Source organism: Hemicordylus capensis, chromosome 3, assembly GCF_027244095.1.
Source record: "Hemicordylus capensis ecotype Gifberg chromosome 3, rHemCap1.1.pri, whole genome shotgun sequence".
Classification (NCBI taxonomy): Eukaryota; Metazoa; Chordata; class Lepidosauria; order Squamata; family Cordylidae; genus Hemicordylus; species Hemicordylus capensis.
This window is the reverse complement of record NC_069659.1, coordinates 168,583,565-168,727,743: the sequence shown is the minus strand read 5'-3', so window position 1 is coordinate 168,727,743 and position 144,179 is coordinate 168,583,565.

The following is a 144,179-nucleotide window of genomic DNA, read 5'->3' as shown; positions in this document are numbered from 1 at the left end:
TTGAATCCTGTAACAGTACTCTTCTATTATTTTATCATGCAGGTGAAATCTGAGCATAATGATAAGTTGCAAATACAATAGAACCTCATTATTTGCAGATCCAGCATCCGCAGTTTCGTGTATCCGCAGTCAGGTAATTGTCATCTGACCTTGGTATACACGAAGAAAAAAAATCAGCTCAAAAGGGTTAAATCTATGTATCCGCAAATCAGCAGTGGCCGGAAATGACCTCTGAGGTTATTTCCAGCCGTCATTTTGTGTTCGGGAACCATTTTGTGACTCCTTGTCAAAGAAAATATTTTTAAATCCCCTGGTTTTTAAAAAAATGGCAAGTTTAAGTCTCTTGGAGAATCATTGCTGGACTGCTGGGGCTCTGGCGAGCACTGCAGGGCACTTTATCTGTGTCCCCCCCCCGTATTTTTTTGCAATTTTCCGTGCCTTTCAGAACCTAACCCCTGCAGTCCTATTGACTTAATGCCTTGGTATTTGTGGTTTCAATATCCGTGGCATTAGCTCAGAATGGAAACCCGCGAATACCAAGGTCCTCTTGTATCTTCATTACAGGTAAGATATTGGTCAGTGAAGCTTGGAAACAAACTCCGTTACGAATTCTAAACATTTGGGAATGCGGACTTTGAAACAACATGCTTAAAAACAAGTTGATGTCCTAGAAGCACTTCTGGGTAGGAATAACAAACTCACCATGAGAAATATCTACTCACATATATTTTATAGTTATATTTTAGACTGTAATGTATGTGTGAATATTCAAATACATAACCAACATGAATAGTACAAAGCCATTCAGTCAAACAGGTTCTAATGGAGAGACCATGTACCTACAAATAATAAATATGTAAGGATAAATATTTGTTCGTGAATCACTAACTAACAGAAAGGGAAACAAAATATTGGCTCACTTTGTCCAGAATAGGTCACCCAAAGCTAGCTTGTTTGTAGGTCTGTGTGTGTGCAGATAATTTTGCCAGACCTTTTGTGACAATTGTTGTTGTTGTTTAATGAGCGAAGCACACATAACTTACTGGTAGTGAAGGGAGCCCAATTATGGATTTACCTACCTCACTTACCTATGTTGAGTAATCTGAGCTTTATTCATGAGCAAGTGGTCTGTACATTTTTAGGAGATTAGTTTCTTGATAAGCATAGCAATGGGGAAATGAAAACCTGGTTTCCCAGAAGCCGATGGTAACATTCTAAAACCAGAATCTGACATGCATGTATTTATAAACCTTTTTTTCCCCCAGAGGGTGGAACGACACCTCATGCCTCCACAGAATGGCATTCCCTTGTCAAATTATCCTCCAGCCACCTGCACATTGGAGGAGAACTGACCCCATGTCATGGTATCATCATCACATGATGTTTCCCCAGCTCAGGTAGCACCAGCCAATGAAGTACAGCAGGGATGGGTAATCACACTATGTGATTATGACAAAGCCATAAAACGGGGTAAGTTATTGTACACATTAGTGTGAGACCCTGTGATATGGGAATGCTTGTTTTAATAGCATTCCCAGTGCCTCATGTAACACGTTATTTCACCCTGAGAGGATTAGCTGTTTTGCCAACTATCACTGTTTGCCTGGGCGGGGGGATCATCAGATTTGCCTAATTAGAGTGCTAATGATTTTTAAAAATAAAATCAACTATGTTCCCCATTAGGGGTGTGTACAAAACCAGGTTGCCTGGTTCGGTTCAAGTCTGGACCAGACTCAGACCGGACTGGGCATGTTCAGTTTTGGTACCTCCGAATCTCCCCAGTTTGGTTCAGGGGGTTCATGGATTTTTTAAAAAAATTACTTACCCCCTCTTGCTGCTGCAGACATGGGGAGTCTCTGGAAGTACCCCCTCCCCTCACTGGCCTCCATATATGCCCAAATTGCCTGGTTTGGGTGGTTTTCGGCCCTTTCCAGGCCTGCCTTCTGTTGCAGTGGCCATTTTGGAGGCCAACATGCAAAGGACCATTGGGCATGTGTGGCGGCCTCCAAAATGGCTCTGCAATGGAGGGCAGGCCCAGAACAGGCCAAAGACTGCCCGAACCAGACAATTTGGGCATATATGAAGGCCGGTAGGGGGAGGGTGTACCTCCGTATATCCCCCTGTGTTTGCAGCAGTGTCAGAGGGGGTGATAAATTTTTTTTAAAGGGTTTTTTTTTAACTTAGACCCCTCCCCCGAACAGGCTGGGTGGGGGTTCGGTTCAATATCAAACCGAACTGGGGGTTTCGGTCTGATACCGAACCATTAAATCGAACCGGTTCAATGTCGAACAGGTTCAGAATTGAGCCTGTTCTTCGCACATCCCTAGTCCCCACTGTCAAAATTAGAGAATAATAAAAAAGAACCCTGGTCTTCTCTGTTTTTATGTTTGTATAATTGCATTTCATTATTATTGTATTTTATTTAAAATCTACATCAAGCTGCTATTAAAAATATAGCTATGTGGCCTGTTGAAAAATGGGCAAGCTTAGTTGCTACAATATTTTACCAGATCAGTAACATCAAGAGAAGACATATATGTGTGAATCAATCAACACAGATTAAAAACCATTGAGAGAACATTTCATGCATTTCTGCTGAGTCAGTTCACACATTCAGCTCACTCTGAATAAGTAAATGATGAAAAACAAGCATGGAATATAAACAATCCACCAAGGAAAATATGAATTTAGTCCACCAGATTATCAATTAATTATCAATTATTTTTTTTTAAAGAAAGTTTGGGGGAAATGGTGTCCCCTTCTCTCCTTTCTAATTTCTTTAGATACAGCACTATGTTACCCTAAAATTGTGATTATTCGCTAAAGAGTCTCAAGATTTTTGTACAAATAATAGAGGAGGTTTACATTTGTAAGAGGATGTTAGTGAAAATCTGTAAGTTAATCAGGAAATGAACTGCAAAGGAAGAGAAATACACACCTAAATGGGAATATCAAAGCAGAAAACCTATAATCTGTGCATAAAATAACAACTTTGTTTACTCTACCTTGAAATCTTCAGAAGCGGAGACTTCAATAGGTTGCATCTATTAGTATAGCAATCAAACAGAATTTTCAGGACTAGCTGATGGTCTCTTTGGAAATGCCATGTTAAATGCAGATTTTTTGCATATGTTGTGATAATCCTTATCTGTTATGCAGTATTAGAAAATAGGTTTCAAAATTTTCATGCAATGCAAAGGTATGGCTGCCTACTGGTAGATCCAGTGGTTGACTGTTATCTGTGTTAAAGGATTCAATATAGAATAAAGACAGGAATCTAATTGGGGATTCTTTTTGATAATTTGCCTAGTATCATGACTCTAATCATTGGAAATCTCCCAAGTCCCATTAATGAAGGAAGGCTGGTGAAGAACCTAGCATTAGCAGAAAAGTGCAGTGGTACATCTGAAGGACAGGGGTGGAAATAAGGAATTCCATTGAATATTGGTCTCTGTTTATTAGATACTGGTATAAATATTTTCACAGAGAAGATACGGAAGATAATTTATCATTTGTAACTCTGTGAACAATTGACACTATTCATGAAGTCAGTATTTTGTTAAAGCTTCCTTTGTGTTGTTGCAAGTGTGGAGGCTTGTGCCCGTGCACACTTTTTTATATTTTACTTCTCACTTGACATTTTTTGGAGAAAGCTGATGAAAAGGTTGTGAACACTATTGTATGCTTCTGGGATCAGAAACTAGATGCAAGGACAGCAAAACCATACATACGCACCCCGCTGCACTGCCATATTGGCAGAAAGCTTGGAAATTCCCACACTCCACATTTTGGGCTTTCTTCCTAGCTGCAAAGCAGCTGATCACAAATCTCTTTAGACCAAAATATAGAGGTGAATCCTGACATATTATGTAGACGCTTGGCATTAAATTGCAGAGCTAGGGATTTCTAGGGCCCCAGGGAAAGGGGGAAAAACCATACAAAGAAAAGACAATCAATAAGAATCTAGAGTCGCTAGGGAAAGATCTTATTAGGACATTCTGTTGGGAAATCAGAATCCCACTTGAGCTATTCCTAGTAGACTGAATTTGATACATACTTCTTGCAAGAGACACAGATTTTATGGAAATCATCTCCGCAAATTCCAGTGACTTTTGTCTCATATTCAACAATATGATAAAGGAACTAGAGTTGCTGAGTTCCTGTACTTTCCCCCACATGCCAAAAACAGTTTCTTTGCAAATACTACAGCTGTAGAGGTCAGTTCACTGGCCAATGGTCAAAGAAAAAAAAGGGGAAGTATGAATAACCACTGACATCTGGAAACAATAAAACATGCAAGGTATTTCAGAAATCCATCCAGTGACAGAGAGGGGTTCCCAGTATTAGGATAAAGCCATTGGGAAAATAAGCTTCTGGTTTGCTAGGAGATTTCAGTAGGAGGCTGCAGAAAATAAACAGGATATGTATTTTGTTTCTGACACAATAAGGACCACACTAGACTTTCGGTGGCATGTGGGCTGGGGATTCAGCTGCTTCAAAGAGGCAGAGGACAGCAAGAAATGTAGTGGAGTCATGGGCAGAGGACCTCACACTTTTGTTCCCTCACTTTCCCTGTGTAACCCATTCCCATGAGTGACTGGCCCCTGCAATGCAGAAAGCCCAAGTCTGGGAACTGGTTGTGGGGAAGGGGTTGCAGATGGGGAAAGGGTTCGGGAATCTTGAGCATTCCACTTCCCCCCTGCAAATACACCTTCTACCACCAATCTGCAGGTGTTCAGTGGCAACTAAAATTGCCAGTTACATAGGAACATAGGAAACTGCCATATACTGAGTCAGACCATTGGTCTATCTAGCTCAGTATTGTCTTCACAGACTGGCAGTGGCTTCTCCAAGGTTGCAGGCAGGAATCTCTCTCAGCCCTATCTTGAAGAAGCCAGAGAGGGAACTTGAAACCTAGATGCTCTTCCCAGAGCGGCTTCATCCTCTGAGGGGAATATCTTGCAGTGCTCACACATCAAGTCTCCAATTCATATGCAACCAGGGCAGACCCTGCTTAGCTATGGGGACAAGTCATGCTTGCTACCACAAGACCAGCTCTCCTCTCTTCGTCCCTGGTTCTACATCTGCTACCACAGCCTGCCTGTTTGAACTTTACAAAAGAGTATATTTGCTCTCACTGTGACTACCTGATTCCCAGAATTTCTATGTAGATTTTTAGGATGTGGGGAGCACATCAGGAGCTTTCCCAGACAACAGGCTTTCCTGAGGGTTTTCTGTGAGGCTTTATTGCAAGTTTGAAGTTGTCCCCCAAAACTGCTGCAAAAAGTGGATTGTTTAACCCCGGATATAAATTGGGCGACACTCTAACGTGCGATGAAAAACCCGAATTGTGTGTGAAGTGCTCCCTGATAGCTCACAAGGAATTCGAGATAAAATTGGCAGCTATGTGAACGCACACCTCCATTCCGGAGGAGATGCGAACTAAAAGCCGGATGTGAAAAACGTCCAGCCGTGGATCTAAGGATGCAACCTACTGAACTTTGTGGTTATGCAAACAAGCACCGAATGGATTCATGCTTTATTCAAATGGGCTTTGCTCTTGCAAACGGGTGCTTTGAAGAAGTTTAGATTTATTTGATTTGAGAGGGGGCAACAAAACACAAGGGGTTAATAAGCAATAGACTTATGGTCATCTGTGGTAAGCACTTGCCTGGATTTACAACTATATCTATAGCACATCAACAGCATTTCTGTACATAGCCAAGTTGATCCACACCTTTCCCCCTAGTTTCCTTCTTGATTGTCATTCATATCTATACAGATGTTATAGTTTACTTTAGATAAGAAAGAATAGAATTGCTAGAAAGCTTTTTTAAAAACACTGTAGTGAGAAATGCACTTGAGCCTTCTGAGGCCTCTCTTTTTATTCATAAAAATATTAGAGTCCATTTTCCCCCTGGCTGTTTTGTAACAGCATATATTCTTAGAGAAAAATGTTATTTAGTTCTGTGGGACACCACAATAGTGCTTCTAGGAATACAGCCAAACAGATGTGCTAACAAACAGATGTTAAGATAATTTCTGTGACAAACTGTGGGTCAAAGAAAGTTTGATTTTGGTTGCATTGGAATGGCAAAGGTAACAATTCTATTCTGCCATAATATAAAAGCTAGAAAATGTTCTACTGTAAAATGCTATGAAATGGAATTGCTAGCAAGCCCCAACAGTTTACTTACTGAACTCCTTATTTTTAATCTAAAGTAGACATACATTTCCCATTACGGCTGATCCAGACATCTATTGAATAAAGATTTTGTGCTGAAAGCTTTAAGATTTCTATATGATCTGTTTTGTTACTTTGAATTGTATGGGAATAATTTAATAAAATGCTGTTATAAAATAGATATTGATAAAACATAGTGGCTGATATCTTAACTAAGTTACTCAATATTTTTTAACCCCAGGTATAAATAATACTCAGGACTACTTAATTTCAGTGGGACTTCCATTAAGAAATTCAATCAGGATATCAGCTAGTAAAAATAAAATGGTATATTATGATAGTTCTCTTTCTTTCTTATTTATTTATTTATCAATCAATCAATCAATCAATCAATCAATCAATATTATGTAATACATTTATTTTGGAAGATTACAAGTTACATTGCTACTTTAGGTAAACTAATACTGATATCAGAGAACAATTGAAATTCATGAAATGTCTCTTGATCTTTTCTCAAGTGAGAAGAAATCAAGAAGAACATGAAGAGATTTCCCTCTGGCCTTGTGTTCACTGCTCCACTGGACCGTCAACCAATATTTGAGCTATACCACTTAAGATTGCAGGTGTGGGTTCACATGTTAGAATGTTTCCTCATTTAAAAATAAAATAAAATCCCAGAAAGCTAGCATGTTAAGGAGAAGCTAGACTAAAATCGTACACCATCTATTGTATTATGTGCAGGGATTATTTGTTTGTTTGTTTGTTTAATGTAGGAGTGAAATACTGCATGGGCAGCCCAGACACAAGATGATCACTTCAGTCCAACTACACATTACACTGTCCGATCTGTGACTGATCTTCCAATGTCCTCAAGTCTTTTTTCAATCTCCCACTCCCTGTTGCAGATAAAATACTTATCCTCTATACAGGAAGCAAGTTTAACTGAGAAACAAAATTTTGATATTTATTACTAACTAAAACACAGACTAAGAAAAGAATAAACAGACTAACAGTATCTTATGCAAAGTTAATGCAGTTTGAATTTGTGACAGCAAGTGAGGAGCAGACAACTGTGACTCCACCTCCACGCCAGTACATAGATACATTCAAACATGGACAAGCATGTCTCACACAAAGAACTGAGACAATGTCCATGGCAAACCCCTCCCCCCAACATTCCCCTTCTCAATGTCTCATTCTTTAATTCATGAATCCCAGTGCCTCTCACAAATTTTGAAACTGTCCTCCAGCCTAAGGCTTTGTGAGAATGTCCTCCAACATCTCCTCGAAGGCACAGTACTTTAGCCGGATCAAAACTTTGTCCTGCAAGTCTCTCAAGAAGTGGTGCTCCTTTGTGAAGTTCTGTTACTTTGTGAGATGAGACTACAGCTCTGGTTATCCTCACACATGGGAACTGGTGTTGGTTCAGTTTAGGGTTGCACATTTTGTATTTTTTCTGTTTCGATTTGTACCAAATCCGAATCAACCCCATTTTGTATTTTGTCAGAAATTAAGCCTTCCGAATCACCTCAGTTTTGTTTTGTATCCAAATTAATCCGAATTAATTCAGATTAAAAAATGGGGAACATGGTCAAAAGAGTGGGTGGGATTATAGTGCCCAATGAGTGGAAGCTACCACAAAAATTTCAAAGGAATTGGGCAAACTGCTGATTTTTGGTGAATTTTTGAAGTTTCAGTTTTCCCCCATAGGGTATGATGGAGGTTTCAGGAAAAGTATAGCTTCATGTGGGGGGGGGGGAGTGGTGGCCCAGGGTGGAGTGTGGTTGGTGGTAGTGCCCAGTTGGTACAAGAAAGCTACCACAATTTTTTTTAGAAGAATATGGCAAAGGTCTGATTTTTAAAGAATTAATGAAGTTACGTGTCTTTCAGATTTCTCTTGTAGGGTATAATGGAGGTTTCTGCAGTCCCATAACTCCACTTGAGGGGCACTGGGGTGGCCCAGAGCAAGTGGCAGTGTAGTGCACATAGGGTGCCAACCACCCACATGGGTTGCCAACCCATAAAGTACAGGGTTTTGTTGTTCTAATGGTGTTCTGAGAGTAGATTCTCTAGTTGCATATGAGAGTGGATTCATGGTTTTTCATTAAAAATCTCATTTGCTACCAGAGAATCTAAACTCAACACCTCAGAAACAACAAAGCCCAGTACCCCAATGGGTTAGCAATCCAGGGGGGTGGTTGGCACCCTCTGTGCACTACACCACCACTCGCTTCGGGCCATCCCAGTGCCCCCCAGGTGGAGTTATGGGGCTGCTGAAACCTCCATTATTCCCTATGGAGAAAAATCTTAAAGACGCGTAAACCTCAAAAATTCCTAAGAAATAAGCCCTTTGCCCTATTTGGAATCTGGGTGCAGCACCCTTGGGGCACTGCCACTCAAGCCACTGTTTTGCCCCAGAAGCCCCACATAAACAAGTTGAAAGAGTGAAGAGAATGATGAACAACAATGACACTTAATTTTTTGGCACAATTATTTGAGAATTTTGCAGAGGGTGTGAGCCTGTCTCTGTGGCACTAGCACAGCAGCACAACCCATTTGTGGATTCAAGCAATCTTTCAATAAAAACACTCCCTCCCCATGGAACAGTGACCACAGGTCATTTGAGATAGCAAGATAGACCAATGAACTGCCTTGGTACTATGGTACAGCTTCAAATGTTCATTTAACTGAAATGGAGTGAGCTGTAGCCCAAACAAATCAGCCTACTGTTCAGAATTATTGAGATTTATCCTCACTGCATTTAAGAAAGTGCAAAACCATGGATCATGATTACAAGAAAGAGAGAAGCAACTAAGATTCCTGGGGATGTCAATAGATTGACAGGTGTGTTCCCCACCCCACTCCTTTTGTCTCCTGTAGTCCCATGTGGATGACCTGTCCCTGCAGTGGCAAAAGTTGTGAACCACTGGCTTAGACATCATGTCCCATCAAATTTAAATTACATTAGACTGCTCAACTTGGGCAACAAAACTTAGACACCACTATAACTCATCAAAATAAGAAGAAAAACAAAATAGCTCTTCAAAAGACCCCTGAACAAGTCAAGATATTCTTTCTAAACCAGGAAAGAAAAACCTGTGTAATTTCAGAACTTTCCTAACCAGCTTCTCGAAAAGCTTCTCCACACAATTTATACCATGGCTTTTAGCAAGAACTTTGGAATTGCATTGGGCTCCCAAAGATCTTTGGGTATTTCTGTCTCAAAATGCTGTCTTCCAAATCCCTTTGCAAGGTCAGTTTGCATTTCAATCACACTGAATACAACACATACTTAACTAAACCATTCATGGTCATTTTTGCATATCTTTTTGCATATCATTATCTTATCTTCTGCTAATCACTCAGTGCCTCAGCTGGAGTGGAGAGAGTCAGAGAAATCAATTTGAATTGCAATGCTTTCCCTAAGAACAAAGCATTCTGTCCGAAACACAGTCATTTCAATTTGGGGGGGAAATCTCTGTTTTTTAATTCTTGATTTTGTTTTGGTTACAAAACCTCCAAAATTGCCATTTTCGGGCACAAAACGTTTTGTACCTGAATCAAAATGCACAAGCCTAGTTCAGTTATCACAAAGTCCAGTAGGAGTCTATGCAACCACACAACTTCTTGACAATCCTGTGCTGCAGATACATATTCTGCCTTGGTTGAAGAGCGGGTGACAATGGACTGTTTCTTACTCATCCATGAAATCACTCCTCCTCCATAAAAGAATTCATTCCCACGCCTTGATTTTCTGTCCTCCTTGTCCTCAGCCCAGTTGGTGTCCATGTAACCTAACAGTCTAACTTATTTATTGGCAGGTAGGAGCAACTCCAAATCTGCTCCGCCCTTTAGATGTTGCCCAATCATTTTAACTGCAGCCTAATCTCACTTTGTTGGTGAGTTCACTCTTCTGCACAATATCCCAACTGCTGCTCCAGTGTCTGGTTGTGAAACATTTGATATATATAGCATTTTTCCAGTTCCCATTCTGCACTTGTTATTATTTTCTAATGGTTCACTGTGTTCCTTTTCCTTTAGAAAGCTCACTTCCATTGGGTTGTTTACAGTATTCACTTCTGTCAAGCCAAGACATTCTATTAAGTCTACAATCTTTTGTTTTTGATTTTGGGTAAAATCCCCATCTTCTCAACTTTTTACTTGAATTCCAAGATAACAGGATATTTTCCCCAGATCGTTAATTTCCAATTCTTTGCTTAAACTTTTCACTGTCATCATGATCTGTCTTACCTTGATGGTACACTATCAGGTCATACACATATATTAGGATATATGTTCACCTTCCATTTCTGAGCCTTGTGTACAAGCAGGGATCAAGCAGGGATCCTTGCTTGATTCCTTCCCTTAGAAGCAGTTGTTTAAATTTTTTGTTCCAAGCTCTGGCAGCTTGTTTCAGTCCAAATATGCTTTTCTTAAGCTTACAGACCAATGATTCTTTTTCTGGCTCCTCAAAACCTGGTGGTTGTCTCATATATATGTCCTCTTTAATGTATATTAAATGTATATATAGAAATGCTGTCTTAACATCCATATGATGTACTTCCATTTTCTTTGATGCAGCAATAGTAAGTAGCAGTCTAGTTGATGTATATTTGACCACAGATGCAAATGTTTCTTCATAATCTTCTCCATATTTTTGTGCATAACCTTTGGTAACCAACCTTGCTTTATATTGCAGGATAGCCCATTCTTGATTGGATCTCTCTTGTTCCATCTCAATCTTCACTAAATCCACTAAGTACAGGAGGATGCTAGCATGGCTAACAGGTAAAGTCAAGGAAGCCATAAAAGGGAGGAAGACTTCCTTCCGAAACTGGAAGGCCTGTCCAAATGAAGAGAACAGAAAGGAATACAAACTCTGGCAAAAGAAATGCAAGGTGACAATAAGGGAGGCAAAAAGAGAGTTTGAGGAACATTTAGTTAAAAGCATCAAGGGAAGCAGAAAACTTGCCAAGAAGGCGGTTGGACCATTAGACAATGAGGGAATGAAAGGGATTATTAAATATGGATATGGAGGTTGCAGAGAAGCTCAATGAGTTTTTTGCGTCCGTCTTCACAGCAGAAGATACTGAGTATATACCTGTTCCAGAATCAGGCTTTTCGGGGATGTAGGCTAAAGAACTGAGTCAGATAGAAGTGACAAGAGATGATGTTCTAAACTGTCTGGGAAAATGGAAAACTAGCAAATCGCCAGGGCCAGATGGCATCCATCCAAGAGTCCTCAACGAACTCAAATGTGAAATTGCCAACTTCCTTGCTAAAAAATATAACTTATCCCTTAAATCAGGCTCTGTACTGGAGGACTGGAAAGTAGCCAATGTAACACCCATTTTCAAAAAGGGATCCAGGGGCGATCTGGGAAATTACAGCACCTTTCTTAAGAGGCTAGGCTACAACACCTGGGGCTATTTAGTTTAGAAAAAAGACGACTGCGGGGAGACATGATAGAGGTCTATAAAATCATGGTGTGGAGAAAATTGATAGAGAGAAATTCTTCTCCCTCTCCCATAACACTAGAACCAGGGGTCATCCCATGAAATTGATTGCCAAGAAATCTAGGACCATCAAACTGAAGTACTTTTTCACACAACGCATAATCATCTTGTGGAATTCTCTGCCACAAGATGTGGTGACAGCCAACAATCTGGAAGGCTTTAAGTGGGGTTTGGATAACTTCATGGAGGAGAGGTCTGTTGATGGCTACTAGTCGGAGGGCTGTAGGCCACCTCCAGCCTCGGGGGCGGGGTGCCTCTGGGTACCAGTTGCAAGGGAATAACAGCAGGAGAGAGGGCATGCCCTCAACTCCTGCCTGTAGGCTTCCAGCAGCATCTGGTGGGCTACTGTGTGAAACAGGATGTTGGACTAGATGGGCCTTGGGCCTGATCTAGCAGGGCTGTTCTTATGTTCTTATGAACATCAGAACAATTTAAGCTCCATCCCGGAGATCATAGAGGGCACCTTGGTGACTTTAACCAGGAACCTGCTAGCTATCTATTGTCCCTCTCTTTACTGGGCCATCACAGGGTTTTGCTTAGATAGGATGCCTTACCGTCAGTGGTCTTATCAGGAAGGTTTTTGAAAACCGCTCTGGCCAGTCGGTTATGCCCTGGAAGCTCAGGCGAGATTGAATCTGCTCACCATGTGCTGTTGTTTTGTCCTTTTTATAATGATAGCCAGTGCAGTCTTATTTCTTCCTTGCTATCATGCTTTCCTGGCCGGACTGTTGAATTTTATGTCATACTCCTCCTGGCAGATAATAAACCTTCTACCACCTACAAGGTTGCCAAATTTTGTGCAGTTGCTGTCAAGATCTGTCAACAGCTAACCTCTAGTCCTTATTTTTAGATATTGCTACATAAGGCTTCTATGTTGGAGTATTCTGTATGATTTACTTCTTACTGAATGCAGTATCATCTGTTTGTGCATATATAACTGATCAATGATCATAATAAAGTATTTCATTCTTATGAGGCAAAGCTACAACACCTGGAGCTATTTGGTTTAGAAAAAACATGACTGCAGGGAGACATGATAGAAAGTCATGCATGGTGCAGAGAAAGTGGATAGAGAGAAATTCTTCTCCCTCTCAAATAACAATTTCATCCCATGAAGTTGATTGCCAGGAAATTTATTTATTTATTTATTATTTATTATTAAAACTTTTATACCACCCTTCCAAAAGGCTCAGGGTGGTTTACATTAAAACACCATTAAAATCAATTAATCATTAAAACAAAAATTATAAAACATAAAACAATAATTAACAATTAAAAACATCATAAAACAACAATTAAATATTCAGAACTATTTAAAAACAAGTTTTAAAAAGCTGAAAAAGCCTGGTTGAAGAGGTGTGTTTTCAGGTGTTTTCTGAAAATTGCGAGAGATGGGGAGGATCGTATCTCAGCAGGGAGCGCATTCCACAATCTCGGGGCATCAGCCGAGAAGGCCCGTCTCTGTGTAGCCACCAAACGAGTTGGTGGCAACTGGAGACGGACCTCCTCAAGTGACCTCAATGCCTGGTGGGGCTCATAGCGAAGAAGACGCTCTCTTAAATACCCAGGGCCTAAGCCATTTAGGGCTTTATAAGTTATAACTATTTTATTATTATTATTATTTTATTATTTTTACATGATCGTTTTTACTGCAGCTTCTCTGTTTTTATCTGTTATCTGTTGTCATGTTTTTATGCTTGTTTATATGTTTTTAGCTTGATGTTTTTATTGCTTGATGTTTTTATTGCTTTTATTGTATGTTTTAATTTTTGTAAACCGCCTTGGGGTTTTCTTTTAACGAAAGGCGGTATAGAAATATAAAAATAAATAAATAAATAAAAATAACTAAAAATAACTAGCACTTTGTATTTTGCCCGGAAACCTATTGGCAGCCAGTGTAACTCCATCAACAAAGGAGTAATGTGGTCTCTCCGAGATGACCCAGAGACCAACCTGGCTGCCGCATTCTGAACCAACTGAAGTTTCCAGACTGCGTACAAAGGCAGCCCCATGTAGAGCGCATTACAGAAGTCCAGTCTGGAGGTTACCAACAAATGTTCCACTGTTTTGAGGTCATTGATCAGCTGGAGCTGATAGAAAGCACCCCTGGCCACCGCCTCAACCTGAGAAACCAAGGAGAGACGTTGATCCAGAAGTACTCCCAGACTGCGAACCTGTTCCTTTTGGGGAAGTGTGACCCCGTCTAGAACAGGCTGATCAACATCGTCTCTAGAGTTCCGACCCCGCACAATAAGTACCTCCGTCTTATCTGGATTCATCTTCAGTTTATTCTCCCTCATCCAGCCCATTACTGCTTCCAGGCAGGCATTTAGAGAGGATATGCCAGCTCCTGAAGAAGTTGACATGGAGAAGTAGATCTGGGTGTCATCAGTGTACTGGTAACACCTAGCTCCAAATCCCCTGATGATCTCTCCCAGCGGTTTCATGTAGATGTTAAAAAGCATTGGAGAGAGTATGGAGCCTTGAGGGACACCATACTTAAGCTCAGATTTTGAAGAGCAACAATCTCCAATCGACACCATCTGCAATCTGTCCAAGAGGCAGGAGCGGAACCACTGTAAAACAGTGCCTCCCACCCCCAACCCCCTCAGACATTCCAGAAGGATACTATGGTTGATAGTATCGAAAGCCGCCGAGAGATCCAAAAGGACCAACAGAGTCACACTTCCTCTGTCCATTGCCAATTGGAGATCATCCATCAGGCCGACCAAGGGAGTCTCCACCCCATAGCCCACCCGAAAACCAGTTTGAAATGGGTCTAGATAATCAGTTTCCTCCAAGACTGCCTGGATCTGATAGGCCACCACCCTCTCAATTACCTTGCCCAGCCATGGGAGGTTGGAAACTGGCCTATAATTGCTCAACTCTGAGGGATCTAACACAGGCTTCTTTAGAAGAGGTCTAATAATTGCCTCCTTAAGACAAGGAGGCATCCTGCCCTCCCTCAGAGAAGCATTTATGATTTCTACCAGGCCACTTACAACAGCCTCCCTGCTAGATAGAACAAGCCATGTTGGACAAGGATCAAGAGGACAAGTGGTAGGCCTCACCGCTCCAAGCAGCTTGTCCACATCATCAGGAGTCACAAACTGAAATTGATCCAGTCAAATCGTATAAGAGGAGTTGTCGGACACCTCCAGTTCAGACATCAAATTAATTGTGGAGTCTCCATCTAGGTCGGCCCGAATCCGAGAGATTTTTTCTGCGAAAAATTCATTAAACACACCACAGCGGGTAACTGATGCCTCCAAATTTTGGTTCAAGGGAGAGGGAGCAGATACTAGTCCCCTCACAACCCTGAACAACTCCGCCGGACGTGAACTCGCAGAGGCAATACGGGCAGAAAAGAACCGCTTCTTTGTATCGCCTGAGCATAGTATCGCCTGAGCATAGATCTTTAAATGTGCTCCATGTCGTAATCTGTCGGGCTCGAGTCGAGTTCTTCTCCACTTGCGCTCCAGTCACCTACCTTTCCGCTTCAGCCCCCGTAGATCTTCCGTATACCAAGGGGCCAATTTTGAAGCAGGTCGGAGGGGACGCTTAGGAGCAATCGTGTCTGCTGCCCTGGTGAGCAAGTTGTTCCAGTTCTCAACCAGGGCATCAACAGGATCACCAGCAGAGCCAACATTAAATCCCTCCAAGGCATCTTGGAATCCTACCGGATCCAGTAACCTCTTCGGGCGGACCATTCTAATAGGCCCCTCGCCTATTTAGGACCAACAAACGGAAGTACTTTTTCACACAATGCATAATCAGCTTGTGGAATTCTCTGCCACAAGATGTGGTGACAGCCAACAACCTGGATGGCTTTAAGAGGGGTTTGGATAACTTCATGGAGGAGAAGCCTATCAACCACTACTAGTCAGAGGGCTATAGGCCACCTCCAGTCTCAAAGGCAGGATGCCTCTGAGTACCAGCTGCAGGGGAGTAAGAGCAGGAGAAAGGGCATGTCTTCAATGCCTGTAGGCTTCCAGCAGCATCTGGTGGGCTACTGTGTGAAAGAGGATGTTGGACTAGATGGGCCTTGGGCCTGATCCAGCAGGGCTGTTCTTATGTTCTTCTTGATTGAATCTCTCTATATCATAGTCAATTATTATCTCATACAGTTCATCATCATTCATTGTGCCTTTCTTCAGAAGCCTTCCTCCTTTCAAAATAAAGCAATAGTCCCTTCTGAAAAGAGCTTTACATCCACACCTTGTAGCTGTTTTTACACTCATTAAACTGTTTTGCAAACTTGGAACATAGCACTGAATACACACTTCATTCACTCTATTTGCATCATGATCACACATCATGTCCCTTTTCCTTCTGCAAAAATTTGCTGCTATAAGGTATATAGGACTTGTATGTCCCATGCTTATTTCAGAGAAATCTTGCAAATTACTGAAGAAATATGAAGTAGCTCCACTATCCAAATATATATTGTTTCTACTTTTACTTACATCAATGCTGCAGATGATTTCTTTTGCAGTACACAATTTTTCATAATTCTCAGCATTATTTTCATTGCTTTCCCTTTTGACTAGACAAGTTTTTTTTTTAGAAAGTACATGTTTCTGGAATTGAGTCTGAACTAGACCATAGGTTCGCAAATGGGTACAGTCAAACCTACTGGCTGGTCTGGTCTGTACAATAAACCAACCCGAATCAGTCCAAATCATTCCGTCCATAGGAAATAATGGGGGACTCAAACCACCCCATTATTCCCTGTGGGTAGCTCTTAGGGGCACCAAAATGGTGTTTCCTCAGTCTGTCCACCAGCAATGTCCAGACACATAGAGCATCAAATTCTCTTTTGGGTGCATCAAAGGCTTCCCTGGAAAGGAAGGGGTCGCTGTGCTAAAGTTCTATCATTAACCAGACAGAATAGAGGAGCCACACAATCAGGGCCTTCTTTTTTGGTGGCACAACTCATGAGTGTGAAGTCCAATGGAAGACCAAAGGTTTTCAAGCCTAAGGTCCTCCCCAGCCCTCATGAGAGGGCTAATCCCCAGGTGGCAAGCCGACACGGGGGCAGGACTGTGGTTTGGTATCCATGGCGTACTTTGCTGGGGTGAGCCATCACAAGAATATCTTTGGTCACAGTGGGCCAGACCCCAGGATCATTCATCCTCCCTCATATTCCCTCCTAGGAAGTCATCGTGCTCCCTTCCTCGAGTAACAGAAAAATATTGCCCCTCATCATCCCCCCACTGCCAGAAATTGAGCTTGTGTGAGACTGTTTTGTTATGGGGTTCTTACGAAGGCGGCAGTGCAATTGCTGTCAGATGAAGGGCTCGCATGGTATTTAAAGGGATTTAAATGCCCTTTCCCTGCCAAGGATGGGTGGACCATTCTGAAAAGGAATGATAGCGCTTGGCAAGCCCCCTTGAAGATCATGGCCAGTGGCTGCCACCCTGCAGATGTTTTGACACCTTGCTCACAATCGGGTGACGTGAGTGCTGGGATGCGGCCTTGACGGACAAGGAAGATGAGGGAGGTGGGCAGGCTGCAGTTGGACAAACATCTGCTATGCTATTCACAGTTAGAAAAATTTATGAACAGCGTGTTTGCCAATCTCCGGTTTCACGTAATGTAGCAATATGGCCATTACGTCCAATTTATGTATGGTAGTATATTTCCATCTATATTCTGCTTTTGAAGAGGCCTATACCAGGTTCACTTTAAAAATGAATATATGCACAGTCATTCTCACAAACCCATGTACATGTGTACAGATATCTGGTGTATTGTCTGAATGGGGCTAAAGTGAATCTCACAGCTAGTTCTGTATGCCCAAGATAATGATGTTTCTCAAAAGGTAGTTCCTTCTACCCAGCCCAGAAGCTGCAAGGCAAACTACATATGAAACTGAGAAGAGTTGCAAAAGCAGCTTGCAATACAATATGAGTATCTGCTTTTTAAGAAAAAGAAAGAAAGAAAGGGAAAATCCCACAGGGACACCACACAAACCATGAGAACACCTAAAGTGGCTCTTTATGCTGTAAAGAGTGAAAGTCCCCATGCTTCAGAACCAAGACAGTCTGCCAAGTCATTGGAGACATCCAGGACTGGAAGTATATGAAACATGAATTCCAATATATCTCTAAAGCTCACACTTATAAGCCTGAACGTTGTCTAGGATATTTATCAACACAGTAATTTGACTGTTTGGTTACCTTGATTTCATAAAATAAGAGAATTATCTCATTATATTTAAGTCACAACATGCCGTGCCTGAAGCATATTCGATCATCCCTTGTGTTCCAGCCATGAAATAAACAGTGCTGAAGTGTGTCACAGTGAGGCAGTTTGATTATTGCATGGAAGTGGAATCTCTTCTGATGGGACTCTGAGAAATCACCACAGTTAAAGGAGAGCGGGAACATTCACAGGGTTGGCTTCTTTGACTGAAATGGAAGTTGGCTGCTCCACCAAGTTCACTGCTTGATTCCATTATTTATACATGCAAGTTAATAATCTGCCTTTTAACTGATTGATTGATCGATCAATTAATTTGAAATATAATTTGCCTAGTATCAAAACCTCAGTATTATATGCTCCAGCTATCAGGAATAGGCATGTGTAAACAGGCTTGATGTTGAACGTGTTCAACGCTGAACATGTATGGCTCAACAATTCGGGGTCGAACTGAAACACCCCTGGCCCATTTGGGGCAGTTCGTAAGTGGGTTAAATTTTTTTTAACTTATCCCTCCGGGGGGTTCTCCAAGACAGCAGCGGGGTGTGTGTGTGTCTGCTGAGGTCCCCCGTCCCCCCCCCCCGCCGCCAGCCTCCTTTCCTTCCAAAAGCAATCTGTTCGGCCATTCTCTGGCCCGTTCGGGACTCCCCTCTCTGGCACGGTGGCCATTTTGGAGGTTGCTGCACCTGCACAATGGGCCTCTGTGTGGCCTGGCAGTGACATTACTGTCACTATTGAGAAAATGTTGGGAGTGCCTTTTTAAAATGTTGCTAGTATGCACAATTTCAGCCTTCTCCTATAGTTCAGTATAAAATGGGGGGGGGGGTTGGAGATGTATGTTCTTGACTGTTGTTTACATGTATGTGTGCATCCACCCCCTCCAAATAGTAAATCTTACTTCATGGGTTTAAATTCTATATTCTGTATTCTACAATAATTCTATATTCTGTATTCTACAATAAATACAGATTTTTGGGGAGAATGAAAGTACTGTGGTGGGTTTACTCACAACTCTCTTTTAGAGGGCATGCTGTTGTGGAGTTAATTGATGCAATGTGCAGCAGTGAAGTGCCTTAAGCAATGTAAAATAGTCAGGGTTACTCAGGCAGTGACCCTTGGCATGACAGGAGAAACCTTTTTGTGTACTTCTTCCCCTTCCCACCCTACACACCTTTTTCATATCTGAAATGCTGGACAGTATGCAATATATAGGGCCATCGCTAAGAGGGGTGAGGGACTGGGGGGTGAATCAGCATGTCCTTGACATTTCAAACCATTACAGGATCATACTGATTGATTACATACATTGTAAATAATATAAGTAACTGAGTGAGGTTTTTGGACATATAGTGCATTTGTAAGGGGGGGAAATAAAAATAAAAGCCCAACACATGCCCCTTGCTTCACGGTTCTCACTCACACTTTCTGGATTGCAAACAAATTTGAGCATAGTGCATTTATAAATATAAATATAAATATATATATGTATGTGTGTGTGTGTGTATAGTTTATCCCAGAAGGGTGGGTTTTGTTTTTTTTTGTAATTTTCTGCCATGAAATAAGCCACATACACAACCTTTTTTTTGATGTTTTTGTTAAATAAAAAATAAATAAATTTTAAACCAATAATTTGTCCAATCCATTTCAAATTAAGTATATATAGCCCTCCCACTCTGCCCTACATCTGTGCTCAATACCAAAGTCCTATGCCAAATCATTCCAGGTGATCTAAAGGCTGGGGCAGAACGGAGGGTGCTTTACCCTTTTTTATGAAGGCAAAGGACAGATTCCTCCACATGGGGGGTGGAGCGATGGTCTAAGGGGCGGGCTTCAGTTCCAGACATTTTTGTAATGTTCTGCCTCGAAACAAGTCACGTATAGGACTTTTTTGATATATTTAAAACTAAAAATTATTTTAAAAACCAACAGATTACCCAATCCATTTCAGATGAAATACTTAGAGCCTTCCCAATCTGCCCTTCATCTGTGCCCGATAGCAGAGCCCCGTGGCAAGCTGTTCCATAAATATTAATGGGGGGAATAACCACAAAAAGGAAATCACATTATACCTCCGTTACGAGGCCGGAGGAGTCTGACTGCTGGCAGGCACAGGCAGGGTGGGGCAGAGGGTGTGCACAGCGCTGTGGTGGGCATGGGCAGCCAGTGCTGACCACTCTGCCTCCTTCCTTCCTTCCCTGCTGCCTGCAGTCTGCCAGCCGGTACTGAAGAGCTGTAGGTTTCAGGAAGACTGGCAGCGAGAGGCCTCTCTGGAAGCCCTGCCCACCCGCTGAACAGCTGAGAGGTGGCAGTAGAGAGGGAAGGAATGCTGTAGCAGCATCTGTGCGCCAATCAGGGAGCCTTGGGGGCACTAAAAAATGATTGGCTATCAGCTGTGATGCGGGGGGGAAAGATGAATTGTTGGGACTGAGAGAGAGAGAGAGAGAGCAGGGCAGGTTGCAGTGTGCCAAGGGCGGGGCCTGTGCCAGCATGGGGCTCAGGGAGATCACCCCCGCTGCCATGCCCTAAGGCCGGCCTTGGCAATACAGGTACTTTTTTGAGATGCCGAGGAAGATGTAAGATAACCTACTATTTAATAAATATCAGCTACTACTCATTGATAGAAGATGTAATGATTGTAAGGCTTTAGGGGAGGACTAGGCCTCTCTTAGAGTAACGGCTGGGAGAGCGGGCCTCTCCTAGTAAGGAAAAAAGAAAATCAAAAGAAAGGACCGATCCAGAGAACTGGGAGGAGACTACACACACAGCCACCAGCAGAAGGGAAAAGCTTTGTTAGCAAGAGTGCCCTGAGGAAGCAGGAAACTGAGAAGCTGCTGGGGAGGCTGGAGACAGCAAGAAGCCCCCTGCCAGTGAGTAATAAGATAGGGACCAATTTAGTTAGATGTGGGAGGGAAGTTATTTTCCTTTATGATATCGCATGCATCTGAGTTGCCTGGTTAATGAAACTCTCTCTCTTACAGTCTGCTTTATGAAGAGTCAATTCTTCTTATTGCATGCTCTTGTTTTTCTTTTAATCAATCCCTTGTTGGTAAAGTGTGCCACTCTTCATTTTGGGTCTGCCTTAGTTACACACCTTTGGAGGCCTCGGACTGCTTAGCCTTTTACAGGAGTGTTTTGCCACTTTACCCTTCCAGGAATCTTATATGAAGACTGGGTTTCCCCACTTGGCTCCTCCCCACACATCAAAATAAAGTGGATGATGGCAGGCTGTTGTGAATCCCTTAAAGATGAGGATTCACCCCCAGTGTACTCCCCCCTCCTCCTCTGGCTTTGGTAGTTGCTGACAGAAGGAAAGGTAAACTTTATTTTTTCCCATTTCCAAATTTCAGCAACTCACCAGAATCAAAAGAACACCCCATTTTCTTTTTTTTAAAATGCCTTTAATCTGCAGCACATATATGTTTTCACTGAAACATACCAATCTACTAAAATGTAATTAATCTATTAATTACATTATTTAACTACATTATTTAATTAACTATTTAACTTGTAGTCCTAAAATAATACATCATAGGCATCTGTGATGTGTAAGAAGTAAATGTTAAACATTGAAATGACTACAGTAACTAATAATAATAATAATAATAATGATAATAATAATATGTCGATTATTTTAACTTGTTTTTCTTCTTCCCAACAATACACCAGATATAACTGTAGTCAAGAAGAAAAGGGAAAAAAACAAGTTAAAATAATCGACATAGCAATACCAGGGGATAGCAGAGTAGAAGAAAAAGAAATAGAAAAAAATCACAAAATACAAAGATCTACAAATTGAAATTGAAAGGCTATGGCAGAAAAAGACCAAAATAATCCCAATTGGCACCCTAGGTGCAATTCCAAAACAACTTGAAGAGCACCTCAACACCATTGGGGCCACAGAAATAACTTTACTGGGAACAGCCTATATTTTGCGATGATATCTATAATAACCAACAGTATTGATGATAACATTCAGCCATCCCAGGTCCTTGGGAAGGACTCGATGTCTGGATAAAACAAACCAGTCAATAACACCTGTCTGACTGTGTAAACAAGAAATAATAATATAAAATAAACAAACTTTATTAGTCACTCCATAACAAATTGTTCTCTGGGCAGCTTACAACACAACATTAAAACATGAGATAAAAACACACAACACATTTAATCATAACAGACCAAAAAGTTAGTGAGTGTCTATGTGTGTTGGGGGAGAAAATCAAAATTTTAAAACTTAAAAGGCCTGAATGAGCAAAAAGGTCTTCACCTGGTGTCTAAAAGAACACTACCCAGAGATGCGGGTTTTGCAGGGACACAAGCGGTATATGTTGTGCACCTCCCAGAGATGCAGGTTTTGGGCAGTATATAAATATTAGGGGTGTGCAATTCGGATTTTCGGGTGATTCGGCTCGGACCCGAGCCGAATCACCCCCGTTCTGTTTTGTGCCCGAATCTGGGTCATCCGAATCACCCTTGATTCGGTTCGGATTCGGATTTAATCCGAATCCGAATCCGAATCGATTCGGGGGGGTAAAAAGGGGCCCAGGGGCAAAATTTTGGGATGGGGTGGTAGTTCCCAATGGGTAGAGTCTACCACCCCAATTTCAGGGGGATTGGGCAAAGTCCTGATTTTTTGTGAATTTTTAAAGTTTTAGTGACTTTGGGGCAGTTCGGGGGCATAGCATGGGATTTGGGCAAAAGGAGTGGGGTGGGGTGGTAGCGCCTAATGAGTGCAGGCTACCACCCCAATTTCAGGGGGATTGGGCAAAGGGCTGATTTTTTGAGAATTTTTGAAGTTTTGGTGACTTTGGGGCAGTTTGGGGGCAGAAAGTGGATCTGCCCCAAAGGAGTGGGGTGGGGTGGTAGTGCCTAATGGGTGGAGGCTACCACACCAATTTCAGGGGGATTGGGCAGAGGGCTGATTTTTTGAGAATTTTTGAAGTTTGGGTGTCTTTGGGGCAGATTGGGGGCAGAAAGTGGATCTGCCCCAAAGGAGTGGGGTGGGCTGGTAGATAGTGCCTGATGGCTGGAGGCTACCACCCATCCCCAATTTAAGAGTGATTGGGCAGAGGGGTGAATTATGGTGAATTTATTTGTATGAGGTTTGTCTTCATAAGGTGAAGTGTGCTAAAGTGATTACTTCCTCATATTATTCATAGTAAAGGAAAGTGTGAAAAAGTGAAAGTGGGGTCATGAGAGTTGTTTAATTGAAAAAAATCTCATTTGCTATGATAGAATGAGAATTCACACCTCAGAAAAAACTTCTGAGGTGTGAATTCTCATTCTATCATAGCAAATGAGATTTTTTTCAATTAAACAACTCTCATGACCCCACTTTCACTTTTTCACACTTTCCTTTACTATGAATAATATGAGGAAGTAATCAATTTAGCACACTTCACCTTATGAAGACAAACCTCATAAAAATAAATTCACCAAAATTCACCCCCTGCCCAATCACTCTTAAATTGGGGATGGGTGGTAGCCTCCACCCATTAGACACTATCTAGCAGCCCACCCCACTCCTTTGGGGCAGATCCACTTTCTGCCCCCAATCTGCCCCAAAGACACCCAAACTTCAAAAATTCTCAAAAAATCAGCCCTCTGCCCAATCCCCCTGAAATTGGTGTGGTAGCCTCCACCCATTAGGCACTACCACCCCACCCCACTATTCTGCCCCAGCCCCCACTTTCTGCCCCAATATGCCCCAATCTGCCCCAAAGACATGAAATTTTCAGAAATTTACCAAAAATCAGCCCTTTGCCCAATCCCCCTGAAATTGGGGTGGTAGCCTGCACTCATTAGGCGCTACCACCCCACCCCACTCCTTTTGCCCAAATCCCATGCTATGCCCCCGAACTGCCCCAAAGTCACTAAAACTTTAAAAAATCGCCAAAAATCAACCATGAACCGAATCACCCGAATTTTTTTTGCCCGAAATTCGGGTGATTCGGCTCGTGTCCAAAAAAATTCAGGGGACATCGGGGGTGATTCGGTTCGGCCCCGAATCACCCGAAATTGTTCATTTCGGGCACAGATCGTTCTGTGCCTGAAATTTTTTGCACATCCCTAATAAATATGCTAAATAAACAAAGTGATGAAGCCAGGTGAACCTCACTGGGGAGGCTATTCCATAAATGGGGTGCAACCACTGAAAAGATAATATTCACATTAACAGATATCCATCACCTTTCAGAACCAAACATTAGTTCTGATTACACCTGGTAATCTGGTAGGGTAGCAAGGTTTAGGTTGCACAGAACTCTTGTTTTAATGCTTCTTTTACATTACTGCTTAGAGGACACCCACTGCAAAGTATAATCTGAATCAGAGTCCTGGAGAGGATAGGAAGCATGGAGGAACCTCTCAGGACTCACTTTTCTGGATGACCGCGATGTCTTTCCCTCATTAAATAAGTTTATCATGGGAGACAGAATGGTCAGGAGGAATCTAAATAATCTGGGAATATACTGCCATTGGCTGCCATTGGTGGGTAGGTCCTTGGAATGATGGCAACTAAGTATGTAGAACCACTGAATGACTCTCTAATATGGAAGTTGCTGAGAAATAATCTCATGTCTTATTAAACACAACAGGGAGAGGCAATAGGATTGCCCTGGCCTCTCTAAAGGCCATTCTAGTAATGATCAAATATATATAAAATATATGTTACAATTGCATGGAGACTTTAAATATTTTATGTGTTGTTTGGTATTACTAGAAAAGATGCATGTGTTATCATTACGATTTGCTATGCTATCAACATACATTGATTTGATTTAGTAGAAGTGATTGAGTTTTAAACCAGGGTTTAAATTATAGACCTTCAAGTGTAATTCATTTAATCCAGGGCTCAGTACTCATGCTAAGATTCAGCAGTGAGGTTAAGATATGAGTGCATTTGTTTGTTCTCCTTGGGCAGAGGGAACCCTGCCCCTCATCACTTATACGCTCCTTTTCCAGACACTGCCAGACACTTGCCAGACAATGACCCCATTTGGACATAGTATGAAACCTTGAGTAGATGAAGCTGTGGTTCATCAGTGAAGCCGAGAATCATGCTGCAGACCATTGACTAATTGCAGCCTGGAAACCTCCGGCTTCTGCGCAGAGGAACCCCTTCCTCTTTCTAGCCTGCCCAGGCTGTGTTCCAGAAAACTCCATTCGGTTTGCATCGTCACGCTGTTGGCAAAGCAGCAGCACACAAGTGAAGCTGCAACCACAATGTTAGTGGTGTGTGTGTGCTGATACTGCCTTTTTGGTAATATTCGCCCGCCTTTGGCAGGGCAAAGACATGTTAACCCTTTCCTTACACTGCTCACACCACTGTCTTCTGCAGTTTGGGAGGAAGAATCTTTTGCCCCTCCCCTTCCCTCCCCTGGGAAGAGAGGATTGGGCCCTTTTCTTCCTATGTATACTGGCAAAGATAGACTGCACAAGTGATTACTTTTTCTCATGTGTTTGCAGAATGAGTTCTTTTTTTTACTGCCAATCGACAGTATTTGTGACACACCCACACCAGCCCATTCTCTAGCAAATATGCCATGAGAGGCATGTGTCCCCCCCACATTTCTGCAGGGACGTCTGTTTTTTCCCTCCACCTAGACCCGCCCCTCCCCCCCTCCCTATGCTGTGCATCAGTGCTTATGTATGGATGGATAGCATGAGGCTGTTAGGCAAAGAGTGAGATTACTTAGGATTTGTCCCTTCATTTTTGGGTAGTATTGCTCTATTTTTTGTACAAGTTGGTAGGGGATGTGGGGCCTAGTCCCTTCCCTGAGTGCAAGCATGCTTGGTCTTGGCCAAACCACAAGAGAAAAACTGTCCATCTAGAGCACCATTAAATCACAGAAGAGATTTCTCTTATGCTACAAAGATGGCTCCTGCTCTGGAGCAGATCCCTCTCTCATGAGAGTGCCTGGCCATAGAGACATGCATGCGGGCTGGAGGGCATTGATGCAGTTGACAGTTCCACCAAAGCCCCAGGAAGGGTTCCTCAGCAATATTTCCCCTGGTCCCAACGAGTGCCCGGAACCAAGAATATAGACACCCCTTAAAAGAGTCTGGTTTCTCCGCAACACAGCTCCATGCTCAGTTTTGCTGCTCACAGTCACCTGGCTGGCCAGGGACCATTCTAATCCACGGATGTTGCATCCCAGAGTGCCCCACGTGGCTGGTTTGCATTCACCACAGCACAGGGCTGTGGTACTGATTAGCCTGGGATGTAGAATTCATCCTCTCTCTCCTTGTCTTGCCACCCAACCCAGAACCGTTTGAATACCTGAAAGAGCCCAGACCACTTTTAAGTCCGGAAGGGTTGGGTGGAAGGGGGAAGGTATGGAGTATGAGTTATATTGTTAACCAGTGGTGCTGGGAGCCCCACAACAGCAGGGACCTCTATAGTTGGGAGGTTTACCTCATGAGAGTGCAGTCAAATGGAATGGAGAGATGAAACACATTCGTCTTTCTGTTTTCTCTGATGGACTAGCCCTCTCATGAGAAGGCTAACCGACCCCCCCCCCCCCCGGCCAGCATGCCTGTACAAGGACAAGAATGTGTCTTTCTCACCACTTTGCCCAGGTTTGCAAGCCTGGTGGCATCCTTGGTTACAGTCAACTAATCCCCGAGATCCTTTGCCTGCCTTAATATACATCTCCCCTCATAGAAAGTCAATAATAGCTGTTCCCAGAGTAGCAGATGAGCATCCCTGACCCTTCTGTGGTCCAGCAGCAGCCCTGCGGTGGTCTTCCTCCAGGATTCTCAGGCCGTTTAGTCGGGTTCCCCCCACTTCTGCATCTTTGTGTACATTTAGGCCAAAGAAACCACACACCACTGCGAGCCTCAGGAATGGAGCTAGATTGGGTGTTAGGTCAATGGAAGGGCTCCTTGCCCGTGTGTCTATTCTCCTTCTTTTATTTAAAGCATGCTTTCCACAATGCCGTTCTGTCCCTTTAAATGCAGGGAGTGCAGGGAGGAGGCCTCAGAAGTTGTAAGCAGAGCAGTGATCCATATATAGACAGAGGCCATTCTTAGGGCCAACATAGACATGGGTGCAAATGTGCTTGTAAGAGATGTGCTTCCAGAGCAGCAGCTATTGTGGGGGGCGGGGAAGTCAATTATTTCCTGGAGCACCCTTTCCCTACCCCTCTCAAGCTGGTGTTTTTTTGGGGGGTTTTTTTGGCCTATTTGCTGCGAATATCCACTTTGGGGGCAAAGGCAGCTGGGGGGAGAAGACAATTTTCAGTGGAGCAATGCTGTGTGGGGAAATAGTTGGCCTCCCCTTTCCCGTGTGCGGCAGTCCCAGTCAGGAGTGGCACCCCTCTGGCTAGTTTTGTGTGGATTTTTTTGAGAAGCATATTTGTATCCATGCTCAGTTCAACCCTTAGTTAATAAGGCCATGTGGGCGTTGAAAGTGAAATGTGCCTCCTGTCGGATTTGGAATCAAAGAATGTGCTTCAGTTATTAGAAGTTGGGGAAACAACAAACAGGGCTCTGCATGAAGAGACACTGGATCTAAGCAGGCTTGAGTCCCAACACTTCCTCCCAATTAGCCCCTTTATATGCACAACACATGACACAAAATATGTATTTTGGCACTGTACAGTGTCCTGTGGTCCCCGGATTTTAATGAGTCCATCCCCACCGCCTCACCATGTTTGTACATTAAAAAAACAAACAATGGGCATTAGCGGATTTGATTTCAGACTGCTGAAAGCTTGGGGATTTTATTAGCATTGGCTTCTCCTACATCTGTCACGCCCTGTTCAAATTGATCATGCTGAACACAGCTGCTAAAGTGTAGAAAAGAACAGGAGCCAGAGAGCATGCATGTGAATTGGGATGTGATTTGCTGCTGTTGCCTAGCCACGCGGCACCTAGGGATTGCCTAGCTTTGCCTCAGGCCCCCATCAGATGGACACACTGTTGCAGACAGGCAGGTATATGGCTACTGTGGAACGGCACAGGCAGGAATAAGTATTGCTGATAAATTCTGCCAAGGGCAAATGGTTCTGGAGAAATTGTTCCCTTTCCCCATCCCCTTCCCAAACAGATTCGGTGCCATAAAGGCAAATTTGAGTGATGACCTATGACTGATCAGATAAACACTAAATTTGTAACGACAGCCACCTATAGAAATGTTTTGCTGCATTCTGCAAGTATACAAATGTAGCAATGATGTCATCAGCTCCCATTACAAGCAGCCTGGTCATCTCATCACTAAACAGACACTATAGGGAAGTTGCTAGCTTCAGTTAAATAGGGTATTTTTGTCTCCTTTACCAAGGTATATTAGCTTTCCTCCTGCACATAATTAAACACAAAAAGTCACATATTTAAGAGATGTTTTCCCTGTTCTGTAAGCAAAGAAATACTTTGCCTCTACTGCCAGCAGAGATACAACCTTATTCTTTAAACACGCTGGTGTTCCACAGAAAAGAGCATGACATTGGCAGGGGCTAAAAAATTAGGCCATAGCTACTAACATATAAACAGATAATGTAATCAACATTTGTTTTGTTCATTTAATATAATTGATTTAATTTTAAAGAAACTGATATATACTTCATAAAAGGCATCAGAACTTGGGTGATGAACACAATGGACACCCCCCAAAATAAAGAAATAAAATAAAATAAAAATTGTGTTGTAGACCTCAATTTTTTTAGACTTATAGCAAGTTTTGAATGAATTCTGTTCCTGTCCCCAAACAGGGAAACTTGTTAGAAACAACAGTTCAAAATGATGAATGTGGTATGACATTCATATGACATTCACAACCTGACACCGCTGGACATTTCTGGATTCTTATGACCACAAACTGGGAGTGAACAGAGTTCACGAATGTCCTGATTCTCAGTCAGCCACCCTCTTGCAAGCCGTGAGGACTCGCCCACCAGGAACAACCTCAGAAGGGATTCTGTGTTGGCCTTGGAAAGGGCCAGTTGCTCTCTCCCTGCTAAATACAAGAGAATCACCACTTGGAAAGGTGCCTTTTTGTTCCAATAGCAGGGCAACTGCCACCTGCCTGCAGGTAAGGGAACAGATTGTGAAACTCATTTGCATATGGTTTGTAATTTTGAAGCACCCGGCTGTATTTGTTTTTTCAAAATAAAAACTACTTGAAATGTTATGCAGAATTTTATCTGAACATTGACATACCAGCCGCATCACTTAAAAGCGATTCAACAAACAACGTCAGCCCTCAGGGCAGAAACAAAGCATACTGCTGGAATGTGAGGGACGGGGACAGAAGCATGTGTGTGGGACAAAACAGATGCATGTGATCAAAACAAGGATGGATTTTTTTGTCCCCCACATGGAAGAAAAGTCAGGCATAGTGCCAAACCTCTGAGGCATTGTGGGGGGGGGGGCAGGGGATGCCTAAATCCTAGAAAAGAATGTGTGGGAAATTCTGCCTTAAAGATTCCTTTGCCTTGAAAGCATAGCACATCCTTATTATACCAATTGGGGAAAGTGGATGGTTGTTACAAGAATAACAGAAACACTATGAAATGCAACATCTGGCGTGTCTTAGATAGGAACAAGACTATGATCTGTTTCTCCTAAGATGGTCTTGTGGGTTGCCCCACGGTGTCTGTTTAGATTCAATTTTTGTCTTGGAGGAAAAAAGGGAGTATCTTTCATAATAAACTCTCCAGACCAGGCAAAGAGTGACCATTTAAAGTGGTAGCTCTCTTGTTTTTAGCAGTGGGAGAGCAACTGTTCCTATTCAAACCATCACAGCCTCCCTTCCATGGTTGTTGCTGGTGTCTCTCTTATGTTTCTTTTTAGAGAGTGAGTCCCTTTGGGTGCAGGGACACTTACTGGGCTGCACCATGCCAGAAAGGGAAGCTGCAGGGCATTTGGCCCCATCGGGAGCCAGTTGTGCCCTCCCCCTGGCCACAGGGAGAACAAGGAGCCCAGGGACTCGGCCGCCCAGGGTTCAGGTAGCATGACCTGACAAGCCATTGCTTGTGGCGGTGATGAGAGGGCTGCCCCCATCCCTCTGCAATGGCGATAGCACAGGGCTTAGGGCAGGCACAGGGCTTAGGGCAATGGCTGCCTTGGAGGCCGTTAAGCCAACAAGTGGGGTGACAGCTTGGCCTACAGGGGAGGGGCCAGAGGAAGAGACTTAGGACTGCCTTGGCTGCAGGGAATGATTTAAGGGCCATATGGCCGGGGGTGAGGAGGTCAGCAGAGACGTGATCTGGCTGGCCCTAAAGACTCCCGGGGAGGAGCAGGGTGGCCCCTCTCTCTGACGGGTGGAGGAGGGCCAGGATGACTAACAACCCCTCCCCACCCCTTCTGAGGCTTATATCCCCCTTACCGCAAAAGGGGGAAGACAGCAAGAAGGAACATTGACAAGGAGCAGTGAGATGGATCATTGACATCACCGTGCTTATGTGAACTATAGCGGGTAGAGTTTGAGTTGAACCTGAACTCAATCTCTGCAGTGGAGGCCTCCAACTAGTTGGACAGCCTTCATAGAATTTCATTCACTCCACTATGTTCAATTAGCTGCACTCTTCCAGGCAGTGCCCCAGGATCATGGGTTATTAGGTCCCATCTGGCAGATACGGACCTTCAGCTGGCATTGTTCAATAGCAAGCAGAAGTAGGTACAAGATCTAAAGTTCAAGTTCCAGAGGTTCTTGTCAGGGTCATAACCATTACAAAATTGGCAAGGAATTATGGAATGGGAGAAATGAGAGAAAAGTGAGGACTACTATTGAAATCAAGTGAAGAAGAAGCCCGAGGTCAAACCAAGCAAACAGAAGAGCCATCAGGAAAAACACATCAGAAAGAAGGGAACCTTGATTCTGAAGCAAGGTTTGCCTCAGTTAGGAAGGCTCTTATACCTCAGTCATTATAAGTGACATGGGCACTCACACTTACAGAGGAGAAAACAGGAAGAAGGTTTTCCCTGCCCCCCACTGTCATTCACACTCTTGCACCCAAAGAACACGCTTACAGCACTTTTTGTCTGAAGGGGCGGCACCATAAGTATGTTTTCCAGTGATTCCATGAGCGGCAACCTCTATCGATCGAGGTTGCAGTTCATAAAATCACTGCTGAGCATACTTACAGAGCTGTCCCCTTCAGAAAAATGACACCATAAGTATGTCAGTTGGGCATGATGGGATGAGTGACAGTGGGAGATCAGAACTTCTACCCACTTTCCCCCACTATAAGTGTGAGCACCCACAGCTTGCAATGTCTAAAGCAGGCTTTTCTGCTAGAGCAGAGGTTCCCAACCTGTGGTACTCCAGATGCTGCTGAACGATAACTCCCATCATCCCCATATACAATCTGTTGTGGCTAGAGATGATGGGACTTGTAGTTCAGCAATACATGGAGCCCTTTCTCATGATCGCAAGAGACGACTTGAGAGCAGGCAGCAGGGAAGACAGCAGAAGCTCACCTTCCCCACAGATGATCTGGCTGCTGGGTCTGGATGGGTCAGGGTGTGTGAATTGCACACTCAGATGGTCCGCTGCTGCCCTGGGCAGAGTGGAGGTGCGGTGGGTGGGATATGTGGTCCCAGCCCTCGGAAATCCCACAATGCACCCGGGATTCACCCATGAGCAGTTAGCTCGAGTTAAGGGCATTGGCTACCATTGGGTTTGCTGCTGCGGTGCTTGCAGGAACCACTCCGTTCCCACCGATTCTCACAGGCAGTCAAGCCCAGGCCTAGCTGCCCTAGTTTGGTCTTGGCTACTCCTGAGAACAGCCTCATGAGTTGGGAACCTGTGAGTGATTCCCACAAGGAGTGAGTCCCACAAGATGTGGCCTGTCCAGAGCTTCAGATGCCTCGGAATCTGCTGCTATGTAGCAGGCTGTCACAAGGGGCAGCAACATGCAGGGCTCCAGGGCAGGCAGAGTATGGCACAACCAAGTGCAGACAAATGATGCTTGGTCACTGCTTCTCGTTGTTGTTGTTGTTGTTGTTATTATTTCTAAAACAGCTATGTAATAAAGTAGGCACAGTACCTACAACCCCCCCCCCCCTAATCTTAGTGCCTCTAATCTAAGTGAATTGATAAAGAAAGGGGCAAGGATCAGAAAGGTAGTAGATAAGGGAGATCAATTTGAGAACACTATAATGAAGAGGTGAACTTTTAAGCAATGCTTTAAGCAGAGCAGTGCACACAGTCAACCATGCAGACCCACCTCCTTGTTATATTCTGCTTAACTGGTTGATTCAACCAGAAGCAGTCTTCAAACTGAATTTTGAAGTTTTACTTTGATGTTATTCCATCTACAAGAAGATAGCTGTCTCCCATAAACTTGTTTAGCCTTCTCCTAGCTCTGTTGCATAGGATTGGCTGGAGCTCTCTCTCTCTCTCTCTCTCTCTCTCTCTCTCTCTCTCTCTCTCTCTCTCTCTCTCTGATAACATGAGGGGCAGTATAGTTTTCCAACACCACTGATCTCCATATTTAATAGCCACTTTCTTCAGAAGCAGCTTAAACAAATACTGTGAGGTCATTCACACAATCAAAAAACATGTTCTACCCAGGTTTGGGCACTGTGTGTACTCCCAATTTTCAGTTGTGTGGAAGCAAGGTAGGAGTAAAACCTGGGTTGCTTGCTTCCATACAATCACTTCTACCCAGCTTTTCCTCTTACCTTGATCCCACACAATCAAAAATTGGGAGTACACAGGTAGAACATGGTTTTTTGACCAAACCCAGGTAGAACATGGTTTTTGATGCTGTGAATGATCTCTTTCTCTTGGAAACGAAAGGAGGAGAAAACAGAGAGAAGGATGTTTGCTGGACAGTCCAACTGTACTTATTGTCTGACTACTGGATGCTGGTATTGACCACTTACCTGATAGCACCCATGTTTTTATAGGTGCTGAGCAAAAGGTGCTCGTCACTTATAAAATGGTGCAGCCCTTCCTCTAGCACAAGACTTGGGACTATGCAATTCACAGAACCTCTTCTATCCTGTCTTCCTAGTATCCAAACAACCCCATATTACGTCACTATCACATCACATTAAAATAATGATACAATTGTATTAGTATTATTAAATGATAGCAAAGCCTTGGGATTTGTCTATTTAAGCTATAAAACACAAGAGACAGTGAGCCACAACAAAATATGCCAAAAGAATATTCAAATGTTTATTCCGTGCTGCAGAGCTAAGATTTTTCTATTTTATTTTTGTGAAAAGAGCAGAAACTTTGCTATGCACAGTGCTTACTCTGCAAGAATATAAAGGCATTGGCATCCTTGTAATAATAAAGACAAGTAAAGGTTAGAAATGTGAATCATGAGACACTCTACATCCGCTGTTCATTTCCAAAAAGAACGGGCCAATCTAAACTCTGTGGGTTCCATCACCTGCTGCTGACACACGTTCCATTTTATAGATTTGCAAATATTGCTTTAACACTTTAAAATGTTGGCTTCAAATGCTGCTGATGCAAATCAGAATACTTCAGCTACTTTCAATGGGGCACATCATGGCAGCTTTAGAAGCAGTGGGCCTTTGGGGCTGAGATGTTGGCCTCTTTCACCTGGTGCAGTATATTTGCTATACCTGTGAACCTGGATTGCATTCCTCTTTGAAATGGGAGATGTTGAAATTTTTATGCATCTTGCATTTTCAGCATGATAATAATCGATGTTACAAGTGTTTCATTTTGAGTACTTCATAACACATGAATTGATGTTGAATTTAATACAGGTTAAATTGAATTTAACTACGGGTTACATTGTCTTTTTTGGTCATGTTTCTTGAAATTATTATAAAACAAAAATTAGCCAGCTTAGTAGAGTTTTCAGTATTGCAAAACAAATCCAGCTGTTAAAACAGACAGGGAAAGCATTTAATAACCATGCATTCGACCCACTGAGGTCAGTCTATGTTCCTAGCTGATATGCCAGGCTTAAGGGTCCATTAGAGATTATGGCTGGGGAAACACGTGGAGTAATAATGAAAGTTAGTATATCCTTTCAAACAGTTTGCATATCTCCATTAAACATTAGTCATACATTATTTTCCAAGAATCACTATGTAGGGTGGTGGTTAGGGTGTTGAGCTAGGAGTGGAGAGTAGGGATGTGCCTGAAGCATTTCAGCATCTCTATTTCAAGGTGCCAAAACACTTTGAGCTGCCCTGGCAGGATCGTTTTGGCAGGGACAAGCTGGTCACTTGAATTGGAGGAAGGCAGATTTTACCCGCCGCTCCGTTGCTCCTCCTCCACCCACTCACTGCCACTCCAGCGCGGTGCTGTTTATATTAAGCACCTGGGCTGTCTGTTTCAAAAAGCCATGCTGCTCTGGCTGCATCAGTTCCCTGTTCCCAGCAGCCTTTGGGCAGCATCTAGAAGGAAATGGCATCAGAGCATATGCAGACACCATCTTGAGTGGTCTGCAACACCATGCTGGGCTTCTGGGAACAGGGAACTGATACAGCCAGAGCAACGTGGCTTTTTCAAACAGACAGCCTGGCTGCTTAATACAAACAGTGCCTTGCTGGGGTGGTGGAGGAGCAACGGAGGGGCAGGTAAGACCTGCCTTCTTCCGCTTAAAGTGACTGCTCTCTGCCCCTTCCCCTGGATGTTCATGAAATGCTTCATGCACATCCCTAGCAGAGAGACCTGGGCTCAGATCCTCACTCAGCCATTACATTCACTGGGTGCTCTGAGCCATCTCTCAGCCAAAGCTACCTCGCAGGGTTGTTATGAGGATAAAATGGAGGAGAACCATATATACCACCCTGAGCTCCTTGGAGAAAGGGTGACTTATACTTGTGAATAATATACAGCTGTGTTTAGGATTATTATATTTGTATGGAGTTCTTTTAATTTTTGTTAGCTGCCTTGAGTCTGCAGAGAAAGCAACATAGGAAGCTGCCATTTACTGAATCAGACCATTGGTCCATCTAGCTCAGTATTGTCTACACAGATTGGCAGCAGCTTCTCCATGGTTTCAGGCAGGAGTATCTCTCAGCCCTATCTTGGAGAAGCCAGGGAGGGAACTTGAAACCTTCTGCTCTTCCCAGAGCGGCTCCATCCCCTAAGGGGGAATATCTTACAGTGCTCACACACTTCTAGTCTTCCATTCATATGCAACCAGGGCAGACCCTGCTTAGCTAAGGGGACAAGTCATGCTTTTTACCACAAGACCAGCTCACATTGTTAAATTTCAATCAGTAAATACATAGCTAACTTCTGCATTCTCAGCAAACATCCTAATATCTACCAGTTTGACCCTTTCACAGATGGGTCTATAATTGAATTGGTTTAATTTAAGTGTCGTGTTTTTTCAAGTATGAAAATATATGCACTCAGATGATACCAGATACTTGAAGGAGGGGGGCGAAGGAATGAATGTAATTCCTGAAAAAAGCTTCTCAAAGGACTCATAAGAAGTACTCTTTTGTCTTGTCAGGAAGTACATATAGCTACATAATAACAGGCACATGAAACATACATATGGGTTGGGGGGGGTGTCAATTGCTTCTTTTCATATGAAACCAAGAACAAATTTTTTTAGGGTCACTGTGAGCCAGAAAGATTGCTTCAAGGACCAGATGTGACCACTCAGAAGGGATGGGCAGACCCATGCCAATCTGCCTTTGGCCACTGTGGCTGGGGATGACTGTAGGTGTAGTCCAACAGCATCTGGAACCCCTGTGCTGTAGAATTAATTCAGATGTGTTTCCTGCATGTCCTCTGAACTACATTACCTATCACCCCCAGTACTTCTGGTCCTGGATGCCATATGCAGGCATTCATGGCAGTATTCACAGCTTTGGACTTACTGTGGCTTTCATTATGCAGAATGAAGCTCTTCTTGACATCCCCCGAAGCAGCTGCCATATGAATGCACAAGCTAGGACTTGGACTCATAAAGATCCTTTCCCAGATCCATTTTGGAGTGGATCTGGACCCCAAGACAGTTTGAGATGCAGTCTAAAATACAGTGGGGCATTTCACACAATCATAGTTGGTTCGGTGATAAATGGAGATCCCTGCCGTGTGTGCGCTTCCGTGGAGAATGTGATGGGAACTCAGGATTTTTCGACAGTCTCTAGGGCACTTTCCAGATTACACCTTGTGATGGGGTCATAGTGGATCTCTGAAGTGTGCTTCCACACTTCCTGTGTTGTAACACTGTAGTCCCTACTCTGACAGCAGGGTGCTGTTTACATTTTTGATGCCTTGTTTCAAATTTAATCGCTGCAATATAGTGCTATGACATCGTGTATCCGGGGTAAAGAGGCTGCTGCTTTTTCGGATAATTAGTTTCAGCGAGACTGCTCCCCCTGCTGTTTACATTTCAAATGTGACTTGCCTGAATGGAAGCATTTTGCTGCTGTTGAGCAGCTAATCTGGAAAGCATCCAGTTGGCAACACACCAACTCGACATGAAGCCAAGATCTATAATCTGTAATCTGAAGTAGGCGTGTCAATCTTGGCTTCATGTTGGTTTGCATCATGCTGCCAAGTGGAGATACATTTATTATGTTTATTGCCAAACTGCCATTGCTGTAATTGTGTTAAGAGCCTGACAGAATCCAGTTTCTGAATCACTACCACTCCATTATGGAATTTGCTGCCATCTCTATTTTTTTTTGAAGTGGATAATACTTGCTGTATGTTAATTTCTATACATAAGGCATAGGTCACAACATTTTGCAGTAATTTAGGGGTACTGATATTCTGTGCTTCAGTGTACTAGGAATGTTGGATTTCTGAGAGTTTCTGCCTCTCATTTCCAATGGCTCAAGTTTAGAATCTATCGTAGGCTTGATTCCTGATACTATCCTCCCTACCAAAGCTGTTTTACAGATGTTTTAAGGATGTTTAAAATATACTGTAAACTGCCTTGACATTTATAGCAGAAGGTGGTCTAAAGAGATAAAAACAAACAAACAAAGGCAAAGTATTGTACAGCTCTGAGATCTTGCTGTTTTTAAAGACAATTATTTGTGCATTCAGTCAAAGCATCTATACAGGATGTTATTCATCTTTTTACATCATGGACTTCTCCCAGTAGCTGAAAAAAATGTTCTGTAATGTCACCTGCACTGCATCCTTGTAAAACTGAGCTGCTTTTCAAAATTACTGTTGATAATTTGAGTGGGATTTGCTTTCAGAGATTAATTTTGTAAACGGCTTGATCAATAGAAATTAGATTATGCACTGCTCTCATACAAAGTGATGCTTAAGAATTAAACATCTGAGAGAAATCAAATAACATGGTCTGCACAAAAGCCAAGTTCAATACTTCAGCACACAGTTCATTTTAAAACAAGGTGATACCCATACAGCCCCAGCATTATGAAATAAAGCAACCACATCCTAAGGCTGCTGGATATATTTTGCTGCGTGTTCATATTTTCTTATCTGTTTTCCCATTTGTTATGGAAATATAAGCCCACAAAAACACTTCAGTTTGTGTCCTCTTGCACATCCAAATGTGCATTGCAGTGCAGATGGTCTTTCTGCATCACACAGTGTGCATTTTATTGCAAGCAAAGCAATGCAGCCTGTCAGGCGGCATCTCCAGGCAGATGTAGATGTTGTCAAATCTCATTGAATGGTTTCATACAAACAGATGGAGCTGCCTTGTAGTGAATCAGACCATCGGGCCATCTAATTCAGTTCACTGATTGGCAGCAGCGGCAGCTTTCCAGGGTTTTAGAAGGGAGTCTCTCCTAGCCCACCTGGAGATACCAAGGAATAAACTTGGAAGTGATTCACACCTGGCTTCTAGTTCGCATCTCCTCTGGAATGGCCAAATATACCCTGAAGTCCCTGTGAGCTATCAGGAGCACTTCACACACCATTCGGGTTTTTAATTGTGTGTGAGATTGTAGCCTGATCTAGATATGTCAGTTTGGGGGGGAAACTTTGAACTCACAGTAAAGCCTCTCAGAAAACCCATGGTAAAGCCTGCTGTCCGGGAAAGCTCCCAGGCCCTTTTGCGTGCAAGCCATGTGCTCCATTTGCACTTTGGGGTGTGCACTGACATAAGCCAATGCAGTGCAGACAGACCATACACACTGGGATACAACTCTGGATCCACATTGACCCTCTATGCTTGGAACTGCAAAAGGTCAAAAGTTCAACTGAAAGACCACAGGCTTAAGAGTGAGCATCCTCCAGGGCTAATTTGCCAGGGTCTCTTAAACTGTGAGGGGCAAGTCCCACATGCATCTCAAAGAATCAGCAGCAGCAGGTTGGATTTTCCTCTTGCCCACTGGCACTTGCTTAGCCACAATCAACACAATTCACACTCACCTTCGCCTTGACAATCCTTTCAATTGTAAAGCAGATATTATCCGGAGGAGCCAGCGTGGTGTAGTGGCTAGAGTGCTGGACTAGGACCAGGGAGACCTGAGTTCAAATCCCCATTCAGCCATGAAACTAGCTGGGTGACTCTGGGCCAGTCATTCTCTCTCAGCCTAACCTACTTCACAGGGTTGTTGTTGTGAGGAGAAACCTAAGTATGTAGTACACCGCTCTGAGCTCCTTGGAGGAAGAGCGGGATATAAAATGTAAATAAATAAATAAAATAAAATATCCTTGCAGCTGAAAGGAAGGGGAAATTACAGGTCATGCATGGCTCAGAGTTCTCCCACTCTTTGGGTTCCAGGCTGAAAGGAAGCAAAATCAGGCTGCCTGGTCCTCTTCAGTGTAAGTGCCAGCCCCTGCCAGATGTAGGCTGACACCTGGTTTTGGAGGGTTCAGGAGTGTGATGTGTGTCTTCCCTACAATTTTCCCACATACCTGAGGAGTTCCCACTCTGTTGGAGGTTTAAGGGTTAAGGTTGACAGGATGGGAGGGACTTGGGGTAGAAAGGGTGGAAATTACAGTATATGGTCAAGGAGGCTTAGCGGCATGAAGGCCTATTGTTAGTTTGATGTTAATAAACCTATTTATCTGAGAGACTCCCAGAATCTTGGTCTTCACTAACAACATGCTCTCCGCTATGGAGGAGACTCCTTCTGGCCCCTTCTTTCTCCCATTTAGGAACATAGGAACATAGGAAACTGCCATATACTGAGTCAGACCATTGGTCTATCTAGCTCAGTATTGTCTTCACAGACTGGCAGTGGCTTCTCCAAGGTTGCGGGCAGGCATCTCTCTCAGCCCTATCTTGGAGAAGCCAGAGAGGGAACTTGAAACCTTCTGCTCTTCCCAGAGCGGCTTCATCCCCTCAGGGGAATATCTTGCAGTGCTCACACATCAAGTCTCCCATTCATATGCAACCAGGGCAGACCCTGCTTAGCTATGGGGACAAGTCATGCTTGCTACCACAAGACCTGCTCTCCTCTCCTAACTAATTTCCCTACCTAACGTGCAGTTTCAAATATTAAAAAAATATTAACAAGATTAACACCTAATTTCCCCACCTAACACATGCAGTTTCAAATATTAAAAAAATATTAACAAGATACTATTTTAGAAAGAAAACAGTAAATAAATAATTCTGCAAGGTAACCCCCACATTTCTAGATCCAGATAGACTTGTTGCTCTACACTAGACCATCCACTCTCTTGTGCTGCTGCAGGAATCAACATTAGCTGCCTCGAATCACATCTAAGTTCTTCTTCAACTTCCAACTGTATTTGGTAACTGAATCTATTTCACTGTGTTGGACTGCTGACACGGAGATCATAAGAAATGTCAGGAATGCCAAGCTGCCTGGCCTGCTGCCCTCACCAAGCTTCCCAGCTAGCTAGCTGGCTGGCTTTTTATCTACAACCTAGAAAACATCCAATTATTTCAAAACTGAACACAAAACTTGATATGACAATGCAATATTTTAGCAACTGTAGATGTATTACCTTCCCTTTGAGGCCCATTGTGCATCCCTATCTATGCTGAATGCTGCTTTTCAACAGCATTCCTCACCACCACTCCCAACCAAACCGATAAGCAGGTTTTAAAACTCTCTTATGTTTAAAAACATGTTGCAGTAAAGTAGGGGAAAGGTTGCAAAAAAGAGAAAACAAATCTAATGTGCCCCAGAGCAAGCCGCCTTCTATCAGACTCTTGTGTGCACAGCAGTCCACTGGCTCCTGCCTTGGCCATCAGAAATATTTCCTAAACATCATCAACACTCTTTCTTTAAAAACAAACTCTGCATCCAGGCGGCAGCTATATTTATTTTGCATCTTGGATCCAATGGAAAATATTTCACTATTAAAATATTGACACAGTAGACAAACATTTGCCATCATATGCATAAGCTGTTTGCTCACGGGAAAGATTTAAGTAAACGCATATGAATAAGTGACTTGAAGCAATCCCTCAAATCTCTTATTCACAAACAGCACTACCACTGAAATTAATGGGGCTGCTCTAGTGTAAAAAGAAGAAGTTGTTTGTGGCCACATTTTACCACCATCATATTTATATCATTCTCACAATTCTTTTCTAAGGGGTAACAGATGTGTGTGAGAGAGAAATACATTTATTCATTTTATTATTTTCTTAATCACAGGTATATATCCCACTTTTCTTCCATGATGGAATTCAAGGTGGCATACATGGGGCTGTCAAGCGGCCTCCCATCAGGGGAACTTTATCGAAAGGCAGATTTGGTAGACCTTTTGGTCTGATCAAGCAGGGCCCTTCTTGTGTTCTTAACAAGCCCTTACATAGCCAGTCTGGCTCCTGCTGAGGCTGCTGCTCCTAGTTCTGCTGGCTCACACTGGATGGAAGCAGACACATGTTGACTTAAGAACATAAGAACAGCTCTTCTGGATCAGGCCTAAGGCCCCTCTAGTCCAGCATCCTGTTTCACATAGTGACCCACCAGATGCTGCTGGAAGCCACAGGCAGAAGTTGAGGGCATGCCCTCTCTCCTCCTCTTACTCCCCTGCAGCTGGTACTCAGAGGCATCCTACCTTTGAGGCTGGAAGTGGCCTATAGCCCTCTGACTAGTAGCTGTTGATAGACCTCTCCTCCATGAAATTATCCAAACCCCTCTTAAAGCCTTCCAGGTTGTTGGCTGTCTTGTGGCAGAGCATTCCACAAGTTGATTATGCGTTGTGTGAAAAACTACTTCTGTTTGTTGGTCCTTGATTTCCTGGCAATCAATTTCATGGGATGACCCTGAGTTCTAGTGTTATGTGACAGGGAGAAAATTTTCTCTCTATCCACTTTCTCCACACCATGCATGATTTTATAGACCTCTATCACGTCTCCCCACAGTCGTCTTTTTTCTAAACCAAATAGTCCCAGGTGTTGTAGCCTTGCCTCATAAGAAAGTTGCTCTATGCCCCGATCATCTTGGTTGCCCTCTTCTGCACCTTTTCCAGTTCTACAATGTCCTTTTTTAGATGTGGTGACCAGAACTGTATGCAGTACTCCAAGTGTGGCTGCACCATAGTTTTGTATAAGGGCATTCTAATATTAGCAGTTTTATTTTCAAGCCCTTCCTAATGATCCCTAGCATGGAATTGGCCTTTTTCACAGCTGCCGCACATTGAGTCGACACTTTCAACGAGCTGTCCACCATGACCCCAAGATCCCTCTCCTGGTCAGTCACCGACATCTCAGATCCCATTAGCATATACTTGAAGTTGGGGTTTTTTGTCCCAATGTGCATCACTTTACACTTGCCAACACTGAACCGCATTTGTCATTTTGTCGCCCACTCACCCAATTTGGAGTGATCCTTTTGGAGCTCCTCACAATCCATTTTGGATTTCACTACCCGAAAGAGTTTGGTATCATCTGCAAATTTGGCCATCTTGCTGCTTACCCCTACTTCTAGATCATTTATGAATAGATCCTTGGGGAACCCCACTTCTTACTAACTTCCATTGTAAAAACTCTCCATTTATAGCTACCCTCTGTTTCCTGTCTTTCAACCAGTTAGCAATCCACACATGTACTTGTCCCCTTATCCCATGACCGCTAAGTTTCCTCAGTAGTCTTTGATGAGGAACTTTGTCAAAAGCTTTTTGGAAGTCCAGGTATACTATGTTAACTGGGTCACCTTGATCCACACACTTGTTGACACTCTCAAAGAACTCCAAAAGGTTTGTGAGGCAAGATTTACCTTTGTGGAAGCCATGATGGTTCTCTCCCAGCAGGGCCTGTTCTTCTAGGTGCTTTACAATTTTATCCTTGAGGATGCTTTCCATGAATTTGCCTGGAACGGAGATTAAGCTAACCGGCCTGTAATTTCCCAGATCACCCTGGATCCCTTTTTGAAAATTGGTGTTACACTGGCTAATTTCCAATCCTCCAGTACAGAACCTGATTGCAGGGATAAGTTATATATTTTAGCAAGGAGGTTGGCAATTTCACATTTGAGTTCTTTGAGGACTCTTGGATGGATGCCATCCGGCCCTGGCAATTAGCTGGCTTTCAGTTTTTCCAAACAGTTTAGAACATCATCTCTTGTCACTTCTATCTGACTCAGTTCTTTAGCCTCCATCCCAGAAAAGCTTGGTTCAGGAACAGGTATATGCTCATTATCCTCTGCCGTGAAGGTGGGTTTCTGTGGAGGACTTCAGTCCACCTAGGTTTTCTGCTTTGTTAGATTCTATCCCTTTATTTAACATGCAGTGCTACTCCACATCCAAGGTGCCCCTACCTGTCCTTTCTATAGAGTTTATATCCAGGGATCACAGTGTCCCACTGGTTCTCACTGTTCCACCTTGTTTCTTTTATGCCCAGTATGTCTATTTCTGCATTAGCAACCAAGCACTCCAGCTCACCCATCTTGGCTCGGAGGCTTCTGGTATTGGCATATAAGCACCTATATTCTGAATCTCTCACCTGATGTATGCTGTCTCTGCTCTGTACCCTTCTGTTTTCTCTGAATCCTTTGCACCCTCACACTTTAAAGGATGGCTTTTGCCAAACAAGATACTGCCTAGCTTCTGACGGCTATTCCCGAGGCGTCATTTTAAAAGCTGCTCTGCAACCTTTTTGATTTTAAGCACCAGCAGTCTGGTTCCATCTTGGTTCAAGTGCAGCCTGTCCTTTTGTATAGGCCTTGCTTCCCCCAAAATGTATCCCAGTGCCTAACGAATCTAAACCCCTCCTACCAGCACCAACATCTCATCCACACATTGAAACTCCTCAGCTCTGCCTGTCTCACTGTACCTGCATTTGGAACAGGTAGCATTTCTGAGAATGCTACCTTGGGGGTCCTGGACTTCAATATGCTACCTATCAGCCTAAGTCTGGCTTCTAAGACCTCCCAACTACATTTCCCCACATGTTGGTGCTGAAATGAACCATGACAGCTGTCTCCTCCCTAGCACTGCCTAAGAGCCTATCTAGATTCTGTGTGATGTCCACAACTTTCGCACCAGGCAGGCAAGTCATCATGCGGTCAAAATGCAGGTTACAAACCCAGGTCTCTACACCTCTAATGATCGAATCACCCACTACAAGGAGGCTCCCACCCTTCTGGAGGAGTATCCCCTGTGTGAGAAAATATGGACTCATCATCCATGGAAGGGGTCCCTTCTAAAGGAGCATTATACCTTCTCCTGATGATATTGACATGGAGAAAAAGATTTGGGTGTCATCAGCATACTGATAACACCCTGCACCAAATCTCCTGATGATCTCTCCCAGCGGTTTCATGTAGATGTTAAACAACATCGGAGACAATACGGAGCCCTGAGGTACACGATACCAAAGTTCAGTTTTTGAAGAACAACAGTCCCCGAGGGACACCATCGGGAATCTGCCCGAGATGTAAGAGTGGAACCACTGAAAAGCAGTGCCTCCCACCCCTAAACCCCTCAGATGCTCCAGAAGGATACTATGATCGATAGTATTGAAAGCTGCTGAGAGGTCCAAAGGGCCAACAGAGTCACACTTCCTCTGTCAATTCCCAATGGGAGATCATCCATCAGGCCGACTAAGGTGGTCTCCACCCCATAGCCCACACAAATGCTAGTCTGAAATGGGTCTAGATAATCAGTTTCATCAAGACTGCCTGGTGTTAGGAGGCCTCCACCCTCTCAATTACTTTGCCCAACCACAGAATGTTGGAAACAGGCCAATAGTTGCTCAGCTTTGAGGAATTCAGGACAGGCTTCTTCAGAAGTGATCTAATAATTGCCTTCTTAAGGCAAGGAGGCATCCTGCCCTCCCTCAGAGAAGCATTTGTGATCTCTACTAGACCTTCTACAACAACCTCCCTGCCAGATAGTGTTAGCCATGTCGGGCAAGGGCTGAACTTTACTTCTTCTATTCCTCACCACCACCGGCATAGCCACCCCATAGTCAGTGGACACACCCACTGTCTCCCCATCCCCAGACAAACCAAGATACATTTGAAACACCTAGGACCTAAAAAACAACAGAAGCCAAAGGTACTACCTGGCCCTCACCCTTATTGCACCCCCCAGTGGTCCCACAGGGTGGTCCCCAGGAGGGGCAACCCCACCGATGGCAGGCCTGCCACCACAGGGCAGCAGCCCTTTTATAAACCCAGAAAGATGGCTAATCTGGGCAGCTGGTCATCAAGAACTACTGATTCACTCCCTCTGGCCCCGATCCTGCACAGACTCACCCACAGGGCAGCAGCCACAGCCCCACATGTTAGTGGGTACACAGGCTGGTAGGCTGACAAGAGCAGACAGCCCTTACACAAGCTCTCGCCACTGGGCAGCAGCTGTCTCTGGGGAACAGATGTTAAAGTCTCCTCCTCCCTGCAAGGCTTCTGGCAACTGAGGCCAGATGCCTCAGCTACATAGGCACAGGGGCCAAACTTCTACTGCTACTGCTACTACCACTACCGCTACTACTGCTTCTACTACAACAAATATTTTTATACTGCTTTTCAGCTAAAGTTATCAAAGCCATTTACAAAGAAACACTAATCTGTTCTAGATTTTGAAGCATTACTTTGTGGGTGTGTTTGTGAGAAAAGAAGTCATACTTCCTGACTACCTACAGATATCAAATTTTGTATACACAATCCTGCCACTTAAATTAGCTGAATGAACTACTTTTTACACTGGAATGTGCGGGGCGGGGCGGGGGGGGGAAGGAGGTTTAAAAACTGTATTTTGTAGCAGAAATTCTAAATATAATCCTCAGATTTTAACTGTTATTGTTCTGAACAATTTCTCACACTCAATAATCAGATCAATTATTCAAAAGCCACATCATGTCCAAGAGAAGTGGAAGATCTTTTTCAGCTTCAAAGTTACTATGATTCAAATTTAGTATATATGGTAATCAGTCAATACAATGAATGTCTGAGGTTGAAATCCTACAAATTTCAAACTGTTCTTTTACTTCCCTTTCCCCAGTACATTAATAAAACTTTCTATTATATATATTCAATTTCTTGAACCTGCCTATATGTGTAATCTGTGCAAAATGACTTTGCCTGGTCAACGACAGGCTTCACCTGTTAGTAATAAATAAACCTGTCCCCAAAGGGCTCACAATCTAAAATGAAACATAGTTAAACACCAGCCACAACCACTGGAGGGATGCAATGCTGGGGTTGGAGAGGGTCAATTGTTCTCCCTCTACTAAATATAAGAGAATCACAGTTTTAAAAGGTGTCTCTTTGTTCAGTTATCAGTGTGGTCTTCAAACTACATGGTACATGGCTGTCGTATGTAACAAAGCCTCAGTGCTCTTTTTGCAATGACAAATTTCACTCAGGAGACAGTGGTTGGAGGCAGAGAAAGAGTGGAAGATGTGCTTAACACTAGCCCTGCTTTTTTTTAATTAATAAAAACTGCCGCCCTGCTTTTTCCATTGCCAGTGTTTCCAGTCCATATTTACCTTGCAAACCCAGGTCCTGAACCCCATGGAGGTAAAAACAGTTGGAGGGAAGTTCCAGAGGGAAAGTGCCTGGCAGGGAAGAATTCAGTACTCTCGCCACTCACAACCCATACCTCCTCTAAGCAAACTACTCCCTCCCAAGGGTGCTTTGCAAATGAGAAGGGACCATGTAACATGTAGTTTGCCCAATAAATTTGCAGGAATGTATCCATACCTTCCTTCCAAGTAGACTAAAATAGGAGGGGAAATGTTACATAATTGGAATGATGTAGTTTTGAGCTAAATGAGCCCATTGTGAGAACTGAGGATGATGCTAGCAAAACTACCATTCTTATGATCAGGGCTGGCATTAGGGGATAGCATCTTTGGGCAAGTGTTGAACCCTGGGATCACCTCTGTGCCCCTAGCCTTTGTGCAGTGGCAATGGAACAGTTCTCTTGGCCCAGGAAGTCACTTCATATATATATATATATCCTCTCTCCCATCCCATCTTCCAAGGCAAGCCATACCATGAACCTAAATAGGAGGAGAGCCATGGAGGTCAGCTTGCTGAAACCAGGAGCCAGCCCTGCTTGTGTGAGAGGGCTCCCCTTTGCCCTGCAGCAGATCCCTATCACTGAGGATCAAGCTGCCCAGTACAAGGGGTGGAAAAATAATTTTGCCCACCCCACAACATTGTCCACAAGTGCAAGAACCGTTCACTTTGTCCCCCAAAGCAGTAAACAAAAATTATTCTGTTGTATGGAGAATGTCAAGGGTGGGGCACATTCACAGAAGTACCATTGGAGTCAGGACTAAACCCATCCACAGCTGTTGAAGCAAGCCTGCTTCCAACTGCATAGCTCCGTATATATTCCATATCTAATTGTATTGATACCAACATGTTCCTACCTAGAGTGGAACTGAGCATTCAAAGACAAGCTACAATTCAGTGAACTTAATCCATTTGAATGGCATAAATCCAAAGACCAAGGTTTCCTCCCCACCAAATCCACAAATTTTGCTTTATGGAATTCACATGGCAACTTCATTTAATTTTTATAACCAATGAAGTTGACAAAGCTGACAATGAAACAAATGAAAATGTCACAAAATTAATTGCCATGCGCTGACACATCACAAAGTACCACGTCAAACAGTGAAGCAAATGTCTGGATTTGTTTAATCTGCATTATACATGTTAATTATGTAGCCTGCAGTTGGCTGATAATGAATCACATGCAGAAGGGCACGTTACTTGATTGGATGACTGATGAATTTAAAACTCCAGGGGTTTGCTAAGTTAGTTTGTTACAGTTCTGCTTTCGTTTTCACAAAGACTAATTAAATGAACTAAACAAACATGAGTAAAATCAGAATAGATTCATTTACTATGAAATGCCGGCAAAGATCAGAAAGTATACAAGCACTGATTAGCATATATTATAGTGAGAAAGAGTCAAACATAATTCACAAAACGAAAGCATCGTATCTGTTGTTAGCAAGCTCTTTGAAACAACGCTGTCATAACTATGAAAATATTTTAAAGTAATCCCATTGACTTCAGAGTAGGGGTGTGCATGGAACCGGTTCCATGCACACCAAAGAGGCAGGCAGGAGCTCTTTAAGGCACGGGAAGGGTGCTTCTACCTCCCCTGCTGCGCTTCCCCCTCTGGTTCTACTGTAAAAACCACTGGCGTGGGGCAGCTGTATTCCCTCTTGCCGACCCAGTCAGCATACTACCGGAAGTGGTGGGCATGTGCATGACAGGCTTGGAGGTTACCAGCATATGTTCCACTGTTTTAAGGTCATTTACCTCTAGAAATGGTCATAGCTGATATATCAGCCAAAGCTGATAAAAAGCACTCCTGGGGCCACTTCCTCAACCTGAGAAACCAGAGAGAACTTTGGGTCCAGGAGCACTCCCAAGCTTCATACCTGATGATTTAAGGGGGAGTGTAACCCCATCCCGAACAGGTGGATCTAAACCATATCTTGGGTCCTGACCCCTCACAGTCAGTACCTTACTTCAGTTTGTTATCCCTCATCCAGCCCATTACTGCCTCCAGGCAGGCATTTAGGGAAGATATGCCATTTCCTGATGTCAACATGGAGTAGTAGGTCTGGGTGTCAACAGCATATTATTATTGTTGTTGTTGTTTACACAGTCAGACAGGTGTTATTGACTGGTTTGTTTTATCCAGACCTCGAGTCCTTCCCAAGGACCTGGGATGCCAGAATTTTATTGTCAATGTTGTTGATGTTGTTATAGATATCGTCGCAGAATATAGTCTGTTCCCAGAAAAGTTGCTTTTTGTAATTGGCTGATGGTGATTTCTGTGGCCCCTATGGTGTTGAGGTGCTCTTCAAGTTGTTTTGGAATTGCACCTAGGGCGCCAATTACCACTTGGATTATTTGGGTCTTTTTCTGCCACAGCCTTTCAATTTCAATTTGTAGATCTTTGTATTTGGTGATTTTTTCTGTTTCTTTTTCTTCTATTCTGCTATCCCCTGGTATTGCTATGTCGATTATTTTAACTTGTTTTTCTTTCTTCTCAACTACAGTTATATCTGGTGTATTGTTTGGCAGATGTTTGTCTGTTTGTAGTCGGAAGTCCCATAATATTTTTACATTTTCATTTTCTTCAACTTTTTCAATTTTATGGTCCCACCAATGTTTGGCTACAGGTAGCTTGTATTTTTTGCAGATGTTCCAGTGTATCATCCCTGCTACCTTGTCATGCCTTTGTTTGTAGTCAGTCTGTGCAATCTTTTACAACAGCTGATTAGGTGGTCCACAGTTTCATCTGCTTCTTTACAAAGGCGGCACTTGCTGTTTGTTGTGGATTTTTCTACTTTTGCTCTTATTGCATTTGTTCTTAGTGCCTGTTCTTGTGCAGCCAGTATCAAACCCTCTGTTTCTTTCTTCAAGTTGCCATTCTTAAGCCATTGCCAGGTCTTGGTGATGTCTGATTTTCCAGTTACATTGTGCCAATATTGACCATGCCGTGGCTTCTTTTTCCATTTTTCTGCTCGGTTCTTGACTTGTTCTTTCTTGTAGGACTGCTTTGTTTCATGGTGAATAGTTTCTCGTTCTTGACCATTTGAAGTGCATCTTCCTCATTGTCCTTTATATATTCTTCAAGGCCTCTTTTCTCCTCCTCTACTGTTTGATGGACTTGCAGCATTCCTCTTCCACCTGAGCTGCGAGGGAGGTATAACCTATCTACATCACTGTGGGGGTGCAGAGCATGATTGATGGTCATTATTTTCCTGGTCTTATGATCTAGCGTCTCTAGCTCTGCCTGGGTCCAGTCTAATATTCCTGCAGTGTATCTGATAACAGGTATAGCCCAGGTGTTTATGGTTTGTATGGTGTTCCCGCCATTGAGTTTGGACTTTAGGATTTTTCTAACTCTCCTGATGTATTCACTTCCAATTTTTCTTTTAACTTCAGTGTGTGCAGTGTTATCAGCCTGGAGATGATGATGATGATGATGATGATGATGATGATGATGATGATGATGATTTTGATTTTGATTTCTATACCGCCCTTCAAAAAATGGCTCAAGGCAGTTTACACAGAGAAATAACAAACAAATAAGATGGAACCCTGTCCCCAAAGGGCTCACATTCTAAAAATAAACATAAGATAGACACCACCAGCAGTCACTGGAGGTACTGTGCTGGGGGTGGATAGGGCCAGTTACTCTCCCCCTGCTAAATAAAGAGAATCACCACAGTAAAAGGTGCCTCTTTGCCCAGTTAGCAGTGGAAACATTGATACCACCCTGCACCAAACCTCCTGATGATCTCTCCCAGTGGTTTCATGTAGATGTTAAAGAGCACTGGAGACAGTATGGAGCTTTGTGGAACTCCAAACTTTAGTTCTTACTTTGCAAAACAACAGTTTTCAAGTGACACCATCTGGAATCTACCAGAGAGGTAGGAGCGGAACCACTGTAAAACAGTGCCACCCAATCCCACTTCCATCAGGCAGTCCAGAAGGATACCATGGTCGATAATATCGAAAGCCGCAAAGAGATCCAAAAGGATCTGCAGAGCCACACTCCTTCTGTCAGTAGCCAGTCAGAGATCATCCATCAGGCTGTCCAAGGCAGTCTCAACCCCACAGCCCACGCAAAAGCCAGTTTACAATGGGTCTAGATAATCTGCATCATTCAAAACTGCCTGAAGCTGAGAGGCCACCACCCACTCAATTACCTTACCCAACCATGGAAGATTAGAAATAGGTCTGTAATTAGCTAATTCTGGGTGATCCAATGTTGGTTTCTTCAAAAGCGGTCTAATAATAGCCTCCTTAAGAAAAGGAGGCATCCTGCCTTCCCTCAGAGAAGCATTTATAATATTTACCAGACCCTCTCTGATAATATGATTATCAGATGGGATAAACCAAGTTGGGCAAGGGTCAAGAGAACAAGTCGTAGGATGCACAATCTGAAGCAATTTGTCCACTTCGTCAGGAGTCACAAACTGAAAGTGATCCAATCTAATCCCATAAAAGGAGTTGCTGGACACCTCCACAGTAGACTCTGCAGTAACTGTGAAATATTTTATCCACAAAAAAGTCATTACAAATGTCACAGCGAGTGACCAATGGATCCAAGTTTAATTTCAAGGGGGAGGGGTACATACCAGCCCCCTCACAACCCTAGACAACTCAGCTGGACGTGAGTTTGTGGAAACAATGTGAGCAGAAAAGAACTGCTTCTTTGCTGCCTGCACTGCCAGAGCATAGATTTTCAAATGTGCTCTGTGTTGTGCCTGATCAGACCTGCACTGAATCTTCCTCCACTTGTGCTCCAGTCGTCTACCTCATTGTTTCAACTCCCATAGTTCATCCAAATACCACAGGGCTGTATTTAAAACCAGTTGGAGAGGATGCTTAGCAGCAATTGTGTCTCCTGCTCTTGTGAGTTGCCAAAACTGGGGAGAGGGGGTTGGCTTTCTCAGGAAGTGGGTACATACAATTCTAAAAGTTTTGTGGGCGGTAACTTACCACTCATTAGTGGTGGCGGCAGGTATACTTTCCCCTTTTATTTTTTAAAAAATTATATGGTGTGCCCATGTGTTTCTCTTTTTCAGTTTAGGCTGTTGTAAATTTTCAGGTGCTAGGAGAAGCAGTGCTGAAAGCACAAGACTCTTCTTGGGTATTGGCTCAATTCAGCTGCCTCCCCGCCCCCTCGGAAGTCCCCTCAGAATGATGCTACGTCATGATGTAGCATCATTCCAGAACATTCCAGGAACAAAAATGACAACCAAAAGGAGCTGGCTACTGGGAAGAGACCTAGTACTGCTTCTTCTGCTTTCTGGAAAGGCACAAACTGTAAGACAATGAAAGACGGAAAATTACACCTGCTGCTGTTGCTGTCACCAAACAGCAATAAGCTGCTTCCCTAGAAACTTTACAAGAAGTTCTTGCCTAACCCTGAAATTTCTCCACTTTCATTTCTCCTACTTTGAAACATTGAATTCCATTGAAATTGCTTCTAGGTGAATTTCCAGATCTTCTCTCTGTGAATTTTCAGATCTGCTCTAGGTGAATTTTTTAGATCTTCCATGTGATAGGCAATTCTTTCCTGATCTGATTGGCCTGTATTGGCAGTTACTACCAGAAAGGATGGTCTTGCAGGGCCTTAGTTTTTGCCAAGGGTGGAGTAAATATAATTAGTTAGTTAATTAGTATATACAATAATTTCTATCCCACTTCTTCCCTGCAGATGGTCCCAGAGTGTCTGACAATATTTCAAAATACATAAACAATAAAACAATCAATTGGTTAAACAAAATTAGCCACACAGCAACAGCAAAGAAAAATAAAACCAGAGAAGCTTGTGCAACATAATGGGGCTATTCTCATGACCAACAAAAATCGGGCTAGGAGAGCCTAGCCCGATTTTTGTTGTTCGTGTAAGCCACCAGACTCACAGGCGAGCCCAGTGGTTTACGAGCGGGTAACCTGCTGAAGTAGCCCTCCCTAAAGCCTGGGTTTGCGGAGCGAGCACTCTGCAACCCCAGGCTTCCTGATCGTGAGTAGCCGCGGTGCGGCTCTGCACTGTGGCTACTCATGAGGGGACCCTCAGAGGGGAGGTAAAAAGCTGCCTCCCAGCTCTGGGGGTCTCTCCAGCATGCTCTGCGTGCTTGGCAGGGCATGCTGGAGCTTGCAGGGGCTGATCGGCCCCCACTCCCCCCAGCCCCCACCGGCTCCGTCACAGAGCCGGCAATCGTGTGGGCGACCGATCTGGCCACCCAGGGCTCCCTCCCCACTCATCGCTCCAAACCGGGTCTCACTGATTGTGAGACCCGGCTCAATGTCTGAAGAGGCCTAGTATCTCAACACCACAGAGGCAGATACTTGGCATTATATATAAAAGGAGGTGGTGATGAAGGCCACTAAGGAACAATTCCCAGGGGATCTAAGTCTGCTGACTGAATCTCAGGAACATGAGGAAATCAACTGAGGAATGAATGAACCACTACTCCCCATGGGGGCCTGATCTCATCTTGTTTATTCTACCCTCTTGTTTACCCTTCCCTCTCCTTGCCCTGCAGAGCTAGTCCTCTGTGGCTTGTCCCAAGGCTTCACCCTGCAAAATGTTATGTCTTTCATTTGACTTGATGTGGAGATGTTGGTCAAGAATTGTACAAGAAGTGAACATGAACAGTAGTCAGTAGAAACTGATGGTGTTTCACTTGAAAACTGTCCTTAACTGATCTTGGTCTAGGAGTTGTAAAGTAAATAAAAATAGTAATTATTTGACACAACATTACTGGAAAACGTTGCAAAAACCAACAGGCAAAAACCAACATTTCTCTGCAGTGTTTACAGCAAATGCATGTTATCAGGATACAATAATTGCTTTACTTTTAATAGTACACTGTTTATCAAAGCCAAACATAAAATAATTTGAACCAAATACTATCTACACAGATCTACCTGTTTTAATAGAAAGGCAATTCATGGCAAATAAAGAAATCAGAGTAAGTCAAACCAGTGAGTAATACAATGTTTACAGTTTTGTTATACGAGTTAAATAACAGATTGGAGATTAATCAATGTAAAGTTCACCATTAATTTCATAACTAGTTTATGAAAGGGTAAAAAACTAGAAATTCCACATTTTGCTGCACTAGAAAGAAGATTATTTTGATTCAGTTGGTGTAAAAAGGCAGCTTATCAATGGCCATTTTTCATTCCATAGAATATTGAAATGTCAGGTTACCCTGTTCATTCATTCATAATGTATCCTGTTCTTTCAACCTCTAATCGCATGCAGAAATTCCTCATGCCTACTTTCTAATCTGAGTAGCATCAGGCTTGCAACCTGATCCTATGCAGGGTTAGGCATGCTTCTAAACCCATTGATCTCAATAGCTTTAGGCATGCCTAAAGCATGGAATTGAGCTGTCATAGATCTCATGGGTATGTGTTGCGCATGTCACTGTAACATGGGTTAATAGCTTGCAAAAGCTAGGTGCTTTCAATTGTTTTTTAAGTTTATCCCCGGGGTGGAGCTGCAATAGAGCAGACGGGTTCAAAGACTCCATCATGCCCTGCTTGTGGGAGTTGCCGAGTCTATGGGAGGAGCTGCCGAGCTCCCCTGTTTCCCTGGCTGGGGCTCCTATCATTGCCAGCAGCCACTGGCCGCCTCCTTCACATGCTCAGACTGCACCCACCCACCTTCCACCAGCCAGCCAATGGAAGAAGGGCACACACATGGACCATATGGAACGTATGCACACTCTCCTCGCATTGGCCAGGTGGCTGGCGATATGCACCCCTGATGGCCAGGCTCTGGCCATTGATGACTCAAGTCAGAAATGCACCTAGGTAATTTTGGAAACTGGACCTAAAGACCTTTGGAGCCCTGCATCCCCTGCTGGAAGTTAAGCATCACCCCCCTACACACACACACACACACACACACACACACACACAATTTTTAACACATGAGTTCTTGAGGGCACAAACAGCAATTGACCTCACAAGAATGTAAGAATATAAAACAGGTATATTTATGCAAATATGCATTAGCAAAAATATTTTAATTCTCAGTGGCATGGTGACCACACCACCTGGGACAGACTAAAGAGGATTTGGGGTTTGGAGGCCCTGGACTGCGTAAGAACACCTCTGGTTCAAGTCCCAGCTGATGGAAGAAGGATGGGCAGAGGGGGTGCACTCCACCAGCCGCCTCCTTTGGCCATTTGCCTCCACACATCCTCCTTCCATCACCCAGGCTGATGGGAGTGCAGCACGGGGGTGGGGTGCCCTTGTGAGTAGAGAGGCTGCCCATATGGGAACATGGTCCCCCTCTCCCCTCATGACACCTCCAGTGTATCCATTAGGTTCAGATAGTATATAGACTAAGAGGGTTGTTGGGGTATATACATATCTAAAACAGTTGCTGATATGTTGCACAATGTATTGTGAGCAGTTCAGTACCATCCAAGCCAGTGTGGGTGACTAAAACATCACCTATGCTGTTCAGGAATAGGCCTGCTACTTCTTAAAACTGCACAATCACAATTGTGTAATGCGTCCTCCATTATTTCCAAAGGACATAGTACTCCACAACCATGATTGTGCCATTTTAAGTATCAGGAGAACAGGGCTGTTCCACAGGAGATACCCACAGTGGCATGGGTGGTTGTGAACTGCCCACATTATGATGCACAACATCTCAGCCAGCCATTCCACTAGCTCAAGAAGGGCATTGATGTCGATTTGTGGTGAGGTTCTGTTGCTAAGAAACAGCAGCCAGTGAAATAGGGTGGGGTACCATGTAGGGAGGAACATCCTTCCATGTTTCCGAATACGTGTGGATTACTTTTCAGCAATACCTATATTTCTGGCCAAGTACAGGAAGGCTGCAATCCTGTGTACGCTTACTTGGGAGTAAACCTGCTGAATATAGAGAAACTTGCTTCTGAATAAACATGCATAGGCTTCTGCTGTAAGCCAAAGCATACAATCCCTTTGCTTTTTAAAAAGTGACTGAATGTTATTGTCAGCTAAAGTTATGGTGAGTTATATTTTGAAAAGAGAATCACAAATAAAGCTTTTTCACATACACTGTTTTTTCCACAATTAAATCTGAAATATATCCAAGTATGGGCCTTCAAAAAATTCCACGGATCTTGTCCCTGTTCCTACTGAAATCTGCAATGACTTGGAAGGAAGGAAGGGAAGGAAGGCTCACCTGATACTGCTGGAAAGAACAAAGAGCCAAGCAGGAAGCAGGAAGATTCGATAGCAGGGGCGTAACTATAATAGGGCATGGGGAGACAGTTGTCTGGGGGCCCACTGCCTTGTGGGGGGCAGAGGCAAGTCACATGACTGACTTACCCAGCTGTGCACCCGCCCGGGCTTCCTTCAGTTGTATTCATCCTCCAAAATTGATGTGAGTGTTAAAACCTGGAGCTATATATTACTATGCTTTTTGTAACCACTATTCAGTCTCATTTAAGATTTCTTTACTTCACGAGCTGAGCTTCAGTGATGGGGGGGGCGGCATTTTAAAATCTTGTCTCTGGGCCCACTCCAACCTTGCCACGCCCCTGGGAGACAGGCACATTTGAGCCACATGACAGATCTCAGACAATGTACAGAAGAAATCTCACACCCCAATCTCACACCCCAAGTTCTGGTCAACTCAGCACCAAACTGCTTTTTTGCTTCTTCTCAAATATCCTATCCTCCCTCCTGCCAGAAATAGAAGACCTAATTATACACTCCAAATGATGCATTTCACATACTACAACAGCAGACTGGGAAATAGGTTCAGCAATGAAGAAGCATGCAAAAACAATTATATTTTCATGGTTTATTAGGATCTAAGCTGCTGTGACAGATAAACGAGTAGCAAAACGTTGAGTGATTTACAATGTGAATGATGTAAACCTCTAATCAATGACAGTTATGCTGTAAGTTCATGGAAAGGAATGCAGTTCCTAGACACCTTTTGATGAATATGGAGCACATGCATGGTCGGGGCTGATAGGTATTTGTCTGGGTTCACACAGAGCCCTGTGGAGCTGATTGTGAGAACCCAGAATTTAAGGGAATTCTGGTCAAACCACTCTGGTAAACCAGCATTTAAACAGGATAGAGAACCTCCTGGTTATCTCTCTGGGGAGCTTTCCAGATTACACGCTGTTCAGCAGTAAAATGCTTCGGCTTGGCAGGATCATTTTGAAAACGTAAATAGCTTGCTCAACCCTCCTACAACAGGAAAATACAGCTATTTTTTTTGCAACACACATGCAATTTGTAGGATTCAAATTTGTTTGTTTGTTTATTTATTGTTAAACTTATATACTGCCTTTCATTAAAATAATCCAAAGGCGGTTCACACAGAAAAATTAAAACACGACTATAAAAATACACAACGAAAACATTAAGCTAAAATATAAAAACATAAATATGACTAAAAAGATTTAAAAGACAAGCATAAAAAACCATACAAAATGCAAAGAAGCAGCAGTAGAGACAATCATATAAAAGCCTGGGTAAAAAGCCACGATTTCACACTCTTCCTAAAAACTGTGATGGAGACCAAGGAGCAAATAGCCACCAGGAGAGCCTTCCAGAGTCTGGGGGCAGCAACAGAGAAGGCCCTGTCCCACGTGCATGACAGCTGAGCCTCCCTCATTGTCGGCTCAGATGACCTCATCAAGCAGGCAGCAACCCTTGGGAGCAGGCAGTCCCTTAGATAGCCAGGGCCCAAACCATTAAGGGCTTTAAAGGTCCAAACCATCACCTTGAATTAGACATGGAAACAAACTGGTTGCCAGTTCAGCTCTTTCAAAATGGGTGATCCCAGCAGGCTGCTCCAGATAAAATCCTAGCTGCTGCATTTTGCACTAGCTTCAGTTTCTGGATATTCTTCAAGGGCAGCCTGATGTAGAGCACATTACAGTAATCCAACTGTGGTATGACTAAGGCATGGGTAACTGTGGCCAGATCTGCCTTCTCGAGAATGGGGCGCAGCTGGCGCACTAGCCAAAGGCAGCTCTGGCCACTGCCTCCACCTGTGCTTCCAAAAGCAGAGCCGGGTCCAGTAGTACCCCCAAGCTGGTTAGAGTGCTGGACTAGGACCGGGGAGACCCGAGTTCAAATCCCTATTCAGCCATGAAACTAGCTGGGCGACTCTGGGCCAGTCACTTCTCTCTCAGCCTAGCCTACTTCACAGGGTTGTTGTGAAAGAGAAACTTAAGTATGTAGTATACCGCTCTGGGCTCCTTGGAGGAAGAGCGGGATATAAATGTATTAATAATAATAAGCTGTGTACTTGCTCCTTCAAGGGGACTGCAACCCCATCCAGAACCAGTAAAATCTCCTCATCCCAATTGGCTCTCCTACTGACCAACATTACCTCAGTTTTATCCGGATTCAGTCTCAGTTTATTAGCCCACATCTAACCCATCACGGCCTCCAGCCCCCGATTCAGGACATCTACTGCCTCCCTAGAATCAGGTGACAAGGAGAGATAGAGCTGAGTGTCATCTGCACATTGCTGACAGCTCAGTCCAAGTCCCTGGATCACCTCTCCCAGCAGTTTCATGTAGATGTAAAACAGCATGGGGGACAAAATCGAACCCTGTGGGACCCCACAGGCCAATGGCCACGGAGCTGAGCAGTAGCCCCCAGCATCACCTTCTGGACCCTACCCCCAAGAACGGATCTGAGCCACTCTAAAGCAGTACCTCTGATTCGCATACTCAAGAGGCTGTCCAGAAGGATACCATGGTCGATGGTATCGAATGCCTCTGGGAGGTGCAGCATAACCAACAGGGACGCACTCTCCCTGTCTAGTTCCCGGTGTAGGTCATCCACTAGAGCGACTGAGATAGTTTCAGTCCCATATCCAAGGTGGAAGCCAGATTGAAAAGGGTCTGGATAATCTGTATCATCCAAGACCCTCTGCAGCAGGGACACCACCACATGCTCTATCACCTTGCACAAAAAGGGAAGGTTAGAGGCAGGTCTACAGTTGTGTGGGTTGGAGGGATCAGGGATCAAAATGCAAGGATAAAATCCAAAGGAAGGCATTGGAAATGTGAACGGCACTTTGCTGACAACGCAAGGACTGCATGTGGCAACATAGGCAGTACGGAAGCACACTTAATGGACACATAGTGACACTGCTGTAGCATATAATCTGGAAAGCGCCCAGGTTAAATGCTGGTTCACAATCAGCTCCACAGGGCTCACTAATCCTGATTAACATTTTAACTGGGATGCTGTGATAGTGTGAACACAGCCTTTACTATATATGGTTCCTATGTTCTGACCTGCAACAGGTGGTCCATCAGAACACCCATGTGTTTGAGTCAGATAAAATAAACTTGCTGGTACAATACTCTTTTTAAAATTCATCAAACATGAGAAGGTGAAGGAAATAGCCTCCACTATGGTGGAACCATCTTAGGATTTTGAAAAGATGGAGACATGGGACTGGACAGGTGCCAGCAAAAGAATAGGTGATCGCGAGGAGAGAGATAAGGAGACTCAGACCTTTTCATAAAAGAGCCCTGTGGTTGTCTTTGGAAGAATACAGGAGGCATTTACCATTGCCATCTTCCTATATTGCTGCTGCCCAATATATAGTAGGTGTTTCCCATAGTCTGGGGAACATACCAGCGGGGATTTGAACCGGCAACTTCTGGCTTGCTAGTAAAGTCATTTCCCCTCTGTGCCATCATTAGTTCACCAGAAATTGGCTACTTGTCCACCAGTGGAGCACAAGCGAACTTCTGCCCACCTAAATGGCCTAAATGTCAACTTCCTAGGACTAATGGATTAGGTGAAACAGAAATGTAATAAACAAAACGTTCACAGGACTGCAGCCAAAATCTTTATGGTTCTTCTGATCTTGCAAATCAATTAGGTTCTGTCTATGATCTAACACTGCAATTAATTTAGGGTGTGGTGAAAAATGTATATGTTTAGTAGTAGTAGGCTCCATGATCTCCTAGAAAGGCTTCCGTAGGTTTTCTTAGAAAACCCATATAAGTGAGATTGTTAAGTGGAGATATAATAGTGTGTCAAAGTACAGAACAAACCAAAGGAAAATCTTCACTGATACTATTAGTTTGAAAACACTGCTTTCCTGTTCTATTGTAATACATCTTTTAGTGCATATTGGGCTGTGCTCAATGCAATTATTTTTCTGAAACTATAGCAGACAATATACAGTTTCATTATGAAATGAATTCATGATGTAGCTTAGACTTTGCTATTTGTCTGGAGACAATAAATGCCCTGCAGTAATGTATTCTCAATGGTCTTATAAAATCTATCAATCTCTGGAAACAGAAAGCATGAAAGACATTTTTTTGTGTGTGTTAGGCATTGCAACTTCTGGGCATATACTATAACTTTCAAATCAGAGGATACAAGCAGCTGCCAACCAAACCTCAAAACAGCCCAAAGTGTTTAGGGACATGCTGTTTAGTCCTGGAAAAAAGACACTCTGTACATGCTCAGAGACCCCTATAACAGTGCTAAGAGAAAGGCATTTCATAGATGCTCAGACACCTTGGCTCCCATACTGTGCAGTGAATGCCAGCCCAAGCAAGAGGTGCGCTTGCTGCTTCTGAGCCACTTTACAGTACACCCACACTATTTGCAAAGGCAGGGCTGCTCCGTGGCTACTAAGCAGTAGGGATGTGCGAACAGGTTCGATTCAATTATTGGCATGCTTGCATGCAGGAAATTCCTCTCTGGCATCTCCAGGATAGGGCTGAGAGAGACTCTGCCTGCAACCGTGGAGAAGCTGCTGCCAGTCTGGGTAGACAATACTGAGTTGATGGACTCATGGTCTGATTTGCTATAAGGCAGCGTCCTATGTGTCTATGTTCCAAAGTTAAAACACTTCTAAAGTTCCATTGATTTCAAATGTGAGAGTAAAATATACACTCCAGTCTCTCACTGAAGTCAACGGGGTTTTAAAGTGCTGGATGGTGCCCATTGAACCAAAGTCAAAGGTGGGATTGGAATGGAATGGAACTGCAAAGGTGAGAGGTAGTGAAGAAGGGGTCATAATCTGAAGGTGAACATGGATTCTCTGTTGTGCTTGCCTAGAGCTCTTGCTACACCATGCACTATGCAGTGATCTCCCAAGGCTCATCGGGGCAGAGGTGGCATAGTGGGCTGCTGGTCCCCACATCCAGCACACAAAGCAGCTTTTCCTGGCACCCTGGACCCAGAGCTCCGATTTCTCCACCCAAAGCCAATTCCTAAGTGGCGAGGTGATTGAGAGATTGTCGTGCCTCAACCCAAACTATGGGGGCTGAAGTGGCAAGGTAGACAACTGGAGCGCTAGTGGAGGAAGACTTGACTCGAATCTGGCAGATTAAAACGTAGAGCACATTTGAAGATCTATGCTCTGGCAATACGGGCAGCAGCGAAGCTGTTCTTTTCAGCCCATATTGCGGAGTTGTTCAGGGCTGTGAGAGGGCTAGTAAGTGCTCCTCCTCCCTTGAATCAGAATTTGGAACTATCTATTACCCGCTGTGATGTCTTTAATGATTTCTTTGTGGATAAAATCTCTCTTATTCAGGCCGACTTGGATTTAGACTCCACAATTACTGCAATGTCTGAATCGGAAATTTCCAGTCACTCCTCTTATGTGGTTAGGCTGAATCAGTTTCAGTTTGTGACTCGTGAGGATGTGGATAAGCTGCTTGGAGTGATGTGGCCTACCAACTGTTCTCTTGACCCTTGCCCGACATGACTAATACTATCAGGCAGGGAGGTTGTTGTAGAAAGCCTAGCAGAGATCACAAATGCTTCTTTGAGGGAGGGCAGGATGCCTCCTTGCCTTAAGGAGGCAATTATTAGACCACTTTTGAAGAGCCTTTCTTGGATTCCTCAGAGTTGAGCAGCTATAGGCCTGTCTCCAACCTTCAGTGGTTGGGCATAGTAATTGAGAGGGTGGTGGCCTCCCAACTCCAGGCAGTCTTGGGCGAAACTGATTATCTAGACCAATTTCAGACCTGCTTTTGGGTGGGCTATGGGGTGGAGACTACCTTGGTCAGCCAGATGGATGATCTCCAATTGGGAATTGACAGAGGACGTGTGACTCTGTTGGTCCTTTTGGACCTCTCAGCGGCTTTTGATACTATTGATCATAGTATCCTTCTAGAGCGTCTGAGGGGGTTGGGGGTGGGAGGCACTGCTTTTCAGTGGTTCCACTCTTACCTCTCGGGCAGATTCCCGATGGTGTCTCTTGGGAACTGAACTCTGGTATGGTGTCCCTCAGGGCTCCATATTGTCTCCGATGTAGTTTAACATCTACATGAAACCACTGGGAGAAATCATCAGGTGTAGGGTCTTATCAGTATGCTGATGACACCCAAATCTTTTTCTCCGTGTCAACATCATCAGGGGAAGGCATCACCTCCCTAAACGCCTGCCTAGAGGCAGTGGTGAGGTGGATGAGAGGTAACAAGCTGATGCTGAATCCAGATAAGATGGAGGTACCTATTGTGCAGGGTCGGAATTCAGGAGATTATTTTGAGCTGCCAGTTCTGGATGGGGTCTCACTTCCCTGGAAGGAATAGGTACACAGTCTTGGGGTGCTTCTGTACACAAACCTCTCCCTGGTGTCCCAGGTTGAGGCAGTGGTCAGAGGTGCCTTTTATCAGCTTTGGCTGATACACCAGCTACGTCTGTTTCTTGAGATAAATGACCTCAGAACATTAGTACATTTTCTGGGCATCTCCAGACTTGATTACTGCAATGAAATCTATGTGGGGCTGCCTTTGTACAAAGTCCAGAAACTGCAGTTGGTCCAGAATGAGGCAGCCAGGTTGGTCTCTGGGTCATCTCAGAGAGACCATATCACTCCTATCTTAAAAGATTTACACTGGTTGCTGATAAGTTTCCGGGCACAATACAAGGTTTTGGTTATAACCTATAAAGCCCTTAACAGCTTGGGCCCTGGGTATTTAAGAGAATGCCTTCTTTGCTATGAACCACAGCACCCATGAGATCATCTGGAGAGGTTCGTCTGCAGTTGCCACCAGCTCATCTGGTGGCTGCTTAGGGACAGGCCTTCTCCATTGCTGCCCCGAGGCTTTGGAACCCACTTCCTGCTGAAATAGCATCCCCCAGATCTCTTACGACTTTTAAAAAGGCAGTCAAGAAACATTTGTTCACCCAGGCTTTTAATTAGATATTGTTTTAATTGTATTTTTAATAGTTTTAACATTTTAAATTTTAATTGTGATGTTTTAATCCTTTTATCTGTTTTCATTATTTTGTTGTAAACTACTTGGAGACTTGCATTTTGGGTGGTATATAAATTTACTAAAAAAAACCCAAAAAACCTCTGATAACAGAAGTGGAGGCAGTCACAGCCTTTCATCTTTTCAGACATATGCTGCTCCAAGCATGAAGAGTGGGGCTGGAGAGTAATTACGGGCTGTGGAGAGGACTGCTGACCAGTGTTCCCTTTAACAGGGATTCCCAAATGTTGTTAATTACAACTCCCGGAATCCCCAGCTGCAATGGTTTTTGCTTGAGGATTATGGGAGTTGTAGTCAACATCTGGGAATGCCTGTTAGAGGGAACACTGCTTCCGACCCACTTCCAGCCCACTGAGCATGTTTAACAGCATTCTCTTTGAATGCCTGAACTAGGCTTCTGACTATAGGCATTCCAGTACAAAACGGTATTTTAGCAGATAAGAGATTATCTGCTTGGATGTTTTTCATGGGGGTCCCAATTTAGTATAACTGAAACGAATGCTTACCTTCAATGAGTGTGTGTGGTGGCTGATGTTAGGACATGTTAGGACATGCAGGTTCTGGGGAATTTGCTAACTGATTGACCAGCTTGCAACAGCACCTCCACTGCCAACTTCTTATTCCATATATCTTTTCATTGAGCATATGGTAGATGGTATTACTCAGCTAACAGATGTGCCTTTACGATGTCTACAATTCCTACTATGCATTCAAGAGATGAGTAGCTAGTATATAAATGAAGGTTGGTAGTACTTGATAAGGTTATTATCCTGGCTATTTTCATTACACATGACACCAAACTGGTGGACCTAGAGAACCTAGAGCCATATATCTGATGAAGGCCACATTTTTATGTGTTGAAGAATGTAGATTGGCTGTTAAGACCATCTGATTTATTGCTGTTTTTACGGGCCCTCTGCTATGTTAGCATGATGGGTAACTTGGCAGTCCCTTTCATTAATATCCCATAATGGAGTATTTATGATGCCACCGCTGACTCATGGAGACATATTTTACATCTCTGCATAGTAAGTTAAAAAGCTGGGTAGTCGTGAGTTTAGTGCCGGGGAATAATAATAATATGTTGAAAAAAGATTTTATTACAACTGCAGAAGCACAGAATATGGTAGGAAGAACTATGAAAAGCACAAGGAATGAAGGCATGTCAACAATATAAGTTAGAGGTGGGTCCAAAGCTAGAAAACAATTAAAGTAACCTTCTAAATTGATCAGGGCTGGAGGGAGACCAGTGGCCGCCCAGGTTCAGTCTTTTGTTGTAAACTACTTGGAGACTTGCATTTTGGGTGGTATATAAATGCATCTGACATCAGACACAGAGGGCATAGCTTAACGGGGCCGTGGGGCCCCGTCTGCGAGCAAAATAATGCCCCTGAGTCTGATGTCAAACACAGGGGCATGGTTGGAGCGTGACGCATGGCCCCTGAGGGGCGGTGTCCTGGTTCTTGGGACCTGTTTGTGCAATGGTGGCTCTGCCCCTCTGCCCCTGTTTAAAGTGTATGAAGGGCACAAAGGGAGAAGTTCCATAGTCTTTGATTCTGTTGATGGTTGGGCTTGGCTTGCTATCTGCTAGAATGAGACAGACTGTAGGAGGTTCTCACAATCCTTATCTGGGTAGGAGGAGTGGCAAGGCTGGGCATGGGAGCCCTGCATGCTCCCTATTGGTTATCATGAGAATTCTATTATCAAGGTAGGAGGAGGTTGTCTGTGAGCTGGGTGGAAGCTGCCAATACCCTTACCCAGCTCCTGAGTGAGAGTGGAGGGAACACACTCCTTGCGCTTCCCACCTCTGTATCCAGCTCACAGATTATCTCATTTCCCCCTCCTCCTCCCTTGACTGTGGAAATCTCACCATCGCCAGTCAGGAGTGTGCATGGCTTCTGAACCCAGTCTAGCCGTTCCTCCTACCCTGAAGAGGATCGTTAGAGCAATCCCTCTTATGTTTCAGATTTCCCATGAGAAGCACAACCATTTTCCATTTTCAAACTTTGCCTGGGGTCAGGGTGTCTCATTCAAAGTATGCACCCAATCTCAACTTTCTACCTGTTGTGGGAGTGCCTCAAAAATCTTGATGCCCCTGTCAGTAAGCAAGTGAGTTCATGAATGATGTCCAGGTATTTTATATGTAAAAGTAGCCAAGACACCTGTGGGATAAGATTTTGTGGAGTATAGCCCACTGTTTAAAGATGTAAAAATTATATTTGCCCTTTGATCATTGGTATTCAGCAACATGGTTTATACAGTCAATATTTAATATATCATCTGTACTTAATGGTATCTATACTTTAAAAATTGGTTTGAAACCAAACTGCTTTTTTGATAGGATCAAGGTGGCATTATTTTCCTATTTTGTGTTTGTATTGCAGTCTAACTGGTACACAGCATTGTGTGATTGCAAGCAAGTATGTGTATGACATGTCCTGCTTCCTCCTCAGTGAAGGTGCTGTTGCAGTCTGCATACTCATGGGAAGTGGTGGAATGCACTTTTTTTGTACAAGCTTCAGGGACATATTTCTGGAAGCCAAAAAGTACTTTTAAGGGGAGAGGAGAACAGCAAAAATCACTCCCCACACTCTTGCAGGTGCAATTGGCTGCAGTGCAGGACAAGACATTAGCTGAGCTCTGCAGAAGCTCTTTGCAAAGGTACAGTTCTTGTTCCACTCTCCTAATGCTCCGGAGCATGCTGGCCATTGATTTCAGGATGATCTCCAGGAATCTCTTATTTATAATGATGTCTTTGTTTATTGCCACTAAAAAAACCCTACTATTTCCCAAATTTTAACTAGAACAAAAAATACAACCAAAGGGGGAAAATACAAATACTACATTAAGTACAATTCAGCTCAAAGTACACTGAAGAGGATTAACAAAATAATTGGATTAGCAATATTTATTTATGCATACAACCAAACTTAATTTAATGTTCTTTCATTATAAAATAAAAATCACTTTTAACCATTCTGATCTTGTATAAAATGATTTAGATCTATTAATACAACTGAGACAAGGAATCCATATATCTAAAATATGTTTATAATTTATATACAAAGATGATTTAATCTGTGAAGATAGTTTGTCTTGAATCAGAATTCCTCCCTGCCTCCTTCAGGCCAATCCTTTATACTGGGTTGATTTCTTTCTTTCTTTCTTTCTTTCTTTCTTTCTTTCTTTCTTTGGCAAGATTGTCTTCAATGTTAGAAAAGTGGATTAGAATCAGCAGACTTCTTACATATGTGGTGGTTTTGTTCAGTCAGAAAGGATTTTGTGTGTGTGTTTTGTTTTTGGAGGGGCGAGACATAAAAATGTTTTAAGAGAATTACTAGATTTAATCTTAGATTAGACGCCAAGACCATAGTCAATATCCCACTAACCATGGGGCCACACAGCAGCAAGAAGTGTCTCTGTAGCAGACTGCTTCCTTAGCTCCGCAGAACTGATTGTCTAAATGGGGCAATTTTCACCAATTTCTCCTTCCCCATGGCCACCCTGTGGCACCCAAAAATATCCCCCTGAAGGCTATATAGCCCCCAAGGACATATTTTCAGGTGGCACAGGGTACTTCTGGGGAAAGGAGAGATTAGCCAATATCACTTCCTCCCCACCCTTACATGATCTGCTCTGTGGACATAGTCTCTGAAGGCACAGGCAGCTACATAGGGAATGGGAGATTGTTGAACATTGTCCCTCCCCTGTTGTGTGACAGAAAATGCTGGTGCAGCATTAGTCTGGACATCAGCCAGCATATTTATGGTACATTTATGGTATTACATATTTTGGATTTATCTATGGTGCACTTTTGGTTGAAGTAGCATATGTTACTATATATGCATAAGTATAGAATATTTAATGTTGCAATAAGCTTTTAAAATGCAGGAGAGGCCATTGTAATGAGAATGCGCATTATGGCCAAAGTTGGGTTTACATTCACATTACAAAACGATTGAAGCAAGAGCCGCTGAAAGCCTCAGGTGGGAAAACGCCCTTAGATCTGGCACTGTTTTATTCATTCCAATCCCACAGTTAATGAAACCATAATAATTTTACAAGCCAGTGAGTGGATTTACATAACTCATTAGAGAAATAAAGTGATTAGTCTTGATACACTTCAAACGCTCGTTCCAAATGTCTCTGTCTTTGGATCTGAGTGAGTCTGCACATTCTATTTAGCTTTCAGTCTACCATTGGAATGCTGCTGTTTTTTCCATTCAACATGCCAGCTCACCAAAAAGCCTCCAGTGTGTCTTGTTACATAATAGCGAGGATGGTGAAAGTAACTGGACTCTGGAAAGAAGGTCCACACTCAGGTTTCAGAGTACACAGAAAAGTAACTATAGCCAGGTGCCCTTTTGTTCAAGCATTTCATCACCTGGTATTTGAACCTCACGGGAATACCTGCAACTTACAGGGTTGTATTCACTTACAAGACAATGACAGTGTATGGTTCAAACATTCTTTGTCTCATACAGAGAACATGAGCCTGCGCTTTTAAACAAGGGTATGTCAGGAGCAGCCAGAATTAGAACCAGGGGCCTCTTAATCTGAATTCTGCTGCCCTTTGTGCGGAGTCTCTGAAGGCTACAGAGAAACAGTTTTTTCCTGGCCTGGTCTGACCTGCCTATAAATGCTCTCAAGTCAGGAACAGCCAGATCCTGGCCTGGTGTGATTGACTATCTAGGTGCCTTCCAAATTCCTGCACTCTCTAGCTTTCTTGCTTGTTACCCTCTCTCTCTCTCTCTCTCTCTCTCTCTCTCTCTCTCTGAAGTCCTGGTGAAGCCAAGTCCTGGCAAAGCTGCCAAAGCCCCCAAAGTCCTGGCAAAGCTCCTCCCAAAGCCCTGGCAAAGCCCCCAAAGTCCTGGCAAAGCCACTGAAGTCACCATTACTATGGTTTTTGAATACCAGTCTGCAACGAGATGGGATATTTATATATTTGTGGACATGTGGCCTTGTATTTACAACACGCACACTACTTTTGTCATGGCAGGATTCGTATATTCAATTCTTATTTTCTTCTCCATTGAATATTCTTGTCGGAAATTGTTTTGTATACACAGTTGTCTAATAATTAATTGAATTCAGGGGGAGTGTTCTGTGAGAGTTTTAAATTCTATTCTCTCTGACGATTAGATTTATAGATGAGCCCATAGACATCAATAAATTTTGTCTGTACTGCTGTTTTTTGAACTACCCATAGATTCTTCAGGTAGCTGAATTGTCTTTGGAGGAGAGAGCCAGTATGAAGGGACTGGGGTGATGTAGGGTGTGATTTGAGCGCAGAGAAATGCATAACCAATTTATGTTTGGCTTGACAGAGCTTTCCTTATTGTATTGAAATTATAATAATATAAACGGCATTGAAGCACATTTAAAACTACATACCAGGTCATATTTGAGACATATATTTGAGGTACATTTAAAAATACACATCTATTTTTGAGCTCTTACTAGTGGGATTGAATTCATCAGTTCTATCTAGATCCCTTCATTTGTTATTTATAATATTGAAACTCAATTGGAAGAGAATTGCATAGCATTTTGCTGGTGAAGTCTGCTGGTGAGGTTTTTGTGGTAGACCTGTAATCTGGTTTGATAGGACAAGGATTTTAAAATTCTTTGAATTCATTTTTGGTTCTGCTAGAAACATAGATGTCCTTTGATCTTCTTAGATTCTCTCAGTCCATCAGCTTGATATATAAGATAATATACTAAATCTCTCATTTAACGTAGCTGGGACAGAAAAGACTAGAGGATCCAAGATTCTTCAGAATTTCCCCTGTTATTTAGCACTGGAGAGTAACATAAGAAAACATATTTTATTAAATACTATTATTTTTAAGCCCGTTATGATAACGGGCGCTAGCTTTCTCTCCCGGCTTTAAGTGTTATTCCCCCCCCCACCTTTCTGTCTCTCTCTCTCTCTCTCTCTCTCTCTCTCTCTCGTTTTTCTTTTTTTTTCTTTTTCATTTTCCCCTCCTCCCTCTGTCCTCCCGCCACCCGCTCACCCGCCCTGCCAGCTTTCCAAAATCCCCTTCCCCGCTCCTCCCCCCAATTGATTAAGGGCCAAAATGGCCCATGAGAAGGCCGTTGCCCCCGTCTATTGCCCACCTGCCCACCCAGCTGCCGGAGCCCACCTTACCCGCTCCAGCCCGCGGCAGTCGGGCGTAGAAAAAACATAATTCGCAAAGTGGAAGTGAGGAGCTCACGAACAGAGCTCCTCTCTGTGCTAAGCTGCTGCCCAAACTGCCGCTATGGACGCAAAGGACGCTTTTGTTTGCGGCACTGTGTGTGTGTTTCACATGTATGTATAGAGCTTTGGTTGGTTGGGGGTGTGTGCTTGTGTGTTACTTTGTTTGCCGTTTGTTGTGTTTGCCGCCCAGAGTGTTGCCCGCCGATCCCGCCTCTACTCTCCCCGCGGCATGGCCGGTCCTCTTGCCGCCGCCTCTTCCCTCCCCCCGGCTTGTCCGGTCGTGTGGACCCGCCGCCGCCGCCCAGAGTGTTGCCCGCAACATCGTCCTGTTGCCGCCGCCTCTCCCCTCTCCCCGGCTTGTCCCTTCACGTTGCCGCCTCTTCCCTCCCCCCGGCTTGTCCGGTCGTGTGGACCCGCCGCCGCCGCCCAGAGTGTTGCCCGCAACATCGTCCTGTTGCCGCCGCCTCTCCCCTCTCCCCGGCTTGTCCCTTCGCGTTGCCACCTCTACCCTCCCCCCGGCTTGTCTGGTCGTGTGGACCCACCGCCCAGAGTGTTGCCTGCAACATCGTCCTGTTGCCGCCACCTCTACCCTCCCCCCGGCTTTGCCACCTGGTTGGCAAAGTTGCCGCCATCAACATGGCCGCCTGGTGCTGGCGGTTGTGTCTCCCTCGGCGTGTTCTGGGCATGCACTCCGCGCATGCCCAGAACAGCCGAGGGAGACATGGACACACACAATCCAAAGAAGACACGGATGCACGCCAGGGACTTTATTATAGAGGATATACATTATAAGACTCAGTTAACTTACTTAATGAAAGTTTTCAAATAAATGTCTTTTCTTATTATTATTTATATAGGTTTCAAATCAGATGCAGGATGAAATTGGAGTGAGGGAATTTATACTCTCTTTATACTCTCTTTCCTCTATTTATACTCTCTTTCCTCTAGAATACAGAATTTAGCCACCAATACTTAACAACATTTCTTGAGCTTGTGATGTGGAGCTCACACCACAGAGTATTGGGGATGTCTGGCTCTGCGCTCGAATTACTTGCATTATTTCTATTTTGTACATCATAGTTGGGTCGGTTCCCTCCTTAGATTACCTGACAGTAGGATGATCAACCAGGTTGGAGCTGTTTTTTCTCCCTTTCCCCCCTTTAGGGTTAAGGTTCAAGACTCTTTTATTGATAGCTACTGATACCCAGTTAAGGACTTTCTTCCAATACTATTGTATTTTTTCTTCTGTCTTGGTTTTGATGGATAAGACTTTGTATGTTAACTTGTTTGGTTTTGTTGGATTCTCAGAGATGTAACTTTTCTGTTTCCACTTATAACACTAATAAAAGCATTTTTTTAAAAAATTAAGTCACTGAAGTCCTGGTGAAGCCACCAAAGCTGCAAAAACCACCTAAGTCCTGGCAAAGCTGCCAAAGCTGCCCAAGTCCTGCCAAAGCCAGTGAAGTCCTGGTGAACCCACCAAGGATGTCACTAGGACTTGGGCAGCTTTGCCAGCTTCACCAGGACTTCTCAAATTCCTGGAATTCTTCAAAATTCCTCAGTTTTTACCACCAAAATCTTGGCAAAGCTGCCAAAGTCCTGGTGAAGCCACCAAAGCCTCCAAAGCTGCCAAAACTGCCAAAGTCCTGGCAAAGCCACTGAAGCTCTGGCAAAGCTGCCCAAGCTCTAGTGAAGCTGCCAAAACTACCCAAGTCCTGGTGAAGCTGCCGATGCCACTAATGTCCTGGGGAAGTTACCAAAGCTGCCCAAATTGAGAAATTTCAGGAATTTGAGAAGTGCTAGTGAAGCAGCCGAAGCTGTTGAAGACCTGGTGAAGCTGCCGAAGCTAGCAAAGTCCTCATGAAGCTTACAAAGTCCTGCTGAAGCCGCCAAAGGACTTTGCCAGAACGTTGGTGGCTTCATCAGGCCTTTGGTGGCTTCAGAGGCTTCACCAGTACTTTTCAAATTCCTGGAATTCCTCAAAATTACTGGAATTCCTCAATTTCAGCCGCTGAAGCTGCTGAAATCCTGCCGAAACTACCAAAGTCCTTCTGAAGCCACCAAAGTACTGCCGAAGCTGCCAAAGCTGTTGAAGTCTGGGTGAAATGGCTGAAGTTGCTGAAGTCCTAGGGAAACTGCCAAAATTGAAGAAATTCCAGGAATTTGAGGAATTGTAGGAATTTGCGAACTCCTGGTGAAGCCACCAAGCTAAAACAGGTACTAATTTTGTCAGGATACCTCCTGTATGCTGTTCGAGTGTTTTGAAGTGTTCTTTGTCTCAAAAATATACTGGCTGTCATGATGCGCAGAGTTATGGAGCTGTAACACTCTGCCCCAGAGCTGCTGTAGACTTCAAAGGCAGCCCCCAATGCTGCTCTGAAGCAAGTTTCTGCAGGTTTCCCCACTGTTGTTAATTGGGAAATCTGTGAAAATGCTCAGTTACACATCTGAGTTTGAATATGGCCTATTCTGCTAATTAGTGAATTCAGAGTCCACCCAAAGAGTTTTAAAAAACCAAACATACTGAGGGTGTTTATCCCCTCCCAAAGAGATCTAAAATGGCATCTCTGCTGATTCAGGCTCGTTTAGAAACCATGACCTATTCTTGAATAGAATATGAACTAGCTGGAATGAGAATGCATTTCACCACACTGCTTGAAACAATCTGTTTCTTTTCCGGGTGGTCTCCAGGAATCTGCTATTCTTCTCCTTTCTTAACACAGCTCTCAAGAGCCACTGCTGGTGTCGCTTCTGGAAACGTTTCCTCAAGAGGGAGTAGCTCAAATTTTGGAAAGCTCAGACTGCTGGCAGTAAAGCTGATATATTTTACGGTTGTCCTGGGATTTGACTTTTTCTTCTTCTTCCTTTCCCTTACACATTCCTCCCCCAATGGCACACATTTATAACTTTTTCTCATGGACCTTTCTTCAGACAAGATGACTTTACAATTCAGAGAGGCTTTCTCCAGCTTCATTGGTACCTTGGGAGAGCATAGGTCTTCCTGTCTCAGACCTTGGACTTCATAAAGTGCCCAAGACCCCTGGGCAGAAGGCAGCTATCATCTTTGCAGGTAAAGACAATGCTCTTCTCCAAATTCCATCTCACAAGCATCATGGACACACGGAGCCCTTTCTCACAATTAGTGAGAAGGACTTGAGCACGCACGGGGAGGAAGCCTAGAGTAACTTACCTTCCCCATAAACAATTGGTGCGCGGGCGGTGCTGTGGGGCTGGGCATGCAAATCACACACCCAGATGGACACTGGCCAGCCTTGGCAGCACAGAGGGTTGGGGGCTGGGATATGTTGTCCCAGCCCCCATAAATCCCATAATGCACTGCACAAGTATGTGTTGCATTTTGGTGATGCCCCCAGTGATGGCTGGGAAGCTGCTCCTGTGCTGCATGCAGCCACATGGCTGCCGGCAGTTCTCATGCGTAGCCAAACCCAGGCTTGACTGCCTTTGCCCAGTCTTGGCTGTGCATGAGAACAGCCTTACGCTTGTTCATGTATTATGAACAACACAGCACAAAATGCTGGGAGGCATAAGAAGATTTCATCTGCTTCACTGACAGCTATCCATTCTTCACCAACACAGCTATAGCAGATTAAAGCCTTTGTTTTAGAGCAAGCTCACATGAGGGAAAGAAATGATGGATCATCCCTGCTGAGCTGCAGGTTCAAAAATAGCTGCCGCCACCACCTCTCTCTATTTCAGAGCTTGAACCTCCCTGGGCTTGGGTGGAATCCCAGGGGAAACTCTTTATTTTGCTACTAGACAATTACAAAAATCTTCCACGTGCAAGCCTACACATGGTGAGAAAACTGATAGCAGCTGTACGCACTAGAGAAATCCACCTTTAGCCCCCCCTTTCCTGAGTTAAAAAACGAGAGGCTTGTAATATAAAAGAAACAAAAATCAAAACAGTTTTATTCAGTACCACAGACTGCGTCTGTCTGAGGCTTACTCAGCTTTTAGTTACAGATAAAAATACTCAGTAGGCTACAAGAATACTTCAAAAGCACTCCGAATGATGTTGGGGTGGCACACTTTAAAAATCTTGGTTATCCAATTGCAAAGAACAAGTATGTAGGGAAATGCAAAAGCACACTTAAATGCATAGAGTCTTTTGCTACACCCTAGGTGTATGAAGTGTAGGCTAGTGTTTCTTACTTCAGTTACATTGTAGGTAAACTATAATAGAGCATCTCACCCACCTGGTGTGCTGATTGGCTGAGCCCTGGAGTTCACCTGCCTGTCAGTCAGGACAGGGTTAACTTCTGGTTAATTATACTCTAGAGCAAAATGGAGCAGCAAAGAGAAAGAACTGATTGAAATGTCTAGAATTATGCTTCTTGACTCAGCTCAGGAAAACAAATACTGGGAAGAAGCTGTAATGACTGCAACATTTGCAGAATAGACTTCCATCTAAAACTAAAGGAGTAGGACCCTTTGAACTGTGGAATGCGACAAAACCTAACTTAAAGCATATTAGATATATTGGATGCAAAACATATACATATATTCTAAAGACTTAAGAAGAAAATTAGATTGCAGAAGTGAAAATGGAATATTCATAGGTTATGCACTGAACAGCAAAAGCTATAGAATATTTGATGCTAACACAGAGACTGTTAAACTGCACAGTGTTGTATATTTTGATGAGAGGCAAAAGTGATGTCTGATTGTGGCCTGGATTATCCAATAAGTGAAGAGGCTAAACAGCAACTACAGCCACAAAATAAAGAAGTAGCCATAGATCTTAACACAATAGAGAGGCCCAATAAAGAAGAGGGGATTGAGACGGAACGAGAGAGATCCAATCAAAAAGGGGAGATTGAGATGGAACAAGAAGTGAGACAAACAAGCAGAATTAATAAAGGGATTCCACTTAAAAGATCATCACTGTCAGCCAGAGAAGAGAAAAAAACCCAGAATTTACAGATTGGCACAAAATTGAAGGCATGCCAGATTCAGAGACAGATAAATTGCTGCAATTAGGAAAGGAAATATTGCTTCACATCATAAAACAAAGCCTGTGTGCTGTTTTTTGTTAAACCATTCCTTGATCCAGGCCAGCTTTTGAATGGGGCTTTAGTTACTTGTATTCCAGTCCAGGAGTAGAGGCACAGCTAACAAGCAACAAGAGCACTGAAGGCAGACTTCATTTGCCTCTCTGTACATAATATCAATTTCATTAAACTGTTAATATTCAACTCCGCTGCCTTGTCCTTGCATACCACATCTCTTTCCCTTGGATTCTACAACATGGGACTCAGAATTCAAGAACGAGACAATGAGAAGGGCAATGTTGGGATTTTGCTATGCACATTGTTTCAGTTCTTTGTGTGGGGCATGCTTGTCTATGTTTGAATGTGTGTATGTACTGGCTTGGGGTGGAGTCACAGTGTTTGTTTGTCTGCTCCTCCATTGTTGCCTTGAATTCCAACTGAGAGGTTCTCGCTCTCTCTGCCTAAGAGACTTTTAGTCTGTTTATTGTTTTTTTAGCCTATGTTTAGTAAGTAATAAATATTAAGCACTTGTTTCTCAGTTAAAGTTGGCTTCCTGTTTAATTACTTATAAAGCATAAGTAATTTCTCTGCAACAATAACTGGTCTTAGTGCCATCATCAGAAGCAAACTAGATCAGAAATGAACCAAAACAGCACCCTATCTTCTTAGCCCTGTTCAGAAATTATTAAGAGGCTTCTGTTAAAGATTGTGAACTGATGTGGAGTCTTCACCTGGCTTATTGGCAGCTGTAGGCATGCTCCCTAATGCTTTTATTTATTTATTTATTTATTTATTTATTTATTTATTTTATTTCTATATCACCCTTCCAAAAATGGCTCAGGGCGGTTTACACAGAGAAATAATATATAAATAAGATGGCTCCCTGTCCCCAAAGGGCTCACAATCTAAAAAGAAACACAAGACAGACACCAGCAACAGTCACTGGAGGGGTGCTGTGCTGGGGGTGGAGAGGGCCAGTTACTCTCCCCCTGCTAAATAAAGAGAATCACCATGTTAAAAGGTGCCTCTTTGCCAAGTTAGCAGGGGTTAGCAGGCTTCTGGATGTTTAAAAAAGCTCATGCCATCAGTTTGCTAGTTTTGAAATGGCAGATGACTTTGCTTCTGTTTGTTTGCTATTACAGTCAGGGGTGCAGATTCCCCCCTAAGCATTTGAGCAATTCCCCTCTCATTTTACTGAACTCCCTCTGTCAAAAAAACAACAACATATATCTCCCAAAAAGTGTCTTCTCCCCAAAAATTTTAAGGGAGGAGTTGCTCCTCAAGCTTTCTCTCTGCACCTCTTGACTATGGACTAGCAGACCCAGCTCACACGTCTCCCTTGATGTAGTTGCATCTTGCACTCCTTCTTTAGTGACTCAAACATGACAAAATTTACATTTAAAAACTCATCAGAGGTGGCCCAAAACTTCTGTGTGCCAGAAGGATGCCAGATGCCACCCCACTTGCATGTGATCCAGTCCCCTTCTTCCCGGTTTAAAAACAGTGATAGTAACAGTAACCACTGCCACTTGATTTTGTGTATGCACATGTACTGTATGTGTACAGACACTCACTTCTACCTCCTCCTTTGCAAGGGAAAGAACCCCTCCTCCACCTCCTCCCTTGTGCACTGCTGGGTTGATTATGAGAAAGGGGAGGAAGTGGAAGAGGAAATAATAAAAAGGCAGTAGAGTACTGGAGACATTCTGTGGAGCATCTAGTACTGTACTATGCTTTCCACATAGTACTGGGGATTCCACTGCCCTTTCTTCATCTCCCCTTCTGCTTCCTCCTTCTTTTCATATCCAGCCCAGTGGTACACAAGGGAGGAGGCAGAGGAAGTCGGTATGTGTGCCACATGCCAAATGTTGCTGGGACCGCAGACCGCACTCCCAGACAATCCATGCTGCGACACACAGCATGGTGCTCCAGAGGCTGGGACCATACATCCTGGCCTCTGGATATCCCACAATGCACCATGCAAGGGGTGCAGTGGACTGGGGGATTCCCCCAGGAGATGTGCACTCTGTATCTGTTCAGACTGAACGCAGCCCGAATGAATTGGGCATCCTGGAATTGGGCTTAAAGGCGTACCCGCACCTTTATCCCCGGCTAAAAGCTGGGTTAAAAAGCTGGGCTAGGCAGCACTGCCCCACCAGGATCAGGCCTGATGCTGGTGGTTCTCACGTGCAGCCTAACCCAGACTGGGTTTCTCGAGCCTGGGTTAGGCTGCACATGAGAACAACCTTATTATGTTGTTTGTGTGCAGAAGTCATTGTACATGTTTTTGTATGAATGACTGCACCTACATTCATTTTAAAAGTAATCACGAGTAGTACAGATGCTTCAAATGCATGGTACAGATAGAAAGTGTACTGCTATATCTGCGTTCAACATCATATATGAATCACTGTACCTGTGTACACTTGTTGTACGAGTGTTGGACATCATACGTGAATAGAGCTCATCTCTGTTGCTAAGGTCTTCATCCATCCTGTTGAACAAGTGTGAAGCCTTGACTTCATTTTAAAAGTAATCACAAGTAGTACAGATGCTTCAAATGCATGGTACAGATAGAAAGTGTACTGCTATATCTGCGTTCAACATCATATATGAATCACTGTACCTGTGTACACTTGTTGTACGAGTGTTGGACATCATACGTGAATAGAGCTCATCTCTGTTGCTAAGGTCTTCATCCATCCTGTTGAACAAGTGTGAAGCCTTGACTTTATCTTTGAATCCTCTTGCCCTTATGTCCCATATTCAGTCAATTGATACACCACAATGTTTCTCCCCCTTTATAACATTGCAAAAGTACAACCCTTCCTCTGTGCCCCCTCAGCAACTCCAGTTCACACTTTGGTCATTTCTCCTCTTGACTACTGCAGCCTTCTCCTCCTTGCTTGCTCATTGTCCCACCTTGCTTTCCTCACTCCCATCCAGCATGATGCTGTTAAAATCATTAACCTTTCTTGTCACTCTGATCCTATTATGTCCATCCTTAAAAGTCCCTACTGGTTTTGTCTACAGTCCCAGCTCCAGAACAAACTCCTTGCTTTTCTCTCCGAGTCCAGACCCCTCCATGGCCCAGATCCTCCATTCTTCTCCACACTAATATCCTTTCACATCTCTTCCAGTGCCCTTTGCTTCTCCAGGAGCATTACTTTCAGCTATCAAAAGTCCCTCAAACTACTTTGCCCCTTTTTCCTTGCTGCCTCTTATGCTTACAACTGCCTCCCAGAATATCTGCATGATCCTGCTTCTGCTTCTTCCTTCACATTCAAAACCTACCTTTTCTGTTACGTCTTTGGCACAACCTCCTAATCCCTATGCCCTGCTGTAACAAAGTCTAAGTACATGTAACTGGCAAAATAATCCATTCTTCCTCTATTTAACTGGTCTCCATTTCCCTTGTGTCAATATCATAAGTCCTCAGGGCAAGGGACCTGTCTTCTCATTCTTTGGCAAGTACCATGTGCATGGATGGTGCTATATAAATAAGTAAATCAAAAGGGAAAAAAGATAGAAATGCTGGAAAGAATAGTCTTGGTGGACAATGGTAGAGAGAATTGGCTTGTAAAGTATGAGAAGAAAACACCAGCTGGAATTTCTTTCTAAGCATTTGGCTCACTAACAATGGAAAAAACCTTTCAGTGACCTGAATTGGATCAGCTGTTGAAAAGCAACTGGTAGTATCTGAAGAGAATTCAAGCGCTATTGCTGAACTCATTTACAATCCTGTCTGGCACTCAAATAGTTCCAGTTCTTCAGCAGAATACATTTCACAAAATACCAAGAACTAGTGAAGATCAAACAACATATTTTGGTTAGACTGATGTGATGCCCACAAAGGAAATATGAACAGCATAATAAAGAAAGGGCATTTGCTTAATGTAGGCTTTTTACCCAAATACAAATTATAGAAGCAGAGGGGCATTAAAAGATTACACTATTGTCATTCCAAAAAATCTGGAAATTATTTCAGGCAACAACAACAATTCCTTGGGTAATATTCACTATTAAACAAATAATTGTTCATGTAAAGTCCTTGTCATTAGCCTTCTGAGCTTTGAACTTTTGATATATGCTATAAAATCTCCCTCTGTAAATAATGAAGTTTAGAAATTTAGGGCACAGTTTAACCAAAGTTAAGCCCATCAATGTAAATGCATGTGTTTAAATCTCTGTCACTGGTACCTGGATTCTGCCTTTTGAAAGCAAGCAAGCGTGCGTGTGGCTGAGCTCAGTGTTGGAGATGCCAATTGCTTCAACTGCCTTCTAAGGCAGTCAAGAATGACATCACTTCTTAAATTTCATTATTTCCTTATTTCATTGCTAATCCTTATTAATCCATTGTTAAAAAAGAGGTGGAATGAAAAATTATGCAAGCTTACATAAACGGTTTACAGTGTTAGGTTTCTAACAACTATAGCAGCAATGATGGAATTCTAATAAAATAGTATATTAAAACAGGCCTGGTCAAACTAAGGATCTATATGCTATTGTACGTTCACTCACTATTTACTGCACCAGTCCTCTCCAAAGTGCTCTCAAGACTATCATCCTAGAAGATGCTTCTTCTGAGTCAGGACATTGACCCATCTAGTTGCTATTGTCTACACCAGGGTTTCTCAACCTTGGGCCCCTAGATGTTGTTGAACTACAACTCCCAGAATCCCCAGACATGGCCTTTGTGGCTGGGGATTCTGGGAGTTGTAGTCCAACAACATCTGGGGGCCCAAGGTTGAGAAACCCTGTACACCAACTGGCAGCAGATCTCCAGGGTTTTGCTTCCCCCATCACACCACCCCAGCTCTTCCTGGAGATGCTCGGGATTGAACCTGGGAGTTATGAAATGCAAAGCGTGTGCTCTCCCACTGCATCTTTTCTGCATTTTAGACCAATATATCTTAGATCCTATAGCTTCAGGTACTGTTCAGTTTAGATGGTCTTCTATGATCCTTCCCATGTATACCAGATGTTAATCTTGCAGCCATCAGCACATACAATGCTACCGGATGACACAATGAGAAAAAGTCTCAAAGTAGTCCCACTGAAATTAAAAGGACAATGTAGACAATGCCTAACGCATCCTTTTAATTTCAGTAGGATTACTTTGAGTAATTTTCCTCATCACGTCCACCATTATCTGCAATATTTTTTGTACTGCATATTCTACAACAACTTATATGTGATTCAAGAGAGAAAAGGACATCTCTTGAGGAGGGCCCAAAGGCTAAGATTGTAAGAGTCAAGAAAATAGAACAGGGCTATGGTTCAGAGATGGAGGGGGCAGAATCTCAATTATGTTGTGACTGCAGGTGGTGTGGTAGAAAGAGTGAGGTGGCAAGCATTGCAGAAAGAAAAGTTTAGGAGTGGTGTTTTATGGTTTGGGCATCTGTAAAGGGTTGGATAAAGGGACTCAGAAATCCATCCGTATCCACCTAATAAATAAACACAATTCTCAAAGTTCTCTGGTGGAAACTATGTCAGTTATACTCTCTTTTTGGTAGTATTCAGATTCCGATCTATCCATGCACCAGGCTGAGCAACACTCTCATTTAGATTGCCAGTATTCTACAACAATTATTGTTACTTATTGCATATGTGCAAGAAACAGTTTATGAGCTTGCAGGCTTACTACTACTCCTTCAATGTAAACAAAAAAAAAAAAAAACCTGGTGAGGCTAGTCTTTTATAATCAGCTTATAACTTTATCAGCTAGAGCAAAACATCTATGGTCAAACCCAAGAACTTTTAGTAGCAGCAAGATTCTTTCCATTTTAATCAGACGTAGCTTATACTTCCAACTCTGTTGGTTGGAGGTTCCTACTGGGCAACCCCTGCTAACTGGGCAACGAGGCACTGGGGTAAGAATGGATAGTTGAAGACAGATAGAATGAAAAATAGCATTCTAATGTTCTTAAAAGGCAGAGATAAACTATAATGGCTGTTATGCATGGCCTGCACTGCTTTGTGTGTCTAAAACACCACCTGTGCAGTTGCAGAACACGGCTGATCTGCTGCACAACTACAGCACAACTTAAAATTGCACAACTACAGTTGCACAATGCTGCCTCCATTGGAAGTAACAAGTAGTATTATGCAACTGCAGCCATGCTATTTTAAGTCACAGTGGAACAGCCCTATTCCACAACAAGGCAGGCAGTGTGGGTGGTGCTGAACTGCCCACATTTCGCTCTACTGTTTGTGAACCACCACTGTTACACTGAAATTATTTAAATAATAACAATACCTGTGCTCATTTCTTGTTAAGTTTGATCCAGGTCAGTTCATTTTAATGCCTTCTGTAGGAGAAATAAGATGTGTATGCAGGTCAAGATATCAGGAACAACAGGGCATCATTAACACTACAGATTAAGAGCTGGCTGAGTTGGTAATGTCAGTGCACTGACAAAGATTGTGACCCACTATTAATTCTTGTTGAAAGGAAAAGATGAGTGATGTTACAGAACAATGATTGTCACTTTTGACCAGAAAATGGATGCTGATCCTTTACATTTTGTGTAGGAGGGAGAAGACTGGTATGTCTTCTACCATTTGACTACCATGATACTGAAATTATGTCCACTACCTGGCTTTCTATTTTGTCTTTTTTGGCAAGTGGAACCTTGAATGTGCTCCACTGCAGACAGTTGAGATGCCCACCTAGAGAGATGCTGCACAGTGGTGAGAAAAGTTGGGCATCAGAAATCCTCCCCCCGCCCGCCATACGTTCACAAGAAGTAACATAAATCGGGAGCCATTTGTTAATGTGGAGTTTATGAACTTATATCAGGAGAAGCCCATCTTCCACCACCATTTTTAGAAGAAATAATGAGATATCCTGAACTGGAAACCCAACCTCAACTAAGAAAATGCAAAACCAAAATTATCACAAATCCAAAATTATGGCCTTTACTAAGAGATCCAAGACACACTCCTGGCGTATGAATGTGCACATAATTCAGCAGGTTTCATGCCTCAATTACCTGGGGGTGGTCTTCCATGCCTCTGGCACCAGTAAAGCTCATGGCTCTCGTGCTGCCCAAAATACCCAGAGAAGTACCACTGACATAGTAAAATTCTTCCAAGCAAGAGGAGGCCGCTGCATAGCTGCACCTCTTAAACTGTTTGAAGCCAAGTCACTGGCACAACTCCTCTATGGCACTCAACTGGCCTTTTCTCCATCTTTGCCCCATTGCTGTTGGAGGTAATTACTTATATAGCAGAATATTTCTGGAACTAACTCACTCCCATTACAGCAGAAGTTAACAGGGTCTCAAGGGCAATAGCTTGTAAATGCTAAGCATGGAGATAAGGTTAAACTAATCTACTTTATTCAGAAGTGCATGATGATAGGAAAAGACCTATATCTAACTGCTGGCTACATATTGGTAAGAGAAAGATCTATAGAAGCATGGTGCTCAGAGAGAGAGCGCTAGAAGCATTGTGAGGAGAAGAAGTGTGTCATTCCCAGGAAGTTCCTGAGTACATTCTATCAATAGAGGGGTCATAGAGGCAGAGATAGGAAAGAGGAGACCCTAACTGACTATCTCTACTGCCAATGCCCCTAGTAGTCATTAGGGTTACTGCTGCAAAAGGTTGATGAACTGGATGTGCAACCACTGGAGCTTGTCCAGTCCAAATTTATAAGAGCAGTTTCACCAGTACCATGGTGCATCTCTAATGCTAGCCTACAACTAAAGGAAGATCTGGTGAAAGTGGAAGCCAGAGTTCGGATAGCCATACTCATTTACTGGTTAAGACTACCCATCTTCCCACTGGGTCTAGCCCCCTACAACACTACAAAACAATTATTAATCCACCTGGAAACAAATGCTGCTGACAAAAATGTCGCCCCTGGGGCCCTCCCCTCCTACTTTCCATGGGCTTTGGATAGGTAAAAACACTCATCAAACAATGCAGAACGGACATAGAACACCAAAATGATTTAGGCAGGGTACCAAACTTCCTTATCAATGAAAGCAGTGGTGGTTGGTAGGTAATAGGGCTGGGAGTGGGGGTTGGGGTTGGAGGAGCTTTCCCCTCCACAACCGTGCTTTCCTCCATGCTGGTAGGGGGAAAGCTGGTGACATGGAGGAAAGCAGGGAGGGAGACAGAAAAGCAGGACCAAAAAAGAGAAACAAAAAAGCAGAGGAAGCAGGGACAGAAAGGAAGAAACCATAAAGTGGGGAGGCAGCAGAAACCAGAAATGGGGGAGAAAGCAGGGGCCAAAATGCAGAAGGCAAAAAGTGGGAGAAAGCAGAAGGCAGGGGGCCTACAGGCAGAAAGGGAGAAGAAGGCAGGAGGCCTAATGGCAAAAAGGGGGAGGAAGACAGGGGGATAAAAGGCAGAAGGGGGAGAAGGCGGCGGGGGGGGGGGTAAAGGGCAAAAGTCAAAAGAGCAGAAAAAGAGGGGCAGGGGGCAGGTAGAAAGAAAAGCAGAGAAGAGAACTCAAGAGGGAGAAAGCCAGGACTTGCATGGATCTCCCCACCAAAAACAAAACAAAACACAAGCTCATAGAGAAACTCAAACTTACCAGTTCAGGCAGCCGGAAAATCTTTTGTAGAAGTAATTTCCAAGCAGAAGGAAATATTGGTCTGTAACATGAATGCCCAACCACCACTGCAAAGAAGACTTGCTTCTTTAATGGGAATAGCATGAATAATGGGAGTAGCAACTTAGAATGCATCAGGCACTTAACGAGCCATTTCTCATGCTCCTCAGAGCCAGTTTCAGGGTGAGCAGTGGGGAAGAGCAGTTTACCTCCCCTGCAGATGCTCTGGCAGAGTTGTTGGGTGCACAAATCATGCCCAGATGAGCTGGTGCTGCCCCAGTTAGTGTGGAGGTTTGGGAACCGGGATCCATCCAGAAATCCCCCTGAAATACCACAATAAGGCAAAAATGCTATGCACCCACATTTTGCCCTGGTCTTTCAGTTGGCCATTGGGCTGGGGAGGGATGCATCCAGGCAGACATTTAGCAGGTGCATTTTCTGTAATTTTTCCCTAGAGATGCCCCCGATGAATTTCTGCCCGATGCATCTCTGATAAAGGCAAAGTGTGGGTGTATGGAGCCTAAAGCCATCATCATATACCAAACTGTACCAAGTCTTTACAGCTTGAATAGTGTGGAAGTTAAGATTGGCACCTTAATTTGCAATTTTCATTCTTTTTAGAGCATGAGTGAAAATTTAAAGCATCTTAACTCTCATTTAAACCGAAGGTTTTTGGATTACTCAATATATTATCTCATTGATCCTTTCAAGAATGTTGTAAGGTAATTGACCAGTATTGAGTCATTATGTGAGGAATCAGCTATGAAGTAGGACTACACAGACTCTCCCACAACATATTAAAAATGCAGTATCACTGCCACTGAACCAGAAATTAAATAGGTATCTGCTGATCACCTCATCAAAACCTCTTACAGGTTTTTAAAATCTGATTTTAATTTTTATTATTTCTTTTAACTCTTGATTTTAATGTTTATAGATATTTTAATCAATGGTAAACTGCCTTGAGGCCTAGTTTTAGGCGGTATATAAATGTGCTAAATCAATAAAGTGAGTGGTAGCCCACAAAAGCTTAGGCCACAAAACTTTTTGTTATTTCCATCCAGTAGTTGTAGAGGTCGTAATCTTTATTGTAATCACAAACCAGAAAAATCATGATACAAACAGCTGATTCTATCCAGTAGATAATTGCCCATTTGACCTCTGTCTGATAACGTATCGAACATGGCAGAACATATGAGGGATTACAGACCACTAAAGAGAATCGCTGATGATGGAGTTTACAGAAACAAGATGAGGGTTAAAACATCCTCTGGGCAAAACCGCAGAAGCTTGCTAGTTTTCATTCAGAAGACATCCCCTCTCAGAGTCAAGTTACAATTGCCAAATGCAATAAACTGCATCTCCCAGCTACCCAACAAATAATATAAAGTGAAGAGAATATTAAGTATGTGGGTGAAGGATGGCACCTGTATGTGTTAAGTATACTGAAGTTCTTAAAGATGATCAATGGTCTGGGCACATGCTCTTTGAGGAACAAAGAAGAAATATCTTCTGTTTCCCAAGAACCTCTGGGAAAAGGACACTATTTCTCCTTTGTTCCTCAAAGAATGTGTTGTCCAGGTCATAATTCACTGTTAATTTCTTTTATATTAAGCTGTTAATTTGTTTTATATACTGAAATTTCACTGTAATTTTATTCACAATGATGCATTTTCTAAGATGATTGCAAAGTATGGCACAATGTTCAGTGATTTCCACAAGACATGAGAAATGTGGTGGTTACCTGGCATCCCCCCAAGAAAGCCAGAGAGTTGTCATGGCAACCCTATCTCTGTAGACAGAAGTCAAAACCAGGGCGTCCGGTATCTTGACTCACTGGTGTTCATCACCTTCTGTGGCTACTAACAGCTCCCAGCTTCATTAAATTTGCTCCATTCAGCTTGTATGCTATGGACTTGCGCTGCCAGACTTCATTGCCAGGCTTCAATGTGATAATCACTGACTGATTCCACCTTCTCCCCCTCCCTACACTGCAACAGGATGCCAAGGGAATCATCCAGGAAATACAGTGTTGCTTTTTAGAGCATCATGCTCAAGGAAAGGAATAAAATAACTAGATCAGGCAGTTTCTATGCCCAGGGTTGCTACAAAACCATACAGTTCAGTTTTTAAAAATTGAAATCAAATGTCCTCATCCCTTATGAGAAACATGTAAGAAGAAATGCACTGATTTTCTCCAGCCAGGACTATCCAGACCATAACATTTGTGGACTAGATGTTACGATTGGCCCCAGGAATGCTGCTAAATCAAGCAGTTGGTAAATTTCTTTTTTGAAAACCCTAGTTGGGACTGCTTGTGTCTTCCTAAATTCATCTTCAAAGGACCTCTGCTAGCTCATTTTATTTATTTTTGACTTATCAGGGGAAATTTCAGTTCTTTTCCTCCACAAAAGAATCATACATTGCTACCTTGCCAGACCCATGAGCATTAACTCCATCATCTATAGCCAGAGACCAGAAGATTGCATTTTGGGCTCCAGTCTACTTTTAACTCAACTGCATTATACAAGTTCTTTCCCCCCTCTTGTTTAGCACTACTGGACTTCATTTCTTCCTGGACACAATCCATCTGGAATCAGATTTCATCCACCTCATGTTTAATTATTTGTCCATTTAGTTTGGCAGCCAGATTAGCCACAGCAGATTCTGCAGTATTGTAACCGCCTGGCAGCACTGCTGAAATTAAGTGGAATAGCAAACAATTGCAAGGTAAGTAATAGATTTAAGAACACAGGAAATGCCTTGCTTGATACTGCCAAAGGTCTGTGTTAGGGATGTGCACGGAACAGGATTTGCATTCCATTCCAAGCTCCTAAATGGATGTTAACACTAACCCCAGGAATGCTGCTAAATCAGGCAGTTAGTTGGTAATTAAAATTTCTTTTTTGAAAACCCTAGTTGAGACTGCTTGTGTCTTCCTAAATTCAGCAGAAAAGGACTTCTGCTAGCCAATTTTATTTATTTTTGATGTACCAGGTCCAGGGGAAATTTCAGTTCTTTTCTTCCACAAAAGAATCATACATTGCTACCTTGCCAGACCCATGTGCATTAACTCCATCATCTTATAGCCAGTCGAGCTGGTTGTTCCAATGGAACATGCTCGGAATGTTTTTAGTGTTCTAAGCATCATTTTGGAGGCCTATTATTCTTTTGCTGACTGGTTTTGGCACTGGCTTCCAATTGGCTTACGATCTCTTTGCTTCTTGGTTGGCAAGGACCAAGATGATTTGCCAACCAAGAAGCAAGGCAATCACAAGCCAATCAGAAGCCAATGCCAAAACCAGCCTGGCCCATAGACAGCTGGTGGCATGGTGTGTACTTGCCACACCAAAAAATTATCTTTCCTCCCCAGCCTCACTGACTGTTTTCACTGAACATTTTATAACCTGCCTCCCTTGACTTCTGCAACCCCCCCCCCAATTTTTTTTTTGAGGCTGGCTACAAGCCTGAAACCAGTCAGCAAGGGAAAAATAGGCCTCAAAAATGGCGCTCAGAACACTCTAAACGATCCCACTCAGAATGGCGTCATCCCGTTCTGAGCACCTTTCATTTGAAAGGTGTTCTGTTTTGAGCTCAAAACACTCAAAGTGGCCCATTTCAAGTCAGAACATTTCAAACTCAAAATGTTCTGCGCATCCCTAGTCTGTGTCATTGTTCCAAACAATAGCCAGCCAACTTAATCCAGACAAGACAGAATGAAGGGGCTGCTGGTTGGTAGGGCTGATGATCCAGGAAGAGAGCTGGTCTTCAAACATGAATTGTTCCCTTTGCTAAGTAGGGTCTGCTTTGGCTTGCATTTGGATGGGTGACTAAATGTGAGACTCCATGTCCCAGGTTCACTCCCTGGCATCTCCAGGTGGGGCTGCAAGAGACTCCTGCCTGACACCTTGGAAGTCTGCTGCTACGATCTCCATTTACTGAGAATAGTCCATCTATAAAGCCACATGGACCAATGGTCTGACTCAGTATAAGGCATATGTCTGTTTTGGAGCTGCACATCCCTTTAAGTATAAGCTTGTCAGCTTTGAACTGCTCCTGGATCCAGCATTGCTCCTGGATGATCACGTGGCTGTGGCATGGAGCACATTTGTCCAACCTGGGCTGGTGTACTGGTTGTGCCCTTTCCTGGAGAAGGTGGATTAGGTTTACTTTTGCACATGATTGGGTTACATCCAGATTAATCAACCATCCCACATTCTGCATGGGAATGCTTTTGAAGAATATTCAGCAGATACAAAATGCAGCAGTTAGAGTCTTTACTGGGGTCCATTTTTCAGATCTTCTTACCTCCAAGTTGTACCATGGCTTCTCCAAGATAAGGCTGAGAGAGATTCCTGCCTGCAACCTTGGAGAAGCCACTTCCAGTCTGTGAAGACAATACTGAGCTAGATAGACCAATGGTCTGACTCAGTATTTGGCAGCTTCCAATGTTCCTATGTACAATCTTCAGAGATTTTTGGTGTATTTCTTATCCAATTTGAAAGTACTCCTTCTACCTTAGTTTGAGATCTCTTCCCATATGGACATGCTAAAGTCTTCAATAGAAACAAGTCTTGTTTCCTAACTTGAATGACACATCAGTTCACTGAACTCTGGGGTCAGCATCAGTTTTGTCTCTCTCCAAGTAGGTGCCAAGTAACTACAAAACTGTAGAATCTGCTATGGCTAATTTGAGTGCCAAATTTAACAGACAAATAACTAAACAAGTAGTGAGCAGTCTGATTCTGGGTGGAATCTATCCAGGAAAAAATGAAGTCCAGCAGATCAAAACAAAAGAAGAAAGAACGTCCTAGATGCAATTAAGTTAAAAGTGAAACTAGCCAAAAATGCAATCTGCTGATCTCCAGCTTTGAGTCGATGCAGTTAATACACATGAGCCTGGCAAGGTAGATGTGTGTGGTTCTTTTGTTGCAGCCCGGCATAAATAGAGCAGAAGGAAATTAAGCTAGTGGAGGTTCTTTTCTCACAATTAACTATTGTAGCAGGCACGTATGTTGAATAAAACACAAGCATTCTCAACAAGGGATTTCAGATAAGAAATTTTAATTACCAGTCTCTTGATTTAAAGTTCATACATATACATTTATCTGTTTATCTATTTGTCACCTAACCATATTTAATGTTTTTAATGATTTTAATAGTAAACCGCCCAGAGACACAAGTTTTGGGTGGTATAGAAATATTTTAAATACATATTTTTAAGTAAATAAATATTAATTTAAACTAGAAATCTAGTTTCTAGAAACTATAGAAATCTAGTATCTAGAAACTATAGAAATTGAATAAATAATAATAAGTACAAAGTGCTAAGGAGATTGGGGATATTTTTCCTGGGTTCAGCATCTGTACTAGCCAATCAGCACCATCCAGAGTGGGCTTCATCTACAAACTTCCAGAACTTTTCATTTTTTCAAGAGCTTGACTGCAGACGACCAAGTACATTTGGTCTGAGTGCAATGAAGGTGCTCCTAAAGTAGCCCCATTGCTCTAAAAATGCCATATCTGTTTCCACCCTAACAAAAGCCCTGCTGGATGAAGTCCCTTGGTGTTGAAAGGAGAATGCTGGACTAAAGTCCTTCTAATCTAGCATCATTTCCCCAACATTGGCGAGCCAGATATGTCCAGGAGTCCCTCCAGTGGCCAGGGAATTCCTCCCTAAGAATACATATAGTCCATACAAGTTATCATGAGATACGATGGTCAAGGTTGCCCCACTAGGCAGTCTCTGCAAAGTAGTTCAGAGTCCCAAGCCAGAACCAAGGGAAGGCTGAGTAGGGAATCAGGAGTCAGGGGAACCGATCAGGAGAAGCAGTAGTAGTAGATTCAGGATCATGAAGAAGCCACAAGCTAAAGCCAAAGCCAGGGATTGAAGCCAAGTGGGCAAACCAGGAATTGTGCACAAGAACCCCAAAGACCTTGATACAAAGGGCAAGGAGGTCTTAATGTAAACAGGGGCCTTTATATATCCTTCCCATTCTAGGAGGATCCGGAGGTCATCCTGACTTGTCAGGACCAGTACAGAACCTGAGGGCTCCATGTCAGTTTGCAGTTCAGTGGTCTGCCACACGAGACAGCTGTATGCAGAGGGCTCTCTCAGCCTCACCCAGGTAGTGCCTGACAGCTGCTAAAGTCAGGTGTAAATTATAATATTGAAACAATTTCCAAGATGATTTCCAGAGCTTTGGAATCTCCTTCAGTATGTAAAGTTGGCTTAAGTATTTGTCAAGGATGTCCAAGATTTTAGATACTCTGTTACAGTGCAAGTGGGTTGAGCTTCTGGATATTGGAAGCTCCTATTAATGTCTACAGTGACTTTGTGAAGTAACCAAGGTTTGTAAAATGCCTTTGCTCAAAGTCCACTGAATGCTCCATAAACCAACAGCAACAGCTTCAAAAGAGAGCAGCAGGGTCTTTGATATCCACAGAAAACAGGGGGGAATCTTAATGACTCGAGACACTATTGGGTCCTTGACTCATAAATGTTTCTGATCAATGTATTGCTTTCAGCAGGGCTGGATCATTTCATCAACAATAGAATAGAATATAAATGAATGGCAAAAGATATAATAGAATATAAATGAATGTAATAGAAAATAGAATATAAATAAATGAAAGATGCCTGTACATTTCAGACTATATATTTGCATAGCAAATAATAGACTCCCATAGTAATATTAACATAGATTTAAAGATATTGAGCACAATCCAGCCAAAGCTAAGTGCTTCTACATTTTAGTGAATTTGACAGGGAAGAGATAAGTACATGCTTAATAATTCTCAGCATTTATGTTTCACTTTTGAGTGTTCACTTACATTAGCTCAGTGATCCTTACAACAGCCCTGTAAAGAAGATTGATATGATTATCCCCATATTGCAAATAAAGGATAAAGGGTGAAAGGCTTATCTATACCCACTCAGTGAGGTGAGTCTCATGATCAGTGAGACTCGCTGAAATGAGGTCAGCGGGGAGAGCGAGTTTAACCTGCACGAGTGCGTGGGGCATCCTGGAGAGACCCTCAGGGCCAGGAGGCTTGCTTCAGCCTCCCGGCGAGGGTCTCCTTGTGTGTTACCACAGCATGGAGCCGCGCCACAGCAATACACGGTCAAAAAGATGGGGTTAGTGGAGCGCTAGCTCTACTAACCTTGTCTAAGGGGAGGGGTAAGTTAGCGGGTTACCTGCTTTGGAGAAACCGGACTTGCCTGCGAGCCTGGTGGTTCTCACGTTCTGCCAAAATCAAGCTAGACTCCTTTAGCCCAATTTTGGCCGATCGTGAGAATAGCCTCAGTGAGTTTGAATCACAATGAAATAATTAGGGATTTGTTGGCTCAGCCTCTTAGCCACTCTGCTTACACCACCTCTGCCACTGAAATCAATGACTTACATGTTCTGCAGTGTAACATTGGCAGTGCAGACTCAACCCCTCCTAAAATCTCTAAATCACCTGATGGCACTGCAACACAAGAGGGTAATGCTGGTACTGCTGACTTGTGCAACTGACACCCTGCGTGACATTCATTATTCCCAATGGAAGTAGTGAGCCATGTTGCACATGAGTCAGCAGTTCCAGTGCTGATCTCTTGCACAACCGTCTGATTTAGAGCACTGCAGCAGCTGGGTGGGACCACATCGCACACATTATGCTGCAGGATATGTGAGCATTGAGATTAGAGAGTGCTTAATAAGTGTCTTAATAATAAATGTCTGACAATATTGAATGTGTGTACCTATGTTTGGGGACCAGGGATAAACTAGGACTTCTCTTGGTGTACCGATTGCCCCACTGCCCAATGGAGTCCCTAACTGAGCTGACGGACTTGGTCTTGGGTTTGGTGTTGGAGTCTCCCAGGCTTGTGTTGGTGGTGGACTCCAATGTCCACTTTGGGACCAATTTGTCTGGGGCGGCTCAGGAGTTCATAGTGGCCATGACAACTATGAGCCTATTCCAAAGGGTCTCGGAACCAACGCACATTTCAGGTCACATGCTTGAGCTGGTCTTTCACTCTGATCAGGGTGGTGTTCCATGGGTGGGGACTCCTGTGATTTCCCCATTGTCATGCATGGACCACCATTTGGTTAAGGTTGGACACATAGTAACACCCCACCTTCACAGGGGTGAGGGGCCCATTAGAAAGATCTGCCCGAGAAGGTTATTGGATCCAATAGGATCCCAAGAAGCCTTGAAGGGATTTAGTGTTGGCTCTGCTGGTAATCCTGTTGATGCCCTTGTGGAGAATTGGAACAACAAACTCACTGGGGCAGTAGACATGATCACGCCTAAGTGTCCTCTCCGACCCGCTTAAAAAATTGGCCCCTTGGTATACAGAAGAACCACGGGGGCTGAAGCAGCAAGGTAGACAACTGGAGTGCAAGTGGAGGAAGACTTGACTTCAATCCAACAGATTACAACATATAGTATATTTGAAGATCTATGCTCTGGCAACACGGGCGGCAAAGAAGCGATTCTTTTTGGCCCATATTGCGTCTGCAAGTTCACATCCAGTGAAGTTGCCCAGGGTTGTGAGAGGGCTAGTGAGTGCCCCTCCTACAGTGAATCAGAATTTGGAACTATTTATTACCCACTGTGGTGTTCTTAAGAAGCCTGCCCTGGATTCCTCAGGCCTGTCTCCAACCTTCCATGGTTGGGCAAGGTAATTGAGAGGGTGGTGGCCTTCCAACTCCAGGCAGTCTTGCATGAAACTGATTATCTAGACCTGTTTCAGACTGGCTTTTGGGTGGGCTATGAGGTGGAGATTGCCTTGGTCAGCCTAATGGATGATCTTCAATTGGGAATTGATATGCGGAGTGTGACTCTGTTGGTCCTTTTGGACCTCTTGGCAGGTTTTGATAGTATCGATCATAGTATCCTTCTAGAGCATCTGATGGGGTTGGTGGTGGGAGGTACTGCTTTGCAGTGGTTCCATTCTTACCTCTTGGGCAGATTCCAGATAGTGTCTCTTGGGGACTGTTGTTCTTCAAAAACTGAACTCCGGTATGGTGTCCCTCAGGGCTCCATATTGTCTCTGATGTTGTTAAACATCTACATGAAACCGCTGGTAGAGATCATCAGGAGATTTGGTGCAGGGTGTTAACAGTATGCTGATGACACCCAAATATATTTCTCTATGTCAACATCATCAGGAGAAGGCATAACCTCCCTAAAAGCCTGCCTGGAGGCAGTGATGGGATGGATGAAAGGTAACAAGCTGAGACTGAATCCAGATAAGACGGAGGTACTTATTGTGTATGGTCGGAACTCAGGAGATGATTTTGATATGTCTGTTCTGGATGGTGTCAAACTTCCCCAGAAGGAATAGGTATGCAGTCTAGAGGCGTTTCTGTACACAAAACTCTTCCTGGTGTCCTAGGTTGAGGCAGTGGCCAGAGGTGCCTTTTATCAGCTTCGGCTGATATGCCAGCTGCGCCCGTTTCTTGAGATAAATGACCTTAGAACAGTAGTACATCTGCTGGTCACCTCCAGACTTGACTGCTGCAATGTGCTCTATGTGGGGCTGCCTTTGTACCTAGTTTGGAAACTGTAGTTAGTCCAGAATGAGGCAGCCAGGTTGGTCTCCGGGTCATCTTGGAGAGACCATATCACTCCTATCTTAAAAGATCTACACTGGTTGCTGGTAAGTTTCTGGGCAAAGTACAAGGTTTTGGTTATAACCTATAATGTCCTAAACAGCTTGGGCCCTGGGTATGTAAGAGAATGTCTTCTTTGCTATATACCACAGCGCCCATTGAGATCATCTAGAGAGGTTCGTCTGTAGTTGTCACTGGCTCATCTGGTGGCTACTTGGGGACGGGCCTTCTCCATTGCTGCTCCGAGGCTTTGGAACACACTTCCTGCTGAAATAAGACCCTCCAGATCTCTTACAACTTTTAAAAAGGCAGTCAGGACACATTTGTTCACCCGGGCTTTTAATTAGATATTGTTTTAATTGTGTTTTAATAGTTTTAACTTTTTAAATTTTAATTGTTGTAATATGTTAATCTTTTTAATGGTTGTTTTTATTGTCCTGTAAACTGCCCAGAGAACTGAGTTGTGGGTGGTATAGAAATATGCTAAATAAATAAAATAAATAAAAATAATATGTGCTGGACCATGTATTGTGAACAGGGCCCAGTTTCAAAACCTCTATATGTGTAGACCAGTGCATGAACTCTTCATTACTAAAACCTATCACAAAATCAGAGCAGGATGGTCAGAATTTTATCCTTATTTCTACTACCTAGTTTTGATATGTGTTGCTACATACCAATCATGCTTATAATCTCATTAGATATTCAAGAGCAGAATCATGCCTACATTAATAAATGTCACTGTTTGGGTGTATCCATACTACAAACTGTACCCATGGTCATGCCTGTACCTAGGGAACCCTGGGAGCTATAGGTGTGTGAGGTGGGTTAGGGATCTCAACAGAAAGTACCCATCCCAGTACCCATCCCAAATAACAGCTCCCTGGCTTCATAGGAGGCAACCTGGTATGACATCTCTACACATCCGTAGTGTAGATACCCTGTTTCCCCGAAAATAAGACATACCCATAAAATAAGCCGTAGCAGGATTTCTAAGCAGTTGTGCAATATAAGCCATACCCCGAAAATAAGACATAGTGGTGATCTCTCCTGGCTCAGTAGTAGGCTGCTTGCTGAAGCTTTTCCCCTATCCCCCTGGTGTGTGTGTATGGGGTGAGAGAGACCCACAGACAGGGGCGTAACGATACCGGTAGGGGTGGCAGGCTGCAAGCTGAGGCATACGGTAGAGGGAAGTACGGTAAAAAATCTCCTCAGAAAATCTCCTTCTCAATCTCCCCTCCTCCTGGCACGGTGGTGCGGGAGGCGGCAAGAGTACGCTGGGAAGCGACGCCGGGCCTCGGCGTCGCTCTGTGCACTGGCGGGCGGGAGTGCGCAGAGCGATGCCGAGGCCTGCCGTCTGGCCCGGCGTCACTTCCCGGTGTACTCTCGCCGCCTCCCGCCACTGCCGCGCTTACTCTCGCCGCTGCCCGCCACCGCCAGGAGGAGGGGAGATTTTTGAGGAGGAGATTTTCTGAGGAGATTTTTACCATACTTCCCTCTACCGTATGCCTCAGCTTGCAGCCTGCCACCCCTACCGGTATCGTTACACCCCTGTCTGTGAGTCTCTCTCACCCCACACACACACCAGTAAAGCTGCTGCTCCCCAACACTGACCAGCAACAGTCTGTGGGTCTTATATGGATCATATGAGAGTTATGCAGGGCTGGACTGGGGGCACCGAGAGGGCGCCGGAATGTATGTGGGGAGGGCGCCAGGTTTTGAGCAGAATAGGTAATTAAGGGTGAGAGTTGGGGCGCAGGGGCACCGCATGGGTAGGGCACACCGGGAATATGCCCTGTTGACCTATGGGCCAGTCCGAGCCTGGAGTTATGACGATGTTCCAGAAGAAGATGACTTAACTATAATTGAATAAATGTAGATTGTTGTACCACACTTAATAAAAATAAGACATCCCCTGAAAATAAGCCATAGTGTGTCTCCTTGAGGAAAAATAAATATAAGACAGTGTCTTATTTTCGGGGAAACACGGTATTCCCACTGAAATCCAAAACAGCTGTCAATCACTGACAAAACCCAGCCAGAAAACGTGGCATGGGTGAGGGAGGCAACTGCACTCACTGTTGAATGAAGCAGCAAACCCAGTTTGCCTCGGTGTAATAGTTCTAACTAGACTCCCTTTGTTTATTTGCTCAGTGAAGAACAGAGACGCATCGTTTTCTTTTCAAACCACAAAAATAGTCAAGTTGTTTAGTCTCTGAAGTTCACTTTGTCTTTGTCAAATTTAATACATATTTAATGTGCAATTAAATGTTTCAATAAAAAATACATAAGCCTGGTGTCGCATCATTCCAGAACTCTCCTGTTACGCAGTAAATCCCAACTCGATCTTTTAAGTATCTGTAGTGCTAATTATAATGAAGTGTCTTGAAAAGGGAAGCAATGGAAATGGCTCTGGTTTCAACTCTGTGTAATAATTTGTCTGAAAGATGAGCTGCTGTTGTCTTATTTTTGAAATAATTTCATTAAAATCATCAACATGTTTCATCAAGTGAGACCAGAGTACAACTCAGGGATTGCCAGCTTCCAGGATGCAAGCTGCATTTGCTCCTCTTTCTTTTTGTAGCTTACCACACTGCTCCTTGTGCCAAGTGGACAGGGGTTACTTCTGATATGGTAGGTAAACCTCCTAATGCCCCAGGAGATAGACTAAAGTCGTTTGGGCTTTTCCATTTAGAGACAGATAACTAAGATGAGGACATGGACAGAGGATTACATTGCTAATAGCGTGGAGAGAGTGACCACGGAGCAATGATTTGCACCAGTATTCCCTTTAACAGGGATTCCCAGATGTTGTTGACTATAACTCCCAGAATCCCCAGCTTCAATGGCTCTTCCTTTGGGATTATAGGAGTTGTAGTCAACAACATCTGGGAATCCCTGTTAAAGGGAACACTGATTTGCGCTCTCTCATTACAATAATTTTGTCAGTGAAATTGAAATTAATTGATAATAGGCTCAGGACAGATAAAAGAAATGACTTCTTCATACAATACATAATAAATACAGTATTTATTAATGTGGTGAGGTGAATTTTAAAACGATTTAGACAAATTCATGATGTGTGGATCTATCAGTGGTGATGAGCCAAACGGTACTCCATTTTCACAGACTGGTGGGTGGGCCAGGTGTGGAGGGGGGAAAAACAATAGGAAGTGATGTTTTCTTCATAGGACGTGATGTTTTCTTCAGTGTAAGCAAGTGTAAAGTGATGCACATTGGGGCAAAAAACCAACTTCACATATACACTGATGGGATTTGAGTTGTCGGTGACTGACCAGGAGAGAGATCTTGGGGTCATGGTGGACAGCTCATTGAAAGTGTTGTCTCAGTGTGCGAGAGCTGTGAAAAAAGTTAATTCCATGCTAGGAATCATTAGGAAGGGGGTTGAAAATAAAACTGCTAATATTATAATGCCCTTATATAACTCTATGGTGTGGCCACATCTGGAGTACTGTGTACAGCTTTGGTCACGGTATCTTAATAAAGATATTGTAGAACTGTTAAAGGTGCAGAAGAGGGCAACCAAAATGATCAGGGGTCTGGAGCACCTTCCTTATGAGGCTAGGCTACAGCATCTGGGGCTCTTTACCTTGGAAAAGAGGTGACTAAGGGGAGACATGACCGAGGTGTATAAAATTATGCATGGAGTGGAGAGGGTGGACAGAGAGAAAATTTTCTCCCTCTCTCACAACACTAGAACCAGGGGTCACCCCATGAAACTGAAGGTTGGGGAATTTAGAGCCAACAAGAAGAAGTCCTTTTTCACATCACATAATTAATCTATGGAATTCTTTGCCATGGGATGTGGTGAGGGCCACCAGCTTGGATGGCTTTAAAAGGAGCTTAGACAGATTCATGGTGGACAGGTCTATCAATGGCTACTAGTCTGGTGGTTGTGGGCCATCTCCAGCCTCAGAGGCATGATGCCTCTCAATACCAGTTGCAGGGGAGCAACAGCAGGAGAGAGGGCATGCACATACCTCTTGGCTCCCAAAGGCAACTGGTGGGCCACTGTGTGAAACAGGATGCTGGACTAGATGGGCCTTGTGCCTGATCCAGCAGGGCTGTTCTTATGTTCTTATTGTTATTTCACAGGCTCTTAAGAAAAGGCTGCTGGGCTAAATGGACCCAAATCTAGCAGGGCTCTTAACGTTTCTAGGACATCTTTTCTTTGTGCCAGGAGGGGCACTTACCAGGCTCAGGCTGGAAACAGTAAAAGTCACAAACTGATTCTAACTTAGTAGGCATTCATCCTTATGTGAAAGCAAATGTTAGGCCTGGCATGTCAGAAGCATCCCACACACTGCTTTGGATCTGATTTTCTAAGCAAAATCATTACAGAACAGCACAACCGAGCCAAATGCAGCCCATGAAGCATGCCCTGTCCAGCTTGGCAGGCATTCCTTCTAGTATGTACTTAGTAAGTGCTATAGAGACCTCTGTCCTCCACATTCTGAAGGTGTGAAGGGTCCCACCACATTCTGCAGTGTGTATGAAGAGTGGAATTGTGCCATTCACTACCAAGTTGCTTAGGGTCATCCTCATCACCAGGTCAACTCCAGCACCTCCCCAACACACACATGAACAGATACAAATGCTGAAGAAACTGGCCTAATCATCTTCAGATAAGTGGAGTTGCTTTGGCCTAAATATTATGGGGTCAGAGATGCTGATTTTGTGACCTGTAGAAACACCATCCTTTTGCTGCAACATGGGTGTGTTTTGAGCAAAATTTCCAAACAGTTCCCTAAAGCCCTTTAGGGAAATGAAAAGACCTTTAATTCTTCTTTGGGTTTCCTGGTAAGTTTGGGGCCATTTTACAACAATGGATGTCCCCATATGATTGTGTGTGTGAATACACAACTGCATGGAGAAAGCCATCCAATCATGGAAACCATTCTATCATGCTCACAGTATGTGCCTCTTCAGACAAATGTTGTAAATATGGAGAGTGGCAGCATGAGGCTTCTCAGCATGTCAGTGTTTTGAAGTTGAATCTGTGAATTGCCCCCGATTCAACCTGAATTGATTCGACTTTGAATCGAATTGCACACCCCTATATCACAGAGCCAATCTGCTTCCTGTCCTCTACTTCTGTGTTTTTACCATTCTCCTTTCTGCAATTCAGCTTTCTTCTCTGCATAAAATCTTCTACCCTTTGTCAGGAAACAAACACCCATGCTATTCACTGCTAATTCACATAACCCCTGCTAACTTGGCAAAGAGGCACCTTTTAATGTGGTGATTCTCTTTATTTAGCAGGGGGAGAGTAACTGGCCCTATCCACCCCTAGTACAGTACCTCCAGTGACTGTTGCTGGTGTCTATCTAATGTTTCTTTTAGATTGTGAGCCCTTTGGGGACAGGGATCCATCTTATTTATTTATTATTTCTCTGTGTAAACCACCCTGAGCCATTTTTGGAAGGGCGGTATAGAAATAAAATAAAATAAAATAAAATAAAATAAAATAAAATAAAATAAAATAGTTAGTCCTTTTGAACCTACAGCATCTGCATTGCACCTTTACATCAGCCTGTACTGGTTTGCATTCATGGTGTCACATGACTTATAGATTGAGACGAAATATTTATTTTCTTGATTCTGAATTAGATGCTACACTTTAATGTCAATGGTACTAGCAAGGCTTGTCTAACTGAGAAGCTAATTGAAGGACATTTTATCGAAGAGTTGATAAATGAGATCAATATAACACATAGGGAAGTTTAAAGTCATATCACAAAACTTTATCTACCATGTAATGTAACAGGACTTTTAACCAAGGCAAGGGGGAATAGCATTAATTTGTGCTCCTTATGCAAAAATCCAGGAACACACATTCTGTCTGACTGCTTAATATTTTTTCTTTGTTAATTAACAGCCACTGGCACCTATTGTAAGCATAAGAAGCTGCCATATACTGAATCCGACCATTGGTCCATCTTGCTTAATATTGTCATCACTGACTGGCAGCAGCTCTCCAGGGTTTCAGCCTGAGGTCTTTCTCTGTCCTATCTGGAGAAGTCAAGGGTTGGATCTGGGACCTTCTGTATGCAAAGCATGTGCTCTGCTACTGAGCTACCACCCCTCCCCATTTCCTTTGATTATGCAGAAATGCACCTTTGTCCCAGTAGAGTTTGTATAGCCTGTCACTTGGTGGCAGTATCCCAACTGGCATTGGTTTCTGATGGCTGATGGCTTCTCTAAAGTAGTGAAATCTCACAAGCCCTCTTGCATGGGAGCTGGAGAAACATTTTTTGCCACCTGTGGCAGAAGAGAGAAAAATAGTCTTGACTTTGGAAGCTGTTTGGGGAAGGTTACTAAGATGTTCATGTCCTGCTGAAGTAGGACATGCAGAAGTATGCAAAGAGCTTGGGATGGTGTGTTAAAGTTGCTTAGGGATTGGAACTGCCTGGTTATGGGCTTCTTTGCCATCTTCAGAAACTGTACGCAGAAGCTTTACCATAAGTCTCCAGTAGTTTTTCTCTGATCACAAAAGAGATGACCCTGCTAAGGGCTGCATCTGGAATTGTTATTAATTAATTAATTAAAACATTTACTCCACCTTTCTGTCCTACACACACACACACACACACACACACACACACACACACACCTCTTTCCTGCCGTGGCTTACACCAATAATTTAAAAGAATAATAATAGAACAATACCTTAAATATCAATAAACTTTAAAACAACTAAAGATGAACAACTGCAGGAAAAAACAATAGGACCAGACCTCAAAACACAAAATGTGAGGGCAACATCACCTTATGAATACAACAAAAGGAACGATATTGTTTTAATCAGATGTCAGAACATCAGTGTGTTAAATGCACTTCCCAGAGCAGGTGTGCCAGAGTCTGGGCATCTCAACAGAGAAGGTCCTGTCCTCTCTCCTCTGGGCCCACCAACTTACTGCTCCTCTCCAGAAGACCTTGCAGGATCATGCAGGAGAAGATGGCCCTTGAAGCATCTTGGTGACAAACTGTTTCAAGTTTTGAAGGATAGTGCTTTAAAAACTGCCTGCTACTTTGAGAAGGGAGGAGTACAAACAAGAAACAGGATAATAGAGAGCCTGTTTGCCACATAGAACTCAGGAGTTGACCTGAGACTCCCTTTGGTCCTAGCACCTCCATTCTCTGCCATTTCTTTCCCTACCTTCATCCAAGAAGCTCACTAGGTGACACTGGGCTAGTCACACCATCAGTCAGCTACCCTACCTCACAGGATTGTTGTGAGATGAAATGGGAAGAGAACCTTGTATGTTGCCTGAGTGCCTTGGAGGGAGGGAAGGACAGAAATGTAACCAATCATCATTGCTTGACATGATGAGGAAAATTACTGAAAGTCCTCCCATAGAAATTAAAATGACACATTAGGCTTTTAATTTTGATGGAGTTGCTTTGGCATTACCTAATTTGTTCTTTTAATTTCAATGAGGCTACTTTGAGTAATTTTCCTCATCATGTCAGTCATCACCCTCACCTCTTCCTGGCTTGTTTAGCTAGTTGTCTGCAGCCTCACACGCGGTTAGAATTGGCTTGCAAACTCTAGCTTGAAGCCAAGCAAAGCTATCTTTAACATTGGCACAGAGGCAATGCTGCACCATGGTTGACTTCAAAATGGAAAAGGAGGGGATTTATGTGCAAGAGGAACGGTGCCTATGAGGTGCTGTCAATCTCCTAACCATGTTTAGAACAGGGACATTTGGGCTGCATTTGCACATAACACGGAACCACAATTGAAGGGGCCAGTGGTTCCATGAGCATTATGTGTGAATGTGAGCAATTGGAGGTAGGCGTGGCAACGAACCTGAGGTTTCAGATTTGGGACTCCAATCTGAACTCTTGCGTTGTAGTGAGTTTCGTCACCGCAACCCGAGGTTGGACGCAGCCTGCAGTATGTCTGAATGCGTAACCACAGGCTGCTTTTCCTTCAACCCAGGTTGAGGGAGGAAGCTCCTCCCTCAACTCCAGCTGTGACTGGTTGTGCAGGCTGCTCTTCAGTCAAGAAGGAAGCCAGCACATCCAGTTCCCCCTCTTCTCTGGAGTCTCACTGACTGCAGAGAGGGTGCTCTCTGTTACATTTGAATTTGGGTGGGAGAGCGGGGGGGGGGAGCAGAACCACAGGTCCATTGGACCCGCAGTTCCATGTTACATGTGAATGTGGCTATGTTTGAACTAGGCCTAGGAAACATGACCAGAGCTCTCTTTAGTCCTATTCTGTACAGCTCTGAATACAATGATCTGCTTAAGAATAAGTGCTTCTATGAATAAGAACCCAAAGAAACAGAATCAAAGCTGCACAATCCAATAGTGATTTCAGCATCCTTAAGCCTATTGGAATCAATGGTCTTAAGCACACTGGACTCTGTTTTGGATTGTCTTGGAAATTTAGAGAGAAGTGCCAAGGGTAAACATTTAAAGCATCTCAGTAATTAATCCAAAAGCCTACTGTAGCAAGTGAAAAAATAATTAGTGGTGCAAAGAAAAATAATGATGGAAAGCTTTTAAACTGCACTAGCAGGCAGCCAAAGTGAAACAATTTATCCGCTTAGACAAGATAGTGGGAAATTAGGGACAGTGGATAAAGAAATAGCATTAAACACCAAATAATCACTTTGGATCTGTCTTATGCAGCAGCAAAACAAGTGGGTGGTGCTTTGGCTAAAGTGTGGATCAGATTTGTTGCGATAAAAGAGTCCAAATTAGTAAATATGCAGAGAGCATAAGAATTGGTTACAACACTGTCAGATGCTGTTAACGTCAAAGAGAGTCAGATTTAGATATTGCAGAGTGTGTCTTCAGGCAATGAAGGAGCCCTGAAAACTGAAGCCTATATGGCTCTGGAGAAGATTTCATATGTTAATTGCTGACTACAGCATGTTAGCATGTTTTGCACAGGCCTGGGAATCAATGTACTTAATACAACTACTTCACATCTCAAAAGAATCAAATACAGCTTTGGCATGACTGGAGAAATATTGTCCAAAACAAAACCAAAAAAATCCCTCCAAATGTATCAATGTAATGATTGTGTAATTTTGACTATCATTCACCAATTATCTGTGTACAAACTAGTTGACAAAACAAGTTGTATCAAGTTGCAGAGTGCACTCCTGATTAGAATGCATGCACTGATAGAACTAATTTGATTTTTCATCAATTATCTTGTCTAGGAAAGTGTTACCGCTTCAGTTTATCTCACCTACTGGGAACCTGACATTTTGCTTACCTTACTCTGTAATGTGCCATAAGCACTGATGCTATGATCTAATAATAGTAACGATTTCTTTTCTCAAATGCTAATTTCCAGCATTGTTTAATCTACAAGAGTCTCACAAATACAAAGCAATATACATATGCTAAAGACCTGTGATTCACTTCATTCTGGAGTTTAATTTCACTGTCCAACAAAGTGCTCACCAGGCCTGTCGTATTCATCATTGATCAATAATCTGATGTATGTACATGACAGAAATGTTGATATCTCTGCTCAAAATTTTGCTTTCTGCTTAGTTTATGTATTGGTTTCACTTATTTTGTTCTTGTTGACTACAGTTGTCTCTAGTTATTCAGTAAGAGTATTGACAGGTACACCCTAATCCAGGTTAGGGCAGCCCAGCCTGGGTTAGGCTGAGCATGTAAAGCACCAGGAGTGAGGTCGCTCCCATTGCTGAACCCACACCAAGCCCAACTCTCAAACCTGGCACTGAGCCAAGGTAAAACAAACTTGTTGTTCGCTTAACCTTGGCTGGCAATTGTCTGGGCAGACACTGCCAGGTTAAACAGCTTCCCCCTGGCTCACTGCCATTTTCAGCAGCAAGCTGGGGGGGAGGAACAGCCGTGCTCGTGCCCCGGGGCACCTTGGGATACAGGAGGGGAAAGTCTGCCCACTCCCAGGGTCTCCCTTCACCACACCACTGCCCGTCTGGGTGTGTGGCGCAGTGGAGGGGGAGACGATGGCTGCTCGTCGGCCGGGGAAGGCAGGAGAGCGCTTGCCTTCCACACAGCCTGCCCGTCCTCCCCAGTGAGGTCGTGTACATGACCTTTATGTTGTTAACAGTTACACCATGCTGCGTTTGTGCTTTGAAATATTTTGTGGAACATTTTTAAAAAATCTTCATAAATAGAATGTTTGATCTGCATCTATTCTATATCCATATATTCTTGTTTAAGATACAGAACCTAGTTGTAAGGCAGGTGATTCCAGATCATGGAAAGCCTGCTGGTTTTTTTTTTGTTTTTTTTGGTGTTGTATCAGGTGGATGTGCATGCTTATGTTCCCTCACTCACCCTCACCACAGCAGAAGGAGCATGTCTTCATGTAGGCCTTGTCACAGTCCTTTTACATGGTGTTCAGCAGCAGCTTGATTTAGAGCTTCGGGGTCTGGATGCAGAGGAGGTGATGGATGAAGTGACTCACCTTCTTGATGCTCATTAGCTACAGGGCACAACATGTGAAATGCGTATCTCAAAACACTGCTGATGTATGGCAGTTGGCTGCATTTGCTTTAGTTACATGGAGCATATGCATTGTAAGGATGATTTCACAGCCATTTTGCCATCATTGTGGAAGTGTTATCCAGGATGATGACTAAATTGCCTTGACAACATAGTCTCCTGCCAATCCCATCTTGTTCACACAGTTTGCTGGTTTGTTTTTTTTCCAAAGACACCACTGTCACTATTCAAACAGGTACTCTTTCCTGCACATGTGCATGGAATGGTATTGTCACTTGGATATGAGGAGAATTCCCTCTCAAAGGAGCTATTCACACAGGGTGGGCGAGCGAGTGGGAGGAAGGCTGCGTGAATCTGACCAAAAGTGCGCTGGGATTGCGGACCAGGTTTCCAGATGATTGAGCTCTGGACATGGTGCTGGTTGCATAACTGCTACGCAAACACACGCATGCTTGAGGCTGTGTAACACTAGTCCGGCATGCAAGCTCCAGACTTGTGCAAGGAGTTAGTGCAACAGTTCTGTGCTAGTGCAACATTTACCCACTGGCGACCTGGGGCTCTGGGGGATGGGGCACTGCTTGGTGCATTATGGGGATCCCCCCTCCCCAGAGCTGGCTGCGATCCCCACAGCCACGGCTGGCAGACAATAGCAGAAACAGGGTTAGGAGAGTGCTGGCTCTCCTAAACTCTTTTTAGAGGGTGGCTCCAGAGGTGGGTTTGCTGCCGAGGTGCTACCGGGATTAAGCCCAATCCCAGTGGTACACATGTGCAAGCAAAACCAGGCTGGGCTTCCTTAGCCCAGTTTTTCTTGAACGTGCGAATGGCTTCCAGGTTTTCCTTCTATTTTGCTTCCACACAATCACTTCTACCTAGGTTTTCCTTCTGCCTTGCTTCCACACCACTGGAAATAGGGAGCACGCACAGCTCCCAAACCTGTGTAGGACAGTTTTTGATTGTGTGAATGACCTCTGTGTTTGTATGTGATGCAGAGGCGTAACTATAGGGGGGGCAGGGGGGGCACATGTCCCGGGCGCCATCTTTTCTGGTCACATGGGGGGCGCCGCCATGACAAAAAATATATTTTTAATTTTTTTAAATTTTTTTGTTAATACAAATGTTTCCTGCTCAGTGCAGCAGCGCTGCAGCAATCAAGGGAGTGCATCGATGCCCCCTCCCCCATGAACGGTCCCTTCCGCGCTGCCCGCGCCCCCCCCCATTGCTTTGCTGACGCCTGGCGGCCAGTCAGTGGCCTGGCTTGGCGGCGGCGGCGGGCGCTTGTGAGGAAAAACCTAAGTATAATGTAGTATGGGGGGGGCGGGGGCATGCGGGGGGGCGCCATTTCAGTGCTTGCCCCGGGCGCCGTTTTCCCTAGTTATGCCTCTGATGTGATGTGCTCCAGAGCCTGCTGGCATACGATGCAGTAGCGGCTCGTGAACGCGCCGCTGGGGGTGGGGATGGGGCAGCAGGAGGCATCTTTAAGGGAAAAGAAAGTCGCTGCTTACCTCCACAGCATGCCTCCCAGCAGCCCCTGTGGCGGGGAATAGCTGCCGCCACTCACCTGGCTGCTGGCGGGGGCTCGGCTCCGTTTACGCCAGGTGTGTGGCGGCAGCGATTACCCGCCTCAGGGGCTGCTGGGAGGCACGCTGTGGAGGTAAGCAGCGACTTTCTTTTCCCTTGGAGATGCCTCCTGCTGCCCCCCCTACCCACCCCGCGGCGCGTTCACGAGCCGCTACTGATATGCTGTGCTGCAATATTTGTGTGTGTCACATGTTACTGCATATGTGTATGATGCACTATGTGGTTTGTGTAATACATGATATGTCTTTCTGTGTGGCCCATGAGTTTGGATGTGGCATTCCCCTGACATTTTAGAGCACACCTGTGCTGCTGCACTGCTTGCATGCCATGTGTTTCACAGTGTGCGTGTGTGTAGTGTGCTTCTGCATGCTGCAGCACATGTTTGCATGTGATGTTCCAGCCATGTTTCCCACTGGCATGTTATGGCAAATGTTGTGTGTGATGTCTTGTGGCATACATCTGTGTGCAACATGTTGCAGTGCCCATTTGCCTACATGTTGCAATGCCTGTTACAGTGTGTGCAAGTGTGTGCAGTGTGCTGTAGTGTGTAGCATGCTGAGGTATGCACTTGTATTCTGCAGTGCAGTGTGGCACGTTGAGATATGCATTTGTCTTGCATGCTGTCTCTTGTGCATATTTGCATGGTGCAGTGCCAATTTGTGTGTGCCAGCTGTGTTTGCATTTCATAAGGGCTGATGAAAGTAATAATGTCTTCTCCCTGCGCCCCCCTCATAGATCTAAACAGGATGGACTGCATTGTACAGTTGGTACAGTTTTTGAACTATTGAAAAACAAACATAGCATTAAACCATCAAAACACTTTTGGTTTAAGATGAGAGTTAAATGGCTTACAATGATCACTTGTATTCCAAAAGGCATGAAAACTGCAGGTTAAAGTGGTCACACTAGCTTCCACACCATGTTATAAGCAAAGACTTTTTAGAATCTCATATATTATGCTGGCTTTACATATTCTTGCACCCACATTTTTCCTTGGTCTTTCAAATGAACTGGAAGACCAAACCTGAGGAGGAGAGATGCACCCAGACAAAATTTCAATGAGTGCAGCTTCCATAGTTGATGATGAATGCATTTGGTGAATTTCTGCCTGCTCTAAGACACAGTGTGTTGGCCCTTCTCAACTTTAACTTAATTAGTTTATCAATAACTTGATTTGCTCTGAGTAGCAAAAAGCACGTATGTATAAAGGAATGGTCATTTCATTGATTCTAAATGAAATTGTAATCAATACCTTTTTAAAGTTTTGTGCTGCATCTATGCTTTGTGCGAATGAAATATATGGGAACAAATTTTGCAGAAGACAGGCATGAAATTAAAAAGTGCATAATGAACCAAGGTCTCTACTTTGTCATTTTATACACCACCATGGGCTTGAAGATGTAATGAAAAACTGTATATAATGTCATAATAGATATTATATGTATAGGGAAAGAACCAGCCATTCATACATTAACATATCATTCCAGTAACATTTGTGTACGACTCCAAACTTCATGCTAATCCATGTGGTTACTCATGGACCAAAACTGTATGAATTGTATGGTATTTAAATCATTAAGAACTTTTCAAGCAATAATGTAATTTCCCTAAGTGCCTCATCATTTTTTCTTTGCCTGCCAAATGCAAGATATATATTTTAACAAGTGAGTGAATTAAGCCCAGATGTAATAACTGGATTGGCATCCTGAGGAGAATTACTTTTTGAGGAAAGTTTCATTCTGGACAGAAGGGAATGTTAAACCAACTATTATAAGTTAAATAGACTATAAGAACCATGCATCTTGTTGTAAACCTCACCACTTTTTGGAAATATAAACAGGCGGATTGAGCTTTTTGCCGCCCATAGGCAAAAAGGCTTTTGCTGCCCTTTTACCTTAAACAAAAAAGGTTTGCCCTTTGTTTTTAATAAGGTAAGGGGGGACTTTCTCCTTGCCTACTCCACTCTTGCTGCAGCTGCCACTGCCCACAGAGAGGGACAGCAAAATTTGAGGAGGGGAAAAATTTGCTGCTCCTCAAATTTTGCCGCCATAGGCAAATGCCTACTCTGCCTCACCACCATTAATCCACCACTGAATATAAGGATCTTATGCCTTGATGCAGCTCCAGATGCATGTAAAAAAATGTGACTGTACAACTACCCGTTCATGAATGAGGATGGAGGTGCACATTCAAATGCACATTTGAGTGTGCATCCTATTCAAAACAATGATAGCATCCTCATTTGGATGAGGATTTGGATGCTCATCTGGATAAGCATGGTATTTTCACCCATGTTTCCCAATCTGACAAGTGATACATGTGCAGAATTTCTTTAGGTGGATAGGGCATTAATGTATAGCTTCACTTAAGGTTTCTTATAGTGAACTCCCCATTGAATTCTCCCTCCCATTGCCCCAATTCCATCCAATTGTCTTCTCTACATAACGTTTTTAACACTTTTCATGTTATACACACATGGATTAGAATTAGTCATTTTCTCTGAACAGATATGCTTCTAGCTGTTCAAAGCTAATATTGATATGTTAGTCTGGGAAAGAACTGTTAACTGATTGTTCCAACTCCAGAATTGCAAAACTCTGCAGGTTTTCCCCACAGCAAACAGTCACATGATGAAAGACATTACAAAACGAGCTGCCAGAGATCAATGGACAGACATATAAATATTTCACACAATTACCTAGAGTAGTGCATGAAAAGCTCACACAGATGATAAGGCAAGGGAAACAACTTTTCCATTCTTTTGGAAAAAAACGAAGGCCTTTGCCACTGAAGTCCACAGATACTCAAAACCACAGGACCACAGGACAAAAAAAACCCCATCCCAAAATCTTAGAGGAAGCAAAATCCTGATGGCGATAAACATCTCTATTTTTTAAAATTCACAATATGAAACAATGTTGAGGAGGAAGACAACCTTTATCAGTGTGTTTTCATCCCTTAGCACAGAGGAAGGTTGCTGAAAGGCAAAAGGTTAGAGAATAAATATGGAAAAATTGCTTCTAAACATGGGATCCTTTCTGCACAGAGACACACAGAGACAGCCCCATGTTCAAGTTCAGTGATACCCTTTTGAAGAATTCTGATTACATAATAGGCTAGCTGAAGAGGTAATCATTACATCATGTACTCCAGAAGAATTCCAGTGAAATCATTCTTTGCGATTTCTGTAGAATTGCTGCACATCTTTCCATATCAGTATGAACATAAATTTGATACCTTCAGAAGGTTGATAGAAAGCTAAAGGCTGACAGTAAAACTCTTGTGGTGAGCACCATTTGGGATGACTGTGACAGAGGAAACTGATTCCATACAGATCTTAAGTTATGCATCTTTATTCAGAAGTAAGTCTCACTGAGTTCAAGGTGGGGCCACGTAAGTGTGGATAAGAAGCCTGCAGCTTTTGCTTGCTATGAGAAGTGGATTATATAATCAGATGTTGCACCCCAAGAAGACATGAGACACAAGTTGGCTGGTAAATAAGGGCCACAATTATTTGAAAATTTAACTGTAAGAGAACGTAAACTGGGATTGGCGCTCCACCCCGCAACAGTGCAGTTCCTAAAAGGCTGGTCACTCAAGTGGCCGCTTTAGCCTAGTTGCACAGTCGATAACACCTTGGCTCCAAGCAGCCCCATAGCCCTAAAGCGGAGGCTGCCCATCTTAGCCAACCAAAGGTCAGGTCTCTGTTGTTGGCGGAAACCCCCCGAAGCCGCCTAGCCTTTCGGAAGGATGTCATTCAACAGAGTAGAAAGGGTAAGCCAGCATCCCTGATCCACCAAGTCTCATGGTATCTGACAGCCCTTCATGATGCCAAACGCTTACCTAAGGTGCTCACCAAGGCTTAGCGGTTGTTCCCCACCGCACTGTTCCTGCCACGGCGGGCGTTAGCCTAGCTTAACACCCGCACCTCCCACCAACCACAGCCAACCCCAGCCGTAAGTCCTCCAAAAATATCTTCATACCCTCTGGGGAAAGGTGTATGCCATCGCCTCTGTATAGGCTAGGTTAGGAAAATAAGATATTTGTATGAGGCAAGTAGCCACCACCCATTGAACCCAAGAACTGGGCCAGAGCTGCATTAACCTTCCTCCTAGCTCTCTCAGTTTTATCTGGCTTATGCACACCTCTCCATACCCTGCACTGGATGATGTCTGACCATACGGTAATGAGGTCCAGGAACCACGTTTGCACCACCCCAAGGTCAGCACGGGCCTTGTGAATGAGGGAGAGCCCTGACTGACTCAACAGATCATTTCCCCCCAAATGCATCACCAGGATATCCGGTGTCGGATTATCTCCCAGAAATTCCAAAAGCAAAGGTAAAAAATGGGCACATAACATGCCCCGCCAGCCAAGCCACATAACTGAGGCCCAACCCCCCAGTCCCAGCTGTGTTCCTGGTTCAGCACCATCTCCCCACTTGAACGCCCAGAATACAAACGAGTGCCCCATGATGAGGACTCTAGCATGCCCGGCCAGTGACTTCAGTCCTGCAGGAGGGAAAGGAAACTGATAACCACTGACAATGCCCTCAGAGCACTGATATGTGATACACCCTGGACCGTCACCGTCCAAACCTCTGAACCACCATGTCAGAGCAGCGGCCCCTCCCATTGGGAAACAGCTCAGGGGCCTTCTTGGGTGCTACCCCGCCATGGAGAACCCCAGCGTGGGAAGAGGCAGGTCAGTAAAAGAACCAAGGCATGACTGAGCATCACCTCTTTCACTGCCTTCCTTGCTACTACCTCCTCCATCCTTAGCACTGACTTCAAGCGATGTGCGAAACTATACACCCTGGGGACTTAAGCTGGGATTCTAAAACAAACTGAAAAAACTTGAACAATAGATACTCAGTGAGTGCTCCCTGTTGGGAAGATCACACAACAGTTCACATATGACTATGAGCCTAATTGGGCTGGGCCCCATTTCCAGCCCCACTCCTTTGGGAAGTGCCGCCACCCCTCCTGCTCCCTGCAAATTGGTCCTTGCTACCATCCCTGAAACTCCTTGTGTGAGGGCAGCTAATCCCCGAGTGCCTTCCCCCACAGAAGCCACAGTTGTGCCTGAACCTACAGGGGGAGTGTGAGCATTTACCATTACTGTTAAATTCCCCTTAAATGTTAAATGTTAAAGGGCTTTGAAGTTTGAACCCCCTGGGCATCTGCCACAGAGATAGCCGGCATCGCTGGGACCTCGGAAATCAAGTGGCTGCTGCTGGCCTTTTCCCCCTGAAGGGGCCTAGCCAGGGTCATAATAACCAGCCATAGCTCCTGGTGCGGTCTATCCCAGGGCAACACCGGGTTAAGCGAAGCCCTTAGGCGGAAAGCGCAGTCGTAACACTCCCATGCGTTACCCATGAAATCCATGAACCCTCTACGGATTATATCGAAATACTTGACCAATGCTGGTCCTTTGGCCGAGTGCATCTGCATGACCACCCCCATGTAAATGGTGAAATCTGACACTCAGTTGGCCCAGTTGTGTTCAACAGGTTTCCGTTTGGACTTTTCTTTCTCGTTCTCCTTCTCTCTCTCCTTGTCAACCAGCTCAGGGTCCCTAAAAAGGAGCTTATTTTATCTTATCTTATCTTATATATTTGTTAATTAATTAATTAATTAATTAATTAATTACATTTGTGCACCACCTCAAACTTTCATCTCTGGGCAGTTTACAATAGTATAAAACAAGTTAAAATATATACAAACACTTAAAACAATGTAACAATTTAAAAATCAGCCACAATTAAAACCTTAAAATTTTAAAGAACTGAAAAAGCTTGGGTGAAGAGGTGGGTTTTCAAATGCTTTCTAAAAATTGTCAGAGATAGGGAGGATCGTATCTCAGTAGGGAGCGCATTCCACAGTCTCAGGGCAGCAACCGAGAAAGCCCGTCCCCATGTGGCCACCAGCCGAGCTGGCGGCAACTGGAGACAGACCTCTCCGGACGACCTAAATGGGCGGTGGGGATCATAATAAAGAAGACGTTCTCTTAGATACCCAGGGCCTAAGCCATTTAGGGCTTTATAAGTTATAACAAGCACTTTGTATTTTGCCCGGAAACCTATTGGCAGCCAGTGTAACTCTATCAACAAAGGAGTGATGACTTGAAAAATGTCCACAAACTCCCCTCCAGATGCACTCCTTGACTGCCGGGAGGAGATGATCCCCCAAAGGTAGCGCCATGTCTCCTGGTAGATAAAGACTCAGTTTTGTAGCAGATGGCACTGATGTCCCTGGAGTTATAGGTACCCCTGCCATGCCTTGTAAAGGAGCACCTTGCCACACCTGGTTGCACGCAGCATAAGGTGAAGGGATACCAACAGTACCAGGGTACCATCCATATGGGTAAGGCGGGATGCCAAGTGTATGCAGGCCCCAATGCCAAAGGCCCTGGGCATACTCACCTGCTCCCGCAGCACCTGACTCGCACCCTTGTCTGCCAGGCTCCAGAGGCGCTGGGGCAGTTCTGCATGCATCATTATTCAGATTCATTGATGCCGTGCTGGGATTGGAGACACCTCCCACTGGAACAGGCGCAGCATGCCCTTTATCCGCTTCCAATGCAGCTAATCTATCAGAAAGGCCCTGCTTTAATTTGCTTGTTTGCAGCAGCCCTGGTGGGCTTTTCTGGCTGTGATGGAACCCTAGATGGACCACACTTCTCCAACCCACCATTATGTGCCCCACAAGCCTTCCCCAAAGCCTCTAAATGGGTTATGAGAGCCGGAACAGTCCCCAAGTCATTATCTGCTTCCTCCTCTGAAGAGGCCTCAGGGGGAGGCAGAGGCCTTCTGGGCTGGCGAACAGGCTGCCCCCCTTGCTTGCCCTTGGCTTTCTTGGGGCCCATATCACCCAAGCCCTAGTATGAACTAACCAGGAAGCTGCACCCAACTACAGCCCCCAGGCCTTGTCCTGATACAGTGTTTCCCCAGCCAATATATAATGCCCGCCACCAGTCTTCCCTGGAAAAAAGCTCCCTCCTGGTGCCGTGCAACTTCCCGCCCCCTGGACACCAAACCTGGGCCAGTGGGCCCAGCCAAACAGCAGAACCCCCCCCCCACCCGAGGCCGCCAAGAAGGCTGCTGCCGCCGCTCCGGGACTGCTCATGCTGCCTTGAACTCCCTGCTGCCTGGAGGAAGAAATGCTTCTGTCGCTCATGGCTCGGTGCTGCTCTCCAGAGGGCTGTGCGGTTGCGCGGCCTCCTGAAACTCTGCTGGGAGCTCCTAAAGCTCTGCGCAGCCTCCTCATGGGCCTTAATAGGCAGCTCCCAGAGGCCACGCGGCTTCCTAAAGGTGCACTGGGGGCCTTAAAAGACTCCCCGGCTGCAGCCTGCCATGTGGCCTCGCGGCCTCCTAATGTACACCAGGGGGCCTTAAAAGGCTCCCCAGCTGCAGTGCCATTCCCAGGCCCGCCAAATAGCGCATGGCCTACCGCCGAGAAGCTTGCTGAACAGCACATGGCCCACCGCTGAAAAAACTTCCCTGACATGCCCAGGCTCAGCAGCCCAGCAGCACAGCCCCCACATCCATCCTCCTTGGTGAGGGAGACGTTGTTTCAGGCCCTTGCGTGCTCTAAGCCCCACCCCCATCCAAGAAGGAGCCAATCAGAAGAGGCCCTTACCTCGTGCTCCTTGCAAAGGGGCTGGGGCAAATGAGCCATGACACACATTCGGGCAGCGGGCAGCTGGATTTCAGGAAGAACCAAATGTCAGGAACTTTTTGATTTTGGCAGTTGTTTTAATCAATTAATTCTGAAATGTTTAATACTTCATCCCTTTAAGCTTGTTGTTAATCTTTCAGCGGTGAGGTAAGTCCACTGATTTCAATGGTGTTTACTCTGAAGCAAATGTGCATAGGATTGTAGTCTAATTTTTAGCCTACTTTCCTTAAGAAAGGTAAGCTTATGAGATCACCCAGCTGTGTGTGTGTGTGTCCATGTGTGTGTGTGTGTCCTTGTGTGTTTGTGTCCCTATCAACTTCGCAATTCCTGGACAGATCTGAACCAAATTGGGTACAGTTGTAAGGACACATAGGGATATCTTAACCGTGTAATTTTTTATTCTGCCATCCACCCCAAATCAAGATGGCACACATGTGAACATTTGAGGCTAACTTGTGAACCACCTAACTGATTTGAACCAAATTTGGTACAGCTGCAGGAATGCATAGGGACACCTCAACAACATAGTTGTGATATCCATCCCAATTCAAGATGGTGGATGTATGAACATTTGAGGTGCTAAATGGACCAATGATCAGTCTGACTTGGTATAAGATGGCAGTCATGTGAAGGTTTGACGTGCACATGGGAACTGATTTGGACCAAATTTAGTACAGTTGTAGGGACACCTCGGGACACCTCAATGGCATTGTTTGTGATGATGTCATTGACCCCAATTCAAGATGGTGGACACCTGAAGATTTGAGTTGCATGTGAGCTAACCTGTGAACCACCTAACTGGATTGAACCAAATGCGGTAATGTTGTAGTGACACATAGGGACACCTAAATGGCATGGTTTGTGATGATGCTATCTATCCCAATTCAAGATGCATGAACATTTGAGGCAGAAGTAAGCTAACTTGTGCAGATAATTATCAATTTAGATTATAGTGAAAGGAAAGTAGGCAGATTAGTTCTTACCATAACTTCTTGTTAAATCCTAAAGCCACGATTTATCTTTCTGAACAGTTTTATTATGGCCTGGAACAGAGATTTGCTGTAATAGGTTTTTACTATTGCTATCTGATTTTGTCTTTTGTGGTTTAGTACATGGCCATTTATATTTTATTACATTATTTTATCTTGTTTAAATTTTATGTGTTTACCACTGGGCAATATATTTGAAAAGACATGGGGAGGGTGTCCTTACCTCCATATTACCACTGGGCAATATATTTGAAAAGGCATGGGGAGGGTGTCCTTACCTCCCACTCCACATTTCCCCCACTGGCACTGCTGTCAAAATTGCTGGCACGAGGTGGCTGTATACCCTCTTGCTGCCCTGGTCAGTACAATACCAGAAGTGGCGGGCACGCTTGCAAGAGGGTACACAGCTGCCCTGCAACAGCAATTTTGACAGCAGCACTAGTATGGGAAACACAGTGTGGGAGGTAAGGACACCCTCCCCATGCCTTAAAGTAACCCCCCACCCTCCCAGGAGTGCATGGAACCAGTTCCATTACCCCCCTAATTTCAACCCCACTGAAGTCAATAGGGCTTAAGGAAACCTATCTTGGTGCTGGATAGTGGCCCTTGCTCATTATTTAATAGATTCCTGGGGGGTCAGTTAGTGAGTCCAGTTCATAAAGACTTATTCATGAGTATTGAATACAATCCTTAGAAGGAACCTAATTTCCTCTTGAATTTCCTGTTGAAGGGCGCCGACTTCCTCTTTTTTTATTGTTGACCTCTGTGATGGCCATCTTTCCAAAGTATGCTTATCAGAGAAATCAAGCCCTTCAGTATATACATTAGGATACTTCCAAGGATTATTTTCCTCACTCATGACTTAGTCTTTATGAAGAGAACTATCTGACTAATCTCCAGCTGAGCAATGAGATAGATAGATAGATAGATTGATTTATCAAATTTGTACACCGCCCCAAACTTTCGTCTCTGGGCGATTAACAATGTTGAAATGGTTAGCAGTTGTAAATTGTGGATACTGTACTTTATCTATTAGATATTTTAAAGAATTTGCTTGTTTGTGTGAAATAAAGCCGTACTTCCCGATGAACGAAAGACACCAGATTTTGCATGAACAAACCTGCCACTCAAATTAGCTGAATATACTACTTTTATACCATAATATGCTTGCGGGAATGTTTAAATTTTTTGGTAGTTTTTAGAAGAAATTCTGAATATAACCATCATATTTTAAAATCCCAACAGATATTTAACACGCAATAATCAGATCGATATTTCTAAAATGATATCATGCCCAAGAAAATCAGACAATCTCACTCAGATTCAAATTTACTATTATTTAAATTAACCATATATGGGATTTCAATAAAATGAATAATGTTTGAAGTTGAAATCCTACAAATTTCAAAGTGTTATTTCAATTACCTTTTGCAAACACATTATAATAAAAATTCTATTACATATATTTAATTTCTTAAACTTTCCTATAAGTGTAACATACACAAAATGTACTTTGCCCAGTCAACAACAGGCCTTACCTACTAGTTTATATATATATATATATATATATATATATATATATATATATATATATATACACACACATACATAATTGTTGTTAGATCACTAGCAGAGGTTACTGTGTTTATCGTGTAAATATTGTGTAAAACTGTATCTTTCCACATAGGTACAGTTTATTGCACTTAGGCTGGTATTTGCAATATATTCATCAACTACCAAAATTTCTCTCCTTTTGAGTAGCAGGTTTCATTGGGTATTGTTCTTATAACTGTTGATTAAGGGACACTCCTGTTAGAATTTTCCTTGTCCTTTATAAGCCACACACATATATAAATGTTTCCAGTAGCCAATAGTTTCTATAGGTCATTAGTAAAAACGTATTACTTACGCTGTTCTTTTTCATCCTTCCCATGAGAATGTCCATGCTTCAGTTGATTGATTGCATATTTAACGTTATTGGAAGTAATGCTTTCTCATGGATGTCAGGCAACTAATTTCTCCAATTATTTCTATATCAGTGTCATTCTTCTCATGTATAACTGTCACCGACTACAATATGGCTTCTAATGTTGCTTATTATCAACTCCAAGCACAGTTAACTCATTTCTTTCTCTTGGTTTAATCAAAATCGTCTTGGGTTCCATTTGACTGACGTTTTCCCAGCACTCACATATATTGTTTTGGATTAATTTCTGCTTTGTTAACCATCATCTCTCTATCAGTTTGTTTTGCTTTCTAAATAATGTGCAATGATTTGTCTAGTACCTTGGGATTTAAATTAAATTATTCAAACTGGATGGCTCCATTTCTTCTCTCACCACACAACCAGCCTATCAGAGATTACCTGGGGGTGTCCAATTTCTCCTTATTCAGAATTCCAGCTGTGGCATATTGCAACTAAATGTAGTCCTTAATTGGGCCTTCAGAAAATACAGAAGAAGCTCTTAAATGCCACCCACACAATGGAACTTATAGCTAACTTTATCTTAATCTCCCTCACCTCAAGAATAATTCAGTTCCATATGAAAATCAATACGTAGTAATTCTCTAGCCATTTAATATGTACTTCCATAAGCACAGCTGTAATTGGCTTCCAGTAAAGAAAAAAAAGGTTGTGCTGGTCAACGACCGTAATAAAGATTATTATTATTATTATTATTATTAAGAAAAAAAGGGGACTGTGTTTAAATACAGAAGGTACTATGACACCTAGTCCTACAAAAATCTATCATTTGGCAATTCCCTGGCAAGAACATGCAAGGCTTTTTGTAAAATAAGTTATTTTATTCTATGTTATTTATTTATTTATTTATTTATTTATTTATTTATTTATTTATTTATTTATTTATTTATTTAGCATGATAAACAAACAAACAAATCACATTTACATAATGTTTGGGGGGTGTTTAAGGGCTAAACTATGCATGATGTGGGAGAACCATGACTGGTTTTCCCACATCATGGTTTTTGCTCAAAAGCACCCATGGGAACATTTCAAATGGAGTTGGGAGAGAGAGAGTTTAATCCTTAACCCACTCCCTTCAAAATCAACAAATACCAATTTCTCACTTCAAATCATCAACACTTCTCAAAACTTCAATTAAATTGATGGGGAGGGGAGGTCTCTATGTTGTGCTTGCCCCCCACCCTTTCTATGGACAACAGAAAATTCAGGGCCAATTTAAACAAGGAAATTGTGTGGGAGAAGTGTTAACTCCACACCTACTTTTCGACAAATAGCCACTGTGTTACAAATAACCACTTTGGGGGCAATTTGGGGAGGGAAAGCAGTCCATGCAGAAAGTGCCAACTCTACTCCACATGTATCTCAGTCTTGATCTGCATCAGGCCCTCCCACCACTGGTTTTTGTGAATAAAGAGAACCTTATATTCAGGGGTGGAGCCACCATTGGGCGAATGGCTGGCTGCCACCAATCAGGAACCACGGCTGCCACCAATCAGGGGCTACGAGTGCAGCCCCAGACATGCCCCCCGTGTCTGACATCAGATACGGGGGCATTATTTCAGTCCCAAACGGGGCCACACGGCCTCTGTTTGGAGCTGAAATTGAACTGCACTGCATTGGCAGTGCAACCAGAGTGACTTTCCCTGCCTTAAAGGCAGGAAGAGCCACTCCTGGTCTCGCTGCCAATGCAGTGGGACTGATCGACCTCCCTCCTAAACGGGGCCACGTGGCCCCATTTAGGAGAGAGATTGGCCCGCGCTGCATTGGCAGCATGGCCGGAACGGCTCTCCCTGCCTTTAAGGCCCGTTCGGCTGCCTTTAAGGCAGGGAGAGTAGTTCTGGCCCATGCTGCCCAATGCAGCGCGAGCTGATCTCGCTTCCAAATGGAGTTGCGTGGCCCCGCTTGGGATGGAGACCACGTCCCCCGCATCTGATGTCAGACACAGGGGCGTGGCTTGCTGAGCCCCTGCATCTGACATCAGATGTGGGGGGCGTGGCCAGGGGGCTATGGCAGCGGCCTCCACGGGCCGCTGCCAGCCTCCCTACGCACTTGCTTATTTTAAGCCTGTCTAATGCTGCACTCAGTGTAGTGTAGCCTGTCCCTAAATTGAATCATTCCTTCTCATGCTGCTGCTTTAGAACTTCCCAAGACACATTGAAAATTCTGCATGAAAAATCATGGCCCCTCTTAACTGGCAACTGACCTTGGAAGAAAAATGTTGTATCATGCTCATCTATGCTACTCTTCCGAAATTCAAAAATATCTTAGTATTGTCCAAATAGGGTGTCAGGACTTACTAGAAATAGCTTGGAAGGTATTATTGGTGGGACTGCTATCAGTGCCCAATGGTATGGACCCAGAATACCTGAGGGACCGACTGCTCTCAAGGGCTTCTGCCCACTTGACGAGGTCATTGGAGGGGGCCCTGCTTCATGTGCCGACAATGAGGGAGGCTTGCCTGCTGTGTACGTGGGCCTTCTCAGTCATTCTTCAAGGGGCTGCCCTTTAATAATATTTGGAAAATGCAGCTAGTGCAAAATGCAGGAGCAAGGATTTTATCCGGGGCTGCCTGTTGGGATCATATTACATCCATTCCGAATAAGCTTCACTCGCTACCAATTTGTTGGGTCCAATTCAAGGTGCTGTTTTTCACATTTAAAACCCTTCATGGTTTGGGCCCTGGGTAACTGAAGGGCAGTCTGCTCCCAAGGGTTTCTGCCTACTTGACAAGACCATCAGAGGGGGACCATCAGACAAGACCATCATCTGCTCTGCGTGCCAACCATGAGGGAGGCTTGGCTGTGGCACACACATGACAGGGCCTTCTCAGTCATTACCCTCAGGCTTTGGAATGTACTCCTGGCTGGCATCCACTCCTCAGTCTCCATCACAGTTTTTAGAAAACAAGTAAAAATGTAGCTCTTCACCCAGGCTTTTATATGAGAGAACTGTTTTTGATGTTGTTGCTTTGTGTTTTGTGCTGTATTTTATATATATACTTTTAATTAATATTTTAATTTAACAATAAATAAATACATAGCATAATAGGAAAATTGATGTGTGAGATGTGGGTCATGGGTTAGCAAAGACATGTCAGTCCTGAAGGAAGAAAATTGCATAGAACCCATAATAAACCAGTTGGGAGAACACGCTGACAGTTGTGAATACATTCTTGTGCCAGAACTAGCTGTAATGTTAGACATGTTGTTGCCACAGAAAATAACAGCTCTATAGCTCCTTTTCCTCTCTCCTCCATGATGCCTAATTACATTAAAAATCACAAGATTATATCATTTTGCTCTGAGTTTTTCCACCCCTACTCACTTCATTGGTTGATGGTGTCAGGGGCAGAAACACAATTAGTCTCCTGCATGAGGAACAGAATGACTGTATGTGAACTGATAAGGTGTTAACAAGATAAGGGCTAGGGTCAGAAAGGGAATTTATTCTTTCTGTGACTCTGCAACATAGTAACATATGCAAAGCCTGAATGTGTGTTGTTCCCTTTATTCTAAAGTGTTTCCAGTGATCTCTCTAAGTATGTAGAGGGACCTAGAGCACCTTCCTTATGAGGCAAGGCTTTATGTGTAGGAAAAAAAGATGATTAAGGGGGGACATGATAGAAGTCTATAAAATTATGCCTGGTGTGGAGAGAAACTGAAACAAAATAAAGTACTTTTTCTACACAACATATAATTAATTTCTGGAATTCTCTGCCACAGGATGTGGTGATGGCCACCAGCCTGGATGGCTTTACAAGTGGCTTACAAATTCATGGAGGACAGGTCTATCAATGGCTCCTAGTTTGATAGCTATAGGCCATCTCCAGCCTCAGAGGAAAGATGCCTCTGAATACCAGCAACAGGGCGAGCAACAACATGAGAGAGCACACACCTTCATCTCTTGCCTTTGGGCTTCCCAGAAGCGTCTGGTGGGCCACTGTGGTGGCTCACTGTGGGAAACAGGTTGCTAGATTAGATGGGTTTGGGTCTCACCCAGCAGGGCTGTTCTCATTCAGTCATTCATTCATTCATTCATCCAATTTATTACTGCTCTTCCTAAAGTGGCTTAGGGCAGTTTTCATTAAAACCAAAAGTACATAATAAAACAATAAAAATCAGGAAACGTTTAAACCAAATTGATATAATTAAAAACCAAGCTAAAAAGATAGGTCTTTAAGGCTCTCCTGAAGGCCTTCAAGAAAGATAATCCTCTTATATTATGGGGAGCTTGTTCCACAACCTAGGGGTGACAACTGAGAAGGCCTGATTCCAGGTCTCCACCCAGTGATGTAGTAAGGTTGGAGTGGGCCTAGGGACAAAAAGTGAAGACGGGCCCCCTTGTTCCCCTCCTCCCATATATTTGTTGCAGAAAAACTGTAAGGACATGATAGAAACAAACTTCTTAGCATGCCTTTTCTCTCCCTTCTATGCATATATTACACCCTCTTCATATATGCATACACTTTCACCCACTTACTTGTGCACGCATAGTCCCTTAGCTCAGAAACATTTCTTAACATTTATAACCGTGACCTGATACATGCGTACATACAACTCTAGCAATGTTCCTATCCCTATTTACCCATTTGTGCTCTCTCTCTCGCTCTGTTTCTCTCTCACATACATACACAAACTATTTATTCCCAAGCATGCAGTCTCAGGAGTTATAATTTAGAGCTACCACACCTCAGAAAGGGGGTCTTGAATCCTATCAAAATTGTTCTAAGGACTCTGGATACCACAGGAGGAGAAGGCTGGCAAAATATGTACACCATGGACAACAAAATGAGCCATGGCCAGAGGTAGCCCTATGCTTCCAGACATAAGAAATGAGAAGCACTGAAAATAACTCAATGCATACTTCTGAGAGGTTTCTCACATGTTTTCGTATGGCAGCTTGCACTAGAAAGAATGGTTTAAGTGTAGATATTCTGCTGCAAAATTGAACATGTAGTGAAGTAATGATAGGCTTGGTTTTACAGTTTAAAGTGATTACAGTATATGTCAAGCAGAAGGAAAAGCCACAAGTTTGCAATCAATTTAGTTTTATACATCCTCCATTCTGATTTCAAACAGGACAACAGAATGGAATACATGGAGTTACCCCAATTTCTTAGAATTTGCTGATAAGCATTTCAAGGTCAATAGAGCTTTTAAAGGGACTTTCCTGTGATCTGATTTGTAAAGCCTTGTTTTGAAGCAAGCATATTAAAAATATGTACTTTTGGTGATGGAGGAGGGGAAAATGTTTAATGTTCATTTTAGCAATTTGTGAAGCTACTTTCAAGAAGTTGGGTTATGTTAGTCCACTACAAGCTTATATACTGTTACAAGTATAAAGCAAAATAATAGTAAGTAAATTAATGTTGGGATAGAAAACAATTTTCCTGTGTTATAAGAACATTATGCTATGAGAACATTTTTCTTATGTTATGAGAAGAATTTTCTTATGTAAGCCATTTTGAGATCTTTGATGCTAAACAAAGCAGTATATAAATATTTTAATAATATAAGCCAGGCATCCCCAAACTGTGGCCCTCCAGATGTTGCTGAACTACAACTTCCAGCATACCCAGCCACAAAAAATTGTGTCTAGGGATGCTGGGAGTTGTAGTTCAGCAACATCTGGAAGGCCGCAGTTTGGGGATGCCTGATATAAGCCAAAGACTTAAGGAACACATGCATGCATATGCGTGAGTGCGTGTGTGTGTGTGCGCACACTCACACACACAAAAGGTTAAAGCTATAAACAGTTAGTATCTTCAAAAACAAGCACATAATTAACCAAAAGGCGGTGGGGGTGGGGACAAAAACAGAAACAGATCAATTTTGTTAGAACATATTTCTTCCCACTTATTATTTTTAAAGCTTTTAATACTTTTTGTAGTGACTAATTTCCTCACAAGAAGGTATACTATTGGGGTGGGGGAGGGTTTCTTACAACATTGTATTCAAGTAGGTTTGGCTTACACTTGGCACCTGAAAATGATTTTTTTTAAAAAATTAAAAAATCTCCCACACACTGAAAAGAAAAAATGTATGTGTGTTGTGGGGTAGGGATGTGCATGGAACCAGTGGGGGCCAGTTCGACAGTGGGGGGTGGTGGCTTAAAGGGCAGGGGAAGATGCACTCCCCGCCACTGTGTTTCCCCCACCGGCACACGTTTCCCGGCACAGAAATTCTCTCTGGTAGGAGAAACCGTTTTTCATTATAGCAGAGTGCACAGAGGCACAACACAGTGGAATTTAGTTAGGCATGTGTGTATGCTAAGAGTAAAGTAATTTGGAGCCAGTTCATAGTTTCAAATCAATATAAATTGTATTTATTAGAGAACCGCATTCTAGATAGGAAAATGTGGAGTTAGGATCTCTAATTTATCTAGCTAGCTGGATGCAGATGGATTCTGCACCTCTGCACACATGGTGCAGGGTAGAGGAGCTTGCATGTTGCAAGGTAGAAGGAACAGGAAGAGAAGGGAAGAGGAAGTGCAAAGCAGGAAGGAAGTTAGTTAGTCCCTAAGAGTAGCAATCTACATTCCAAAGTGATAGTGTCAGAGCAGTAGAGAAGGGATGACCAATGTCTTGACCCTCTAGCCCTCTGACTCACTAGTCTGTCCTCCACTGTCTTTGAGACAAGAGACAGCGCAAAGCCCTTCACTTCCAACACGAATAGGGGTGTGTCCGAACCGGTCTGGAAGCCATTGTAAAGGCCTCCGGACTTTCAAGACCGGTTCGGATCTGGCTGGTCCGGGTCCGGGTGGGGGGGTTCCTTTAAGGGCGGGGAGGGTTTACTTACCCCCCCGCCACTTGCCCCCGTCCAGCGCGCGTATTTAATGTAATAATTGGGGCAGCAGGATACTTCCCTGCTGCCCCTTGTCCCTCTGCAATGCCGCCAGCTTTGACTCACAGTTTTGAAAATAAATTACTGCTGCCCAGTGCCAATAATGAAGTTGAAGAAGAAGCCGGCCTCCACTTCGGCGCCTCTCCGCCCGGCGGCTCCCCCAGGAGCCGCCGCCGCCTCCCAGCAGCCACTGAGAGCGGCTCTGCCATGGAGGACGCGCCGCGGCGCCGCGGCAACCCTCACTTCCGGCTACCATGCAACTTTCCCCCACATACAGAGTGGCTGCATTCTGCCACTCTGTATGCGGGGGAAGTCGCATGGAAGCCGGAAGTGAGGGTTGCATCACTTCCGGCTTCCATGCGACTTCCCCCGCATACAGAGTGGCAGAATGCAGCCACTCTGTATGTGGGGAAAAGTTGCATGGTAGCCGGAAGTGAGGGTTGCCGCGGCGCCGCGGCGCGTCCTCCATGGCAGAGCCGCTCTCAGTGGCTGCTGGGAGGCGGCGGCGGCTCCTGGGGGAGCCGCCGGGCGGAGAGGCGCCGAAGTGGAGGCCGGCTTCTTCTTCAACTTCATTATTGGCACTGGGCAGCAGTAATTTATTTTCAAAACTGTGAGTCAAAGCTGGCGGCATTGCAGAGGGACAAGGGGCAGCAGGGAAGTATCCTGCTGCCCCAATTATTACATTAAATACGCGCGCTGGACGGGGGCAAGTGGCGGGGGGGTAAGTAAACCCTCCCCGCCCTTAAAGGAACCCACCCCACAGTCCCGGACCGCAGCTCTGCGGTTCCGTGCACACCCCTAAACACGAACTGTAGCAGCTTGCAGGCTGCTTAGCTGGCCCGGCCAGCCTGCAGGAGGACAAGCAGGAGAGAGGGCGAGCAGGGCCAGGGGGACTTGCCAAAGGGTCCTGGGGGGCCTCTCAGACCCTGTGGGACAGGGGACATTTGTCTCTCCTTGTCCAATGACCCTATGCCCCTGTCACCACCAGATGAACTGGTGGCACCTGAAGATGGACCACTCCTGATAAACGTAATGAACGGTGGGGATCTTGTAAAGAAAAGTGCTCTCAGGTAGCCTGGAGCTAAGCCATTCAAGGCTTTCAAGGTAATAATGATGTAGGTTGTCAGGTTGTTGTCTGCGAATCTGAAATACTTGGATGAAGTTTGAGATTTATAGAAGGGCTAAGAGACTTTTGGTGTAGGAAAATGCTAAAAAAGGAAGGAGTGCTGCTTGTTAGTTGATGTCCTGATTCTGAGAAAGCAGGACCAGCACTAGACCCAGTCCTGTGCTCTGACACTGGGCCATAGCCTGAAAGAACTTCAGGATTGGAGCCTCCTGAAACAGCATTCCCAGAACCTTCACCACCTGAAATGGCACTCTCAGGATCCAGGCTGCCTAAGGAGCCAGCCCCTCCCACACCATTGCACTCCCTGATACCTACATGCCAGCACCAGCAACAAGCGAGGCAGGATCAGATCGAGAGAAGAAGGAGCACCAGACTTGAGGTCAGAAGCCTGCCCCTTTAATGCTTCCCCTCTCCAGGCAGAGGTGGGGTGCAGGAGGGGTAGCCTGAGCTCAAAGTAAATACTCTATTTACTTTCTAAGTATTTTAGAGCTCTGTCAACCATTGACTGCTGTTGTAACAGTTGGGAATTTTTTGTGTTGTTCTTGCCAAAGATGTATTGGCAGTTCTTCACTGTGTAGAGGCTTGGGATAGAGTTTAGAAAGTTTGTGTCAATCATCAGTTCTGTAGACTGACTGGCCAGTTTGTATTTCTACTGGACACTTGAGACTGTTATTTTTCTGTTAGGATAATCTATCACTCAGAGTAGGTGATATGGCAGTATATGGCAGAGTAGCCATATGGCAGAGTAGCTGCCATATACTGAGTCAGACCATTGGTTTATCTAGCTCAGTATTGTCTTCACAGACTGGCAGCAGCTTCTCCAAGGTTGCAGGCAGGAATCTCTCTCAGCCCTATCTTGGAGAAGCCAGAGAGGGAACTTGCAACCTTCTGCTCGCCCCAGAGAGGTTCCATCCCCTGAGAGGAATATCTTACAGTGCTCATGCTTCTAGTCTCCCATTCAAATGCAACCAGGGTGAACCTGGCTTATCTAAGGGGTCAAGTCATGCTTGCTACCACAAGACCAGCTCTCCTCTCTGTTGTTTATGATTTGGTAATAGTTAAGTAATAAACTGTAGTAACTTTGTTCAATAAACTTAACATGCCTCAGTTTCTACTTTGTTACACTCCGCTACACGGGGCTATGGGCCCAGAGTGCTGTAAATAATGAAATTTGGGTATTTAGCCTTGGGCCAACTTAGCTGTCTTATGGATGACTAGTGTTTGTAAGCCCGTTGGATAACGGGCGCTAGTGGAGCTGTGCGCTCCGGACCCCCGCTGCCATTACCCCTCCCACCACCCACCGCTGCCCGCGGCTCCGGCCGGGCCCACCACCCACCGCCGCCCGCGGCTCCGGCTGGGCCCGCCACCTACCGCCGCCCGCGGCTCCCGCCGGGCCCACCGGTACCCGGGCCCACCGCTGCATCGAGCTTCCCCCGCCGCCTTGTCCAGCGGCCATGTTGGGCGGCCAGAAGCGGCCGCCCCGAAGAAGCCGGGTATGCGGCGGCGCAGCCAGGCCTCGGCCATGGCTCCGCCGCACCGCGTCCTCTGGCCAAGGCGTCGGCTTCGCTGCCGCCTTGGCCAGTGTCCCCCGCCGCCGCTTACCCAGCTTCTTCGGGGCGGCCACTTCTGGCCGCCCAACATGGCCGCCGGGTGCCGGCGTTTGCGGCTGCCTTGCTCTGTTCTGGGCATGCACTTCGCGCATGCCCAGAACAGGCCAGGCACGAACGCACGCTTGGTGTCCGTCCACGGACGGACACCAAGCGTGTTATTAGAGAGGATGTAAGTGCAAGCAGTGTGTACTGGTCAAAAGGATGTGATGTCTCAGAGTGTGAGTCATCAACATTATTCTAGTTGAGTTTATTCCAGTGACAAGTCTATTAATAGTCCCCTCAGCTTTTACTGTGTCCTGGGATCCATGCAAGACATTAAGGTAGTCCAGTTTACTATCTTAAGAAGCTGATGGTTGTGACTTTGGCCTGTTAAAATGGAGATCCTAATTAGGTGCTACTGGGAAGAGAAAGGAGATGAAACAACATTTAAAAATGCCCTCAGCCTAAACAATGAGCAGAAGCTGGAAGAAGAGGCCAGCGTAGAATAAATCCTTGAGCAGAATAGCTTTAGAATCCCCTGCAGCTGACTAGCAGAATGAGCAGGGCCAAGGAAGAGGCAGGAGTCCAGGATCATTAAGCTTATTATTGCAAACAATAGTTTTGAATATTTTTCTACGTACCAAATGGCATGAATCACTGTTGCTCTCTTACAATATTCAAAATAGTTTGTGCCATGTGGTACCATCAAGTTATTCACTTATCAAATGATGGTCATGATTTCACTCTGCTGTAGGCGTATTGAGTGCAACACAGGCCCAGATTGATATTACCATATGCAAATCCTGGTGAAATATGTCTTTAAGGCATTTGAATATGGGGACAGAGCTCTACTGCTACCAACCTTCTCCACAGTGATGCGTCCAAGTGCAGGCCACCTGCCAAATACACAGTGGCATGAAATACACTATTCTACAGGCAACTCTACAGGCCCTAAACTTTAATGTTGAAAAATGCTGTCTGCTACATGTAGAATATATTCATAGATTCAAAGCATATATCATAGGACAGCTACATAAAAATGATGAACACAGATAACAAAAATATACCAGTAATTAGCACTCTACAATACATAGAACTGGGTATGGATTAGCAAGACCAATGTAATCTAGATTTGTGGACTGCCAAGGTCCTCTCATGAACAGATCATTAATCTTTTAGCTGTGTGAATAAAAGCTGAGTATCCATATCAGGCAAACACAGAAGGAATCTTCCCCCCGCCCCGCTCAAATCTTTCTATTTTTGTTTCAGGCAGCATATTGAAAAGAAATGTTATCTTCAGAAGGGCATGATGCACTTACCTTCATCCCTAACCAAGGCAAACCCAGACCTGGTTATTTAGCATCCCAGCAAAGGTGACTTCTAAGTTGACCTTGTTTGTGTGTCTCCTCATTCAATCACTGTGAAAAGAAAGGGTATCATTGTGAAGAACTGCCTTGCTGCATGTAAAGATCTGATGGTATTGACTATCGTCTGAGCTAATAGGAGTGCACAGCACCTATGTCTGTGGACCGCTATCAGCAAACTAGTTTGATCCATACAACGTAAAACAGATGCAAAATAATAGTTAGTAAGAGTTGATTTCATACAACTAACATTCGTTTCAGTTGTATGATTGCTCAGTTCAGATCACTCAATTTGACACTCGAGTACCAGGTGTGAGGGAACGGAAATGTAGTAGTCCTTTCATAATTCCCAATTTATTTATATGTAGGTTGATGGTGAAGTTGTTATGATCCAAATATAAGGTGAAACCTGGAACCAGATTAGTCTGGGCAAATAGTCTGAGAATGTGTGATCAGCCTTATGGCATGAGTGTCATAAACACCTGTTTATGATACATCTAGATAGAAGCTGTGGACAGGGCCACAGAGAGGTTGTGCACGGCTGGGGCATAACATAGTAGCAAGACCCTCTGGCACTGCCAAATGCTATCAGTAGGCAACGTTGGTAATCTTTTGACCATCTGCAACAGTGAAGAACAATTTAAAAAGTCATTATTTGCAAGGAACATCACACAGTTAACATAAATGATTTTAGTACATGGAATAGTCTCATAATCAATATATTATATAGTTTATTTGTAGTTTTTAATAATGGTAAATATATTAATAAGTACGAATGCTGATTCACTAGATAGGCAAACCTACTTTAACGGAATGCAAAAGGAATATCCTACAAACGCAGGAAATTACAAATAATCTGTTACTGGAACAGAAAGTTTTAGGGCTGCAAACAGCACCCTTCTATGTGAGTTGCAGGCTTGTATCCAACCTCCATCTTGGATACCTGAGCTCATGGGATTGTGGACTCTGGGCATGCCCATATTTGGCAAACTATGCAATTTGGTCACTTGGCACAAGCAAATATGGGGCAACACTCCCCAAGGTCAGAAGAACAAATGACTGTATGGAGACCCCCATGGCCTCTCTTGCAAAGAGGAGGAAGCTAGCAAGTAGACCCGGGTCAAAGAGACCTTCACAAGAGGTATAGCTAACTCCCTTCACAATGGGATTAGCCTCGCTGATCACTCCTACAACAACCCAAATAAGCATGGGACACCCCCAGCCTCCTACCACAAAGTTAATGAGCTGGCAAGGACTCAGAGATAGGATCGTTAACAGGAAACCTATCTTTCTTTCCCAGGAGGAGATGTCCCAGTTTCAGATAAAGCTTTTTGAGATCAACCATTTTGTACCCCATGCACACCTCTCAACCAGCCATTCCATCTTTTGTTTCCTAAAGACCACACCCACTTGAGTGGTTCATGCAAACTTGAACGTCTTTGTTACACACAGGTTTCAGCCCCTGCAGTCAGGGAATGTGGCCTATGCATTGCCCCAGGCATGATTTTGACTATTTGTACTTCTGATTCCAACACATGAAAGAAGAAGGAAGAGGGAGAACTCAGAGAAGCACCCTGGAGAACAGAAAACCCCTGGACTTATCCTGGAATCAACTGTGATCCTAGTTCCGTAGCCTGTGAGTGATCATGCTGTGCCACTTGCTTCTTCCCTTTCCTGTCTTTCTGCTTTGCCCCTGCGAGGAAACCTACCTGTGCACTCCAACCTGCAAGTGCACCTGATGCACCAAAAGATTGGGACTGGTAATAATAACCATCTATTCCTTTAAATCTTCTCAGTCCCTTCTCTCTCCTCTTCAAAGACTACACTTGGTTTCTTTCTCAAGTAAAACCTTAAGCTGATTTAATTGACAATTTGGACCATAAGCTAAAACGCCTCTACATGAGACTCTAGTTAATACTGTTATTTATTGCCTCCTCACCTTACCTAATCAATATTTTTATTTCCTGTACCATGATTATCCCCAAATAAATCTGATTGTACCATATTTCTCAGCATTTCCAGACCAAAACTTTGCACAAATTGATACTGTAATGAACTGTTCCATATAGTCATACTGATTCCCCACACTAGTCCAAAAGTACCACTGGAGTGTTTAGCCAGCACCCCAGAACAGTTTCATTAACATATCACAGCATCCAGAAATATTATTTACAGATACTAAATTTAAAAGCAGAAATTATCCGACTTTCTCATAATTCAAACAAAAAATACTTTGGTACAATAATTAATGAATCATCTAATGCTTTCGAACAGGTAGCCAATATAAATGACTTCTATTTGCTTTCATCTTGACAAACATCAGTTAAATTGTCAAAAGAGATTTGTTTAGCAAGCTTACTTTCGGCTGAAAGCATAATAAAGTGATGAAGTCTTTCTTCCCCTCTGGTAGATCTTAGATGATCCTTTACCAGTTTCCGTTTACTAAACGTTCGCTCGCCGTCTGATGCAACTGATATCTGGATGAAACTGAGCTTTCTTAGAGTAATGCATATTTGCAGAAATAGATTTTCCAGGTCTTTGACATACATTTAGTTCAAGGCAATCAATGTGCAGTTTTTGCCATGATTGTTGCACAGTACTGAGACTTATATTGTTTAAGAAAAGGCTGAAACTGTCCATACATTTCTCCATTGTTGAGATCCATTGGATATGTTCCCCTGAGCAACTAAGCACATGTGTAAAGGGTAGTAATGCTGTAGTGGGTGTTGAGCAGCAATGTGAATGGCCCAAATTTACTCTAATTCATGCTTATTGATGCTTGTACATACTTATATGTGCTTTATATATTCTCATCCTAACTTACACCACTTCCCCCCACAGTAAAGCCCCCAGTCTGGGAAACCTCCTGCTCACCTGTAGGGAATGGACTGCAAAGCGGTAAAGAGCTTGCAGTGGGTGCTGGAGCTTAATGCCCCCTTGTTAGAGTTAGTGTATTTATGCTCCCTATTTGACGCAGTGAGCCACTGGCCTGAAGGTCAAAGGTAGAAGGTTGGATGGATGTTCGTCCTCTATCCTTACGTAGGCAATCTCAAGCAGTCCGTAAGGGGCCCTCAGCTTTGTAAAGCTTACGGACTGATTGGGAGTCTCTAGAAATCAGCATCACATTCATTAAAAGCCATCCTGGATATTTTAATAACTTGTGAAATGTGAAATGTATTGAGAAAAAACCCTCCAGGAATCGCTTCAGTCAGAGTTGAACATCCTAGTGGAGCTCTTGGGCAGTTCCCCACCCCCGCCCCCTTGACTGCGGGTTCGGAGATCCTGATTAGAGCCTCACCCTGGCCTACTTCTCCAAATGCTGCACTTCTGCCTGGCTCAGTAGACTACTGACTAAGCTACAAAGCACTGCATGCACATATCATTAAGAGACACCGGGTCTGTTTGCAGGATACTGCCCCCCACAACTGACCTACACAATTGAAAAAGGAGATGCACCAAGAGCATGCACTTCCTTATGTTTTCCTCACATATCCTGACATCCTTCTTGCTGATTCCCTTATCTTGGAGGGAGCAGCAAACTGCTGCTCTACATGTGATCCAGTACTAGTTTAAACTAATATTTCAGTTGTGTGTAGAGTCACAGTTCAGATGAACTGCACTTCTCAATCAATACATGCAAAGGATGTCAGGATGGGAATATACTTGGGATGTCCCCCTTCTTAATTGCCTGGGAAACATCTGAATCAGCCCAATGTGGCAATCCAGTGTGTGTAGTAGAAAGAATGTTGGACTTTGGCCAAAGAGACCAAGGTTAAAATCCCTGCTCGCTCATAAAACTCACTGAATGGGTCCATCACTACATCTCAACTTAATCGACTTCACTGAGTTGTGAGGATAGATGGAAAATTCCGTGTATGCTGCTGTGGATATGAAAGAGGTCAGAAATTGATATAAAGGAGACTAAGAAAACTATAGGCACATATTCCAAATAAGTAAAGATAAACTATTTGGTTAAAAATACTGAAGAAAGAAAGAATGAAATCTCTTCCAAAAAAAGAAAGAAGACAGTTATTGGTTTTGCATTTAGCATTCGTTTGTTTGAATCCCCAGCAATAAATAATTTAATATAATAAAGCTATCATTAAAGTCACTGTGGTCATAAATCAATGCTTTTACTGTGCAAAGCTGAGCAAACCATTTTTTACTGCTCAAGTGTTGTTTTAAATTAACTGAATAAGATTTAGAAGCCTCCCTTGGGGAGAAGAAAACACTGTCTTGCTTGGCCTTCAGGTATTTTCATGAAAATGTACTCCCAGCTGCTTTGCAATAACTATTATACGTGAAATGTTTAGATATCTAAAAATAAGCATTAGCAGCCTGCGCTGCAGAGAGGAAAAATATATAGATGGAAGAAATAAAGGATCAACAATTTGTCATCTTCTCTCACAAATCACAAAAAGCTCCACTAGTTGCGAGGGACATCAGATTTGCCCTAATATCTGTCTATGAAGTCTCATTTATTTACTGAGATTTGTAGTTTTGCCTATCCCAAGGGTTCCCAGAAGATAATTGTATTATGTCAATACATAAAACTCTGACAATACCCTGTTCCAAAGGCTAACAGGATGAATAAGGCAGAATAGCTGGAAGAGTGGCAAGAGACAGAGAAAAACATAAAAGAATCCTCTTGTCGGGGCTGATCCAAGACCCTTTGTTATCCCAAACAGCTGCACTACAGATTCAGGAGCAACACTTCAGGTTGTGGGTCCTGTCTATGTCTCAGATTATGTTTTCCCACATAAAACCCCTGAGCTTTGATATCTGCTAATGAGGCCATGCTATAGGTCTTGTTCTTTTCTAGCAGCCAGCTAATATGCACTAGGAACATGGCCCTGAAATTTTAGAACACTCTTTTCTGGCCCTTCTCGTTTGCCTCCTCTTCCCTTGCCTCTCTTTGGTGGGAGGTCAATACAATTTCATTTTGCCAGGGCTAGGTTGAATGAATAGAATTTATTCTAGGTACTTATGTGCAGGGCTGGTGCCAGAATATTTTGCACCCTAGGCAAGGCTAAGTACTTGCACCCCACCCCCCCAAAAAATTTCAACTTCGATTTTCAAAAACAGATGTTTTGTAGAAAAAATGAAAGGCACAAAACTTGAAACTGCTAAATTTATTTTAAATTGCAAGAATAGGTAATACATCATTTTTAAATTATCTTTCTCAAATACAAAAGAAAATATTTTGGCACACAAATCATTTTGATTGATTTGTTACACTCTGCGCCCTTCTGAAGTCTGCGCCCTAGGCGGCTGCCTAGTTGGCCTAATGGTAGCACCGGCCCTGCTTATATGTACAGTTTTAACTAGTTGTATATATTGATTTTGCAACTTATTCTGCAGTCAATTTGAGAACCTTTGTTACTGAAATATACATATAAATATTGCATGCAAATAGCACTTAGCAATAGCACTTACATTTATATACCGCTTTATAGCCGGAGCTCTCTAAATAGTGGGGGTATTCGCACAACCTACCAAGCAGGCGGGTGGGCAGGGGGAAGGCTTCCCAAACCTTGCCTCCCCTTCCCCCAGATAATTGGTTGTTGCTCAGTGGAAGCGTGAAACGTGCTCCCACAAGATCAGCCAGGCCCTGCTCTGCATGCAGCACAGAGCAAGGTGGATTGATCAGCGTGAAGCAGCGTGGTTTGATCAACGCGGAGCAGGGTGGGTTATCCCAGCCTCCGTGAAGCCCACAAAGCAGAGCATGACACACATGCTGCATTGGGAGATTCCCCCAAGAGACGGGTGCTCTAGACACCTGCTTCTGTGTGCGGCTGGGCTGGAAACAGCCCATGCTCACACACGAGCAGATAGCCAGGGGTAAGGGAGTGCTTGCTCCCTTAACCTCCGCTAACAGCTGGGCTTAAAAGCTGGGCCAGGCGGCACTGTCCCACAGGGATCGGGTCTGATCCTGGTGGTTCTCATGTGTAGCCTAACCCAGACTGGGAATCCCTAGTCTGGGTTAGGCAGCACATTAGAACAGCCTCAGTGTCTACAATAGTATACAAATACAGTTAAGAAATATATTGCAAGTAAACAATGCTTCTTGGATCACATGTTGCTTTGCCTGCACCACATATCACACATGCCCCGCATGGCCTCTCTCTCTCTCTCTCTCTCACACACACACACACACACACACACACTCACAGCTGATACACTAAGTGGCTCCAACTCCAGTGTGCTGGCACAGCAGCCGTATTTGCACATAATGTGAAACTGTGGGTCCAATGGACCACCCCACCCCACCCCACCCTCCTGTCCACATTTGGGTGTAATGGAGAGCAGGTTCTCTGAAGTTAGGGAGGCTGCACAGAGGAAGGGGAACTGCATGAAGGATTGCCCACACAGCTAATCAGAGAGAGAGAGAGAGAGAGAGAGAGAGGAGTTTCCTCCTTCAACTCTGGCTTCAGACAGCCCAGCTTGCAGTTCTGCACCTGGATGTAAAGCAAGCAGCTGTTAACCTTGGGGAGAAACTTATTACAACCCGAGGAATCAAAATGGAGAGTAAAACCTTGGGTCATTCTCCGCGCAGGACTGGAGTTTCATGTATTTTGCAACCTATGGCCCTTTCAACTCTGGTTTCCTGTTACTTTTGAATGGGGCCAGCATTTCTAAGAGCCAGCTGCCTCCACTCCAGTAGCAGCAAAGGCCAGTCCTCAGGCCAGCTCCCACTGTGCAGCCGCTGTTTGCTGCTGCTGACATTGGTTGAGCTGTCTGCCTCCTGACTGTCGCTTCCACCTCCATCAGCACCAAGCAGCTATTCCTACAGCTGCACCAAGCCTGAGCTTAATTGTTATCTGGAACTTGCAGCCAGCCAGCATGGGGCACTGCCAAAGACTACTAGGGGTTTGGTTGGCATGGAGGAGCACTCACAAGCAAATTAAAGAACTTCTCATCTGTTGATGGTTCAGAGTCTTGGTAGAGGGAAATTGCCTTCCTTCTCAGAATTCCAAAAAAGCAAAGGACGCCTGTCCTTTCTATGGGGAGAATATGTGCATTGAGACTTTGAGTTTAGGCAGAATGTTATATGTAGCAAAGACATAAAAAGGGTTAAGCATGGCTGAAAAAATGATTAGGTGGACCTTGGCAAACACGGCAGTGTTATGAATCAGCCAAAATGCAAAATTAAAAAAAAAAAAAACTCCCAAGAGAACAGCATTTCTTAATGCTGTCACAGCAAAGGCCCAGCAATGATTCAAGAAAGGAAACTGGCACTTAGTGACTCACCAATGCCACAGCCTCCATAATCTTTGCTTCCTTCAGAGATGTTCTATCCAAATGGTGACTAATCCCCCGACAAGTGGCCAGCAATATGCAATTTTCCAGAAGTGCATGCTCAGCTTTCAAAATCAGAAGACATCAAATCCATAGGTAGGGTGGCAATAGGCCAAAACATCATTAGATAGGCACAGTTTGCTCTGAATACACTTCTTTTGTTAGTTTGTTCCAAACTCTGACACATGCCAGTTAATAATATTTGGGCTATATAAGAGCCCTGCTGGATCAGGCCCAAGGCCCATCTAGTCCAGCATAATGTTTCACACAGTGGCCCAACAGATGCCTCTGGGAAGCCCACAGGCAAGAACTGAGGGCATGCCCTCTGTTACTTTTACTCCCCTGCAACTGGTATTTAGAGGCATCTTGCCTCTGAGGCTGGAGGTGGCCTGTAGTCCTCAGACTAGTAGCCATTGATAGACCTGTCCTCCATGAATTTATCTAAACCCCTCTTAAAACCATCCATGCTGTTGGCTGTAACCACATCTTCTGGCAGAGAATTCCATAGGTTAATGATGCATTGTGTGAAAAAATACTTCCTTTTGTCAGTCCTAAATTTCTTGGCAATCAGTTTCATGGGATTATCCCTGGTTCTAGTGGGGAGAAAAATTTCCCTCTATCAACATTCTCCACACCATGCATGATTGAACAGAGCACTATCATGTCTCCCCTCAGTTGTCTTCTTTCTAAACTTAAAAGCCCCAGGTGTTGTAGCCTTGCCTCGTAAAGAAGGTGCTCTTCTAGGCCCCTGGTTAGGGGTGTGCATGGAAACGGTTTAGCAGGTTCGGTTGGAACAGACACCGCCAAGTCCAGTTCTGGGTCCAGTCTGGTTCAGTACACAATCAAACCTCCAAACCAGCCCTGGTTCAAGGCGAACTGGTTTTGCATGAACCATTCATGCACACCCCTACCCCTGATCATTTTGGTTGCCTTCTTGGGCACTTTTCCTAGTTCTGCAATAAGATAAGGTGGTCAATAAGTGATAAGGTCACTTAAGCTATGGTGACCAGAACTGTACACAGTACTCCAAATGTAGCCACACCATAGTTTTGTATATGGGCATTATAATATTAGCAGTTTTATTTTCAATCCCCTTCCTAATTATTCCAAGTATGGAATTGGCCCTTTTCACACCTGCCACACAGTGAGTCAGTACTTTCAACGAGCTGTCCACCACAACCCCAAGATCCCTCTCCTGGTCAGTTGCCAATAACTCAGACCCCATTAGCCTTTATTGGTGGTTGGGGGTTTTTTTGCCCCAATATGCATCCCTGTAAACTTGCTAACATTGAACCACATTTGCCACTTTGTTGCCCACTCCCCCAGTTTGGAGAGAACGTTTTAGAGCTCCTCACCTGGATTTCACTATCCTAAATAGTTTGGTGTTGTCTGCAAATTTGGCCACCTCGCTGCTTACCCCCAACTTCTAGATCATTTATGAATAAATTTAAAAGCACCTGTCTCAGTACAGCTCCCTGAGGGGTCCCACTTCATACTTATTTTCATTTAGAGAACAGTTCATTTATACCTACCCTCTATTTCCTGTCCTTCAACCAGTTACCAATCCACACATGAACCTGTCCCCTTATCCCATGACTGCTAAGTTTTCTCAAGAGTCTTTGATGACGAACTTGGTCAAAAGCCTTTTGAAAGTCCAGGTATACTATGTCAACTGGATTACCTTTATCCACACACCTGTTGACACTCTCAAAGAATTCCAAAATGTTGGTGAGGCAAGATTTACCTTGCAGAAGCCATACTGGTTCTCCTTCAGAAGGGCCTGTTCTTCTATATGCTTAACAATTTTATCCTTGAAAATGTTTTCCATCAATTTGCCCGCCACAGACATTATTTATTAATTATTATTTATTATTAAAACTTTTATACCACCCTTCCAAAAGGCTCAGAACAGTTTACATTAAAACACCATTAAAATCAATTAATAATTAAAACAAAAATTACAAAACAGCATAAAACAACAATTAACAATTAAAAACATCATAAAACAACAATTAAATAATCAGAACAACTTAAAAACAAGTTTTTAAAAGCTAAGAAAGCTTGGTTGAAGAGATGCGTTTTCAGAAGTTTTTTTAAAAATTGCCAGAGATGGGGAGGCTCGTATCTTATTAGGGAGCACATTCCACAGTCTCGGAGCAGCAACCGAGAAGGCCCGACTCTGTGTAGCCACCAAATCAGCTGGCGGCAACTGCAGACGGACCTCCTCAGATGACCTCAAAGGGTGGTGGGGCTCATAATGAAGAAGACGCTCTCTTAAATACCCAGGGCCTAAGCCATTTAGGGCTTTATAACTAGCACTTTGTATTTTGCCCGGAAACCTATTGGCAGCCAGTGTAGCTCCATCAACAGAGAAGTAATGTGGTCTCTCCGAGATGACCCAGAGACCAACCTGTTTGCCACATTCCGAACCAACTGAAGTTTCTGGACTATGTACAAAGGCAGACCCACGTAGGGCACATTACAGAAGTCCAGTTTGGAGGTTACCAACAAATGTACCACTGTTTTGAGGTCATTGATCTAAAGAAATGGGCACAGCTGGCATATCAGCCGAAGCCGATAGAAAGCACCCCTGGCCACCGCCTCAACCTGAGAAACCAGGGAGAGGTGTGGATCCAGAAGTACTCCCAGACTGTGAAGCTGTTCCTTTTGGGGAAGAGTGACCCCCATCTAGAATAGGTAGATCAAAATAGTCTCTAGAGTTCTGACCCCTCACAATAAGTACCTCCGTCTTATCTGGAATCAGCTTCAGTTTATTCTCCCTCATTCAGCCCATTACTGCTTCCAGGCAAGCATTTAGGGAAGTTATGCCATCTCCTGAAGAAGTTGGCATGGAGAAGTAGATCTGGGTGTCATCAGCATACTGGTATCACCCAGCTCCAAATCCCCTGATGATCTCTCCCGTGTAGAGATCATGTAGAGGTTTCATGTAGATGTTAAAAAGCATTGGAGAAAGAATGGAGCCTTGAGGGACACCATACTTAAGCTCAGATTTTGAAGAGCAACAATCTCCAGTCGACATCATCTGGAATCTGTCTGAGAGGTAGGAGTGGAACCACCGTAAAACAGTGCCTCCCACCCCCAACACCCTCAGACATTCCAGAAGGATACTATGGTCAATAGTATCGAAAGCTGTCGAGAGATCCTCTGTCAATTCCCACATGGAGATCATCCATAAGGCTGACCAAGGCAGTCTCCACCCCATAGCCTGCCTGAAAACCAGTTTGAAATGGGTCTAGATAATCAGTTTCCTCCAAGACCGCCTGGAGCTGAGAGGCCACCACCCTCTCAATTACCTTGCCCAGCCATGGGAGATTGGAAACTGGCCTATAATTGCTCAACTCTGAGGGATCTAATGCAGGCTTCTTTAGAAGAGGTCTAATAATTGCCTCCTTAAGACAAGGAGGAATCCTGCCCTCCCTCAGAGAAGCATTTATGATTTCTACCAGGCCGCCTACAACAGCCTCCCTGCTAGATTGAACAAGCCATGTTGGGCAAGGGTCAAGAGAACAAGTGGTAGGCCTCACCGCTCCAAGCAGCTTGTCCACATCCTCAGGATTCACAAACTGAAATTGATCCAGTCAAATCGTATAAGAGCAGTTGTTGGATACCTCCAGTTCAGACATAAAATTAATTGTGGAGTCTTCATCTAAGTCAGCCCGAATCCGAGAAATTTTGTCTGCAAAAAATTCATTAAACACATCACAGCGGGTGACTGATGCTTCCAAATTCTGGTTCAAGGGAGAGGGGGCAGATACTAGTCCCTTCACAACCCTGAACAACTCCGCTGGACGTGAACTCGCAGAAGCAATATGGGCAGAAAAGAACTGCTTCTTTGCTGTACGTATCACCTGAGCTTAGATCTTTAAATGTGCTCTATGTCGTAATCTGTTGGATTTGAGTCGAGTCTTTCTCTGCTTGCGCTCCAGCCACCTACCTTGCCACTTCAGCCCCCTTAGATCTTCCGTATACCAAGGGGCCAATTTTTTTAAAAAATCAAGATTTGATTAATTTCTATACAGAGAATACAAAAGGCAAGGGAAAAAATTGAATCAGAAAGATAGAAGACATCTCTAAGCTTCTATATACTGTGGTAAAATACAGTTGAAAAAATACAGATTTACTGTCTATACCGTAAGAATTGATCATGTAATAGCAATCAAATTTAGGACTGGTTTATGTATTCTTGCAGATATCAAACCGAGTTTCAACCAACAGACATTATATAATTACTTCAGTGCAGCTTTTCTTTAATGAGTACATTCAAAAAAAGAGGCAGGGGGAGAGAAAAAGGAAAAGAGGGAATCTTAAAATTATTATCTTAAAAAAGATTAACATAAAAAGATAAGATTGTGTATCATAAAAAGGTGCGTAACCAAGAAACTGCCTGAGACAATCAGAAATCAACTACTTTATAAACCAAAAAAAGGAAACAGATTTTTTTGTCAATCAGTCAGTCCAATAGTCAGAGCCATCTATAAGTTCAAAAAAACCATACAGCCAATTTTGAAGCGGGTTGGAGGGACACTTAGGAGCAATCATGTCTACTGCCCTGGTGAGCAAGTTGTTCCAGTTCTCAGCCAAGGCATCAACAGGATCACCAGCAGAGCCAACATTGAATCCCTCCAAGGCTTCTTGGAATCCTACCAGATCCAGTAACCTCTTTGGGCGGACCATTCTAATAGGCCCTTCGCTGGTGGAAAGCGGTTGTAAGTCCAACCTTAACTAGATGGTGGTCCGTCCATGAGAAGGGGAATATCACAGGAGTCCCCACCCATGGAACACCACCCTGATCAGAGTAAAACACCAAATCAAGCGTGTGACCTGCAATATGTTTCGATCCAGAAACCACTTGGGATAGGCCCATAGTTGTCATGGCCACTATGAACTCCTGAGCTGCCCTGGACAAATTGGTCCCAAAATGAACATTGAAGTCCCCCAGTACCAAAAGTCTTGGAGACTCCAACACAAGTTCCGCGACCAAGTCCGCAAGCTCAGTGAGGGATTCCGTTGGGCAGCGGGGCGTTCAGTACACCAACAGAAGTCCCAATCTATCCCTGGTCCCCAAACTTAAGTACACACATCCAATGTGGTCTGATACCCTAACAGGGACCCTGGTAAGGAAGACGTTATCCTTATAGACCACAGCCACGCCACCTCCCCGCCCACGTCCCCTCACCTGCTCCTCTACAGAATACACTGGAGGAAGAAGCTGGGACCAGACTGGGCCACTAGCCTCCCCCAACCAAGTCTCAGTGATGCACACCAGGTTGGCCCCTTCATCCATAATCAGATCATGGATGACTTCAGGTTTATTTTGGACCGACCTGGCATTGCAGAGGAGCAAGGTAAGGCTATGTGGGTTGTTGGCAGTGCTCCCCGAGATCACAGAGCTGACAGGACAGCCAGAAGGGGAGATAGCTATTAAATTTCTGACTACCCTTCCCCTGGAAAGGCCTGCTGACTTGCCAACATTACTTCTTCGATTCTCCACCACCCCCGGAATAGCTGCCCCACATTCAACGAAGGTGTCCCCTGTCTCCCCATCTCCAGACAAACTCAAACACATTACACCTACTTTAACCCAATCTCAGTAACAGAGCTGGCACAAATACGACTACAACTCCCCAAACAGTCAACCAAAAAGGGTATAGCCCAACCCTCAGCCCTATACCAAAGGCCGGCACCAAAGGCAGCTGGCTTTGGCGGCTGCCTGCAGGCTGGCCACACCACTGGCTGCACCGCCTGCAGCAGCCCCCTTCCTTAAAAAGCCTTCAGAGTCCTTCCTCTCACAAAGGACTCTGGGCAAGGCTGATGTAATCAATCAGTGCCTGTAGGACTGTGCTGATCTGAATTGCCCAGGCCAGCAAACCAAGGGTGGGGGAGGCAGCTGAGAGACTCCCAGCCATCCAGCAAAGGAGGCTAGATGATAAACAGCCAAAAGCTCACCTCCTCCGGTCTTCTGCTAACCATTAAGCTAACCACCTGTAGTTTCCTGAATTCCCCTGCACCCTTTTTTGAAAATAGGTGATACATTGGCTACTTTCATGTTCTCTGGTACACAGCCTGACTGCAGGGATAAAGGGATAAACTGTATATTTTTGCAAGGAGGTCGGCCATTTCACATTTGAATTCTTTAAGGATTTCTGAAGTTTACACTTCTTTAAGGTTTTTCTCCATAGGGAAGAATGGAGGTTTCAGCATCCCCATAACTGTACTTGGCGGGTGTTGGGGTGACCCAAAGCGAGTGGTGGTGTAGTGCACAGAGGGTGCCAACCACCTCCATAGGTTGCTAACCCATGGGGTACTGGGTTTTGTTGTTTCTGAAGTGTTCTGAGTGTAGATTCTCTGGTAGCAAATGAGAGTGGATTCATGGTTTGTCATTGTAAATATCATATGCTACCAGAAAATCTACACTCAGAACACCTCAGAAACAACAAAAATCACTTAAAAACCAGCCTTTTGCTCAATTCCTTTGGAATAATTCTGGTAGCTTCCTTGCCCCCCTTGGGAACTACCGCCCATGACTCTCTGCTCTAGGCCACTCCCCCCCCCGCCAATGTGAAGCTATACGTTTGCTGGAATCCTCAGAGTCATTATTCCCTATGACTGAGAAATTCAAAAATACTTTAAAATTCACCAATAATTGGAGGAGTGTCCGATTGCCTTGGGGGTTTGTGGATGGTAGGCACCCCTGTGTTTGTGACTCTAGGTGCTCCACAATAGGAGATAATGGGCTGGTCTGAGTCCCATTATACCCTATGAGAAAAATAATTAAAAATAATTCAAATATTCCTAAAAACCATAGGAGTGTCTGATTGATTTGGGGTTTGGGTGGTTGTTGGCACCCATGGGTGCTCCACAATAGGAAATAATGGGCTGGTTTGAGTCCCATTATACCCTATGAGAAAAAAATAGATATAAATAAAAAAATCGTACGAGTTTCCAATGACTTTGGGGGTTGGGTGGTAGGTACCCATGGGTGCCAGCTACCACCCCACCCACTTTTGGAGCTTCAAAGTGGTTCAAACCAGTTCAAACCAGTTAAAAATGGTTTGAATTCAAACCGAACTAGGGGGTGGGTTCGAGCAAAACCAAAACTGGACCTCCCCCTCCCAGTTAGAAACCTGTTTGAATTTGAACCAAACCAGGCAAACCAGTTTTGTGCACATCCCTAGATACCATCTGGCCCTGGTGACTTGTTGATTTTTTAATTTTCCAGACAATTTGGAACGTCATTTCTCATCATTCAGTTCTTTATAGGGATGTTTATGGAACCAGTTTGGCTGGTTTTGTTTGAATCAGATCAGATTAGACCCAACCCTGTCCAGACCAGCTTTGGCCTCACACACTTTAAAATACTGTTTAGAATACTGTTCTAAATGGTAAAGATTCTAAAGATTCTAGAGATTCTAAACAGTAAAGGCCCAGGAACTTGATCTTTGTTTTTGAAAACTCACGTTTATCATTAAGAATGATGTCAAAGGTCTCCAGCCATTTCAGGGCATCTTGGAGTCATTGATCATGTTGTGCTTTTGTGGATCCAAAAATGAAGATATCCATCTGGCACAGGACCCCTTCAAGGCCTTCCAGGAATTGGGACATCCATATCTGGAAGTGCTCAGGTGCCAAATAAATGCCAAATAGCAATCAGTTAAAGCAAAAGGGTCCAAATGGTGTGCTAAATGTAGTTATTAAAGCAGATTCAGGAGTCAATTGGATCTGCCAAAATCCTGACTGGGCAGTTTGGAGGAAAACTTTGCATCACCAAGTTGTCCTAAGGTGTGTTCCACACAAGGAGGACATGCTGTTCACGCAGACACTTTCATTGAGTCTAGTAAGATCAACACAGATCCGTACTTTCCCATTTGGTTTTATGCCTGCCATGCCTGTATACCATGCCTGCATACCAATCAGTTGGACTGTCTATTCTTGAAATGACACCCATCTCTTGCATGTGTTCCAGTTCGTCCTTTACTCTGGGCAATAAGGGCAGAGAAACTCTGTGTGGTGTTGCTAGGGCAAAAGACTTTGTATTGTTTTCAAGTTCAATCTAACAGTCACCCTCCAGTTTGCCTAGGCCCTGGAACAGCTTGGGGAATCTTCTCTTGATGTCTGCAGCTGGATCAGTTGTAATACTCTCTACCTTCTTCAGCAGGCCTAGGGCCTTGATTGCTGGACGGCTCAGGAGAGGCATGCAGAGGTCATCCACCATGTATATTTTTGGGGATATAGTGTCTCAACTATGTTTGAAGATGGTATGAAATTTTCCCTTTACTTCTAGCCGAGACTGTCCTGCCCTCCCCCCCCCCCCCCGCTTCAATATCTCATGGGGTTCTTGAAGTGTCGGTGCTTGTAAGTTCCTACATATTGAGAGGGGGATCACCAGCATCGGAGATGACTTTCTGCTATCCTCTATGGCTTCAACTGTGGTCTCCTGCTTGAAATCATTCCAGAGGAGAGTCTGTAGATCGTTTATGTAGGAAGCCTGGAGGACCTTAGCTTTGGCTTTCTCTAGGGTGAGATTTTGGGTCTCTAACATGTGGCTGTCTCTAAGCCTTTAACCAAGCCTTTAACCAACCTGTCCCTGATGAGTTAGTTCTTCACTCATTGCTCCATATCCACAATGTTGGATCAGGACTTATAGAGCTGTGATTAAATCAGAAACAGATTCCCCAGGCTCTTGGTTGCGTGAATGAAAGTGGGCCCATTCAAAAATAATATTACACCCGGGTAAGAAGTGTTTGTCCAGTGCCCCTTTTACTTTTCATCTGGTCATCTGCGAGTCCCCTAGAAATGATTATGTTCTCTTCAGCTGGATCCATAGTATACAAAAAGGTATTCACTTGTTTCTCTTCAGACTGTTTATCCAGGCCAGAAGTCTGGGCAAACCTCTGAAATCTATTTATCCAAAAAGTCCAGGCTTCAGGGTGTTTAAAATCAAATTCTGCTAGGGGGTTTACTTGGAAGCATGGTGGGGTAGCCATGACTGCAGTTCAAAGTAGTAGAAGCTGGATTGTTCTCACCTTTGAAAGTTCTTGTGGGCCAAACCTTTTCAGCTGTAGGCCTCTATTCTCAGGTGGCTGGAGCTGTACTATGCAGAAACAGGAGCAGTAGCTAGTTGTTCGACATGGTTAGGAGTATGCACAGAACCGGCTGGTCCAGTTCGGTTTCAGTCCGAACTGGACCTGAACCAGAATGGGCAAGTTCAGTCTGGCACCCCCTCAACCCCCGCCCCCTCTGCCCAGTTCAGTCCAGGCGGGGGGGGGGGGTGAACATTTCTTGATGTTTTTTAAAAATTAAACTTACCCCCTCCTTGGGGTTCTCTGAGGAGGTGAGGGGGTTATCCGTGGAGGTTCTCCCTGCTCCCACCAGCCACCCTGCCTTCCAAAACTGGCCCGTTCAGCCATTCTTTGGCCTGTTCGCCTTTCCCCCAGCACAGTGGCCATTTTGGAGGCTGCCACACCTGCACAATGGGCCTCTGCATGGCCTAGCCATGCAGAGGTCTATTGTGCAGGCACGGTGACCTCTAAAATGGCCATAATGCCAGGGAAAATGGGCTGGTTTGGGGGGGCTGGTGGGGGGAGGCGGAACTTCTACGTACCCCCTGCTGCAGAGAACCCCACCGGAGGGGGTAGGGTTTTTTATAAAAAAGATAATGTTTTTAACCAAAAAATGTTGGCAGACCTCCCCAAACGTGTAAGGTCCGGGGTTGAGTCAAACCAGGGGTGATTCAGCTTGACCTCGAGCCTTCGAACTGAACTGGACACTTCCAACCAGTTCGGTTCTGAACCTATTTGCACATCCCTATACAGGGTTAGCACACTTGAGTCTGTGTCTCGCTGTTTCCATAGACTTGGTTCTGTGTCTTCCCTGCAAACAGTTATTCCCTACTCTGACACCATGTAGAAATAACAAAGAGCCTGGAGACCATGTTGAGCTGAAACAGAAACTAACTTTAATCTTCCCTTTCCAAACCTTCCCTTTCCCCCCACACAGTGCCACCTAGTGACCCTAAACTCTGTACAACTATTACTACATCACCCACTCCCCATCAGCTTTTCTGTCATCAAAACATCCTCCACTAGTCCCCAGCCCCAACACATATTTCCCCTGTCTGCTGGTAGTTTGCTTTGCTGACAGCAGAAGCAACCGTGGTGATGTGCAGGGCAGTAGCCCTTGAGAAGACTATAAGTCCAAAGGGCCACTGCACCTTTACTCCTTGTGTCCTTGTGTACTAGTACACCAGGGTGATAGAGAAGGATGGAAAGTGGGGAGGAACTCCCCTCTGCCCATGTACCACCACAACTGTTCCCACCACCAGTAGGCTAGTAATCAAGAGACAGCAGGGCCTGGTGGAGAGAATACTAACAGAAAGGAAGGAGTCATTTTCTGACTAAGGATATTTATTCTGGAAAATAATTCGTGTTCTTTTCCAATTTGCAGGACAATAACTTGGAACATTTCTGAATTAATCTGAGGTGAGTGGTGAAGAGTTTGCCAGACTCTAGTACAAACAAAGTGATTAAATAGATAGAAAATACTGACTTACATTCTTCTCAGTCGACTGCTGATGGAAGCAAGTGACATTCATGCTGCCTCTGTCCATCTTAAAACCATGTTGGCGTTCCTAGCAATGCCGCAGAAAACCCCATCAAAATGGTATGCTGAGGAAGAAACGCTCCACCTGATTCCCATTGGAAATGCTGGCAATGAAACTATACTCATGTATTCAGATAATTAAAACTATGGCTGTTTCAGGCCTTGGCCAAACATTGAGATAGGCCATGGCTGGGGTTTAGTTGGAGAACAAGTGGATACAGAACCAACAGGCTAGAGGCAGGTGATGTGGTCAAGATGGCTGGGATCAAATACTGAAGCAGGCAAACATGGAACGGGAGGACCAGAGGCAGAGGTCATCTGGCCACAATATAGGATGTTTGTTGCTGGGATGCCAGATTGCAGTCATGGTCAAAGTGAAGCTATTTTTTCTACAGTAACTTTCATCTGACCTTCTAAATCTCTTTCTTTCACTTTTTTGGATAATAGACTCCCATCACCAGAGGACAGCACTTTAATGCTTTTTGAAATTCTCATCTGAGCCTTGCTTTTGCCTTCACCGAGTCTATACCCCACACAATCAAAGGCAGACTCTGTAGGAGCTGTGTCTATTCTTTCTACGTATGGAGCTAATTATAGGACACTCCTCAGAGTTTTTCCCAAAATGGAGACAAAGCCATTTGCTTTGCTCCAAGCCATCTGCTCTGGCACCACTGATGTGGAGTTCTCTTCCCAACCATCGTTATTTTGCTATCCAAGGCATTCATTCCTCAGCAACGTTAGGCTGGTAAGACCTTCATAATTGATTTGAAGCAGTAGACCATTTAAATCTTCAGATTAAAAATGCATGACTTACATTCATTATAGCAACTTTTTGAAGGACCATTCTATAACAATCACCAGATTCAGGAATCAGGGAGAAGGCTGAAAGTCGGTTCTCTACATGCAAGGGTTGCATACGTGCAGGAAGGGGTGCCAATAAACCTATTATAAAAATGGACATTCGGAATACAGCAGTAATACAGTCTCACGGATAAATCTTTTACAGTTATGAAAATGAAGGATGTTTGATTCAATATATATTATTATTCAACACAAACTGTGCAAAAGTAAATCAATTTCCAAACAGAGAAAAAAATCCTTCCAAATTGTAAATATATATTAGCTCCAAATGCAATGCATATTCACGACTCAGCAATAGTTGGCAATGAATACTCCCAGTGGCTCATAGAGAGAAAACTTATAAACATGTTGTTTCCAAATACAGTGCTAATAAAATAATAATAATAATAATAATAATAATAATAATAATAATAATAATAATAATAAATGCTCAAATCATCTTTATTCAGTCTTTGAAAAGCGTAA